The following is a 121896-nucleotide window of genomic DNA, read 5'->3' as shown; positions in this document are numbered from 1 at the left end:
GTACGATAGCCATCAGAGGCAGATGACTGAAGAAATTACACTGGTCAACACACTTTTTCTGGCATAACGTATTCCAACGATTAAGTTTAGGGTGCTGATTCCAAATATGGCATCATTTTTTGTCTATCACATCAGGTTTTTGAGATATCAAATATTACATTTTCAATAAAAACTGTAGAAGAAAAATATTAAATAAATGTGGATATCTACATAAAATGATATTATAAACACACTATCCTTAAAACACAGCACCATATTTTAACACTAAAGCAGTCACTGACTCGCAACAACTTGCAATCATAAGTGACAGAGTTAATTTCAGGTAAAATCAATGAAAATGGGGTATGCCGATAGCATAAAAATGAGATGTGATAGAGCAAATCTGAGATCAGATTTGGAATCAGCACCCTGAAATTCGTCTAAAACAGCTGAAAAAGTCCAGGCCAGAATTTTTTTTTGTTGACCAGTTTTATGAGACTAAAGGAGTGGAGGAGACACCGTAGAGCAGAGAGGGATGTCACGGGAAAAAAATACAACAAACCGATGACTGCCAACAGTGGACTTGTGAGAGAAGAGGTTCGTAAACCCAGCGACCTCGGTAAAGGGGCTGGGCGGTGGAAGAAGATGGCCTTATTTAGAAGCTGCAGATATTTACTTAAAAGGATACATATGTTTTCATAAAGATAGCAATTTTTATGGAATAAATATATTTTTGTACGTGTTTTGTTCTAGTTCATAACGAGTTATTCAAAGTGAATTGATCAATTTGCACCATTTCACGTGTAAATGGATTAAAACAAATTAAAATACTGTAATGAGACACACGTTAATGCATGCACATTTGCTGGTAGGTTTATTTTTTATATCGGTTTTGCTAAAACAAAAGCTTACGTTCAGTTTGGAAACCGCAGACAGTACCGCATTCCAAACTCATTCCCATGAAACATGTCAACGTTGGGCCAACGTTAGCATGTCGTCTGCTGAGGCTGGTTGCAATTCCTGGCGAAACGTCGAACTCGAATGATAAATGTTGCGGGTGAACTCTCCAACACAGCGGCCCCCAACCCTTTTGGCACCTGGGACCGGTTTCGTGGAAGGCCATTTCTTCACGGACCGGGGGGGTGGTGGGGGAGGGGGTCATCATTGGGTCTTTCCCCCTTTTCAAAGAAGCTCTCCAGAGACGTTTGTTTTTTAACTCATGTTGCCTCGGGGTTAGCAGCTTGTGGGCTTGCCAAAAATGTGACTGAAATAAGTTCGCAGTGCGGGAAAGAGGCGCGGACGGAAGAAGTAAATCATAAAACAATGGGGGGGGGGGGGGGGCCACGCACGGACTCACCGCCCTCACCTCTTGCTGCTGCCGTGCGACCCGGTTCCTAACAGGCCACGGGCTGCCTGTGGGCTGGGGACCCCCCTGCCCCAACACAGCGGTGTGCTAAATCGGCATGCTTCGCTCACGTGACAAACCTTCCTAATTGGCTGTGTCGGGTGGTGGCGGGTTTGACGACGCGTTTATTTTTACGCGATCTCACCCACAACCACAACCTCGTTAGAACCGTTGGACCGACAATTAACTACAGACACGGAATTACATTGCAGGGTGAAATTAATTCCAAGACAACATCTCTTGTTCATTTAAAATGTAAACATTGCCCGATATCAAGTTTTTTTTTTATAATCATATACTGTATGACAATTATATGTGATTCGTAAAAGAACGAAGTTTGAAAAATTCACATTTAGAAACAAGAATATTTCGACTGTTGTTGGCACAATTTATTTATCAAACACATTGTTTACACAATTCGGTGTTGCGATGTCACGAGATCTAAGCAAACGCGATTTGAACGTTTTCAATGGGAAACGGATTTGAGTACATTTATGTATAATAGCTTATTTTGCCTCAGATGTAGTATGTCACTTATAGTGCACTGGCAATACAGGAACGGTACATTTGAAGTCTGCAAACTATCTCAGAGACTGCCTTACGTGTGTTTACAATTAATTGATATTTAATTCCTTTGCAACTGTGGCACCTGACGGAAATATAGCATCAACACTCTTACCGTACGTAAATTACACCAGACATTTTTCGGACGTGGATGTGATGAGGCACTGTTTGCATGATACCTGTATAAGATGAATACTTTCGACCGGAGTGAGAAATTGCACAATCTGGACTTTGGAAATCAACTGGTCTGACTTGACACGCACTTCACTAAACACTTCGGGTCGGACTGTCTACAGTAAGTGTATCTCTGTTGTTAGCCATACACACACCAAGGGGTGGCCAAGCCTCGCCAGAATAAAAACATGCAACGTTGAGCTCACGCTCGTATGTGGTTTAAAACCATTGGACCCAACAGGTTCAACGCTCCGTTTTTTACTGGGTTCTGATCGCAATGCAGAATCTACACAAAGGGCTCAGAGCCGCAAGGCAACACGAGGCACTTTCGACTTAAAGCACAAGCGAATATTGACCCACTTTTGGGCTGATTGGTTTGCGGAGTTGTGTTTTTTTGAGCTTTGGACTTGGAATTCACGTCCGCTTTCAATGCCATGGACGAGTGCCCAGAGGCTTATCACGCCTCAGCAGATTTGTTTCAATTAAAGTTACAGGACATTGATTAGTTACAAATTAGCTTCGTCTCTAATGAGCTGAACTTGAAACCTGCCCGGGACGCTCACACGGGGAAGTGTTTTGCCCAACAACAACAACAACCGCCATTCGCCTCTAAGTGGCGGTGACGGCACCACGACGCTTGTGCCAGGCTATGTGCACGTTGCAGAGGTCGCAACCGGGTACCCGATACCCGTACCCTACCCGATACCCGGCTACCCGTACCCGGCCGGGTACGGGTAGCCGTTTGCGACCCTGGTGCGGCCGGGTACGGGTAGGCCGTGAGTCACTGGTGAGTCACCGTTTGTCACTCATTTCGGGTACGGTACGGGTACGGGTAGGGAACGGCTACCCGTACCCGGGCGGGTACGGGTACCCATTTGCGACCCTGGTGCGGCCGGGTACGGGTACGGGTAAAGAATCAAAACCCGTTTGCGACCTCTGGCACGTTGAGGCCACGTCAAGTGTCGAACGCCCATTGGCAGGAGGTCACGGGGCAGACCCAGCAGGGGCCACGGGTCGACCGACTGAGATGACTGGCCGATGCACCACCTGTGGCCCCTATTGTGCCAACTTGTGTTTGGCCCATGCACTCTGGCACATGTAACATGGCAGTACGTAACGAAAGAACACATGCCACTAGACAGAGACTCAGAGACACCAGAAAACATTGCCATCGAGTGTTGAAAACTGCCGCTGAACGAAGAGTGATAATAGGGGATGTTCAAACACGGATCTGAAGTGCCCAAGCATGTCTGTGCGCTGGGCTATCTGCAGTCATTCTGCAGTACTGTGTGCATGGACACAAACCAGAATAACCAGAGGGCCCTTGTTAACCTTTACGTTCAAGTCGAGACAGTTTTTCGAGCCGTAATGCACCACAATCCAGCTGACTCTGAATGTGTTCGCAGCAGCGCTGCCAAGTAATTGTATAACACAGAACAGTAGACTGCACAATATCTAGACTGTACCGTACTACATACAGATGTGTGTATGTGGCGAAAGCACGTGTGGAGTTTTGAGAGTGGGTTAGGGTGTCTTGTTTTTTTAACACTACGTGTCTGAAAATGATGAATGAAACTTAAAATGACGCTATTTTTTTAAATAAATTCTGTCATCACATTTAGTTCTATTTCGGCTTGGGGATTCTTTGGCAACGGTCTCCTACCGGGCTCGGCAAACCTTTGACTCTGAGGCCGCACGAGGCGTAGCTCTTTAAGGACTGCTGCTGCTTTGTGACAGCTGTTTATTAATGGCCCACCACCGTCTCGTATTCACAACGTGCACTGTGCGGATCTTGAAATATTGAGTTGTTTTTTTAGCGAATTCGAAAAAAATTTGCTTCTTGTTATTTTGCTTTGCCGACGCCATGCTCTTCTGCAAACCGCTTAATCCACAATCTGCTTAATCCACGATTAAACTTCGTGATACTTCAAGTGCACTCACAAATTAGTATAGTTTTATGGTAGATCGTCAATGTGGTTTTTTTTAACCATAACCCTCCACCACCCGACAAAGACAAGCAAATCAAGTGAGCAAATGAGCCACTTATTTTGGTTAATCAGCAAAAAAACGGAATGTTGAAAATCTAAATCTTTCACAATTTTGTCTGACGTTTCGCTGGTGGTTACAACCAGCATCCCGAGGTGTTTATAAATTTCTGCTCTCATGTTCAATAATCTGTAATGTTTTGTAAGTTGATGTTAAGAGACGCCCCCTATGAGCAATAACAAACCGTGGTACGCTCTGCTTGTTTGAATGTGCATGGCCATAACTCGACACAGAGCCGAATAAAACATGCCTCGGAGCACTTGGTACTTGGGTTGTGGTTTGTTTTGTATTAGGCTCTGTATCGACAACTTCATACTCTTATGATTATAGTGCTCTGGTAATACAGGGAAGGTACATTTGAACTCTGCAAACTATCTAAGAGACTGCCTTACGTGTGTTTACAATTAATGGATATTTAAATTCCTTTGCAACTTTGGCACCTGACAGAAATACAGCATCAACACTCGTTGGTGTCGGCAATGCTGTGGTTGAATAAAAACATGGAGCAGAAGGCAACGTCTTTAAATATTGGGCCAAAAAAACAGGAAGTTTGTGTTTCCAAACTCCAACATTTTTCTGCTTAGAATTGTATAAACGTAAGCACCGTTAATGATTTACGGTATACACAGTTGGTGATTTAGTTGGGTAAGTTTGGCTGGGTATACCGTGGTACGTTTGGCGAATTATTTTTTCCTCGTTATTATTTCACGTGGAAGGAAACTTGGGGTAGAGTGTGTGGACCACAAGAACGCCAAAGACATGGCCAGAGCAGTTACTCTCACCGCTCACCACCTGCTCGATGCTGCAGAGCTATCTACAGGCACCGCCTTGATTCGCAACTTAACTGTCTCGTCCAGAAGCCACCAACCCAGCCGAAAAGATCACACACATTTGTTTCCACCGCTGACAATGGAGGTTCCAGGAGTGTCATAAGGGTTGGAGTTGCACGGTTGAAAATATCCCAAAGAAACGCAGTAGCATGTGCACTGTAACGTCACAACGGCCGTAATGAATCTTCTCTCTTTGACTTTACAGACGGAGACAGAGACAATGACACGGACTCCTTGCGCCCAAACGCAGCTGAGAAGCAGCAGAGAAGGCTGCGGACCTTCTGTCGGAAGGGCTTAGAGATGGCATAATAAACGAAAGAGTCCAGGCAGGTGTTAAGACTCGCCAGCGCCAGGCAGATCTTGTAGACCCCATAGAGGGACGTGTCCCGATACAACCATATGCGCAATGCGTGCACCAGCAACGTGACGTTCGTGGGAACGAAGCACAGGACGAAGGCTCCGAGCACGGTGACGCACAGATGCACGGCCTTCTTCTTCTCCCGGTCCATCTGTTCCCCTCGTCGAGAGGAGCGCTTCAGTGAGCGCATGATGGCCACGTAGCAGAACGTCGTGGTGGCGAACGGAGCCAGGAAGGCGATGACGAAGAAGACCATGGAGTAGATGACCAGGAATTGGCCGCCCCTTCTGGTGAATACGTCGAAGCAGGTGGTGAGAGTGACGCCCGCCGTGTCCAGACCGGCGCCGGGGCCACTGACGCACGTCACCAGCTGCACGGTGTTAATCGGCACGATGGAGAGGACCATCAGCGCCCACATGACGGAGCTGAGCACGGCCGCGTACCTCGGGGTCCTCCACGCGCGCGACTTGACCGGATGCACCAGGGCGAGGTAGCGGTCCACGCTGATGCAGGTGAGCAGGAAGATGGAGCAGTGCGCGTTGAGGTAGGTGAGCGACACCACGACGTGGCACAGGACGGTGCCGAAGCGCCAGTCGTTGCCGTTGAAGTTGTAGGCGATGGCGAGCGGGAGGAAGAGCAGGTAGAGGAGGTCAACGGCGGCCAGGTTCTTGGTGAACACGGTGGAGGGCGTGCGCTTCACGTCACCGTGGGGTTCACGAGGAACCACAGGGCACCAGCGTTGGCAGGCAGGCTGACGATGATGACGACGATGTAGATTATCGGCTGCACTATTTGAGAGCTGTCCCCTTGAAGCCACTGCAGCGTGCTGTTTGTCAGATTTAGGCATTCCGTCTTACTCGTCGAGGGAATAATAGATGACGAAATGTTCGGCAAGAAATAATTCCACGGCGCCTCTGAATTGTTCATCTTGAGAGCACGCGTGTTGCACACACGCGGCTGCCTGGCCCTCTTCGAGTCTGCTACGGAGATGCGTTCATAGCAAAGTCCAGCAGAGCGAGCGCGTGTGGCTTATCTTTAAGTAAGTGCACGCCCGCCTCATGCCACTCCGCCCATTTGCACAAACTGTGAGCAATGCATACAAACAAAAATAGCACTTCCTCTTCCGCGTCACCTTACAGCCTCTCGTGCCATTGGTGGAATGTTATCTGCAAATTTGGAATAGCCCAAATTGCAGGTGAAATGCAATGAAGCAGTTTTTTAAATAAGATAATCTATAGGCACTCCATAGGAGGTGCATAGGGAAAGCCCACTGAGCTGTCTTTTATAGGCGACCTGGTCACACGTGATAGGTTGTGGTCGTGGTTTATATCATGACACGTGCTTGTTGGTCTTAACTCGCTTGTGAGTTGAAGATATGACAACTCTTAACTTATGGAATTTGTAGAATTCCGCGAGTTGTTCTGTGCTGCCGCTCCAAATGTTGAACTGATGCCTCACTCATGGTAAAGTACTTAAGGCAGCACTGGGCTATGTCATTACTCTGAATAAATATCAAAAACAATAAATTGGAACAAAAAAGGTGAAAACAAATCTAGGAAACAGACGTATTGGCTCCTTGTCATACTTATCTCTTCAGTTTAACACGTAGGAGGCGCCTTTCGCGACCAATAGCATCCATATTACAGTTTTTTTTTAGATTAGATCGCGTAAATATATAAATGTGTCATTAAACCCGCCACCACCCGACACAGCCAACTAGTAAGGTTTGTCACGTAAACAGAACGTGCCAATTCGTTACTAGTACAGCACACCGGTGTGTTAGAGAGGCAAAGCCACAACATTTACAATCGGAGTACGACTTTTGCCAGTAATTACAACGAGCTTATATCTCTCCATATAAAACATAACAAATATGTTTTAACTTTTCATCGGCTACACAAACCTTCTGGGAGTGCATATCGGTTTAGTACAAGCAAACCGTAGACGACTTTGCTTAATTTAAACATGCAAACATTGCTTAGATTAAACAAGATATATGGGGAAGATAAGTAACCATCTAAAAGAGCATACGACAAACACCCTTACCATAATTGTTTTACCCTGGAATAGTTTACTTGTATGATGAGTTTGTATTAAACCAACACTACTGAACATATTTCCCGCACTTCCAGAAAGACAATGATCAGAAAAATGGAGCAAAATTTGAAAGTGTACAAAGAGCCAGGGAGAGGTGCATACTTTGTATCAAACTGAGAGACGATATGAACGCAAACATTAAACAACGTTCGCAGGATCACGGAGTAGCAGGCAAAGAGGGTGTCCACCGTGAAGATCGGGCGATTAAATCATCTCGTATGCAGAAGCATGCCTCGCAAAAGATCGCAAGGTAGGCTGATGACGTGTGGAGGTCTTCATCCAGCAGTGGAGAGACCAGGGCTGCTGATGATGACGATGTGATTATAATGCGTCCCCAATCACGAACTCAAACACTCTGAATTCATCACAGTAATACATCACTTAATGTCTCACTGTACACAGAACCATTGTCGCAACCACAACTGATTGACTGAAATGACCCTACGGTGTCTGACCTGTAGGGCCAACTGGAATGCACACATGTCAATGCAGAACCATTGCGCCTGCTGTAAAATGCGTGTCTGTCACACAAGAACCTTCATTTGGGCCATAAGCATCAGTATGCGCCCCCCCCGCCAACAACATAGTACAGAGCAATTATGTTCAGATGCAAAGAAGAAAACTACATCCGTCAAGGTTAGCTTGTTGACGAGAGTGGTGGTGATGGGATTTCTTTCTTTCTATGTGAAGCGTGCGAGAGACAGACGGATACCATTCACGACGCCGCCCGCTGGCTATACGCTACAACTTTGCTTTACAAAAACCACCACGTTCATCTAAAACCAGAGTCCAATGTCCATGTTGGAAGGGAGACTGAAGTGAAACAACACAAGTGAGCGAAGCTTAAGCACAGAACGAGAGTGGCGTAGTACATTGATGGTTAGTGCTTTGTTAATAATGCTCCAGATGTCGTGTGACCCCCAATTAATTTACCCCTCACTATTTTTTGTTGTTGCCATTTGCATCTTCAGTTCCGTTTTGCTTAACAAGAATATGATTACGTCTTAGAGGTTATTAAATTGGGGTCACAGGACATGTGGCCCACCCTGTACTATACACCCAGCGAGCTGAGACACATCGTTGACAACGCCCGTTGTCAACGGCGAGTGGCGCCTGAATCAGCCCCCTATCACCCCCTCCACCCTGCCGATCACTAAGTGTTGCCTCCTCGGCAGGGGCGGTTTCTTCATTAGGGCGATTGGGCGACGCACCACCAATGTCATTCAACCACAGAGTCACGCTAGCCGTCACTGTGCCTCTGGATATAGTCCAATCAGCGTCATGTCACGTTCTGTGGAGTACCGCCTCTTTTTGGACGATTTCACTCCGGCTGAGAATCGCCCCGAGTGGCCCCATAGACTTACATTCAAAGATGATTTTTTTCGACCGGGGGGCGCTCCAATGCATTCTCTATGACTTCCGGGAGGGCTCGCCCTAACGTGCTTACGTCATCATACGTAAGCACGTTTCATCCAACAATATAATTTGTCGCCACCTAGTGGAATCTTTAATAAAAGAAACTTGAGTGGATTCTATTAATAGTGAGTATAGAAACAAACAAGGAGATGTATTGTAAGAGTCACTTTATTTTTCATTAATATTAAAGAAGTGAAGTTGCCTTTACATGCTTAAGCTGTTAATGTATCCATTGCATGGGTTGACCTTATCCTTATCAATCATCCAGACATTTGCCCCCCCTGAGAGATTTTGCAGGAGCCGCCACTGCTCCTCGCTCGGACTTGTAGCAAGTAGACAAAACATGGAGACGCGTGTTTGAAGTGAGACTCAATAAGAGACACGTGGGTAGGAGAACACATGGCGAGACATCTTAGTAACTCTTCACTTAAAGCTCTCGTGACTGCAGGAATTCATATTCTTGGGTCTTTCGGTAAAGTCACGTAGATACATCCTGATGACGAACGCTTGTGTTGCGATCGAAACGTCGTAGTTTTTTTGTAATTTTTTGTAAACAAATTTTAACCATCTACGTGACTTTACCGAATTGACCCAAGAATATCTTAGGGGCTGTCCATAAATGACGTCACGCGATTTTGGACGATTTTTGACCCTCCCCCCTCGTCACACGGCGTCACAAAAAGTCAGACCCCCCTCAAATATAACGTCACAAAGCTCTGCCCCCCCCCCCGCAAAATAAAACATGCTTCAAATCGCTTTAAACTATTGTCATTGCAGTGCGTATTTAATGTGGCGCTGCACTCTGATGTTGTAAGAGAAAACATTTATTAAAAAGTCTATTTAATTGAGTAGAACGTATTGTCTATATTTATTTAAAGTTGCGCATTTTGATGTGACGTGACTTTAAGAGTGTGCTCCTAATTACAGCTCGTTACCTGTATGAAAGACCCCTGGGAGCCAGAAATCTTTCTGATTGAGAGGGAGTCAAATACTTATTTCCCTCATTAAAATGCAAATCAATTTATAACATTTTTGACATGCGTTTTTCTGGATTTTGTTGTTGTTATTCTGTCTCTCACTGTTCAAATAAACCTACCATTAAAATTATAGACTGATAATTTATTTGTCAGTGGGCAAACGTACAAAATCAGCAGGGGATCAAATACTTTTTTCCCTCACTGTACATCGGGTTCTAAGATGTGTTAAGATGGCTAATAGGTCAACGATTCTTCAACGTAAGTAGTTTTGTCTTCCTTATTTGAAAGGAAGAATGGCCGAGGCAGTATTACATGCATGAGGTTTTTCATCCGCATGTAGTGTTGTAAATACGGACGAATACACTTCGTTATGAGGTACACTCTTCTTCTTGGTTCTTTCGGTAAAGTCACGTAGAAGGGAAATAATAAAATTAAAACATAATAAAATACAATTCTCACGACGTTTCGGCCACAACGCAAGCAGCCGTCCTCAGGTGCAGAACAGGTCTGTCGGAAAGACAGCGTCTGAATGACAGACCTGTTCTTCACCTGAGGACGGCTGCTTGCGTTATGGCCGAAATGTCGTGAGAATTATTTTATTATTTCAAATTTTTATTTTTTTATTATTTCCCTTCTACGTGACTTTACCGAAAGAACCAAGAAGATGAATCCCTGCAGTCACGAAAGCTTTAAATCGAAAGAAGCACACTCTGTTTATTGTCTTTCTTCCGACACGGTCCCTAACACACACGAGGGGTATAACGGTCCCCGTACCCGATACCTAGGGAGGATGGCCTCCCGACTCGGCGGGACCTACTCACGGGTTACCCGCTAACCTAACGTCCTCCGGCTGGGACCTAGGGGAGGCTAACTGACCCGACCACTGGGTCTGTGGGTCCCGACCACTGGGTCTGTGGGTCCCGACCACTGGTCACACTGAGCCCCAGCCCTGAGAAGGGCTGCAAGGCTTGGTTCCAGGGTCCTGTCTATCTTCAGCCGGGGCTGCGGTCTTGGTGTGGAGAGAACTTAGCCAGAGCTCTCAGCGCTCTGGCTTTCATACAGGCTCGTGGCTGGCTCCGTTCAAGCCACGCTCTTCTTGGAAAACTTCTGATTGGTCCTTCCCAATCCGTCGTTCTGATCCGCTCTCACCTCTGTTTGACCCCCGGCATTTTCCCCAGGGAGGTAACACTGCTGCACCCCGTTGACACTCAGTGGTACTGCAGGTTACTGAATGGTGAGTGGCGATCACCTCTACACGCATGTAAACATTGCATGGGTGGAAAAAACCCGATTTTTACAAAGGCAGGCATCGGGTTTTTTTCTTTAATACAATTAAACCCGATTGTAAAAAACCCGACTGTGCCACCCTTGAAACATTGAGTACAGTACATGTTCAATAACTTGTATCCAAAAGCTGGTACTGCTTGCCCAGTAAACCGGGAATCGTCGCGCGAATGTTGATCTAATGGTTCCAATCACGTTCCAGCGACGTTGGGTCAACGCCTACCGAGTATTTGATGACATCCACAGTCCACAGTGAATCCATTGGGTCTGCGGGCCTACTTTGTACTGCAAAGTGTGGTGAAAGACTGCTATGAGCAAAATAAACTAAAAAAAAAGTTTTCTGAACAAAATGAAATATTTCTTGGAGGAGTAACACAACTGGAAAATAAATCACGGTGTGGATTTTAGGGCAATTTTTGTATGTGCTCATGTTGGACTTCTTTCGCACCGTACGTGGCCAAGTGCGCAAATCGGAGGTGCGGGGGAAGGACAACAAACGAAACACAAAAGCAGTTCTAAAGAAGTGAGTTTTTAAATTTAGATTTGAAAGTACATAGCTCCAGTGGCTTCCTAATATCGAAAGGAAAATCGTTCCAGACGGCCGCAGGAGCGCGTCTTAGAGCGCATGATTGAAGGTGGACCAGGATAAATAGATAAATAAATAGCAGCAAGGGGTTGTTGCTTTGGAAAATAGATTTTGATAAAGAAAAGCAACATACCAGTCTGCATAAAGAGGACATCTTACAATCAATGAAGATTACCTGCTATGAAATATAGGATGTTTCATAAACATAGAGTCTGTGTGTATATTGGACTTTTTTTGCACCGTACGTAGTCAACAATGCTAATCGGAGGTGCAAAATTGGTGGGATGCATGGTAGGTCTACGTAGCCCATGTCATGTGGTATGGAGGTGCTATACGTCTGTTTCTATAGCTATCACTTAAACCATTTCAAAGAACGGGTTGATTTACAACAAAGTTTAAACCGCAGCGTATTTTTGTTGTTCGACAAACAAATAATAACTTTGCCTCGGCAGAGGGCACTGTCCCATTTCAGTTCACGGATACCGGGTGAATATTTGTCGAAAGCTCAATCTGTTTTCACAGTGAACGTGAAGTCGACACGGTGCAATGGTGAGCACGCGGACATCACAATCCGGGGTCGCTTGTTTGATTCGATCTCCCGGCATGGCAACTGACACAATACGCCAGCTTTCTTACCTTCCCTCGTCTCCCCTGTCCGCCCAGCCGGAGGAATTGATGCAGTCTCTTGGCAGGCCGCGTTTGGTGGATTGGAGTAGGGGGGGGAGGTCCACCCCACCTCTCACAAGACATCTGGCCAGCATGGAAGAGTAGGCCAAATGCCCTGGAGAGGGCTCTCCGTGCTTCATCGGGTGGAAGCCTTTTCAACAGCAGCGGCGCGAGCTTAGTAGTTGCGTGGTTGCGCCTTTACCTGGGTTTGTTTTCACAATGACATTTGTGTCAGCTGAGGGTGCTGTCAAATTTCAGTGTTCAGACAATGGGTTAATAATGTTTTTTTAACTCTATTTGTTTTCACAATTGCAAGACTGTTTAATTTTTATTTTGAACCTGCATTAAAACATAAAATAAAATAAAAAAATACTCGAAAATTAGTTGTTAAAGTGGGAATTTTAATGGTAATTTCACTGATGGATACTGCAGTCAATTTATGCATGTAATTAAGTATTATTTCAGAACTTTTTTTGCTGTTTTAAAATAATAAAATTACCGTGTGGTTATATATTGTACATAAAAGGGTGTGGATATTGAGGCAATAATACTGATAGGAACCTCCTGGTTCCACCAGCCCACAGGGGATTATTGTGTCCGTCCATCCGTCGTGAAACCAAAAATGGGAGGGGTGGGGCTGGGTGGAGAGGGGAGGGTGGGGAGGGGCTGGGTGGGGAGGGAGGGGCTGGGTGGGGAGGGGAGGGTGGGGAGGGTGGGGCTGGGTGGGGGGTGGGAGGGGTGGGGCTGGGTGGAGAGGGGAGGGGCTGGTCACCCCGTGGTGCCCTTATAAAACTCAACGTTTAACCTCCTCACGCCGGCTTGTACCCGCCCTCACAGTCGGGCATATTTGCGACATACACCACGCCGCCGTTGACCCTGGCCATTGACCGAGCAACCCAACGTTCCTACCAGCTCCCTCGGCAGGAATGTGTTGAGATAAAAAGAGATTGTGTTTTTCTGGGGTAAAAGAAAACTACTTTGAGACAGATAAGATGGGACGCCATACATTGGGTATCTGTAGTTACCTCATATAATTGCATGCTGTGGTATCTTTGCAGCCCAATGGTAAAACCCATCTACCCAACGAAATATAAACGAAACGATAGTAACGCTCAACAACTTCACTGAGCAAAAGGAAAGGATTATTGCAGGGACACGATTGCAAAACACAACAGGGTATGTATTTATACGGCTATTATTGAAAGTGGATTAGTATCAAAACAATGAAATAAAGAGGCAACAGTGACGAAAGGCAACGATGTGGTTCTTCAAAAAGAAAAGTTTGCAATCGGTGCATATCACCTGCCATGATACGTGGAGTGGAAACACGGCCACTGACAAAGAACATGAAACTAAAGCTGAAAATTACCCAGAGAGTTGTGGAGATAATCACACAGGGGGTTAAACTGAGAGAGAGAGAGAGAGGGGATCAAAGAACGAATGCCGATTGAAGGCACCTTGTTGGAAGGACTATAACATCGCTGGAAGAAAGGGTAACCGACGGACAGCGCTGGTGATGAAACAACAGTGAGAGGAGAGGATGCGCCCCAAAGACGAACATCTCTTGCACAGGCGACGGTGTCGGGAGGCCTTCACCCAGCAGTGGATGGAACATGGTTAATGATCATCACATTCATTTGAACAAATGTGGATATGCGCCGTACCGTTAATGTCACAAGCACGTGTGGCTAATGCAGACATGACTCCTTGCAAAAGGTGTCTGTTTGGTGTTTTAACATCTTAACACATGTTTTATGATTATAATAATAATAGGGGTTTTCCCCTTTTTCTGGCAATAAAACTAAAACCTTTTTTTTACAAGGATTCATGTGTGCATTGACCACAATACTTGCAGTCAAATGCAAACAAAAAACACATGATGATAATATATGCATTGTCCTTGAAATTGACTGGTCCACAGCAAGGGACGTCCCTTGGTGTGGACCAATCAGTTTCAAGTACTGACAAAGGAGGTCCAACGATGAAACGCGTTTTATTGCAATATAGGGTAAACCTATTATATTATTGAGGTTTTCCTTGTTGTTTTTTGTCTTATTGCCATGTTGGCATACTCATTGATTTAAAGCTCTTTGTCAATCCACTGCCGGATTAAGATCTTGCCATGCCATGTCGGCCATGGGGGTGGTTTGACCATACTTCACCACACTGGTCAGTGCAGGTTGGTAGAGAAGGGGGCGTGGAACCGATTCAGACATCACTCGCCACTGATGTCAGCCGTGGTCGGGAGTCAAACTCAAGATCAGCAGAGTTCGTAGCGCAGCGCGCTAACCACTGCCACCACCGCACAAAGGCTCTGTGCGATCATCAGCGTACTCTCGTAAACAAAGCGAAGGGTTACAATAATAAATAGTATTGTTAATATATATTTTCACACCGCCGTTGGTATATGATAGATACCCTGACTGCTTAGTTGTGTATCCAGTCATACGTTTCATACGCGAATTTCTTGCTACGTCATATGAGTTGAAGAATATCGCGCCACAGCGGGTAATTCCCCATGACGCTGATCGCCGACCTGTCGTGGCAAAGAATCTTCAACTTAAAAAAAAATCGTGACGCTGGCGGCGATGAATGCGTGCGCTCATGATAACGTTTTGGGGCGCAATTTATAACAAGTTGCTGTCATTTTGTCAACAATGGAAGTGACATGATATTTGAGCAAATACGTATTGAGCTGCAGTGGAGACAATATTCATGGATGTCTTGTTCAAGTTTGTTACCAGAGACAGATAAAAATGTAAAAAAAAGGTTATTTGTAATTGGCCGGAGTGTTTGTTAATGAGTGTGCCAGTTCACTCCACTCACCTCCACCTTCCTCACCCCCGAACAACAATAATTTGCCACGAATGTCAATAATTACATTTTTTATCTTTAAAAATATATACCATATAATCTGGCTTATGTATTTTTTTACGTCTGTTTTATAAAACAATGTTTAACCATTAGGCAAAAGCTAACTTTGCGTTTAAGTTATAACGTTTGCTGGAGTACAGACGCAATGACTCAAAACGCCAACGGGCCAGCAACACTCAGCACTATCTAAGGCGTAATAGACAAGAGTCGAACCACGTTCCTCGATCTGAGCACGGTCGCACGAATGTGGGTGATGGAGACGACGGGAGAGAATTTTGCAAAGTGGAGCAGTGTGAAGGAGAACGGAGCGGAGAGGTAAACGTTGTGACCTGCGGTGCATGCGGCGGTTGAGGCGCCGTGTGGCTGAGACTAAGCAGAGTCAGAGCCCCGTAGTTCTGAGTCCTCGACACGGCTGGAGGACTATCGATGAGTGAAGTTCACACACGCAGCACACGCACACACGCAGCACACACACACACACAGCACACACACACATCACATAGCACACACACACAGCACACACGCAACACACGCAGCACACACACGCAGCACACACACGCACACGCAGCGCACACACACACACGCAGCACACACGCAGCACACACACACAGCACACACATGCGCAGCACACACAGCACACGCACACACGCAGCACACGCACACACGCAGCACACGCACACACGCAGCACACGCACACACGCAGCACACGCACACACGCAGCACACGCACACACGCAGCACACGCACACACGCAGCACACGGACACACGCAGCACACGCACACACGCAGCACACGCACACACGCAGCACACACGCACACACGCAGCACACACACACACAGACGCAGCACACACACACAGCACACACGCACACACGCAGCACACGCACACACGCAGCACACGCACACACGCAGCACACACACGCAGCACACGCACACACGCAGCACACACGCACACATCGCCTGGCACCACGGGTTTTCATCCCAAGGGCCCCTAGGTGGTAAGCCCCGCGGTTTCCCGGTGCCCGGAGACCGTGTCTCTCCAAGAGGGCGCTAGGAGCTGAGCCATGCGGTGGAGGAGGGAGTGGAGGGGACGGACGTAGCCGCCCCACCTGCCCGGCGAGACCCCCACCCAGGCACGTTCTACTGTCGTGTTCGTTGTCGGGAAGTCGTTAAACAAAGCACACGAGTTAACACATGAACCTTCACCTGCAATGATTATAGTGGACATGCCTTGTGGCATTCGTATGTGAGAACGGGCAGTTAGAGTGTTAAAGAGTCGCAGTTCTTCGGGGCCGTCCATAAATTACGTTACGCACCTGGGGGGGGGGGGGGGGGGGTCAGACATTTGTGACGATGTGTGACGAGGGGGGGGGGGGTGAGAAATGTGACGTCACATCAAAATGCACAACTTTAGATAAATATAGAATTCATCTTCTTGGTTCTTTCGGTAAAGTCACGTAGAAGGGAAGTAATAAAATAATAAAAATAAAACATAATAATTATATTATTTTATATTATTTTATTATTTTATTTGATTATATTATTTTATTTTATTATGTTTTATTTTTATTATTTTATTACTTCCCTTCTACGTGACTTTACCGAAAGAACCAAGAAGATGAATCCCTGCAGTCACGAAAGCTTTAAAGCGAAAAATATAGAATTGTTATAACAACACTCACGCACTACAATGACAATAATTTAAAGCGATTTGAATCATGTTTTATTTTCAAAATGGAAATATGGTTTTGGGGGGGGGGGGGTTAGAGCTTTGTGACGTCATATTTGAGGGGGGTCAAAAATCGTCCAAACTCGCGTGACGTCATTTATGGACGGCCCCTTATCACCAGATTACAGTAGAGTAAATAAAAAAGAGAACACGACAAGGTCCAACACGTAAAATACGGGGGGATACTACAGTCGACGAACTCATTTTAAGTTACATGTGTTTTTTTTGTAAGTTTGGAGCATATTTAATGTAGGCTGGGCACACGAATAGGCTGCCTGCAATGGGTGGCACGCTCCACCTGGAATCCAATGGTCGAACCGGTCCATCCGGCCCCTGTTCGAGTTATTCACGCGGCAGTGAAGAACAACGGCAAGTTTATTACTCCTCAGCTCTGTCAACTGCGCAGTTTATAAGGACATACCACAGTCAGTCGATCGGCAGGGCGCGTGCGGTGTTTAGAGAGTGAGGAAGAGTAGGCCAAAGATTTCCTCTCGAGGGGCTCTCCAGAGCAGTTGGTGCGAGCGAGCACTTTACAAACAGCTCAGAGATGTAATTGGCTCAATTCGAGGTCACGATTTAGCTCGATAAAGTTTTATATATTTTTGCGGTTGTGATGAAAGTAGTGGCTGGTGGGGTCGTGTGACATGCAATGTATTCAAATAGCAATAAAACAATCTATTCCTAGAGTTTTCTCGCTGGCTGCTGGCTGGGCTTCTCTACACCTCCACAATAACTCTGTTGATGTTGTTGATGGTGGTGTTTGGCTGCTGTGGGACATTGCCACCATGACGTGATAATAATTATAATAATAATTCTTATTATAGATAGCGACACTGAAGAGGTGGGAGTAATGGATACAGCAGACTGACACGGTTCATTTAAAATGACTCCAACTTTTAAATTTGCGCCCATATAAAGGTCATATTATTTTTTTATCTGAGAGAATGTCATATATAAAAAATTCCTCACAATACATATTATCTTGGTATTTTATTGCATAAAAAATCGGATGACTTTTCGTGTTCCGAATAGAGGATTGCAAGAAGCGTATGAACAATGGGTTCCCCACGAGTTTGCGTCGAAATTAATTGTTTCTTCAAATCGCATGATTTAATGTACGAATCCTAAGCACGTGGGTCGAGAAAAATCTGATCGATGAGTGAATGTACCATGAAATGTCCAATGTGTATCCAGCACACGGTGTACAAATACCCACGGGGTTATGGCAAAAGGTTTCCCAAATCTCCACCAGAGTTCACCGTTTCACATTCTGCTGTATTCAAACGCAAATGAGCTCACCGCACACTGCACCCATCATTTGGCAAATACCATAGAGAAATATGCACTCTGAGTGCTCGGGTTTGCCACCTTTGAGGTACAAAACAACTGCGGTCATATCGTTGTACGAAGAATATCTCACAGGATTGGAAGTGGGGAGAACTGCTGATGTGGCGGTATTACTCCCCAACCGATAACAACCGAGCCTCTTACTGTCTCGGGAAAACTCAGATTTTCTCAGGACAGCAGTTGTCTCAACAAGAGGACCGTCCTGGAAAAAGAAACAGCACAGGTGGCAAACCGCGTGGTCGGGGCACACAACAGATTTGAGTTCAGTGAACTGTGGACAGGGGAAGTTTGCACTCTCCAGATTTGCGATGATGGATTATCGCACAGGAAAAACCATTCGCAATGGGACTACTTGCTTACAAAGAGGGTGTATATTATAGTAATAGAGAGTGTACATTGCCTGGCATATTGAACTAGGGCTTGGCTGCTTCTGTCTTCCTCGGCGGTTGGGGTTTTCCCCGCCACCCGCAGATGCGTTCTCGCTGAATGGGTGTGCATGGCTGGCGGTTGTGAGTTCTCACGCATGTGGAAAACACCTTCAATAAAAACATCGGTAGTGGGTATACATATTTATTTATTTCAGCTCTATCTCCTCTGCAAGCCAAAAACAACACGTTCCTGGCAATTTTGAATACAATGACAGCCAAAGGCGTAAACTACATAACCACGCGAAACCTTAGATTTAATGTTTGCATCAAAAGTGCATCGAAATAAATGTCGCTGACATGATAAAACGCGACGGCGAATGGAAGAAACCAAGTTTAGAGGTCGATCTCGCAAGACAGCTTGGGCTGGTTTTTAAATCCTTTATATTAAGTTCGCTTGCTTGCTTGCTTGCGTGCTTGCGTGCTTGCTTGCTTACGACCGTTTTTTAACCCACTTCCCGTGATCCAATCGAGCTGACATTTTGCACACAGACTCGTTGTGCGAGACAATTAATGTTCGTGAAAATTTTTTCCTAAAATGTTACACTGTTTAGGGAAAACAAATTAAATATTTAATTACCAATTGCTTAATACTGGCAGACAATCATCTGACCCATAGGTGGCAGCCATCTCAAGCCAGAGGACGAGAGGACTCTAGCCGCCACGGATATAAAGGATTTATAGTGAAAAACTTTGTTTTTACGGGTTATACTTGTTTATAGATACCCAAGGAAAAGGTTACTTAAGTTCGGATGTTGCCTTTGGGATTTACACGCAATCATACTAATATTAAACAGGCTGTGGTTGTATGACTCGGACCGTTGTTTATTTTGTTACATGCCGTTGGTTGTGAAGTTAGTGGGTTTCTGCACTTTTGTTCTGGGTTTTTTTAAACTACGTATATATACAGATGCCCGCCACAATAGGTGGCTGCAGGAGTAAAAGCAGACAAAGCATAGGTTGTGTTGACAAAGGGGATTTCCAGCACCTTCGATTCGCGCGGTTGGCTACGTTCAATGCAAACGATGTTCAACATACATGCGTAGTCGACGAATGGATCCGTGAGATTGGTATACACAACGGACAGCGATGAAGGGATTTCAATCTTACCCATCAATGTTGCCGAACAATTGAATGGGACTTCAAGTTCAAGTTCATTTATTAGGTATAGCCCTGGAGCCATTCGGCTCTTGAATCGGGTGCAACCGCAACAAACAAAACACAAAAACATGAACAAAAAACATCTTAAAGTGAATATGTGACTGAGTGCAAACAGAAAATCCAAGAAAAGACAGCAAAATATTGCAGAAAAAAACACCGTACGCCAACGCTGTGTGCAACAATCCCAGACTTGAATAAATAAATGAACGTGTAACTAAAGCAGTTAACTGCGACAGAAATAGTTACTATGTTTTTGGTGGTGGTGTTGGCGCACGGCTGTGACCCAGCACTGGGTTTGACGCATAAACTTGAAACTGTCTTCCCGAGGGCGTTGAGGTGCCATCTACTGTTACCCTGCTCCGATTAGCACAGTTGGTTACGTACGGTGCGAAAGAAGTTCAACACGCAGTGTTTATCTGTACGGGGATAGCGTGTTGCGCCCTCACACGTGTGGGGGGTTTCTCTTGGTGCTGCGGTGTTCCCCCCACTTGAAAAAGAGCTGTGCAAGCTCAGTGGGCCGTACCTGGTCAAATTAAATCAATGTTGAATTTCGTGTAAACACTCACGAATTGGCTGCGAACATATACAACAATAAGCAATGCAAGACACTCCTGAAAACTAATCATACGGCCCAATGTGGCTTTCTTGGATAAATAAGTAAAATAAGTCATTCCAAATCCGCTAAATTATAACAGATAACGTCTACATTAATTTCGTGCTTGCAGTTACCTACATAATACAGGCACAACCGCAACCGTTCTTGAACTTCTGCAGTCATGCTACACAGTGCCCTATTCACGTGGTGTTGTAGGAGGGAAAAAAACACACGATGCTTGGTTGACGGCACTGGTGACACGCCCGATTTCATCATCAACTCTGCGCTTGACAAAGCACTTTCATCACGGCTGGATGCCCAGATTTCAAGTCGTCTTCGCACAGTGCTCTAACATCTGAGCCACCAACCACCTCAAATATTTCGTAGGTAAATTTCAGTGAGAAAAACAATCTACATCGGTGTTTTTACTTCATAAATGGAACCGTGTTGTCTTATTTACGGTCCTTCTTATCTATTTTCTGATCCTTCCGTTTGCACTCAACTGTCTTTGTTCCGGTTTTTCCTGTTTCTCGCCAGATTTGCTTCGACGGCAATTTACATGCTCTTTGTGTTGCCCCCCCCCCCAGATTATAACTTCACGAGCCATCTCCTTATCTGAAACGAGTTTACAGGAAAACTGCTTCGTAACTTTGCGCACACAAAACAATAAAACAAGATAAAACCATCATCCGTTATCTATCCACCGCTCAGTGAAGACATCACCACGGCCGTCGCCACCTCTCCCCTGCGATGCTGCAATCCACATCACTCCTGGCCACGAGTCGATCTCATCGCTCCATCTTCACACTGGTTCGCTTTTCGAGAATGTTATTGCTTCCCTCCTTTGTCTGCTGTTCTGTCGCCATTCTCATCACCGTATAATATGTCGGAATAGGATGCATTGTATATACCGTATCGATCTACTTTAAGGACGATGTTTCTTCGCAATCCTTTGTCGATTTACTGGCGAAGGTCTCCCGATGCGATGTCGGTCACGGCACTTTTTGTTTGGCCATACTTCACCACGCCGGTCCGGGACCAATTCAGATATCGCCACTCCTGTTAGCTGTGTTGTGACATGCAGAAACTCAAATCACGTCCACAGAAATAAAAGTTTAGTTACTCTTTGGTTCTTTCGGTAAAGTCACGTAGGAATAAAATAAAATAAATTAAATCACGACGTTTCGGGCGCAACACAAGCGTCCGTCATCAGGTGGGACAACAACAGCAATAAACAATTGCTGGATTAAAAGTTTAGTTGCTGCAAGTTGCCAAAGTCACAACGAGCCATGCTCAGGATTCTTACGACAATTGAGTGTAAAATGTCAGGGACTTTCACAACCAAGGTAAAGGAACGAATCAGGCATCCTCGGAATAGCGATGGAAACGTCCCAAGCCGTTGCTGGGCAGTTGCCTTGTTCCTAAAATATGAGTTCATCCCGCGGCATTCTACCTCTTTTCAATTAAACGCTTCTTCCTGAACAATGATACAGCATTTGTCTGCAAAGCCAATGTAAAAAGGTACGTCATTCCACGAGACGACAAAAACACACTTTTTGGGCAAATCTCTCAGGGCGATGCAAATCCAAAGTGCGCGTGAATGGCTGCGCAATTATTGCCAGAAAGGGTAAAAATTATTCTTATATTTTCACACTTTGATACTGGCAAAAAGGTCCCATGTTGTGGCTGCGCAATGTTTTTCTCTGCAGAATTTGTAAAAATAAAAGATATCCATCAAGTGGCCAATGGCTCGCTACACAACAGCGGCACACTCTACTAGTGTTTATCGCATAAGAGTCGAAGTCGTATTGTTGACTCTTTAAAATGGGGGGAAATATGCGAAAAACAATTATTTGAATATTGTTAGGGGGTTTTGTGCAGTCATTGGTGATCTGGTCGCATTCATCTACTCACAATACTTCAGCTACCCGTATGCTAAGCCAACGTGGCAATGGTACCAGCTGTTTATCTGACAGCTCAGAGATAATTTAACCTGCCTTTGTTATTTGGCATTGCACCAGGATGTGGTTTGAGCCACTTCTTAGGGTGAAAACATTCATAACATGGGTTAAATTAAATATTTTGTTATTCGTTCCATTCTTTTCGTGCAAGGCACATATTTCACAGACGAGAATATTCTGCAGGTCGAGGTGGATGTTACTGTGTGGGTTTTCCCAATTGATAATTTTCGAATGATTTTTTAAATCTGGCAAATTTGGACCTTGACACCGGCAACGCTTGGTTAACACGTGTTTCTAATAACATCGCAGGCTCTTTGACATCCACTGCGAAGCAGACGGCGCATATTATCGGTTAATTAACCCGCCAGTATTAACTGGGGTGGCCACCTGCTTCAAGCCACAAACCTTTGCAACAAGCGGCAAACGCTCACCCACTCGGCCACGACAATGCGCCTATATCTCTATGGGTGTATGCAATGATGAACCTGTAATAATGCTTGGTTCACTACACCAGTTGGGCGAGATGCACAATGGGTCAAAGGGCGCCGAGATAGCGAGATGTTATCTCGGTCGACTGATATACAGGAGGTCGTGGGTTTGATCCTGAACCTGACGCCTGCTCTATATGTGGAGTTTACATGTTTTCCCCGTGGTCACGTGGATTTTTCTCCGGGCCCTCTGGTTTTTTCCTCTCCACATTTAGTAACGTGCGTTTAGAGTATTTGGCTGATATAAATGAGCACATGATACACCACTTCGTTGGGCTATCATTTGTGGCCAGGTCGCTTCCAAAAAAAGAGCTACATAGCTCAGTGGGCCTTGCCTGGTAGAATAAAAAAGAAGTTTAGTTTTAGTTTAAAAACTCAACTGTGTTTATTGTAGCCGACCCACCCATACACACAGTACTGACATTATATCTTCACGAGGTGCTGACGCACTCAGCTCTCCTTTCACTCCTGCGTGCTGCTCCTTAAATAATCCCTCTGTGTGTGCATCACAACCCCGCTCACTACACATTTTGAACGCGTGTGGGTTTTCCCACTGATGTGTCTGCTGCCCTTTAACGCGCGCACGTCGAAGGCATTACCTGCGCACCTCCAATTAGCACACTTGGCAGTGTGCGATGCCAAATACGTTCAAACATGCGTACATAAACGGCAGAGGAATCTGTGCCGGCCACAAACATATTTTTTTATTTCTCAGCTGGACCACATGAGCACGCGCGATTGAATCGGTGTTGTCGTTCAGCACCATAGAAACATGCTGGGGGAAAACCCAGCACTTCCTGGAATGTGCCTCGGGCACCTGTCGATTGCTGGAGTTAGGTGACGTGGGAGGAAAGGTTAAGGTTCTTAAGGGAGGAGACCGGAAGAGGAAGGGAGAACGAGTGGGACTGGACCAGAGTAAGGCCACGTGGGCAAAGCCAAGGGGTGGCAGCGGCGGCCAGCGGTGGCCAGCTAAGGGAGCAGCCAGCGGAGCTGCGAGAGAAGACAGCGGTGGGGCGGCTGGAGAGAAGGCGGACGAGGAGCTGCGGGGAACACAGCCGGCGAGGCTGTGTGTGAGGGAGAGGCTACGAGAGCGACGAGAGGAGAGAGAGGCTGAGAGAACGACGAGGGGAGAAACTGCAGGAGAGCAGTATCAGTGTCAGTATAGAGTCTTATAGAAGGACAGCCGTGCGGGTTAAGAGAGAAGAACCGAATAAAGGACACCAAGCCAGACATCGTGGTCGAGTCCTTTATTACATTGGTGTCGGACGTGCAACGGCATGTCGAAACAAGTGAGAAAGAAAAATGTTCCAGCGCCGGCATCGGCTTCTTCGTCGGAAGACGAAGACTTCCCTCCAAACATGGATCCTGCCAGGGTGGTGGAGGAGAGCCCTGCTGAAACGAGTGCGGGGACGGGAGTGGAAGATGTAGCCACAGTGTCAGGGCCGCCGACACCATCAGACGCTGATCGGCGATGGCTGCAGGTGGCTGAGCAACTGGAGACTCTCAAGGACGCCCTGGGCCAATTGTGTCATCTCGTCACCCCAAGCACGGCGACGGAGAGAGCGGAGAGTGCTCCACAGGCCGCCACGGGTTCTTCACTCCCGGCGCCATGGGCCACGCGGCAGGAGGCCGCCATCTTGCGCGTGCCGCGGCGGGAATCCGCCATCTTGACCACGCCGCGATTCGACGCCATTTTGAATTTGCCTCCGGAGGAACCATCGGCGGAGGGCGGAGTGAAGCGAAGTCGGAGTCGCCATCTCACCACGGTCAAGGAATTCGCCATTGGGGGCGACTGGAGCGCTTTCGCCTGCAGATTTTTAGCGGCGGTCCGTTCTGCGAGATGGACCGATGCTGAGGCCTTGGAAGTGTTGCCGACTCTTCTGGACGACGAATCTGTTCGTTTTTTTCGCTCCATTAAGGCCGAGAAGAAGAGGACATTATATGGAGTTTTTCAAGAAATGGCCGACGCCTACGAGCCACCTGACGACGCGCATCGGCGATTCGCTCAACGACAACGAGCGCCCGAGGAGTCGCCTGTGGCGTACAGGGGTGCAGTGCTTGATTTGGCTATGGCCGCGTATCCAGATACAACACCTGACCTGCTCGAGCCTCTCATCTTGGGCAAGATGCTCGAGCTGTCGCGGGATCTTGGGATTCCCATGCCGGTGTGCGGGCATGAGAAGCTCACCTCCCGGGCGGCGGCGAAATGTCTGGATGCACAATTCAACCTACGACGATGGAAACAGGTCACGGCGTGGACAGGGGGGCCCGTCGCGGAGGGTGGCGCTCTGGGTTGGGACCCTACGAAGTCGGTATACGTGCCGGATGAGCGGGGCCCTCAGGAGCTGACGGCCGCCTCGGTGCCATGGTCAGGCCGCGGTGGACCGGCCTCTCGTGCTGCACCGCCAATACGCGGGCGGCGCGATGCAAGGCCTGCGCTTCGGCGCAACGACGCCGATTGCTTCCGCTGCGGACGGAAGGGCCACTACGCGAAGGACTGCTGGGCCCGCATCCCGGGTCCGCCACAACAGGAGGCCTCATTACCGGCCAAGCCGCCCAAGGATCCACCGAAACAGGCAGGCCGGCCTTGACACCGGAGGGGACGAGGCGCTCTGCTCGGAGGGTGCCTGCCAGATCTGCGGGTCCTTCGAGCCCTGCAGCCCTTCCGACCCCGCTGCAGACGCATCCGCGGGACAAGCCCAAGACTGATCCTTCAAGGACACGGGACGTTGGTGGACTTCCAACAGCGACAGGGGGATTTCACCCTGTCGCTCCTCAAACTCAATCACGTTCCCGTTCCGCGGATGGGCCGCCGACCGTCCGGGACGGGCCGGCGACCCGCACACGCTCAAAATCCCTTGTGTTTCGTTGATTGTTATGTTGTATTGTTCTTACTGTGTATTTATTGCCTGCTTCTGCTACGTTATTGATTGTTGAGTTGTGTTGATTGTTCTTACTGTTATATTGCATGCTTGGTGTCCTTTGGTGTGTTACGCTCGGGTTCGCCCGCATTACTGTTGGTGTTGTTCAGCCGAGGTCGGCTGGGTTTTTCTCCACGGGGGAGGGTGGTGTAATGCGGGCGCGGGCGACCTCCCGGATGTGACGTCACGGAGAGGTGGAGTTAGGTGACGTGGGAGGAAAGGTTAAGGTTCTTAAGGGAGGAGACCGGAAGAGGAAGGGAGAACGAGTGGGACTGGACCAGAGTAAGGCCACGTGGGCAAAGCCAAGGGGTGGCAGCGGCGGCCAGCGGTGGCCAGCTAAGGGAGCAGCCAGCGGAGCTGCGAGAGAAGACAGCGGTGGGGCGGCTGGAGAGAAGGCGGACGAGGAGCTGCGGGGAACACAGCCGGCGAGGCTGTGTGTGAGGGAGAGGCTACGAGAGCGACGAGAGGAGAGAGAGGCTGAGAGAACGACGAGGGGAGAAACTGCAGGAGAGCAGTATCAGTGTCAGTATAGAGTCTTATAGAAGGACAGCCGTGCGGGTTAAGAGAGAAGAACCGAATAAAGGACACCAAGCCAGACATCGTGGTCGAGTCCTTTATTACAATAGCACCGAGGCAGCCAATCGGGCAACCATCGCAACTGTTCACCCAAGCAAGGACAACACCATGCCGTGCCCTTGAAGTGTCTGCTATAGCCGATCATCTGTACCGTGGCTTCGAGTGAGCGACTTGCAAAAAGCTGGTAAGTGTTAAATGTGGTTGCTTTAGAGACCGTGACAATACTGCATAGGTATTTACCGCAAAGATAATTAAAAAAAAGTGACGTTATTATATTCAGCTTGTTTTACTTAAAGGGGTATATTTACCCATTTGCAGCCTGTGGCATTTTTACAGCACCATAATTATATTTTGTAGTACGTCACCTGCACATTTACGTGCTCAGAATGCAGAGACGAAACACATTAACTTGGAATGTAATAACGACACTGGGTTTAGTTTGTTGTCCTTCCCCCGCACCTCCACTGGGCATGGTCGGCTACGTACAAGTGCAGCGTACACACACAGTGTTGTAAAGACAAAGTAAAGGTGAAAACATCCCCACACATTTGAGATGGTGGTTGTAATAAGTAATTAATTCATTATTACCATGTGCATATGAGACGGATTATTTATTGTCAGTTAAGAATGCATTGAGGCCACACGTCTCTTATTCAGTTGAGACATTTTGCAAAATGATGCAATATTTCAGAATGCTAGACTTGAACTTTTTACCGATTCTCTGCTTACAAACCGTTAAAGAAAGTAATGGAGTAGTTTGAATGTAACAACACGCGTCGCTAAATGGGCATGAATATAGATGCCGAGGAATGGAACGTATCCGAGAAGACATCCACTGGGCCGGTGGAGCGTTGGGTGCAGATTCTGGATAGATTCATTATATCGCAGAATTGTTAGACACGGAGACAGCCTTTATCCAGCAGTGGATTGAGCTTGGCTGACAATGAGGAGGAAGATGATGATGATGATTCATAATCGAGTGTTTGATCAGATCGCGTAAGTATAATGTGTGTCGCGATCTGACCCAAAATAAATTAAGAACCACAATGTTTATAGCGAAAGCCGAAGACATGTTCAAGGGTGATGATTACCGTATTGCATCCTACGCAGCAACTGCGAAACATTACAATCTGAAACAAATAAAAGCCAACCAATAAAATATTTGCAATTGGCACATAGTGTACAATTACAATTGCATTTAGAAATGGAACTTTTAGAGGCTGTGTAGATTTATTTTTATTTACAATTTTGTGGGTGACGGAAGTTGTGGCCAGTGGCTAGCGGCTCCGTGTGGGTAAAGGGAAGTCGGATTCTTATTGTCAGGGACCACGCGTTGTAAGTGGGAAGTGTTCGCTGCTATTTGTGGTCCACTTTCATGGCAAGTGATGTAAGTTGAAACCTCTTTGGTACAAACGGAACAAAAACATCCTCACGACGGTATATTACTGCCACTTAATTCGGGGGAAATATCTTTGGAAAGTATGATGATCAAAAATTACTGTAAACGAGCACATATCGCAGTTGGCTCGCTGCTAAACAACAACAGGATTTCTCCACAAGTCTGGCTGCCGCCTGATGAAGCTCCTCGTGATTACTGGTGAAACGTCGGGCTCAGATTGTAAATGTTGTGGATTTGCTCTCCAACACACCGGGTGTGCTGCACTAGTAACGATTTGGCACGTTCTGTTTACGTGACAAACCTTACTAATTGGCTGTGTCGGGTGGTGGCGGGTTTAACGACACATTAATATGTTTACGCGATCTAACTTTAAAAAAATGATGGATGCTATGGGTCACGAAAGCCTCCTTCGTGTTAAACTGAACTGTATGTACCTTCGTCAATGAATGCTAATATCATGCATGAATGGCGACGCCCTTCATCAAGCTGTATATAAGCAGTGGATGAGGTGACGCTTCGCCGACGATGTTTTTCAAGGCACTCGCTGCTCCCCTCGCGTCATCGCGCTAACAACTCACCTGCCGCAGGTGAGGGCGTGGCCTGAAGACACGAGCACAGAAAACCACTCACCTGGGCCACCCAAGGGGTCACTCAAGCGAGGCATCTGCTGCTGCTGTTGCTGCTGCAGCTACAGCTGCTGCCGCTATTGCTGTTGTTGCTGCTGCTGCTGTTGCTGCTGCTGCTGTTGCTGCTGCTGCTGCTGCTGTTGTTGCTGCTGCTGGGAGCGCAAAGATGACGCAGCGTTCGCGGACTCCGGCTGAAATCCTCTCCAAGCCTTCCCTCGTGGTGAGCCCCGCACCTCATCCACAGCCTCCGCGGCGATGCCGCGCCAGCTTCGCCGCGTGCTGCGAGCATGATGTCCGACGTCCCGCGCCGCGTGCTGCGAGCTCTGTCGGGAACTGAAAGGGAGTAAGCTCTCGTTGTCTCACTCGATTATTTTCGTGAAGTTTTCGGCTGCTGCTTCTACCGGACATCTGTGAAAAAGAGCTCTATAGCTCATCGGATTCCCTTCGTATAAATACACATTCTGTTCATGTTTGATGGCATCAGCAAGCTGATACGATTTCTCAAAAAATAACAAGTATAGTATTTACAACCCCGTGCTGATCTTCCACTGGATTAAGGTGTCCTCGTGTCGTACTCATCATTAGTCTTGTGGATCGTTTGACCACAACCCTGCTCAGGTAAGGGTTTGTGAACTGGGGGGCAGAGGGGGGCAGGGGGGGGGGCAAAGACCGGTTCAGATTTCACCGCCTCGCCGCTGCTGTTGGCCATGGCTGGACATGACCCTCAGGTGCAGTGTGACACCTTTCCCCCGCCATCTTTGGTACTCGTAAGAGGTGTCGTGCCTGGGACATTGCGCTCGCTGCGGAGTGCGTTCCACACGGAGGAAATATTTAACTCGACTGTGCCGCGTGACACAAACTCGATGGATTTTGCTGCGTTGTCCGGAGTTATTAGCATACCTGTCAACCCCTTATCAGTGGCTACCTTATTACAGACAAATTCAGATTTTATTGGTCACCCCGTGCCCTTATAAATATCAACGTTCATCCTACAAAGTCCCATCACAATGGAGAAACAGACATTTTATTTTGCCCGCATTGAAACGGCTGTACGTCGTCTTGACCTGAAAGCTCAATTTCCCTGCACAAGAATACGGGCTAAACCGGTGGGTTAACAGGTATGCATTAGTAGTCGTTATAAGAGCCGACAATCGATTCCAGTACGCGGTGTTACTTGTTACCTCAATAGGAATGCAAACAAATAGGGGTTCTATTTTAATAACAAGAAAATGATAACTTAGACAAATATTGCAACTCCCACACTGTACATGCTTTCCTTTATCATTCTCTCAAATCTAAAATTTGGTATCACTAGCTGACTTCAATACAGACTTAATAGTTGTCATCAGTCATTGTTAATCCACTGCTGGATGGAGGCCTCCCCAAGCGAGCCTGTGGTGTAACAATCCTCCTCTATGTATGTGTGTATGCTGAACATCTTGCACATCGTACGTAGCAGACCTGTCGAGAGGTGACGCAGTGATTAGCCAGCTGCAGTGCCATCACATTGACCATAGGCCGTTTTCTGTATGTACGTATGTTGAACTTCTTTCGCACCGTACGTAGCCAACCGTCATCATCGGAGGTGCACCTGCACACGGGATGGGTTCATCGCGACTCGAGCGCGTTCCCTTCTTCGGCTGCAACTCCAGCATTAGCCTCGACCACAATCCCACTCTATGTTAATTATCAATGCACCCTGTAAACCAGGCGTTCTTGGCATTCTTTCGTGCCCTGCCACATACCCAAGACAAAGCAGAAAAGCATTCTGACATTCACGTTTGACCACATTCCAATCAGCTTCACCTTGACTGGGGAAACACTCCTTTCCATAAATTATGCCCACCACCACCACCACTACCACCTCTACCCGAGTTTAAATCTTGACTTAAAGCTTTTGCCACTGCAGGAATTCATATTCTTTGGGTGTTTCGTTGAAGTCACGTAAATAGGTTATTTGAACCTATCTACGTGACTTTACTCGAGTTCAGTTGCGTCACTTTATGTGTGGAAGAGCGATTGTGCCGTTTGTAATTCAGGTTGCGACAAGTGCACTCAGAACATCGGTTTTTGTATTCCTATCTGTTTTTGTATCGTATCTTACTGACCCCTCCTCGGCTGGGCATGTGTGAAAAAGAGCTTCATAGCTCATCGGATTCCTCCAGTCTAAATCATGAGTCTGAACTGTCTTTCAAATATGTCTTTAATCACTGGGTAAATTCCGCCTGTGACGCACTCAATTCCTTTGAGCAAGTCGGCCAGAATGTGCCAGATTGCTTCACATCTCAGACGCTAACCAGGGTTGGGCTTGGATGGGCGACAACAATGCATGATGGGTGATATAGGCTACGATGTTACATTGTGGTTCATGTAACACAATCCATTGTTGTACTGTACTGTGCAATCTAATAGTCCTCCATCAATGCTCGCCGCCTTCACGAACCCTCACCGACCAGATCGGTTAAATATGGTCATGGCCTTCACGGTGTGGGCAGGCCATCATCCAGCAGTGGATTGACCAAGGGGCTGTACACATGTATGACACACCGTGCTCTCGTTCATTCCAAGCGTTCATATTTAAACAAGGCATGTACTCAGATTCAGAATCTTTATTTAGACCGGAGGAACTCGATGAGGCTCGCATTGAATGGCCGTGGGCACATCGTCTCTGAACAAAGAAGCGAGCATTTATTTGTTTTGGCATGAAAAGTAATTCTACTAGGTATCTGTAATACTGGTAGGAACCTCCTGGTTACACCAGCCCACAGGGAATTATTGTGTCCGTCCGTCGTGCATCCAAAAATGGGAGGGGTGGGGCTGGGTGGAGAGGGGAGGGTGGAGAGGGGCTGGGTGGGGGGTGGGAAGGGTGGGGCTGGGTAGGGAGGGGCTGGTCACCCCGTGGTGCCCTTATAAAACTCAACCAACGTTTAACCTACTCACGCCGGCTTGTGCCCGCCCTCAGTCGGCCATATTTGCCTAATACACCACGCCGCCGTTGACCCTGACCATTGACCGAGCAACTCAACGTTTCTACCAGCTCCCTCCCCAGGAATGTGTTTGTGGATAATGTGTGTATATATATGCAAAATGAACTGGTCTGAATGCGATGGCATCGTTAGCGTATTTCTCTCGCTTTTTTACAGTTGATGAGGACGTTTTCAAAGGAGCTGCGCTGCATGTGGCAAGAAATTGCTGAAGATGCTGCGGGGCAGCACGATTGTGAGACCGTCAAGTAAGTAGCGTGCCACCACCCACAGGGTCACGATGTTCGACAATAAATGATCATAGCCCTGCTAACCCAACAACGCCATCGCTGCGTTTTTTAAATCCTTTATATTAAGTTCGCTTGCTTGCGTGCTTGCTTGCTTACGACCGTGCAAATCTTTCGGTCGTTTTTTAACCCACTTCCCGTGATCCAATCGAGCTGACATTTTGCACACAGACTCGTTGTGCGAGACAATTAATGTTCGTGAAAACAAAAAATTCCTAAATTTTACACTGTTTAGGGAAAACAAATTAAATATTTAATTACCAATTGCTTAATACTGGCAGACAATCATCTGACCCATAGGTGGCAGCCATCTCAAGCCAGAGGACGAGAGGACTCTAGCCGCCACGCATATAAAGGATTTATAGTGAAAAACTTTGTTTTTACGGGTTATACTTGTTAGTTATTTTGGCAAAGCCCTACGAGTAAATCACTCCTTTGCACGGCCCACCGCACTCGACATTTGATACAGGACGCCTGTTAGCCGTCTACATTCAGCAACATCAAAACTGGGGGTGCCGTGATAAACAATCTTTCGCGACATGATACTATATTTATTTTTTAACACAACACGATTTTTTACGATGTCACTTTCCCAAAACTCTGCAGTGTACTCGTATTTCAAAATGTTTGTGTCGTTTGTGTGCTTTGGTGTAAGTCCAGCACAAGTAAAGAGTACCTCAATGTTCTTTGCGTTTCAGTCATCACAGGCCTGCAATAAGTTTGCTAATCATTGCAGCGTTATCGTCTGTAATACGTGTAGCGAGCATACTGTCGGTTGCACTAGATAGAATGACATCCTGAAATGAACTGCACAAATGATGAGTCTCGTCTACCTGCCATTGCATCAATTATTCCGTGAAACATTTTGGAAAGCACTCATTTGATGGGTAATAGCGACATTTCTCTAGAAATGTAATTTTTTGTGCTTTTGTTATTTCATAATACATATTTTGTCAGGCAGCGCGATGTGAATGAACAGAAAACGAGCAACGAAAACGCAGGATACATAGTATTTCACAAACAAAACGGTCAATGCGATTATCGCAAACCTCACATCGTTTGATGTATCGTAGTCTCACCAAATTGTGACAACCCAAATCCAAACAAACGCAGACATGCAAGCACACGTAAACTTAAATTAACAATTTCCAATACGAGTGGCTTTCTCCGGGAAATAATGTGTTCGCATAAATGCACTCCTTTTCTCTAGAGGAAACGAAAGAAAAATAACAAAGTTGAAAACCACACATATACGAAAAGATGATGATAATAATGATTACAAATTAATTGTAACGGTGAGGTATACGTGTTTGTCAATGTGCAGCAAGTGTAAGGTAAAGAGTAATAATGGAATAAAGAAAATGGAATGGAGTCAAGAAAATGGAATGGAGTCAAGAAAATGGAATGGAGCAAAGGGAATACACGTGCATGGGGGTACTGAAGCGGAGATGGAATGATGAAATTAGTGGCACATACGTGGCTGTAATTTAATACAGCTGCTTAGAACCGAATGGCACCAGCCTCATAACAGCCTTCATATAGCAAGCCGCCTCATAGCACGTGTCAAACAACGCCTGCTGTGCTGGTGGTGGGAATTTTAGATTTGAAGCTTTCATGACTGCAAGGATTCATACTCTTAGGTTTTTTCGGTAAAGTGACGTAGGAAAAATAATTATAAAATCAATAAAAGTAATAATAGAAATAAAATAAAGTAATACATTTTTATTTTAGTTTTTTACCTACGTGACTTTACCGAAAAAAACCCTAAGAGTATGGTGGGAGTTTGACCATACTTCACCACGCTGGTCAGTGCAGGTTTGGTGAAAGCGGCGAGCATAGACGTGGGGGGCATAGAAGTACAGTACAAAAATGACTTTTGCCACACTGCTCTCTGCTGACCACCACAAAGCTCCCCAGAGATTTTGGGCCACAGCCAGCGCACCGAAAGTCGCCAATTGTGACATTGTGACCACGGCGAGCCACGGCGAGGGCGCATCGAGCGGCAGTGTCATGATGCCGCTGTCTCCCCGTGCAGTGACGCGCAGAGCGACGCGGACGAAGCGGAAGGTGACGAGCGGGAGGCGGGCGGACCTCGCCGCAGCGTTGCGGCACGGCAGCACGTGCGCGCGCTGCCCAGCGTCAGCGTCCTCGATCGCCTGAGCCTCACCTGCTCCGTCTGGCTCCTGCTCGGGGTGGACGAGGCGGCGGTCCTGCACACGCTGCAGGGCGAAAAGCCAGGGGTGAGAGCGAGAGAGAGAGGGCCCATTGCATCGTCGCTCCCATTCAGCCGCGGCCGTCGGAATCGGAATGTTTTATTCCCGCTGGGGGAATGCGTTGAGCCGTGAAGGCCCTTTTTTTCGCGGACGTCCTTGTAGGGACACGGGGTCAGAACGTTGTAACAACAAACGGTAACACGAAACACGACAGGGGTGCAAAGTATAGGGAAGGTAAGCGAATCACAAAACAAATTAAACTAAATTATGTTTATTCTCCCAGGTAAAGGCCATTTAGCTTTTAGCGTCAATCAATACACTGCTGCATGAAGGCCTCCCCAAGGAATCGAAATTTCTAACGGGCCTTCATCGGATTTGGTTTCTTCACGTCTCCTCTGCTCTGTGCCTATTCTCGAATGCCATCCATCCACCCCCTGCCCTGTTTGTCCTGTTCCACCGTTGTCCATCGCTCTCAGCCTTGGTGTCCCTTTGCGGCTTCTTCCATAACCCCTCTCATTGCATCTTTTGTTTTTCTCTCTTCTCAACACGTGCTCAGACCACCGCAGTCTCGCCTTCTCTTAAGTAGATCTTCTTAGTCTTTAGTAGTCCGAGGTCCAGGCTCCATTCCTGGAGGTGCTCGGTCTTTTGCCGGAGCAGCTCCAAGACGATGGAATGCGTTGCCTCGAGATAATAAGACGATCGGAATCTTAAGTGATATTTAAATCTTCCCCATGAAAACTCACCTCTTTAAAATGGTATTGTCCCCATAGTTTGAGTCGTTTACACTGCTGCCTCCACCTTATTTCCCTGCTTTCCATACACGCCGTCAATTGGGATCCTTTGCTGAAATGGACCTTGCAAATGTAAATTATTATTATATTTTACATTCGTGAGAATATTGGCAACCTGCCCTGCTGAGGCTCAACATTTTCCATTCCTCCTTCCTTTTGAGATATTCCCAACATCTATATCTTCAACATGACAGTCCCACGGAGAGCTCCTGCACGCCAGCGATTTCGACGCTCTATCTCCACGGTGGGCGTCCTCTCGACCGCGTTCTCTCCCGTGGCTCGCCTCTCTATCGTTAGCTATGACCACGGGGCAATCTTCTCTGCTGATGGGGGCCAACAAACTCTCCTAACGTTTTCCCGTCAAAGAGGCCAGACACCACCTTCTGCCGACACGTTTGATAGTGGAGGTGAAACGTCACATCGATGAATGGATGTCGACCACGAGGCTCATGATACATGTCTCGAATTCTCGAGTGGAAAAATCAATGCATTTACATTGCACGTTATGGACTGATGCCATCTCTATGCTAGTGACCAATAAACGGAGTAGGGGTAAAGTGTGTAGGGGGGAGGGAGGAATACATTCTTACACGTCTGTGAAATAAGTCCTGCCAATAAATATATTTGCTAAAACATAGACAGTCAACACTGCAGTCGTCACATTTTCTAAGACATTATATAAAAATTGGCTTTACTCATGCATTTGGCACTAAAGAAAACACATTGTAGAGCCACCACTCGCACACGTTTTGCCACCCGGCTTAATTTAGCCGGGGGATTTCCTCCCCACAGTAAGCCGACACCCCCTGGCCCTGCTGTCGTCAACCTCCAGGCACGAATGGCCCTCATAGTGGGCTTGAAGGAGGGCTGCTGCGGGAGGGATGAATGCAATGCAACCCGACGACTCCTTACATTTATTCAATTCCTCCCTCTGTGCAGACGTTCATCGTGCGACGCTCAAAGAAGACCCAGCAGAAAGTGATCAGCGTGCGCTGGACAAAGGGGGAAGGCTGCCTCTTTGTGCGCGATTACCCCATTCTCGAGACACAGTCAGGTATGATGCGACGACTCCAGCGAACACCGGAACGGTTAAGTCAGAACGGTATGTTCTCGTAAAGGGGCTAAGGGAAAAAATGCGGCCCTGCAATTGCTTACCACTAAAGGGAGCTCGAGAGAGGGTGGTTTGGCCTATTGTGGTGTACCCATTTGTCCTGCCGGGTTAATGGAGGCAGGCATTCAAGAAACGCGGTGTATTGATTTCAACTGCCGTGCCGGGAGACTGAACGGGTGACCTCTGCATTGCAAAAGGTCAACCGTTAAGTTATTGTTATGGTACCGCGGTGGTGAGATGTTAACCAACTCACCTGGTATACAGGAGGTCGTGGGTCCGATCCCGACCCCGAAGCCTGTATATTTGGAGTTTGCATGTTCTCCTCGTGGTCGCGTGGTGCTAAGGGCGCGGTGACACAGACTGATTTCATGTAGAGGTTATAATCCCTTGTTCATCTTGACGTCCTTTTTACTTTGACGTCTCAATAGCTTTACGGAGATCGCGGGACGTGAGGGTTCTGCCTTTGTAGTGAGGGCTGTAAGTTGACGCCGAGGAGAGGGGAGGAGGCGCCTCGCCCCCCTACCCCCATGTCGAGTGACGTCACCCGCTCATGATTATTAATGAGGGGGGGGGGTTTGTGTGGAGGATGTAACCTGTTCATGATTATTAATGAGGGGGGCTGGTCGACGTGGAGTGACGTCATGCGCGTTACACACTGGCATTATTGAGAAAATATACAATATTCAGTTCATTGACATGTGTACAAAGGGCCACTTTTGTGAAATAAGTAACATGATCTTAAGAATAAAAAACAGCACATGACAGACTTTGACAATATGGTGATTTTTTTAAAATTCCACAAATGGGCAGGTGCATAAAGTCATGTCTCCACGTATCAAATACAGGCCATCAATTTGGCGGGATGCTGTCACTCCTTGCCCAACCTCTGTTGCGCAGTTCCACGAATGTTTTTGTCGGCATTCTTGATACAAGCTCGCCCATTGCCCTCAGTACAGCCTTCAATTAAACTTTTATCGGTCGCACGAAGAGGCCGTAAGCACAAACGGACCTTGGACCGGCCCACATGCTAGCTGTTGAACCACATTCTTGTGCGCAACAGCAATAAAAAGGAGCATTGTTGACTTAACGTCTTCATTTACCTTTGCAGGATTTTCCCTGGATGGTTCCAAGCTCACCTTTCCAGATTTGTGCAAACTCGTCGCCTTCTACACCACCAGCCGGTGAGTCCCACACAGGAGGGGGGGGGCAGTGGGGGGGGGGGGGCAGTGGGGGGGGGGCAGTGGGGGGGGGGGGGGGGGGGGGCAGTGGGGGGGGGTTAAGGGAGAGAAGGAGCAGCTGTGTTGCTCACAGCTTGGAAAAAATTTCTGAAATTGCCACAACATGAAAATGCCGTGTCCAGTAGCGTAGCGAGCGTGGGGGGCAGGCAGGGGGTGCCTTGCCCCCCTCCCCCCCATGTTGGCCAAAGCTACGAGTTGGGGCCCCCTTGACATCCATCATGAGATCTGTTTTCAACAACAATGTAAAAGAACAACAAAAGTTTGATTATACTTGACGACTGTTTCAATTTTAACTCGTGTTGGTTTCCCTGCTTCCTCCACAGAGACATCCTGGACTTCAATCTCATTCTGCCTCCAGTGATCCAGGCAGCCTCCACGCAACATCAGCTGGAGTCCATCGCCAAGATGGGGATTGGTACGACGACTCGCTGAGCAGCTTCACTTCGACACGGACGGATCGATCCGCCTGCTTCACACGCCCTCATTAGAGATTGTCCACCTATGTTCAGGCCTGCGTCGCCTTATATTATGATAGTAATGCTAACAACAACAACAAAGTAAGGTGTAGCCCTATACCAATCCATTAAACTAAACTATTTTTTTTATTTTACCAGGTAAGGCCAATTGAGCTACATAGCTCTTTGTCAGAAGCGACTCGGCCACAAATGATAGTTCAACGAAGTGGCTTATCATGTTGACATTTATAGCAGCCAAATACTCATGTTACTAAACATGGAGGGAAAAACCGGAGGACCCAGAGAAAAAACCCACGCGACCACAGTGAGAACATGCAAACTTCAATTATACAGGCGTTTGGGTCGGGATCGAGCCCACGGCCTCTTGTATAGAGCGGGTGATGTAGCTAACATCTCGCCACCGTGGCACACATTGCTGGAGGAAGGCTTCCGCACACCATGTCAGTGATGGCAGTTGTCAGAGCCACCTTCACCACGCTGCTCAGTGGGGGTTGGTGAAGAGGGCACCCCAGATCTGGTTAACAAATAATTAGCCTTAGCCAGGACTCTAACCGTGGTCAACAGTTTTATAGCATAGTGCGAGAACCACTTCACCACTGATGCCCCCACCCTTATAATTGCTTCCATGAATGGCTCTATTTGTGAAATAATCTTTCAATAATCTCTTGTGCAGAGTTCTGGTGCTCATCGCTGCACAAGGATCATCAGAGATATTCAAACAGCTCGGACGACAGCGTGTACGTGAAGCTGGATCCAGCAGGGCAGCTCATGAACGAGCGCGTGGGGGAAAATGAAGACAGCGGGCTGTGCTTCGTCGACCCGCTGTTTATTCAGGAACAACCCGCTTGCTTAGTGGATGGCAAGGCGCAGCTTGGGCAGATGCTCAGCCAACGAGGCAAAGCAATGATTTCGCTCTCGCTTCCTGGCAAGACTGCATCCGCGGGCCAGAAGGAGGTCACAGTCGATGGGCCGCATCCCGAGGCGAGTGACTGGCTTCCAGCCGGCCCTATCCCACGGCTGCGTTCAAAGCCCGTGATCGACAAATGGCGCGGCACGTTGAGGCGAACGTCTTCAGGCGTCAGCAGCAGCAGCAGCAGTGGCTCCAACGCGATGAGCGCCAGCAGCAGCTCGCCGGGCGATAACCGCCTGTCCACCTCGTCGTCCGAGCTGGAGTCGGACTTGGATGTGGAGTCTGCCCACTCGACGTCCCATTGGAACAGCCAGTCTGGCTTCAACAGCACACGAGGTAGAACAATTTACCGCGCGGGTTTGCGCGCTTGCGCTGCTGCAAGGCTCTGACGATGAGTTTTTTCGGGTCGTAACCACGCCAAGGTCGTTCAGCATGATGTCCGACGTTTTTGTTCCACGTGCCAGAGGTTGGGGGGGGGGGGGCTTCTTCAGTTGAGTTCTTAAGGAAGCCACTTAGGTCGTGGAACAAAACCGTCGAGCATCGTGCCGTACAATGCGCGGTCCAAGCCGTAAACACACGTTGGAGAAGGAGAACACTTTCACCTTGTTTGTTATGCATTGGTGCTTGGTGTCAAGTCTACTGACGTCAAGTGATGTTGAGATTAATTATGTAATTCCCTTGTGTGTTGTAAAATCAACGATTCGTGGCTTGACATCGATTGTGACTTGTGAGCTATAAAAGTTCGCTTCATGGTCCAGTGGGAAACCACCTCACTTGCAGCTGGAGGGAAATACGTTCAAATCCTGGCCTAGGGCTGTCAACTAAGCACGTCATATTTACAGGGTTGATAAATTCGTACCATCTTGTCGAAATTCAATGGGTCATTGTTGTATGGTAGACTGGTCCTGGCCACAGGAATGTGCAATTTCCACTACCGACTCGGTAGCAGCAGTGGAGATTATCACCACCCAACAACGCCTGTGTGTCTGGGACACTGAGATTTGTCGACCACGTGCATAAGCCGAGTGTCAGCCAAAGGAAGGAACGTGCCCAAGAGTGTTGCTTATCGCAGAGATGGTTTCGATGAAATTGACTCATGGATTCTTGCATGGTGGGACCACGAGGAATGGTGATGGCTCGATTCAGCAGTGAATTGACCACGGCTAATGACGATGACGATAAGCGCAGCTCCAGCACGTGGAGCGAAACGTCGGACACCGTGCCGAGCAATACGCGGTGTAGCCCGAAAACACAGGAGAGCCTCACGGCAGCGAAACCGTGTAAGAGGCAACGCAACGAAGTTGCGCTTCAATGTGAACGATGTGTTTGCCTGCGTTGGACAGCGACGACGATGCTGATGACGACGTCTCAACTGTGCTGTCATTTCACAGGAATGCGGCTCAGGGGGTTGTTGCCAGGCTTTCGCAATGCCCTCGGCATCATCAGCAACACCCTGCAGATGCCCGAGCGGCGTGTGACACGCCGCATAAAGGAGCTGGCATCCTCCCGCAATGCCTACTTCGGGTGCCTGGTCCAGGACTACGTGACCCTGGTGAAGAACGGCTTCGCGGACCCCACGCAGGCCTGCGGCGACGGCAAGGAGCTGCTGAGATCCGTGCGGCAGACCATGACGCAGTTCAAGATGTACCTGATCCAGTGCAACGAGATAGAGCCACCACTCGAGGCCATGATCTCCGAGCACCGGATAGGTAACGACCACCTCCTTCCCCGTACCAGAATAGCGCAAATGTCAAACGTGCTGGCGATCTGATTTGATGATCGCATTCGTTTTGTTCTCACGCGTGAAACCTCGCAATACCGATCACGTGGGACGTCCTACGTGTGAATCCTTTGCCCCGAGTCGCGAATTTTAACGCAACTGACAACAAGAGAAATCCGGGAACGGTAATGTCCCGGGAAGACTTACAGATTTCTCACGACGGCAGAGGCCTCAACAAGAGAGAGACAGCAACCCGAGTTCACGTTAACGGCTATCGGCATTATGCTTTTGTGGCATCACACCTCGGCATAGTTTGATAGGATAGGACGAGTAGCCATATCGTAAGATCTCACGTAATATTCAAAGTGCAGCCGTGAAACGTCTTGCTCATGCCACTGCTGGCCGAAGGGCTTCCACGAGAGGGAACTTCTTGAGAAACCCTGCTAGAGGGTATTTGGCCTACTCTTAATGTTGTACACTTGGGGAGGCCTTCACCCAGCAGTGGATAGATCATGGCTGATGACGTCGAGTGACATACACAGCCATGGTGTCGCTCGGTTAGTAAAGCAGCAGAGCCCATGTCATCGATGTGCACAATTGAGTCCATCATCATCATTTCGAGGAAGGAATAATGAATACTACGCCGTGAGAATTCATCAAAGCTGTTGACAATGATGTGGGTATTCCCCACCACAGGAACATGGAATTTCAAAATAGCCAATGGAGATTATGGATAGAAAAAAATTAACCACGGTTCATGAGCACAGGCTGAAAGATCCAAAACACCATGCGGCCAGCAACAAACAGTGCTCTTGAAGGTGCAATAGATACGAGTCGATACGTTTCTTGAAGTGAGAAACGTTACATGAACGAGAATATCGTTCCGTTGTGGAGGTCTCAGAGAAGAGTGTTCCAGAACATTTAATGTCAGCTCACACAACAGTTGGCCATTCTATTCACAGTGGCACAAAGCCACCACAGTGCGAACACGGTGACTCAACGTTTCAGCTGCAAGGGAAACCAAAAATGCCGAGTCATCGTAGTTACACTTTACCTGTTCTACTTTGAAATCGTTGTTAGTGAAATACTATAATAAACTATGTTCAGGTGGCGCATTTTACACGAACAGTTCATTTGCACGTGCACACTAACATGAAGGAGTTAATAAATCTAGACGGAAATGTGTGAACTAAAATTTTAGAATCCTTGATAATTGTTTTTTTACCCTTTTATCTGGCAACAAAACTGACACCTTTTTTTACAAGGAGTCATGTTTGCATTGACCACAATACCTGCAGTCGGAATGCAAACAAAAAGACAACTCTGATTATGTATGCACTGTCCTTGAAATTGATTGGTCCACACCCGGAGACAGCTTTCTTTAGAGCCTAGTCTCACATGGTGTTGGACCAGATGACGCCAAAAGGCGCACGAATCCTTGTGAACAGGAAGCTTTACGCAAGACCCCCATAAGGCTCGGGTCTTACATGGTAGTTGTGTCCAATCCGCCTGTGACAAAGTGCACTGATAGAAATTCACGGTAAACACCTCACAGCACAATAAAGTAAACTTACAGCCAATGGAAAAGTGTACATTTTCACTCAGTTTCTTAGACGTGAACAAATATCGACTCCATTGCTGCTGCTAATAGGGGAATAGTAAAGTTTATTTTGATTTACTTAAGCTGGTGGGAGCTCAAGAAACCGGGATAGTCTCATTCCCAAGAGTGAATGAAGACGACAAGTACACGTGAACGATTCTTACATATCGAGGGGGTCATGCGTCTGCTTCTCGTGTCTTCACCAGACGACGTAGTGGAGAAGGCTCTGTACAAGTGCATCCTGAAGCCGCTGAAGGCCACGCTGGAGAAGACGCTGATGGCTACGCACAACAAGGAGGGCCTTGTAAAGCGCCTCCAGAGCAACTGCTTCTGGGGACGCTCTCAGCTGCCCACAGAGCTGGGTGTCTCACCGAGCGTGAACATTCCTGACCCGGCGACACAGGAGAGGATCAGGGCGAAGCTGAGCGATTTGGCAGCCTCCTACTCGCCCAAGGTCAAGGTGGACTCCCTGCTCAAGGTCTGCAAGATGGTCTACGATGCGATGGGGTCTTCCGGTGAAGGTACGATGAGATGGCAGCCTCCGGATACCGATGGAGTGGCAGGCTCCCTAGAGTTTTAGAATGCAGTCGTTCGTTCGCTCGTTTCTCAATCCGCTTGTCCTGGCGATGGCCGTGGCGGTAGCAGCATGTTGAGTAGAGGCACGGCCCAGACCTTCCTTTCCCTGGCGAGAGACTCTAGCTCTTCTTGGGGAATTCTCAGGCGTTCCCAAGCCAGCCGAGTGACATGGTCCCGCTAGCAGCGTGGTCCTGGGCCGGCCCCGGGGTCTTCGCCCAGTGGGACGTGCTGCCCGGTAGATTTCCAGGGGGAGTCTACCGGGGGGCATCCTTACCAGGTGCCCGAACCACCTCAACTGGCAGTCCACGTTTCTCAAAATGAACATGGGGGCACGAGTCTAGTTGTGCCGCGTGTTGATGTTCGACGATCCAGAAACTGTGAACATGGAAGCAGCAGTAACATAGAGGGCATAATCAGAACATTCATATAGCGCAGTTCATGGATTATATGTACATTGCATAAAAAAACTACCGATGTACACGTGTAAGTTATTTTCAATATAAATATCTTAAAATGCCAACACTGTCTTAGTCAGGAAGAAAAACAAAGCATACTTTTTACGTGGCTGTAAAAGTTTGTAAATAGTGAAAACTTTGTATTTATTTGTTTGTCTCAAGCATAGCAGTTTACTATCACGTTTCAACATTTTTTTATCGGCACTTCGTAAAATACCTACAGTTGAGAAATTCGAGAAATACATGACCCTAATAGCATTTTAAGAAGTAACTTTATAAAGTAAAATGTTTGCTAAACAACTGTACATCTTTTGGCCACGTGTCTGTTTCAGTGGAAGCCGCAACATATTTTGAAAATGACATTTGAGAAAAATGGAGTTTGAAAGTTGACATTGCTGCTCGCGATGTCTTCTTGCAGGGGGTGCCGACGACTTCTTCCCAGTCCTCACGTACAGCCTGCTGAACTGCGATTGCCCCCAGCTGGCCATACAAGTGGACTACATTATGGAGTTGCTCAACCCGGACCTCATGAGCGGAGAAAGTGCGTACCTACACCACTGGAGCCGCAGTTGCGCACCACGAAAACCACACTGTTTAGCCAGTAATGGATGTAGATAGTTGATGGATGCAGACGATTGTGTTTTTGATCGGTTAGTTTATTGACTAAAACGCTGCTTGGCAAATGCACCCGATCTTCGTTGGATCTCGAAAGCTAAGTAGGTTTGATTCTATAGAAATAATAATAGAAATAAAATAATAATATTATTAATATTATTTATGTCTATTATTATTATAAAGTATTAATATTATTAATAATATTATTTTATTTATATTATTTCAATTATGTTTATTATTTATTTTTACCTACGTGACTTTACCGAAACAACCTAAGAGTATGAATCCTTGCAGTCACGAAAGCTTCAAATCTAGGTTTGATCCTGTGCAATGCTCGGATGGGCGATCCACCACAATGCATGCACAGGCGTTGTTAGGCTGCTACGTTGCCAGCAGGGAGCAGTGCAGTAAAATCCGCCGCACCGTACTGCGCTCCCAACTTCCACGTTACCCGGCTTCAACTCGCGTTGACCAATGCGGTGATGTATGGTCAAATAATACTCTCGACTAGTAATGGCATGGGGAGGCCCTCCTCCAGCAGTTGTTCAATCTAAATGGCTCTTACATATAACCGACTCTATAAATGCTATTACAAAGCTTGGGCATTTTGTCCAAAACAGCTCTGTTAAATTACTGAAAATTAAATATCATCACTCCATCTTCTATACGGTTTGCCCCCTCCACCCACACGTCTATTCCCTGCACTCCTGACCTCTTGTTACCGAGCCAGATGCACGTTGCCCGTGGCCAAATGTGCGGATCTCACGGCTACATCCAAATGCCCGTGCACTTCTTTGTCCACCGTGCGATCTCCCGGTCAGTCGAGTGCCCTCTTAATCGCTCGCCCAACTCCCTGCTGCAGGCGGATACTACCTGACGAGCGTCTACGCAGCCCTGCTGATGGTCGGCAGCCTGCAAGAAGAGCAGGCGACGCCAGAGCTCGCAGCCAACACACAGCAGTCGCTGCGAGAGTGGCGCAGAAGCCGGATGACCAGCGCAGCACCACAGCACAGCAGGCGCAGCCAGGTGGGCACTGCCACTTGGGGTCACTCCGACTGACGGGAGTTGGTAGACACGACAGGTTTCACGATGTGCTCCCGTGAGCACCAGTACGCCGAGAATGAAATCTCTGCATTGGCTTCCGATGAAATTTCGGGTGCAATTTAACGTGTTGCTGATAATATAAAAGGGCCTTGCACGGCCTTGCACTATTTAACGTTCAACAACCGATACACGTGCACGCACCGTCACGACCTCTGCAATCCGCTGATTTACATCTGCTCAATGTGCCGATAACTAGACTCTGCACCTCGGCTGATTGAGCCTTTGATCATTAAATGTTGATCAACAATGAGCATACACACCCGTGTAGCTGTGGTTTCAATTGTGTGCTAAATAGAGATCAAAATTGGATAACATCCATTGAATGGGTATAACGTCTTAACATACATGCCATTAAATTTACGCAGAAAATTATGCGTTTCCAGTTGTGAAATCGCACACTGCATACATCTGTTAAATCAGTCGGTATAAAATAACTTCCATTTTTAAATACCGTGTTAGCCGTTGACAATGTGAGACATAGGACACAGTAGGGGGCACAAGGGGCACATCTGCCAGTCATCTCAGTCAACCCATTGCACCTGGGTCTGTCCCGTAACCCTCTGTCAGCGACCCTTCGACACTTGACGTGGCCTCAAAGTGCACCTGGCCTGGCACAGGTGCTGTGATGACGTCACGGCCACTCAGTGGCGAATGGCGGCTGTTGTGGTTGTTGTTGCCCTGAGAAATGTCAGTTTACGCTCCAGTTAAAGATATTTTTCAAAGTGTCGACTCATTTGTTAATTGACGACTTTGGCTTGTTTTTGTAGAACTTTCCGTTAATGGTGTCCTTTCGGAAATGCGGCAGCATGACAAAACCCTTCTCCACCCGGGAGACGGTCACGGCAAAAGAGGTGTGCCAGAATTGCGCGACCCACTTCGAGGTCACTGCCGACGAAGCGGAGTGCTTTGGCCTCTACGCGGTCACAATCTCCAGCTCGGGCCACAGTGAGTGGCACTTCCTCAAAGACAGCGATTGTCCGCACAGCGTGTGGGCCAAGCTCACCGGCAACAATTCCACCTCCAATCAATTGGTTTGCTACTTTGTCTACAAACCGCTGGACAACATCGACAGGCAATGCCGAGATTCCGAAAACCTCTTCATGCAAGAACCCGACACCAGCGCTGGCTTCACACCTCCAAACAGAGACAGTGCCGATGGAAACACCTTAAGCCAAGATGTCCCTGCAACTAATCTCATGACATTATCCGTGAATGAGAGCACTTTTCAACGCGCCAACACACAGGATCACCGCACCAAGCTTTAACGCGCATTGCACAACCGAAAGTGCAATTAAGAAATGCAATAAAAATGTACTTGCTGCATCATTCTTGATTTGAAGCTTTCGTGACTTCAGGAATCCATACTCTTTGGTTTTTTCGGTAAAGTTACGTAGGCAGAAAATAAATCACGTTTCGGGCGCAACACAAGCGTGCTGCATCATGGCAAAAAACCGAAAGCAGATATATTTTTAGCCGTTTTTTCTGGTCAAGTAATATTAAAGTTGCAAACGTCCGCAATAAATCATTTGCATCCTCTAGTTGTCCCTTCATTGAATGTTTAAAAGTATGTAGCTTGGAGTTACAGTACAAGTATAAAGCTGTTAGAAAGACAGCTTAAATAAAGTAGCTGCATTTGTGCAGATGTTAATACGTTTTTTTTATATATGTTATGTCATGCCAGTATTCAATGTACATATTTATTACAGATGTTATAAGTTTGCGTCGAGTATTAATGTGTTTGTATCGAGCAACATTTGAAGTTCTATTTTAGCTGTTAAAAAGTTGAAAAAATGTATTTAAGCAGTTGTACATATTAGCATTTTTGCCCCTCCAGCTATGAATAATCCTGAAAATAATATAAGTACATACTTTCATTATTTATTGTTACGAGTGTATAATCATGCTAATATCATTAAGTTGTATTAAGACAGTAGGAACTCACAAAACAATCAGACATCTAAACTTTTCAGGTTTTATTTTTAATAAAATCTATTGCAAATTCAGCAGTTCGCTTACATAAATGATGTAATTTCTACTCATGTAATCTTCTTTCGTATGGCTGCTGATGTAGATGCAGAGCAACAACCAGATCACAACCGCGTCAGGGGCAGTAGCAGAGTGTATCGCTGTGATGTTTTCTTCGTATTTGTGTATCGGGCATTGCGTTTTATGTTGTATGGTCTGTTCTGGATGACCAGTCGCACACTGGAGAGAGTTTTTTTATATTGCATTTGTGTATCAGGTATCCGCATCTGCTATGGTTTGTACGGATGCGGTTTCGGAATGTCATAATTACATAAGAGCCAGACATGGGACAGTCACAGTTTTTTTATTAACCAAAATAAAACGATGTAACCCATCAGCAGTAAGACCTAATTACAAATGTTTGAATTTATTGGTGTTTGTCCGTGCGAAGTACACAATACATCACACAATTCTAATAATTATTTTCAAAGGGCTGATCTAACTCCAAGCTTTGCCAATTGGCCAGGAAATCAAAACTTCACCACCTTTGCCATTAATAGTATCAAAAATTCTACATTACCAAAAAATGTCTGCTATATCTTTTCAGTTATATGTAGGTGTTAATGACAAATATGGTACGTTTTTAAAATACATTTCCTTGTACATCCCCCCCACTGCTAATGGCCTTTTTTTTACTACAAATTGAAGATATCCATCCATATAGTGGCTGCCTAGAACCCACTTAAGACTGTGGGTAAAACAGATGAATGGCAGCAAAGAGAATGCGGCAGCCTTATCACGAGTCCTCCGTCTCATCCCGGTCTTTGTCTGGGTCTCTGTCACCAATGTTCTCCTGCTCCTTCTTTATTGCTTTTGTGGAGACCAATTCATCATCACCGCCACCACCACCCACTTCCATCTCTATTGGCGTTTTCTTGCTCGTCTCTCCTGAAGACTCGCCTTCCCCTTCGTTGACGCTACCAGAGTCTCCATCACCAGTGGCAACACCCTCTCCCCTTTCTTCACGACCATCACCACCATCATCGTCGTCACTTTTATCCCGAGCTGTCACGGTACCTTTCTCATTTCCTGGCTGTCGTTGGGCACTTGTCTGCGCATCGCTCTCTCGTTGCTCATCCTCTTCCATTGGTTCATCTACCCACTGTGGTGCCCCCTGGGCAGTAGATGCTATGCCATGAGCCTCCATGTACTGCTGTTGCTTCCACATCTTGGCCATGGACAACAGCTTAAGATTGGGCTGGTTGGCCGAGTCTTCAGGGAAGATGTAGTCGTAATACTCCTCCCAGCCAGCATCCGACTGCAAAGAGACAAGACAACATTATGCCTGGGCATAAACTTTCACTTTGCATCCAGTAACTTAGAGCTCATTAAAGCAAGAAATATGAAGCATGCATTTGCATGGCTTCCGTAACACGCCAATTGTCCTCAGTCATTTCTAAACAATAATGTTACGTCCCAAATCACACAAGTAATACAGCGCATTACGTGTGCCATTACCACACTGTCCGGCATGGACAACCCTATTTACACTGTCGTCAAGTTGGTGGAAACCCTTTCATCAATTTGGTAGGGAGGTCCTTTTTAGCAACACAACTCTATACTAATACTAGCTTTACTACCCGGCTTCGCCTGGGACTTGGATTCACTATGCCCGGCCGCCTTTGTCCCCCCAGTGGCGATGTTCACACACCACACCAGTTAATTGTTTGAGGCTGAGTCGACCTAGGGGAGGCCCAGGACCGGTTAAAATAATCGTCACCGGTGGTGGCCGTGAGCGGGAATCGAACTCGGCTCGCCGGGTTCGTAGCGCAGTGCGCTAACCGCTACACAACAATGCGTCACACTTCCACATGCGCGGGTCACGTGACAGATGTGACGTCACAGCTCACTTGCCGTGCAAAAAATATCTGCATTATTGAGCTCCCCCCACCAAAGAAAACAACCAAAAGTGTATTTTTTATAGTTTTTGCATGGTGTACAGTCTGGAAAAAGTACCCATATGGCAAATTTCCAGTTTGTTGCATGTCGGGAAGTACGCTAAACATTTTGAACAGACACATATTCACAACTTTGCCGTTGAAATATATGGAGATTTATTTCACATATAGAAATAGCTGATGTATTTTTATTAACGCTTTCAACTGTAGTTGAAAAGCAATAACTTGAAACTTTTAAGCCCAAAAAAAAAAAGTTTTCGTATTGAATGCAAATTCATGAAACTAAAGTTCAAAGTCGGCGACAATGGAGCAGTCCAAGGGAAAGCCATCGGCGGGAGCCTCGGGAAGCCAAGAGTACGTACCCCGTCATCCGTCTGAACCTTTCTGCGTTTCTTGACACGGCTGGGCATCAGCTTCTGCACCCGCTCGCGGCTGTCTTCATTGCCGAACGGATCTTCGAAGTCGCGCCATGCCTCCAGCAGCATCACTCGCTCTTCCTTCTCCTCGCAGCTGCGCAGCGAGCGGTTGCCTTCCTCGTACACACGCCGGCAACGCGAGACGCGTTCTTTGCCCTCCACCGACAGCTCAAACTTGGCGAAGCTTATCCATACCTGGAAAGATGGACAAGCCAAGGTAATCAATATAAAACATCGTAAATGTAATTCAAAAAGCCCGTGTCTCCACACTCAAAACGAGCACTGGAGCAGCATCCATCTGTGAGGTGGCACTGAGCCAGTGGTGGAAATTCCAGCGATAAACAAGAAACCAGTCCCGACACAGAGTGACCAACGTTGAATTTGCAGTGGTACGTTTGCATCATGGACTTCTTTCACACCGTACGTGGCCAACTGTGCTAATCAGAGGTGCGGGGGAAGGCTGACGATGATCATGAAATAGCGCCCATCAGCTCATTGGGCCCTTGGTGCTGATATAAATGAATCTAAAAAAGAAACAAAATAAACATCTCCAGGAATGTTCTCAATTAATGTCAGATCTTGGAAGCGATCAGAGTTGAGGCTGGATAAGTGAATGCACGACAAGCGTGCAGGCTGCTATGGGGCCATGTTTCAGCAGAGGGCAGTGCTGCAAAATCCATTGTGCTCCAATGTAATTCCCAACCTTAATCAGCACACGCCCCCGACCTGTATGGGGAAGTGAAATAGCCCCCACTTCTCTGTGTGGGAAGGCACTCATCAGTGGACTTACAAAAAGGACTGTACATGTATGTGTACTTGTTTTATCGACCCCGAAGGAATGATGGGCTGAGCTGACTTAAGACGAGAATTTTTACTTGCAACCAGATTTTTTTTATCACCCAGCCACATTATCAGAATATATATTTTATCAAGTGATGATCCTTCATAAAACAATACCTCTGACAATATTAACATCTTTTATAAACGTTTTCATGCTGTATGTCGTATTTTTGTTTACATCAATAACCATGTGATGCAAGATTATGCAATACGAACGCCATACGATGGAAAAAACCACGTGTAGGTTAAAGAGAAAATGCAGCCAACTACAGAACACTGAGTTATAGACTGCAAATAAACATACAATGCCAGATTAATAGTCGAGAGATTAAACTAGTTAGACTGGAAATTTAAGCCCAACATTAGCATCATTAACTGCCAAGTGGGTAAGTTAGCTATCTTGTTGTTACTATCTGCGAACGCCTTCAAGAAAATATCTCAACAATAAAAACATTTGCATTGTCTAACCCTACATCAGAGCACTATGCATGGACTAGTGCAGTGTTCTTCACTAATTTTCAGAGGCGGGCCTCTTTTACCGATACGACATCAGTGTGGAGTGCCGCCACACCGCCTGCCAGGGGATTATTCACATTTGTGTATTGTCGGGGGACGCACGTCAGAGGCCGCACTAAAGGCTACGAGGGGCCACCAGTAGCCTGGGGCTCTGCGCAAAATCCGGCACACAGCCAAAGGTTGACGTCAAGATAAACGAGGCATGTCTTGTGATTTCTGAAGCAATGTGCCCTACATCAATCACTTGCCTGCCTACGCCGAGGGACTCGACACAACCCCGCCTATTGCCTGCAGCGGCACAGCTGAAGATTGCAGTTGATGAGCTAAGTAACCTTATTTATAAGATCACCACAAGGAAATTGGAGTCACCTTGGAACCAGGCATGATTCCTGTTCACAACTGTGCCGTGTCAATTTCCCGTGACTCTTCAACTGAACAATCCACCTCCAGCAACCGAGTTTCTTCAGCACGCATTGAAATACATGCAACAACAGCCTGCCTCTTGGAGGCAAAAGCCTAGCGGTATTGGACTTTTTAAAATCATAAAATCTACGTCTTGTCACAGGCTGAAATCAAATTATGAGCTACAAGGTGACCAAGTGTGTGACAATAGAGCAAGCAGGTTGCTTTACATCTTATCTTTGTGGATGTTTTAGTGTTATCCCCCCTCAAGTGCATGGGGTTTCCTGTGGGTATTTGGGTTTATTCCAAAAATTTATATTCACTAAGGAATTGGCCCAAATTCCCAATATGGATCCTCACAAGCAGAGTTATATTGAGGCGCTATTGAGCTTTCATAAACTAATAGAGAAAATAAAGGATCAATTACCACAGCCCACATCAATATCAGTAAATATTCACTGGGTATTCTTTGGAACTCAAGAATAACAATGTTTGCTATTATAAATCTGCAAGCAGTTGAACGGCTCACAGGGCTAAATATAGAATTTTGAAAAGTTCGGTTGCGAAAGAGAGACAACTTTTAAAAATAGAGACTGGAAAAACCGCGGTTGAATGTATGAATAAACCCCCCCCCCCCAGTAATTCTGCACTTGAAGGCATGTTAAAATGTCTTCAAAGATTGTAGAAATATCTGCTAAGGGTGACTACCACAGGCAGGTTACTGGACATGGAGATTGGTAATATTGTGAAAAGAGTTACATTATTCGAGCTGATATGAACTTGCTATTATAAAATCTAAACTATATTCATCAAATTGGGTAACAAAGAATGCATGGAAGTAATTGCTATTTTAAAGCAGACCTGGGGGTCAATAATAATTAAGATTTCAGCAATCATTGTTCACGGACATTAACATCACGACTGGAATTCATTACACAATTACACGATTACAACTCGTCGAATCCAGGTCTGGTTCGAGGACATTTGACGATTCAAGCAAAGGGACTGGCGAGAGGTGTGGGGGACGAGGCTCGCCTTGACGTGCTGCGTGCGCTGCAAGAGGCGGCGGTACAGATTCCGTGTCCTGGAACACTCCTCTTGTTCGATCTCAAAGTCGATGTAGGACTTCCACAGCACCTGGGAACGGGAGAGAAAAAAAACACGCGTGCGCAGACGCGCTCACAGCTTCTGTCGTTCAAAGCTGGCGACCCGTGGCTCTGGCGTGGTGCTTATGTAAGAATCACGGGTATATCCAGGGGCTATTCGTCAGAAAATTGAAGGTGCATTAATTAAATGTGACTCGCCAACTCTCCCCCCGAGAAAGTTGCCAATTCATGAAGATATATTAAAGGGTTATGATACTTAACAGAAAGATAAAGTAACATTTTTAAAGTGAACTATTCATGGAAATGCAGGATAAGAGTTTAAATTTAGCATTGCATGGCAAAAGGTTATATTAATATATTGTAACATTACATTTATAGCACACTCGCAGAAGTACCCGGCGTCGCCCTGGGGAAAAATATATTTAAAAACTTCTCTAAAAAATTTCGATTTAAAGCTTTCGTGACTGCAGGGATTCATCTTCTTGGTTCTTTCGGTAAAGTCACGTAGAAGGGAAGTAATAAAATAATATTATTTTATTACTTCTCTAAAAAACACAAGCTATTGTTTAAGCCCCGCATGCCTTTTGTCCATTCGTCCATCAACAAAATGATAAGAGGCTTGCAGAAGTCCAAATAGCTAGAGAAAGTGGGGGGTAAATAGTTGATCTAAAAGGTTTCAAAAAAATTGTCGACTACAACCCCCCCCCCTCCAAAAATGTTTTTACCTCCACGTAGGCATATATACCTACACACCCTACATACAATAGAGTGAGTAGTATTTAGTGGCTCTACAGTAGTATCTGGCTCTACAGTAGTATCTACTGACTCTGTAGTTTTATCTGACTGTACAGTAGCGTATACTGAGCTCAGTAGATGCTACTGACTGTATAGTAGTAACTACTAGCTCTATAGTAGTTTCTGCTGACTCTATAGTAGTATCTGTTGACTATAGCAGTATCTGCTGATTATAGCTGTATCTGCTGACTCTGCACCAGTATATACTGACTATAGTAGTATCTACTGACTTCAGTATTATATACAGACTCTATAGTAGTATCTAGTGACTGTAGTAGTAACTACTAACTCTATAGCATCTGCTTACTCTATTGCAGTATCTGCTTACTCTATTGCAGTATCTACTGACTCTACAGTAGCATCTACCGACTCTGCAGTAGTATCTCCCGACTCTAAAGTAGTATCTACCTACTCTATAGTCGTATACCGACTCTATAAGTATCTATCTACTCTATAGCAGATAACTACTAACTTAACAGTGCCGTGGTGAGGCCTAGTCCCGTGCGGAGCCCCCGCCTCGCCAAGATTTCCCAGCCGACCGAGGTGGCACCTTGGCAGGCTGGGGCTAGGCTGCTACCCCCCCCCACCATCCCCCCGTCCGCTCTACAGTAGTATCTACGGACTATAGTAGTAGCATCTACCGACTCTATAGTAGTAACTGCACACATTAGGGTGGGGGGGGGGGGGAGAAGAGGACATCACACTGAAGAATTTACCTCAGGGTTGTGTATTTTCTTTGAAGCGCGAATGATAATTTTTCCCCGCCCCCCACCGATCGCGTGTGTGCGTTGCTAGGGCAACCACGGGTCAGCGTTCTCGCGCATGCGCAGATGCGTGCTTTGGCGCGAGCTCAGCTTAGTAATATAATAGTAATCAATTGTTAATTTAACTACTTTAAAGTTGACAGATGTGAAATATGAATAGTGCTGGCTCACCCGGGGGCTTATCATGTGGTATCTGGGTACTTTTTAAAAACGTGAACCCCACAGTTTGCGAGTTAAAAGCGTCACAAGGTGTGTCCACACACACGCAGACAGACAAAAAATTACGTTTATAGGTAAGATAATGCTTTGTGAAAAACACTGTTATGCTTGACTACACACAATAGGCACAAAAAAGCACAAACCTAGTTTCTGAAGTTGTAAGTAATGGGAGCAGTGCAATGGAGATTTCAGCCACGATTATGCAAAATTATAACCGTAGTAAAAAAAAGATGTTTGATGTTAAAGACTTGCCGTGAGCAGCTGGGTTGTCATGATGAATTGACCAATTTTGTGTGGACTGATCAAGCCAATGACCTCTGGGCATTGCACATGTGGGCGCAGTCATGGAACTTTAAAGTTCAGCTTAACTTCAAGCGCAGTTTTCTGGGTAGGGTTGCGCATTGAACATTTTTTTCTTTCAAGCTTTGACACGCGCTGCTGCAGCCACCTGCAGGAGTCGAGTTCAACTGCGGGCATTTCAACTCTGCAGTGCATGGCCAAGGTTTGAGAAAAAAAATGCTCACCAACTATAGCAGCCGCCCATGGAGAACTGCTGTCAAATTACATGTAACTGCGGGGGGGAACTTAAGTGTTGCATTCATTACAACATTTTGGAACACAAAGTATCAGATACATTATTTGAATAATATTAATTTGAATTTATGAAGTAAATACCTGAATGAGCGATAAATAAAACCAATAGTTAATCGTAAAGAGTTATCAATAATTTTTTTGGTAATAACTGATTTATTTATTCCCATGCCAGATGGTGTAGACATACGACCCAGCAGTCCCACATTTTCAGCTTTTTGCACAGATTCTTTCGGACAAGGCCCGTCACATTACGCCTCACGGGGACAGGAGACGCGCTGCATTGAGGTGCAGTATGAATACTGAGTGACGACGATGATGATGATGATCTGCACAACGCTCACCTCGGGCATGTCGAGGCGTGGCTGCCCGACTGCCAGCTCATAGATTGCTCGTGAGCGCTCCACGTCTCCCAGGATGGTCTCCAGCTCCGCGAACTTCATCCACGTCGTGCAGTTCTCCGGCGCAAACTCCAAGAACTTCTCGTAGAGCTTCCGGCAGCGGTCAAACTCCCGCAGTTGCAGTTCCAGCTCAATGTAGCCCTTGAACAGCTTGTTCTTGGGGCACTTGCCAATCGACATGCCCTGCCGGAGGAACGACAACAGGGGGACAACCGCAAGACTCGAGATTTGTGGATTACATTGTGTTGGTTTATAAATTAACGATGGAAAAGACATTTTTGAGTTTCGAACAAAAAGTAAATTAACAGTTTTAAAACTCAGTAATCCTTTGATTTTATAAATGGAACCATTATTTTCAATATTGATGGGTTTTTTTTCGATAAAATGTTTTTTTAAACACTAATTTTAAACGTAGATATGTGATTGTATATGCAATTTTTTTTAATGTTTACGGCCATCCTGGATTGTTCCATGGCAGTACAATAATGCATGGTGGTGGCTTGAGGAGGGGGCTTTATCCAGCCAAGTAGATTCATCATGGCTGAAGATAATTATCATGTATGTGGCTATGAGCAAATAATGGATTTTTGGTGTGCCCTTAAAAGCTCTCTCAAATTTAGCTGAATAGCAAGCGTGGATATGAATTGCGCGGCATGAGTGTAGTTCCACATTAATGGTATACAACAGACACTTACGAGGACTTTTCGAGCAGCTGTCAGGTTCTTTTGCCGAATCTCGAACTGTGCAAACAGCAGCCAGATCTTGCTGAAGGTGAACTAAAGAATGAAGAATATTTGACATGTGAGTGGGTTGCAATGATAAACACATGCAAGTATAATTATGATAGTTATGCCAATCTCAATTTATTTACCTTTTTGTGTGGAATAAGCTCTAGACAGCCTTGGTAAACTTGTCTTGTTCTATCTGGATCCTTAAGACAAAAAGACAATGCACACGTGGACAACTGTCAGCCCATTCAGATCACTCACCAAATGGGCACTCTATAACATAAAAGATTAATCATCATGAACTATGACCCTCTCAACTGTTTTCATATTGTGCTGCGATCGAAACGTCGTGGGTTTTTGCTTTTATAATTAGAATTTTATTATTTTTCAATTTACGTGACTTTACCAAAAGAACAAAGAACACGACCTGTTCTTTTATAAATGTATAAATTTTGGCCTCCACTATCACTACACTGCGCATCTCAAATGCAAGTTCTCATTATATAAACTGGTTACATGCATTCATTATTTTGCTTCACAAGGGAGTTAAATCTGTTGCTTACAACAAGTTTAAATTCCCCTACCAGCTGAGCTAGATTTTTTTTATGTATACCATCTTGTTCGTGCCTACAATTTGCTTCAAATTCTCCATGGCGATGTTGAAGCTTTGGTGGTATCGCACACTAGCCATAAAAAGTTCGTAACGCTCAAATAGCTCACGTTCAATAATTGGGAGTAAAACCTACAAAAACACCCACTCACATTAAACATCCAAAACAATCTACTGCGCACATGCGAGGCGTGTAAAGTGCTGCCATTCGTGAGTGCGTTTCCATGAGGGCAGCTGGCTTGCCTTCATCTCCAGCTCCTCGAACAGCGCGAAGTTGATCCACAGGTAAATGTAGCGGCGCCAGTGGCGCTTCTCTGGCAGCAGAGGGACGTTGGCGATGGCTCGCTCGTACACCTCGCGCACGGACTCCGCCTCGCAGTCGCTCTCCACCAGGCGCAGGTAGTCAAACCAGGCGTCGTAGTTGTGCGGGTTTGCCTGATGATGCCAGAAGCGACGACAACATTCATGGCGTTCAAATGGATATTTGGTGATATTTTATGGAGTTGGTTCAAGTTGTTTTGATATTAATACATTTTTGTGCATGTTTTTTGTTATATTATATGTGGATTCTTCACGTGGAAAGGCAAAATAATGATGACGATCCACTAACAATTAAGGGCTTGCTAGATTTATGTGAAATGTTGGAAAGCTTGTGGCCAAACACTAGAGAGCAATGTGAAGGGATATCAGAACCTAACATAACCTAGAAGGGAAATTAGTTGAATACAATCTTATCGATAACTAGACAATTAGAGCTCAATATAATGCATATACTAACCTTTATTCCAACGAGACATTGGCAATTTGGTTCACTTAAACCAAATTACCTTAAGCAATGAGGTTGTGTTAGATTCAAACTCAACTGAAAAGAATATACAGCATTGATCCCCTTAATATCACCAGGCATATGAAAACACATCTCCTATAATTTAACCAGACGTGCAGTTTGTAAAATGCATAAAAGTCAATATAAATCTTATGTTGCATGCAACTCTGGAACTGTTTAGCACAATCAAAGCAGACAAGGAGGCTCTCAAAACCAATCAAATGCACTGACGCGCATGACCTGACCTCACCTTGACCTCCTCTTCGTACTGGAAGCGGCGCTTGCTGACGATGACGTCCTCAATACCGCGGCGGTCGCCGTACTTCTTCTCAAACATGGTGTAGTTCTTGAAGAGCTCCTGAGATGACTGCTTCGGTATACGATCCAAGGCATACTTGTATATCACGCGCACGCGATCAAACTGCAAGAGAAAAATAAATGTAGTATTGTCAAAATTATGTAAAAAAGGTCCGTGTGAAAATAACAGAAGATATAACAAAACTACGTACTATATGTGGTAGCCATCATCTCCAGTAATTCCTTATGGCAGTAACCAAAATATTAGCAGGCAAGAGTAGGCGGATTCAAGCGATGCTAAACAACACTGCCGTGTACTGAACGTGGTTAAAGCTTCATTGGCATATACAGAAAAAACATTTCTAAGCTTAACCAAATTTGTTTAGGGATAGATATCAATTAAATATTATCAGATGGATTTGCTGGCCAAATACTTGCACTAATGTGCATAAGACTGAACACAACTGCAACACTATATAAAGCAACAAAAGTTTTACCAGAATAAAATAAATGCAGCATCTACAGCATGTGAAACGGCGGGTAGAAAGAAGACGATTGCTCGACTCGTATTTCTTTGCGGCGCTACCTCTTTCTGGGCTTCTTCGAAGCGGGCGAAGGCAACAAAAAGCGGCTCCTTCATGTGCTCCTCGCCGTAGAACTCGACGGCCCGCTCGTACACGCGGCGTGCGTGTGCCGTGTAGCCGTGCCGGTCCTCGAAGCGGGCATACTTGATCCAGTTCTTTATCTCGGGATGCACCATGACAAGTGCATCGAGAGAGCGAGCTGTCAAGGAAAGGGAGTGGCTGCGGGTGTACAGCACCAACTTTATTTTTGTATTTGCAATCACGCCTATACTGCGCTAAAAGTCTACGTCATCACATTCGATCTAGATGACAGAGGTCACGTCTAAAGTAAAAATGTAAAACTCCTCATCTGCTGAGAAAATGGATCGGCAACTTAGACATCGACCCAAAAAATGTAACAAAAGCTGAAATGTGCACAAAGAAGCAATGAGTGGAACATGCTTGGAATTACAATGGGACGTAAAGAGGATGACAAGGATTAGAGAACATATGGAAGTTAAAGACATCATAAACTCAATAAAAATTGGCTTGTGCAGGACACATTGCTTAGAAGGGATGGTGACCGGTCGTCTAAAATTACAATGAAGTGGCAGTCAAAGGAGAAATCTATTTTAACGATCTGTTAAAATATATTATGTTGTCAAGACACATGTATTAATGAATGTAGTCATAATTATAAAATGTACTCTATGGGAACCTCATTTGCCAGTCAAAATATAATTGGTTTTTTACCCTTCTATCTGGCAACAAAACTGACACCTTTCTACAAGGAGTCATGTTTGCGTAGACCGCAATACCTGCAGTCATAATACAAACAAAAGACATAACTCTGATAATGTGCACTGTCCTTGAAGTTGATTGGTCCACACCCGAGACAGCTTTCCTTAGAGCCTAGTCTCACATGGGTTGGACCAGATGACACCAAAAGGTGCACAACTCAAAGACAATGCACCATCAGAGTATGAGAGCTCGGGGCAAGCATCTACACTATGGGAACCTCATTTGCCAGTAAAAATAGGATAATTGTTTTTTTACCCTTCTATCTGGCAACAAAACTGACACCTTTTTACAAGGAGTTTCTTGTATCTACAAGATCTACAAGAAACTTATGAATGTAGCTCGCATGTTGCAATTGTTACACAAAACACTAAAGTAGTTTAGTGAACAAGTCCATGCAACAAAATTAATTGTCATTTATTTAACCAGGAAAGGCTGAATGAGTTTCAAGACTCTTTTATCAGAGGGTCTTGCATGAGGGTGTGGAGTACTCACCTCCGATTATCACGGTTGGCTATGTATAGTGCGAAAGAGGTTCAACATAGATACATACATACTCAACGTTGTTTTTCCTATACAAGTCACTTAAGTTGAATGCCCAAGTTATCTAGACTATGATTTGAAAATGTATTCATCGCTTTTCTGGAAGTTACGCTGGCGCCAAGGATATATTTCTCGTAGACTGCACGGGCTGCGTCCACCTCCTTGTAGCGGAGCTCAAAGTTGATGTAAGAATGCCAGGCCTGTTCCTCCGGCTCCCACTCCATCCAGCGTTCAAACACTTGCCGGCAGCCTGCCACGTTACTCAGCATCTCCTCCATGTATGTGTACTTGTACCTAACAGGGGCAAGACAGCGCATGCACATTGATTTATAATCGTTATAACTGTCATTTTATTAAGCGCATATATATTATTTGATTCTGTTGCGGCCTCAGAGTGGATATAGGTCCTTGAAATATAGGCTACATTGCAGTGTTGCTTTCAATTAAATACTGTAATATTCGTATTTTTATTTAAACATGGAGAATACAAATAATCACCATAAATGTTAGCAAAAGGTCCAAGAGATGCAGTCATTTAATTGATATTACAAAGAAATAAGAAGTTACAGAACAAACACTTATCTTCAGCATATAGTTTGATTATTAAAATTTTGTTCTTAACAGAGTGGATACAAATCTGACATGGGTACCCAGGTTCAATGGTGTTCTCAAGGAACATTATCAGAAAGTATTTGCAGGACATGAGATGTAACGAGGACATATACTGTTGATTCCTGGTGCTTGGAGGCAGATTGCTGGATCTTGTGGAAAAAAAAAAACCTACGTAACCAGTGATAAACCACAGTAGCCACCTACCAGAATGCGTTGATTCGTGGCAGGATGGTGACCGCACGATCCCAGATGTTGCGCGCATGGTTCACTTGCCGGTTCTTCATCTCCATCTCGGCATACTTCAGCCAGAGTGTCACGTTGCGGTGATCCACATCCAGGGCACGCTCGTATAAAGAGCGTGCTCTTTAACACAAACACACAACCCCACAAACCCATGTTCATACGGATGGATACTTTCAAAAGCTTATTTGACAGGTTTGAAGCATTGGAAAAATAAATTAAAATCACAGTCTGAATTGTTATGTGGAGTGCATCATTTTGGTACATTGTGGTATTTTATGCACTTTTACCTTTGGATTTCTTTCAAGCTCTCCTCCCATTGTGCGTACTTTATCCAATTTGTGACCACTGTCCGATTCTTCCTGATATTATCCTCAAATGTCTGCACACACATTCATACAAACAGCTTATATAATTGCCAAAAATCATATCAAAATCTATTTACAAAAAGGTACGGTCATTAACACACAAGTTAGAAATGTTTCACAACTTGCATTTTAAAATGATGATGCTCTTTAATGGGGTATATTAAGACAAACTGTATATTATGGAAGGCTAACGTAAAATGTGGGATGCTACAAAAAATATACCTACATTAAACGGTGTATTTTAAGAATGGCTGTGTCAATAGCAAAAAACTACTTCTAAACAGTTTACAATCTTTGACAGTACACACATGCATAAACTGGAGACAATTGGATACGCGTGAGACTGTCGGCGTAAACCAGTGTTCTCACTGCAAGGCTCGCGGGCCACGGGAGGCCCCTGGTGGCCTTTAGTGCGGCCCCTGATTGCGGCCCCCGACAATACACAATGTGAAAAACCCCCAATCGTGATGTCAAACCACAATGGTTTCAAGTGTGTGGCGGCCCTCAGACTGACGTCTTATCGGCGAAAGCTGGCCTCCCCCTGAAAAATTGCGAAGAACGCTGCCACCAATGATTACGCGTTGACAAGCGCTTCTTCCGCAGGATCCTGCAAACCCTGAGGCCTCAAAGCAGTGCCAACCTTGCGCTTGCGTAGCTTGTAATCCGCAAGCTCCTCTTCGTCGGATATCTTCTGGCGCGGCGGTGGCGGCAGGAGCTCAAGCTCTCTCTCCTTGGCTTCGCGAAGCAGCTGCTCCGCTGTGATCTGCAGGTCGGCCGGTGCTTTGTTCTTCACCTGCAAACGTCACATGCGTCAAAAGCTGGTCAGCGGCAGGTACTGTGGATGTGTGTATAGGAGCACCAGGTGGTGCATTGGTCAGTCATCTCAGTCAGTCGACCCATGGACACCTGGGTCTGCCCCGTGACCGTCCTGCCAGGTGGGAGTTCGACACTTCACGTGGCCTCAACGTGCACATAGCCTGGCACAAGCACCGTGACGATTGTCAATCAACTGCTGGATGAGTGCCTCCCCATGCCGTGGCCTACATCTGAAGAGTTGCCTCCTACAGCCCACACACTCGCCCAATAACAGACCAGCCGTACAACAACAGAACTTGGTTATGTTTTACACTCACCCTTTAGACTATCATTCACATTCGACTATCGTCACTATTATTGTACAAATACTATCATCACCCATGATCACTCAAGGCCTTCTCAAGCCGTTACCACCCCTAACACGGTCCTGCGACGCAACGTATCTAGCATCTGCGCACGACCTCATCTCGTCACGTACTATACTACATTTTAACGTTGTTGTTGTTGTTCTTGTTATTATAATGATGACCGAGTTACACGTCTCAACACGATGATCTCCTTCAAGCCGAAGGCTCCGTCTAGCCGAGGAGGCCCCGTATGACGCTTACCTTAGCCACTTTCGGGATTCGCTGCTTCCCCGCGGCCGTCGAAGCCATGTTTGCGTTGTCGTTGGACTACTGCACGCGGAAATATGATGCGCGCGCCTCCTGTACGTCCGAGTTGCCGTGTGTTTGAGATAATTTAAAGAAAAAAATCCTCTCGATCTCAAAGAGCGCGGACAGGTCCCAAATAACGAAGCGAAAGCACCAGGCCTCACCACCACGTGACCACGCCCCCCTCCTCCCTTCCCGGCGTGCACAGCGCCGGCGGGTTGGGTTGGCAGTGGACCGCGACCTACATCTCTCTTCAAGTGAATGAGACCTGGGGAAGAGACTTCAAGTGAGACATAAGTCACTGTTTTCAGAGTGGACCGCGACCTCTGTTTCTCTGCGAGTCGATGAGAACAAGAGAAGATACTTCAAGAGAGACACAAGCCGCTGTTTTCAGAGTGGACCGCGACCTCTGTTTCTTTGCGAGTGAATGAGACCTGGGAAGAGACCTCAAGTGAGACATAAGTCATTGTTTTCAGAGTGGACCGCGACCTCTATTTCTCTGCGAGTGAATGAGACATGGGGTAGATACTTCAAGAGCGACATAAGTCGCTGTTTTCAGAGTGTATCACAACCTTCATGTATCCTGCAGAAATCTGATGAGCTATGAAGCTCTTTTCACAGCTTTCCAGGAGAGGTGGGTCAGAAAGTTACAGCAACAAACAATACAAAAAAAAAACCGATAGGGTGCAAATCATAGGAAAGGTAAGCAAATCGCTAAAATAAAAAAAATGATTACACACGTACACCAATACTTGTCAACCCCTTATCAGTCCCTCCTACCTCATTACAGACCGATTCAGGACTCATTGGTTACCCCGTGCCCTTATGAATCTGAATGTGCATCACACAAAGTCCCATCACAAGGGAGAAACACAAACAAATAAACATGTATTGCCCGTATTGAAACGGCTGTACGCCGTATGGACCTGACAACTCAATTTCCCTGTACAAGAAAACGGGTAAACCTTCATGGGTTGACCGCTAAGGTCATCTCAGTCAACTCATGGCACATGAGGTCTGTTCCGTGACTTGTCAGCGAACCTTCGACACTTCACGTGGCCTGAAAGTGCACCGAGCTTGGCACAAGCGCCGTGGTGACGTCGCCGCCAGGATTGTGAGAACGGCGGTTGTTATTTCACGGCAGGATTGTGAGAGGTTGAGACATCACAGACAGGCATTCATCCAGCATGGCTGGTCATTTTTAAGATTATGCTTTTAGTATTTGCTGTACCACCAGCTGTACGAATATAAGACCCCATTCGAAGTCTCATCAGCATATTGGCTGTCCGGACCAATATGATTCAGCAGACATTATTGGCAGGTGCGTTCCATATTCTGTCATAGGCTTCACCAATTGATTATGTCAGTAGATAGGGGCATTAGTTCTAGCTTGTTGCGAGCAAAGGGCAGTGCCGCATAACTCATTAGTAGTCTGAACTACGCTCAATCCTCTGTGTTCAACAAGCTGCAATGACCACAGTGGTGAAGTATGGTCAAATAACACCCGTGACCCGCAGTGCATGAGAAGTCCTCATTCAACAGTAATTGACAAACGGCTGTGCATGTACATTACAACGTCACATATCTGATTGGGAAAAAAATACTGCACTGAGTGTGGGCGATTGGTAAGGGCCGATATGTGTTGTGCGGATATGCGACGTTGAAGTATAGTAAAACTGATTTCACTGCACAAAGTGGATGTCCAAATACCGAATGATCGATCATTGACGATTGAAATAATGTTGTAAATTAACATAAATTTGTATGCATGCCTTAAAGGTTTACTGTTTTATGTCATGAAACCCGACCTAATGCATGCTGTACATTGCTGAATTACATTTCACTCAGGTACATGATGGTGCTCAGATTCTTGGCTAACTGAATCATAAAAAAAACTAGTGGACAGCATGTCAATAAAAAAATATAATCATTAGGAAACTTTTATTTTATTTGTACCAGGCCCCTTGGTGGAAAGCGCAGCGTCCAATTCTCATCCACTCTGTTTGTCTCGTCTCACCCTGCTACGAAGGAGCGGCAATTGCCCAAAACGTCACCTATTATATAATCTGATGAATGTGTTGAGTTTTTTTTCTTATTATTCGTAATATATTTTTTCTTGGCATGGAAATCAAGCTATACGATACGAATACATCTCTGAAGGAAAAATGCATCTCACAGTTGATCCAGCTTGAACTTGATTCACCCAGAGCCCGGCCCATAGGTGGGCATTGTTCATCAACCCCGAGGCATCACTTTCTTTGCCACTTCCATTACAGGCCCATCACATTTCAACACGAGAAAGTCATACTTAGTTACAAAATAATAGTAATTTTCATAAGTACTGTCATTATACAGTGCATAATGCATTAGCAGTGATCGGGTGGGGTTTTCTTTGGTCATAATCATGGCTGGAAATTGAGGTTGAAATGTGCACTGAAGGGTCCGGTGATCGTGAGTAGAATTTTGAAGGAGTGACATTGCACTCGCCGGGAGTTGAGTCATGCGCAGTGTTAGGATTACATTTTACGCTGCTCGTTGAAAGCTGGATGGCGATTTGTGTGCGACAGGATGTCCGTTAGACGACGGTGTTTATTCAGGACATAGTGTTGAGTGCAATTGATGCGAGCATCGGTGGTGATATGACGTGCAGAAGCGCGCACTTGACATGTTTTGATTCGAGGTTTTTGTTTAGATTTTTTTAGTTATATGTTGCGGTGAATGTAGCGGCCTCTAGTGTCTGGAGGGGTTATGTTAACCCATACAAAAGCATTGTTCTTACACTCATCCAAGAACTCTTAATACAACATACGAATTAATACATTGTTTGCTTACAAACGTGATTCGATGCATATATTTTAAACTTAAAAATCGATCGAGTAATCAACGTGTCATCAAACTTTAATTTCGATACACTGAGTGAGTATCTGCTATTCAGCAGCAATCAAGGGCACGATCAGTGCCACTGTGTCTCGCTCTTCATAAATCATTGGTGCTCAATGCATACTTAGACTCCTGCAGAATTGAGCACGTTGTCAAGGAAAAATGTTCACTGCCACAAGGGATGGCCATAGCCAGTGACATTTCCTGCCCCGGGTAACCTCTTGTAACTTGACAATGCATTCTCACATTTCCACAAATACAGATTATGCTTATCCGAGGATGGTCAGAGCATTGGAATTCATTCGCAGATTCATTTTCTAGTTTCCCTTTGTCTTAGGGCTGGAGCTGGAGAGCAGATGTGGTGGTCTTACGTGGGGGAGGAGGATGCAGAAATAAAAGAAGCTTTTTTGTTAGTTTAGAGCAGCGGCATGGATGCTGGGAAGCGGGCCACCTCAGTGGCTGAAAGAGGACACCCTTTCCAAATTCAATGGAACCTCACATGTGCACACACACACACAGCAGGGTATGTGACAAACACGTTCTTCCTTCTGCAGGTGGGACCCGTGCCGTCCAGTCCAAGATCATCTGATTTTCTACATCTAATCTCTGTCTTGTTGCCAGATTGTGAGGATAGTGCCAAAATAATCAAGTGCTGTCCATCTTGAGTGATATGATGAACACTCTAATATTTGTAGAATAAAAAACCCAAGTGAGATTTGTGAAACTGCTCCACTGTGAAAGGCATGGTTAAAACATCCAAATACAACACAGTGCTGTGTTAAATACCAAACTAAAAATCAGTACACTGGATAGCAAGTATGTTATCTTTGAGTAAGCAATGTACAATTTGATGAAACATAAGTTATGACATTGCATTAACAAGGCAGCATAGCACACTCTGAACCTGATAATTTGCATGAATTACAGTATACAAATGTATTTATTCTAATGTAATGATTGTCACCTGTCTAAAATTTGTAATACAGGGCAGCACTGCAATTGTAAAATGAAGCCAAGCCGAATAAATATCTTAAATACAGTATTTACCATCTTACTAAAACTCTTTTAAAATGTTTGTGCAATGTTACAAGAAGTACACATGAGCTGAATAAAAATGGCCCAACGTTACGACTGAAAAGGCAAGCTGATTTTAATTTACGCGGCTTATTTTTAGGCATGTGAAGTTGGTCACAGCTGAAACAAAGGACTAATCCAGACATACACACCCGAAAGTCCCATAATTCCTGGAAACACACACCTGACTTAATTAAAAGTGGGGACTTGGAAGGATTAGGTGGGATTTCGCCCTCCAGATTGTAACTACACCGCTGCGACTCTTTGCCAATATGTGAAAAAGTGCACGGGGTTGCATTAGCAGTGTCCACACTAAACACAGACTTGTTGGGTAAATACCAGCTCAGAAATCAGAAAAAAAATCCCACCCCATGGATGCATTTTTCTCTTCAGAATAATGATGTCTGAATCACCGACTGTGCTTCCAAGGTCATACGCTCGAACACGATTAAAAACCTAAATGACAAAGCACTCTTTACAAGTACTGAATCTTTATTGTTAAATATTTTATTGGAATAAAACTGCAGATTATGTGAAGAGGAACAGTAATTACGATTGAAAGTTGTCTTGAATTGTTTTATTCTGCTTTGTGTTCATCATTGAGAGGATAACTAATGTTGCACTGAGAGCTTCGGTGCTTTAATTGACTCATTTGCAATTCATGTTCATACTTAAACTAAATACATTTTTAGCTATGAAAATAACTGAACATGTTGGTTTATACACCCAATACTGTATTATGAATTATAATTATATTTTTGGGTAGGCCACGTAAGATCTGACCAAGTTTGTGTCATCAACATCCTCCAACACTGAAAACAGCTAAATTTAATTGTTACGTGTACAAACGTAAATTAAAAGAACAATTATCACAACCAAGTTCAGCACTTAGACATGACGTTTCATTGAAAACTACAGCAAACATCATCAGGACAGGATCAGACTAACCATACGTACTGACTTTGTGAATTGTTATTCTAACTTCTTGGATATTGTCCTGATGATATTTGACATAATTTCAAAGAAAAAATAATATCAAACTGCTAATTTGGTTCTGATAATTAATCTTCCAACTTTTTATCCTGTGAGGTGAAGTTATTGTACACCAAACGCTTGTACACGTAATGTTTTAGCGGTGGAGGTTTAAAAAATGACACATATTTGGTCTGAGGTTACTTGGCATACCACACCTATCAAGTACGAGTCGATGCAAAGTACACGAATGATCACTGTTAGAAGTGAAAACAATATTATTTGACGGTATGATAACTGTGCTGCATCATGCATGTGTCGTGTGCTTGTACTTAATTAGGCAAACGCTTCAGTCCGAAGTCGAACAGCAATTGTGCCATGGATTGTCTCCACTAGGTGGCAGCTCCACATAATAATCTGCTGGGTTCGCCGAACAATGTGAAAGTAAAAAAAAACTACGATCACATTTGGCAGTGGTGCACAAGAGCTAAATAACGATCCTCAACACATTTGTCAATAGCACTGTCCGTAAGCGGAAGAGTTATATAATAAGAGACATTTCGATTAGCGGCCCTTCTTCTTAGCAACGAATTACTATGAAGAAGTGCCATTGCCCGAAACGTTGCCTATTACTAAAGAGGGAATAATATATTATAATCGGCGACGTTATGGGTAATGGGCCCTTCTTTTCATACTTCTCAATATCTTGTATTGTTGGAAACTTTTTGCTATGACTAATGGCCAATGACAGAAATGCCACCTATGATATACATTTTCCTCTTTCGGGCAGTGTTATAGACAAATGTATGAAATGTAGAAGTCATGTGACTACCCCAGAGCTCTCAGACTTGAAGATTCGATGCATGAAGTTTGCCAACGGGCCAGCAACCTCTGCGTGACATCCATTTGATCGAACAGTGCCAGTGGTGGAAGAGAGTGATTTCACCATCAGTGGGCTGAAATTGAATGAGTTTAAAACTCGGGCATATAGAAATGCAGGTGTTTGCCATTTATTACGATTTACATCGTCTGTATGGAGCAGTGGTGCAGTGAATAGCGCACTGCACTATTTAATCCAAGGACGTGAAGTTGATTCATAGAAACGGCTACCATTAGTGATGATCAATATCTGAACAGGTCCTGGGTTTCAGCCCCTCCACCCCCAACCCAAAGGACTAACATGGTGAAGTATGGTCAAAACAACTCCTACACATGCTCCAGAAATGCACGAGCTTTCGCACTATCGCTGCAAGAGCACGATATGCTGCGTATGCCAAATGCATGAGTCATGATAGCTCTATAAAGGTATGATGCAGCCACTAATCACCGTCATGTCAGAGTATCCAACCACAGATTCTGGCTTGGTTGTCCGTCCAACGCAATCGTGTAACACAACATAACAATTAGTGGGGTTGCAGAGAATATAGGTAACAAAATAAGCAAGCAGATACATTATCTCCTTCGCATATCTGTCCCTCCACATAGAAAATAAAAGGAAGTGCTAATTTTCAGCAGCATTGGTTCAACATTAGCAAACCCTAGACCGATTTCAACATGCGGTGTCTGATCAGCAGGCGTTTGGCATGCTTGAACAATTGCTGGTGAACCTCGAATCGTATAATATCCTTATTCAGTGTGTCGTTTGCTTTGGAGAGAGAAAAAAACATTGCTGAATAGGGTTCGCCAACTTGGCCATTGAAACAGATTTTTTTTTAATCCCTCTTGCTAAGAGCGAACGTGGAATCTTTGAACGTCCATCTGCAAACATAATGCCTGTTTGGTAATACGCCCACCTCGATATCACGGGAACCACGATGGCAGTCTCAACTGCCAAATCTTGAACACAGATGCGAATATAGTAAATCTATTCATGTTTAATGTTAACTTTTGATTATTTTGAATTGCCTCAAAATAACTGCATGCAATGCTCACATTGCTAATTAATTTAAAACAGCAAAAATTCACATTCAATTACATGCATTACCTTGACAATACACCGCAAACCTTGAAAGAAAATCATGATTAAACTACAGTATATCACTTCAGCTGCGAGTCAAACTAATTTACTTTGCTTTGTTCACCATATTGCAGAAACCCACCCCTTCCCAAAATACCGCAGTGTCAATGTTTACATTAACATATGCTGCAACAATTGAGAGAAAAATGATGAAATGACTACCTATAGTCTTATAATGAGGCACTTTGATATTAATTCCCACGTGGAATTCCGCTTGATATAATCAATTGGCGGCATGCTAGTAATGACATATTTTGCCCAAGGAATCAGCACAAAAGCAGTTGTGATTATCCCTCTCAAAAAAAGACTGTACTCTGCTGTCACCTGCAAGGCTTTTTCCATCCTACTCACGGTGGAACATTATAGAGCACAATGGCAATTTGTTGCATTCTTTATCAGATTGAACTGAGCTCAATTGGATAGACGATCTGAACATAGCCAAGGCAGAAATAAATAATAAAAATAAACTTTGTGGGGTAAGTAGACAGATCGGGTTTAATGTGGTGAAAAATAACATAGGAGAGCAGCGCTTCTTAACAGCCTGCAATTTGGTTTTGCATTTTGAATGATAGGCTGTGGCTGTGGCATCACCTGATATTTTTCATGCCCTCTATTTCAAATATTTGGCCTCTAAAAATGCCTTGCATTGCTCTTAAATAATGCAGGAAAAAAATGACACCTTACTTTCCATCCAGCAAAGGTTATAAAAACAAATAGCAATTTAAAAACATTTCTTATTGCTGCAGTCTATAAACAATTTGGCACTTGTCATCATTTAGCATGGTTGTTTGAAGGTCTCACTACCATCGTCGCGAATTTGAATATTTTCCTTAGGTTTTTACCTCACAATGTGGTCTTTTGTATAATCTGTACGTGAAATATGCTGCTGGGCTATTATAATTTAGTTTTTGTGTGTGCATCACACAATATATCCTCTGTGAGCGTCCATGTGCAATGATGTCTTTCACTACTTTGCTAACCTGAGTAGGTTTTCGCGTTGTGCTGTATTGTTGTTGGGCATGATGTCTGATGTTTGCTCCGGGCACGTTTAAGAAGATCCCAGGACATGGAGTGAAACGTCGGACACTGTGCCGAACAACATGCGGTATAACCTGACAAGACACGGCACAGCTGTAGGTTTGAATGTTTGTCATCCTATGAGTTCGAATGGATATCCTCCTGCATGCAAAATATTTGGTGAAACTGCATTGGCAGTGGTGGACAATCATAAAAGAGCACAAAACTCACCACGTTTATCTACAAACCTACTGTAAAATGACACATACATATATATAACAGATAATGTTTCAGGAAACAGTCCTCCTTCATAGCACATGTGTGACGTCTTTGCGAATGTGTTTTGTTTATTATTATAGATGCTAATGCGTGTCCAGTAATCATGCCTGTTCATCTCTCCATGATTGCTGTCTGTATGAATATATTTGAATTCATTCGACATAGAACATTAAAATAACTGAAAATGTTACGAAAAATTATACAGCGATTACACATTTTAACTGGATGCAAAGTGTAACTGCAAAGGTGCTTCAAGGTTAACCTACCATTATCGTTCTCGAGAATTGTAACAGAATGACAGATGGCAGAAAGTGCGAAATGATATCATGGCCGCAAGGAGGAGTCTGGGATATATCCAAGATGGTGGCGCATTGTGTAAAGACGTTTGCGGTGAAGAGAAGCGTCACTCCAGATACACTTTCCATGAGCTAATTGTGTGATGTCTTGACATGGCTGTGGAAGTCCTTAACACTTCTATGCTTCTGCCATTGATGCATGCAACGCTGATTGGACAAATGTGTGCCTACAGCAGGGGGGATATCTTGAAAAGTAGGGTAAGAACTAATTGTGCAGTTTAATTTTGAATGATCGCCAAAGGAAGCATAATCATGTTTTCATCAACAATTAAACGCCAATATATTATCACCAATTCCGAGTTTGCCTGCAATATGTGAATAACATTCAAGCATCGTGCCTTATATGTCTGTATATATGTTCAAAAACAGCAAAATACGCATGCTACTGAATGACATTCAAATGGAAAAATGAATTGACGTGGAAAATTTTGCTATTGCTTTTCCCATTCCTGCAATTCTTGCTCACGCCACTGCTGGCAGAAGGACCGCCACGAGAGTGAGCTCCAGAGAGCCCCTCTAGCTCTTCCATGCTGGCAAGATGTCTTGGATTAAGTTGGAGGAATACCCACACTTCATCCCACCACGCATGACCTTTTAATGTTTGGTGGACAGAGGTGTGGGAATTTAATATTAAAAAAAAACCCTTCGCCCATTAATTTAACTTCTGCACCAGGAAACCAAATTGGCAACTCCGGGATAGGATAACTGGTACGCGAACCATTACACGATGGCAGCTTCCCGAGTACACCGCTGGAAGCACCCCGTGAACATGAGTGGACCCACTGTGAGCTGATTTACGTGGTTGTTTTTAAGACGTACGCTGGGCAATTGGTGGATTTCCTAAGCCGCTTTGTGCTGCGGACACATTGCAGGTGGTTAGAGCATTTATAAAGGATGCTTTTTTTCCATATTGAAGAAAAAAATGGTTCCCTATTGGCCATAACAAAACAGTGCTGCTCACTCCATGGCTGGCAGCCATCTTCGTAAAAGGCAAAAGAGTTTCCACTGTGCGACTGCCGGAGATGATAGTGCTCTGGAAACACGACATCGTGGCATGCAAGCGCTCATGCATTTCGAGTTTGTTCGGTTGATTGCTTCCATCGACAGTGGAGCATTGTCTGGTGGCATCGTAAAAATGGCTGTAATAAAAATGCAATAACAAAAAGTGATCACAGGTCAGGATAATTCGAACTTACATATTCTTTGAAACAAGACATGTCGGAATAGCCTCCATTGTGCCATGGGGAAGTTCATTGTGTGTCAATGGCTGTTCGATACATAATTCAGCATTTTATTCGTCACAATTTAAATGTTTTTTCAAGATGTTTTTGTTATGGTCCATTCTACCAATATAAGATGTGACAAGCGTCTTGTACAGTTCTGAGCCCATTCACCACAAAGCAGAACACATTAAAGGGTGGATTTTTGTTCCCACCAAAACCCACATCTATATATTTATTTGCTCTATTATAAACATGCCAGCTGCTCGTTTTTCGATCTTGGTTCTGTACAGAACTGTTCTTATCTCTTGCCATATTACTCACGCGACTATTTCTCTCGGGAGTTGTAGGGTCGGTTAAAACTCCTATGATCAGCGGCTCACTGAGCTATATGGCTCTTTTCAGAAGCGACCGGACCGCAAATGATAGCTCAAATACGTGGCGAATCGTGTGGAAATGTGTATCAGTCAAATACTTTAAAAGCATTTTTCTAAATGTGGGGAGAAAACCCGAAGGACCCGGAGAAAATATCCACACCACCACGGGGAGAACATGCAAATTTCAAAAATACAGCCGTCGGGGTCGGGATCGAACCCACGACCTCCTGCATACCAGGCGAGGGGGTAAACAGCTCGCCACCGCGGCTGCCAGCAGTGGCGTCAGCAGGCAATTCCAGGGCTGCACCTTTACATCTTCTTACCAATAATTGTGACAATGGCCAAACGGGTCCGTGTAGTTTGCTGAGTCAAGAAAGCGTGGCCAGCTGTAAGCTCCCAGAAAAGTCAATGTTTATACACTGGCAAGTTAGCACCTTCTCAACATTAGTGTTGTATTACCACGAGGGACATCTCATACGAGTTGTTGACCGTCACTTTCCCGTCCATTGTGAACGAGTTCAAAGAAACCAAACGGTCTTTAATGTACTGTACACAACGCGTTTTGGAAACTATTTGTGTAAAAAGCCTTCCACAGTAAACAATACATTTTTGTAAGCGTAATAATTATTTTTCGCTCACTGAAAACGTCTTTTTACTTTCCTGCTGCTGTCCCTCTGGGCAAACTCGTACTATTCTAAATGCATGTAGTTTTTTTAAAAATGTAAATCAAAACCCATATGGCATGCACTGCTCTGATAAAAATCACGTTTTTTCGGTACAAATAACTGGCATAAAAACGCACAAAAGGACACGAGTGTTTGTGGGAATGTTGTAATGTGAAACGGCCTAAGAATTAATTTGATGGATGGATTGATTTTTTCTTTCCCTGAGCCACATGTTTTGTCTGGAAGTGAAAGAGTTAATCTCACACATATGAGCCAGCACGTGTGAGGTCATGGGACAGCGTCCACATAAAATGCGCAGGCATTACAAAGTGAAGCAAGGCACGTTCATTCTTTGTTTTATTTCTGTGCGGGGATGGCTGTCCTTTGGCATTCTGTCTCGTGTTACTGTCTCATAAAATGGCACCGCATGCCCCAGAATTAGTTGTTTTCGCACCTAATTTTAATGCTGCACCCTGCAGTACGCATACATTTAATTGGACGGTTTTATGGTGGATAGTGATACATTTTCTGGCTCCATATGGGTGGACTCATACCAGGGACGGAAACTTGTTTCAGCATCGCATGGCTTCCCAAAGGAAAAGAACAGTAACACATCCACCTCACCAGTCTAGTGTCAGAGTCAGCAATTTCCAGGCCCGTAAAGAAGGGCCAACGTTTATTTGAAATTATAACTCACATTCCCTGCAGCAGATGCAAACCGTATGGCATCAATCGATGGCCTCAATTTTAGGTGAAGGCGGCATTGTGCGTATGTCATGTGAATACACACGTATAGCTCTCTGTCAATCCACTGCTGGATGAAGGCCTGCACACATGGTGTTGGTCGTGTGGGTTGTTTCACCGTGCTTCACCACCGTGATCAGTGCAGGTTCAGTGAATTGAACGGAATTGAAGGATTGTTTCAGATCTCACTTGCCACTGATCTCAGACGTGGCCAGGAACCGATCTTGGATTCCTCGGCTGATAGCGCAGTGCATTGCACCACTTCTTCCTACCCTAACTTAATATGGCCACGGTACCATTCTAACAAAAAAAAACATAATCTAGAAAAGTGTAAAAAGTATAAAAATAACGGAGGCCAGAAGCAGTGTCAACGTGACACAAACTGCGCATGACAACCAAAAATGTGTTTTGACATTTCAGAACAATCATTATTCCACGCAACGCTCACCCTACCTGACATTTCTGAGACTTACCACACCCTGTCACACCTGTCTCTCCTCCTTTTTAATATTTCCCTTAAGCTCTCATCTACTTCCGACATGTTTTTAAACAGAACAACTCACCACAAATCCTTAGCTCTAGGCAACCTCCGGTATGCCGAATACAAAAGCCACATCACTGCTGGCTGCTTTATAGTTTCTGTGTGTGGAGTTTGTACGTGGCTTGGCACGTGCCTCTGCAATTTTTATTTTTTATATTCCTATACAAGCGCATATAAAGTGCCTGTATATATAGTAACTATATGAGCACATATACATAGATTATATCTTCTATGCCGTATGCGAGCAATAGACCTGTAGGCAGTGGCACAATATTTGTTCGGATGCATTTGAACTTTGTGATCTGTTTTATTGCATCATGGAGTGTTGTCATTTTGTCTTATTAGGGTGCCTTGGTTTGTCCCTCTAAGCCTCAGGCGGTTCCTCTGAATTCCCTTATTCCTGACAGCATTACAAGGTATACTGAATTCATTGTCAACAACAACTGGATCTTTGTACCGTGAATTGTATTGCGGCAGTTCCGCATCGTATTAAGAATATTCGTGTAGCAAGTGTATTTTATATAGTATGGGCTTAGAATATAAAAAATAAAATGTATTTGCCCATTTATTAATCAGACTCAGATAAATAAGGGGGCAATACATGAAGTAATTACACTTCTGCACGCGTTTCAAGCACTGATTTCTCAGTACATTCATTAAACTTTGTGTGAAGGAAAGTGTATTACCCCACAACTATGCAATCATTTGACCAGCAGTTAATTTTAAAGTGCTCAATGTATCTAAAAGTAGACCTACATACGCTGAACTACCGTATTTTCTAAAATATCGAAACAAATGATCAAGAATGCATAATAAAGGAGACGAGGCAAGCTGTAACGTTGGTTGGTATGTACTACTTTGCAAAACATATCCAGGAAACGGCACACCTTGGTTTGGTTATTCTTGAACATTGGGCTCCGTGATTTTCTGAACGGCATTGTTCAGTCCCTGAGACTCTCAGCATGTGAAGCGAAACGTCGAACTTCATGCCGCACAACAGGAAACAGAGAGCTGTACAGCACAGCTGCGAAGAGGCTATCGGTGAGCTGGATGAGTGACCTAATTTGGTTTACATACGCATTGTAGATCGGCTGAATATAGAATTGGAAGGGGTAAGGGAAAGTGGGCGGTAGCTCGGTTGGCAGTGGTTTTTGGGGAGAAGTTGGAGCCATTCGACACCAGGCTGTTTATTTCCCCTGTCTGACCAAGTGTATAATATGAACCGCTTTGCTCCTGAGACCAAAACATGAAAAATAAAAGTGGCACCTGAAAAGGATCAATAGAAGATACTGCAGAGCACGGTGTTGGTGCGGTACGCACAAAGTCTGTTACATTTGCCGAAAAGTGGATACGCAAGCATCTCTGTGTGTTTTTTTACATGATACAAAACATGGCCTCGTTAGGCTCACAATCCCTGGGGTGAGAGCCACAGAGAGATGGGATTTCAAATGCCCACGCTGAAATGTTGGTGGTGCTGCCCTGTCTTACGTTATATTACACACTGGATTGCCCAAAAAAACGCTGTTGCAAGTTTACGCTCTTAACCTTTGGGTTAACCCCGTTGCAATGTGCAAACGGCAAAACGTTGCGAGAAGAAGCTGGCCACCGACAGCTTGAAAGAACAGCAGGAGGCCTCCCGAGTCGCGCCTCCCCAAACACGCGGGGAGCAGCGGTAGCACCACCCCCCGTGCCCCCTGCACTTTCAATTAGGAACTTTGGCGTCGTCCGTTGTGCGCCACGTGAACACACAAAGACAACGATACTCCGTTTAACGAGACTTGCTGGGGACAAGTACTCTTCTCAAGCACCCATCACGGCTGTCACGTCGTCACATCCCCCCCCCCCAGCCGCCTTTGCCTCCCCCACTGATGAATTTCACTGACCGCATCCGGTACTCATTTAAGGCTGAGTCGACCTAGGGGAACTCACAGGCCCGGTTCGGATATTCGTCACTGATGTTGGTCGATGGCCGGGTATCGGACTGGGTTCGTAGGGCACTCACCGCTGCGCTGCCACTCCCAACCACTCTGCACACACGTTTACACACACACACACACGGAGACGCACGCACACATGCACATGTATGCGTGCAAGCCCCTTTGTCAATCAGTTGCTAGATGGCAGCGTCCCCGCGCCGTGCGGGTCACGGGGGTTATTGGAGCGTACGCCACCGTGCCGGTCCGTGCAGGGTGTTGAAGGTGGGGAGCAGAGACGTGGGAGCCGGGAAGCTGCATGTACACACATACACACGGACATAATCACAGAAGCTACACCACGATCGTTCAATACATTGGTCAATAACACGGTCGTATAAGGAAAAAGTGTGTAATGTGTGACGTTTTGGGCACAGAACGTATAAGTGTTGCCTATTATGCATTTTTGAAAATTATATTTCTTTCTTATTAAGGCAGTGTCATTGATGAATGTGCTGAGTTTGTTTTGTTATTTGTGCTTGTGGACCACTGCCAAAGCAGTATCATCAAATAATTAGTTTAATAGGAGACTTTTGGTTGGAATATCATTCTTCATTTTTATGAATTTCGTTCTACGATGGGCTACATGCACAGTGAACTATGACTGCAATGCGACATTATTTATAGTGCACAAGAGCTTGAAACATTACAATATATTTTTTATAAATAAGTATGTCAGAGCTGGAATGTTTAATCATATTTAATTGCAGTCCTAGCGCAGTATGATATGTTTTGTATGGAGTGTGTTTATTTTTTATCCACTTAATATAAATGCAGTTAAAATACTCATAAAATGCTCTACAATCACTCGAGGTTACAACATATTAAACGTAGTTATTTATTTATATTCTTCCCAATGCTCGAGCCGCAGCGCATTGGATTTGCTGTCGTCTAAAGAATGCGCCCTCACCATTCACCATACGGACCAAGATTACACTAAACGTGGCTGAGCATGACTGAATGGAGGGAATGATACGCGACATCGAGAAAGCTGCTGAAGAAAAATGTGATTGAAGCTGTACACTTTCTTCAATCAAATTATCAGCATTCGGAAATTCAGCAGCAATGACGACTGCTAAACATTCACCTGTAGTGTATTTTCCCCCACCTCCATTTAGCACGGCTGGCAACGTGCAGTGTGAAAGAAGTTCTACATACATTACACACATTCACGTTTTCTAGATTTTGAGGTTGAATCCGTTGACAAGTTTATTTTCTTCCACATTTTCACCTGTCCACCCAAAGTGGTGATTGAATTACTCGCGCGGCTGATAACCACACCCCTGATCCACGTGTCTGGACAATGTGGAAGGGCAGGCTAAACACCTCCACCAAAGTATGGGAGACCGCCTTCTTGCAAGTCGCTGCCATGGTGCAGTGGTTAGCACGTTGGAGTTGCAATCCAGACGACGTTTTCCACCTCATTAAGGTTGAAACAATGGTTGCTTAGATACCCGGACATCTGTCCACCCAGCATTATAATTAGGTACACCGTAGTCAATTGTTGCATGCAGTGGGCGACCTATGTGTACTTCAACCTCTTCCTGAATGTCTTGCCAGCATGGCAGAGTGGGCCAGTATACCCCACTGTATGGAGCTCTCTAAAGCCCCCACCCCAACGGAGGCCCATCTTCCAGCAGTGGCATTAACACAACAATTTCAGGGCTGCACCTTTGTGATTTTTTTGTACCGACAATGTAATGAGCCTCACACCTTTTATGCCTACTTGTCAGCCAATGCCTTTATGGTCAGTGAAATAGCAGAGGGCCAAGCAGCAGCCGCTGCTTTAATTTGGAGTTATGTTTGATAGGGGGAGGAATAGAGAGAGAGAGAGAGTGTGAGAGTGTTGGCTGTTGGCCGCGCCAGTAATTCTACCTCGAGTACCGGCCCCAGTTGGGTAGGAATCTCCGCGGGTTACCCCGCGGGTAAAATGCCACTTGGTCACCTCCCGTTGGCTCTCTAATGCCACGCTGACGAACTCGTGTTAACAACCCGTCGCGGTAATTCGCGTGCAGATGAATGCATTTGGGGCCACCGTGTGTTGAGTCGCCGCTAATAATGGACTGTATTTTTTTTAACTGTGCATCTAATGAATCGGCGGTGGAGTGGTCGTGCAGGGGGTTATCACCCGTGCTGTCAACCCAGTGAAACTGAGTTTCATTCCTGGCCACGGCTATGGGTCCGTCCATAAATGACGTCACGCATCTAGGGGGGGAGGGGGGTCAGACATTTGTGACGATGTGTGACGAGGGGGGGGGGGGGGGTGAGAAATGTGACGTCACATCAAAATGCGCAGCTTTAAATAAATATAGACAACACGTTCTACTTCATTAAATAGACTTTTAAATAAATGTTTTATCCTACAACATCAGAGTGCAGCGCCACATTAAATACGCACTACAGTGACAATAGTTTAAAGCGATTTGAAGCATGTTTTATTTTTTTGGGGGGGTCTGACTTTTTGTGACGCCGTGTGACGAGGGTGACGTCATTTATGGACGCCCCTAATGCCAATAGCTCGTGATATCTGAACTTAGCCTGTATTCTTGCCGTCTTCAAACTGCACAGACCAGCGTCATGGTGTATGGTACAATAACCCGCATTACTGATTTGCTGTATGTTATATATGAAGAATATTTACATGTTTTCAAAGGTTAAGGTGCAGGCTTGCAATTGCTTGCTTATGCCACTGCTGGCGGAAGGACCTCCACTAGGGGGAGACCCAGAACCCCTGTAGATGATGTCCTGTAAGAGGTGGTGGCATCCACACTTTACCCCACCACATGCTGATCGACTTACTGTGGTGCAATGATTTATACTGCTGGGTGGACAGAGACGGGGGGATTTGAATGTTGTCCATCGTCTCAACTGCCGCGCAGGCAGATCGAATGAGCGACTTCTGGATTGCAAGTCTAGTTTGCTAACCATTGCTCTACGGCCGCATTGTGTACTGTACACATGGTGAAGACATAATGGTTGCTTATATACAAACATAAACAGTTCTATTCTGGCTCAATTGGGAGAGAGGAACCTGGCATTTTTACCTTTTTGTTGTTGTGAAGATCAATGCATCCAGGAATTGAGCAGCGGTCTTGTTTAAAGCGTTTGAAAATATTACAATTTACAATACAGCCACTTGAATGGGGTTGAGGAATGGGTTTGGTGGGAATCAAAAGTTGGGGGGAGGGGGAGAGGGCAGGGAGGGGCAGGGGGGGGACAAAGGGGGTGGCTTTTTATCTCATGAAAAATCATCGTTTATTACATCCAGTGCCTAAAAGCCATTTTTCATTCAGCCGAAATAAATTAGCAAAGAGCTGACATTTTTTTTAGTAAATGATTGCTTTTGGCCGACTAAAAAAATATATAGTACATCAGCGTGAACACACGAGCATGTATATCCCATGAGCACTGCACAGTTAAAGAGGTGAAATGCAATTTGTATACAAATTCATTTAAGTGTGTTTACAAGCTTAAACGGGACACATATTTTGCCGATGTCAGCTTACAAGGTTTGGGAATTGCGGGTGAAATATCAAGTTATTTGTTGTACAATTTTACAAAGCTCCGTTTGCCAGAGGGTGTTTAGCAACGGTTGGAATGGGAAGGTTGGCTTAACCCTTTGAATAGTTAGCGTGCAATTATTGTTAACAATAATGATATTACAGCCAGTTTTAGAAAGTAAACTCTGCCATGAGCATATTTTTTCACGTCTTGATTTCCTAAATCCATGACCATCTCTCATGGTCTCATGAAGCAACAATCCATGTAGCTCCTAAACACTGGGGCGTCACGGTGGTGAGATGTTAACTCCCTCGCCTGGTATACAGGAGGTTCTCAGTTCGATTCCGACCCTGATGCCTGTTTATTTGGAGTTTGCGTGTCTCTCTTCGTGGTCGCGTGGATTTTTCTCCGGGTCCTTCGGTTTTTCCTCTCAAAATTGATAAACCTGCGTTCAGAGTATTTGACTACCATACATTTCCATGTGATAAGCCACTTCGTTGAGCTATCATTTGTGATAACCAGGTCGCTTCTTTAAAATAGCTAGACAGCTCAGTGAGCCTTACCTAGTAAAATAAAAAATAGTAAGTAAAAAAATGTATATTTTATAGTTTTTACGTACCAATTTCATTGCTCCATTTGGGCAATGGACATCCTTTCCGGAATGTACCCTTCTTTGGCCGTCACTCCGTCACGAGTCTCCAGCACCGGCCAACGTTCCTTCTCGTGACATGTTCTAACCAGGCCCACTTACATTTCTTAACAGTCAATGCGTTGTCTTTAACTTTCCTACGTTCTCATGATTCAGGTGTGCCTCCTCCACTCAGTGCAATTTCAAGAATGCACCCTGCCACGCCTCTCGGCACACTTTTGAGATTTTGTTACATTTTTTCTTGTCAATGTCCATTTGTCTCTTCCATCGATTACAAGCATATTATCAAATCAGATTCTGCAAATGACAAATACAATTCAATGGTCATTACATCTAGACTTTGTAGGCTATTAAAAAGACAATTGATTCAGTGAGTGGAAATGTAATATTATTTTTGGTGACGTTACTAAAATACCACTTGGTTGTAGAAGCAACCTGATTAGAGCGCATTTTCATGAATAAAAACAAGCACAAAGGCATCATTCAAGTGGGTTTCAGTTTGGATATTAAGCTCAGGTGATTAGTCGGTTAAGTTGATTAATTGACACATTTGTTTAACTGACTACAGTACTTGTTTTGTGGTCAAGGCCATGTAATAAATGGCAGCCGACCTGACATCCTACCGCCTGAAGGTGGGAAACCCCCTACAAGCCACACCCAGCATGATGCGGCTGATGATGCCGATTATGCCGCCAAGCCATGCCCATAACTTCCCGTCCACGGGCACACGTGGTAAGAGAGGTGAGACTTTTAGTTTTTTCAAACTTATTTGTGTTATCCAAAATGTTTGCTTAAAATCGAATCTATATTTGGTAGAGTACTCAATACATGTAAATAATCAGATATATCCCAACTCGACTTTAACGTTCACAATAGCAGCGTGCCAAGCGCTTTATCGCAACTCCACCTTTGAGCACTGTGAGCCGAGAGTGCTGCGTGCCCACCCTCGCTGTGCCTGCGAATGTTGGTCATACTATTGTAGTGGGTTAACTTGAGAGACACACAAATTCAGGAGACAACACGTTTATTCTACGACCACAACGGGGTAACTACATAACCAGTAACCACAAAGTGATAACTACATAACTGGTAACCACCACGGGGTAACTATATAAACGGGTCAGGTCAGTCGGCACACCTCCTGCCAAGCACGAAGACCGGAGACCGAGGAGAAGACGCAGCATGGCGGGATTCATTCCAGCAGACAGCCCCGATGCGGCCCGGGACTGCCCTTTTATGCCCCTCAGCCAGCGTGACCCTGCTCCGCCCTCGGACACGCCCCCTTCTGGAACCTACTAGAAGGTTCTGGGCCATACACCACGTGTCCCCTCTGTCACCTTTGGCTTACATCCTCACCTTGCCCTATCACGTGCCCTTGCCAGCCAATCGGGCGACTACGTCCTTAAATTCCCCTACTCTGCCAGCCCCCAGAACCATGCTCACCTAGAGACGTCTCCCACGACATCGTGTACTCTGCTGGCAGAGAGGGCTACTACACACGCAACTCCTCTCTCTGTCAGTAGATGGCGCTAGGCGCCGTAGTGACCCATTATATGTCACTACACTATTATTATTATTACACGGTGGCGATAAGGGAGACCAGGATATAGAAAACGTGCATATGTAAGAGAACATAATATTGCGTGTCGCACGCATCAGTATATTTAATTGGTTAGCTTTTAACGGATTTAATGACTATATCAACAACAATGTCTTCATAATTGTGTTCCAAACAGATCAGTCTTATCTGTTTGTAAATGTAATATTTCCATGTGTCATATATGTAATACAACACAACGTTAAACTAAATTAACAATATCAATTTTACCAATAAGATGTGATGAATGTAGGCAAACATGATAATGACGCATGACATCACCCAGATCAAACTTCATTCAGAATGTGAGATTCATATAAACATACTTGTGAACAAAATAGGTAAATTACATTTTTTTCAATAGTTTTTGAAGAACGAGTGTAGTTACCTATCTGTATGCTAGTTTTATTTTATTGATTTTAGTTTGATGGTAGACCTCCACATTTGATTTCTCAGACTCTTCTGCCTCAGTTCATTTTACTTTTATTGAGACGGTGATTGGGCCCCGGAATGCTCTGCTCGATGGATTGCGCCTTGTTCTCACGAGAACAAACCTTTCCATAATGCATTGTGCAAGAAACATTTTAGAAAGAAACTTTTCATACAAGTGACTTTACTTCGAAATATGTTCTTGATTATTGAGGGGTTTTGTCTGGTGCCCAATAGCTGCTGTAATGTGGCTGGTCATATGACTTTCAAAAAATGTTTATCGGAAAATACTTTTTGCATCAGGTCCCATGGTGTAAAGTGCAGTCCCCAACCCTTATTAACTCAATCTCTCTGGGCTCTATATGTATGTGCTACGGAGAAGGGTCATTACTTGCAAAGTTGCCGATTATATCGTTTTTCTCTTTTGAGCCACATCGTTATTGATGAATGTGTTGGGTTTATTTTTTTTCATTTTGCTTGTGCACTGCTGCCAATTCAGCATCACCAGATGTTCTGTATGGAGGTACAACTATTACTTTATAAGTGCATGGGTTGTATCTGTTTATTTTTCCAGTAATCTAGGCTATGCTATGACATGTCTTTGTAAAATAGACATTTATAAAGTTATTTCACAAAGTGAAAACTCACCGAGACAGCAAAATTCATACCGAAGTTAAAATGAATTGCAAACATTAAATATTCATACAATTGAACAAGGGACACGCAATTGCACTCAAACCCCCTAAACAAGGCATTCAATTGACCAGGGAATGATGATTTAGACAATTGCATTGTTTTGAGAATGGGTTAAATCACATACAATTAGAGATATATAATACTGTACAACAACACACACACACACTTATTTTATGTACAGTCCATTTTAACGGTTACACGATCGGTCAAATATTTTATAATTCTCCTACACTATTCATATGAAGCAATGCTGAACCTTTCATGTGATGGGGCAATCATGTGTGATTATCATATTTTGAGGCGCATTGTTCGAGCCAACACACGCACGAGTCTTGTTCGCCGCATTGGCGAAGGCCCTCTGTGCACACAAGTGGCCACTTTGTTGGAAAGCCAGGAGAGTGCTGTCACACCCGCGGGCTCAGAAGCATCCAGCTCGTCTTTTTTTTTGTTTATCCCCCGCAAAGCGGCTGGCTCTCGGCTCTTTAGGAAACGGCAGCCGTCCAAGTCAGCGTGTCGGCAATGAGTGCCGTGGGCCCTCGTCCCTTCCCTCAATCCCACTGCAGCATGGTGCAATAGCGGCCACTGACCCAACTGCCCCCTTCACCATCACGTGACGGTGTTTCTCCATAGCGGCCACTGACCCAACTGCCCCTTCACCACCACGTGACGGCGTTTCTCAATAGCGGCAACTGACTCAACTGCCCCCTTCGCCACCACGTGACGATGTTTCTCCATAGCGGCAACTGACTCAACTGCCCCCTTCGCCACCACGTGACGATGTTTCTCCATAGCGGCCACTGACCCAACTGCCCCCTTCGCCACCACGTGACGATGTTTCTCCATAGCAGCAACTGACCCAACTGCCCCCTTCACCACCACGTGACGGTGTTTCTCCATAGCAGCAACTGACCCAACTGCCCCTTCACCACCACGTGACGATGTTTCTCCATAGCAGCAACTGACCCAACTGCCCCCTTCACCACCACGTGACGGTGTTTCTCCATAGCAGCAACTGACCCAACTGCCCCCTTCATCATCACGTGACGGTGTTTGTCCATAGCAGCCACTGACCCAACTGCCCCCTTCACCACCACGTGACGGTGTTTCTCCATAGCAGCAACTGACCCAACTGCCCCCTTCATCATCACGTGACGGTGTTTGTCCATAGCAGCCACTGACCCAACTGCCCCCTTCACCACCACGTGACGGTGTTTCTCCATAGCGGCAACTGACCCAACTGCCCCTTCACCACCACGTGACGGTGTTTCTTCATAGCAGCAACTGACCCAACTGCCCCTTCACCACCACGTGACGATGTTTCTCCATAGCGGCAACTGACCCAACTGCCCCTTCACCACCACGTGACGGTGTTTCTCCATAGCGGCCACTGACCCAACTGCCCCTTCACCATCACGTGACGGTGTTTCTCCATAGCGGCCACTGACCCAACTGCCCCTTCACCATCACGTGACGGTGTTTCTCCATAGCAACCACTGACCCAACTGCCCCTTCACCATCACGTGACGGTGTTTCTCCATAGCGGCCACTGACCCAACTGCGCCCTTCACCATCACGTGACGGTGTTTCTTCATAGTGGCCACTGACCCAACTGCCCCTTCACCATCACGTGACGGTGTTTCTCCATAGCGGCCACTGACCCAACTGCCCCTTCACCATCACGTGACGGTGTTTCTCCATAGCGGCCACTGACCCAACTGCCCCTTCACCATCACGTGACGGTGTTTCTCCATAGCGGCCACTGACCCAACTGCCCCTTCACCATCACGTGACGGTGTTTCTCCATAGCGGCAACTGACCCAACTGCCCCTTCACCATCACGTGACGGTGTTTCTCCATAGCAACCACTGACCCAACTGCCCCTTCACCATCACGTGACGGTGTTTCTCCATAGCGGCCACTGACCCAACTGCCCCTTCACCATCACGTGACGGTGTTTCTCCATAGCAACCACTGACCCAACTGCCCCTTCACCATCACGTGACGGTGTTTCTCCATAGCGGCCACTGACCCAACTGCGCCCTTCACCATCACGTGACGGTGTTTCTTCATAGTGGCCACTGACCCAACTGCGCCCTTCATCACTACGTGACGGTGTTTCTTCATAGCGGCCACTGACCCAACTGCCCCCTTCACCACCACGTGACGGTGTTTCTCCATAGCGGCCACTGACCCAACTGCCCCTTCACCATCACGTGACGGTGTTTCTCCATAGCAGCAACTGACCCAACTGTGCCCTTCACCACCACGTGACGGTGTTTCTCCGGTATTCTTCTGCAAGCCTAGACTCTCCCTCCCCCTCAACTTGCGCAATGCCCCTAACCCAGGAAACATGCGGCCCAGAGCATTGCATTGCGGCTCTTGAAATATTGAGTTTTTTTTACCGAATTCGAAAAATATAGCTCTTCTTTCTATTTTAGTTGCCGACCCCTGACCATGGAAGTCCAGTTTACCATGGAAGTCCAATTTACTACGGACAGGGGTCGGTAATGCGGCTCTTTAAGGAATGCCGTCATTAATTTAGGACTATCTCGTATTGAAATGCATTTGCGGCTCTTGAAATATTTTTACTGAATTCTCAATTTTTATTTTTTATTTTCGTTGCTGCCCCTTATCCTAACCCAATGGTTTTCAAACTCCCACTCACTGTTATACTCGTACAAAGTATACTTTTGCCACTCCCACTGCATCAGCCACAGACCATATTGCAAGACTGGAAGACCTGTCTCATTTATGTTCCATATAATTGTTAAAAGAATGAAAGATGACTCAAAGTTTGTAGAATAGTAGTGGTGACATCTGTTCACTCCCGTTGGAAGTGGTGTCTCTGCTGCGCAACGCACTTCTGGGTATATATCCAAGATGGCAAATAACTGGGACGGCAGCGAGTAAGGGTCTTTCATCATCATCAGATATGATTCGTCCGTTGCCGGATGAAGGCCTCCCCAAGCCGTCGGCATCTCTCATTGTCCCATAGTGCAACAATCCATCTATTTCCTGCACCCGAGCTCAAGCCATTGCTCCGTCTCCTCGGTGGACGTGCTCTCAGGCGTACATTGTCACTGGGGGGGGGGGGGGGGGGGTAAATACGTGACCGTACTTCATCATGCCGGTCCCGTGCGGGTTGGTGAACACACCCACGTGGTAAGGAGAGCATATGTCAGCACACAGTGCACGGATGGGAACGCTGTTGAGGCTGCGAGAATATGAATCGGAGTTTAAGACACCACCGTCGTAATACGATGAACTCCAGCAGCAGTCAACAGGCCTCTCTCTCTCTATGTTTGTGCCATTGCCCAAACATCGCCGGTTATTTTGTTCTCTTTTTCAGGCCACATGCAGCAGCGATCTCGAAGTGACGTGTATCGTCAGTTTTTACCGTGGTATCTAATTTTCATTTTTCATATTAATATGCATTGTATTTTTTATTTCAGATTTTAATTAATATTAATAATAAAGGCATATTAAGTCCATTGTATATACATTATACATGTAAAATAACATTGACTGGTTGATTTATTTTTACAATGCTTTGATAATATTTAATGCATAATGTATTAGCTATGTTCGTATAATACAAAATAACAAATTCCCTTATACAATGCTCGCTGCCTATAAAATATTGTATTTTTACATTAACATGCCTCGTCAAGCAATGCCTTGGCACACAAGAGTGCTTTTAATAATACGTGATAAAGGTTTATTCAACACTGACTAAAGAGGCAACACACAGAACACAGCAATGAATTCCATCAATGGGGGCAAACAAAGCATGACTAACGGAGACGTTAATGCTGAAAATAATAATAGCACAGCTGCATATAAGCAACGTAAAAAATACTTTTAAAAAAATCAACTACGGAATGAAAAAATAACGATACGCCTTTAAAGTGACATTTGCAAAATGCACATTTGTGAATCTAACTGCCGGATGGAGGCGTCTCCACGTCGTGGTGGTCGCCGGAATTGTTTGACCATACTTCACCACGCCGGTCATCACTGTGAGTCGATGAAGAGCCCTGGAGCGATCCAAATGTCTCTCGCCAGTGACATCGCCCATGGCCAAGAGTCAAACTTCACGCTCATAGAAACGCTCTACGCAACAATTAATACAGAAATTGTAAAATTTGATCAATTTAAGTGACTATGTAAGCAACGCAGACTTATTAATTTTAAATAGCACAACTGGATTACCATTTCTCCAGTATAAATCAGTGAACCACAGTAACAATTACGTCTAAACTTTATCAGCAACAAACAACATCCAATGAATTGAGGTGTTCTAATTTTGTATTCACAGCCACTGCTCATCATGAACAAATGCCTAATTATTTTTATAAAAAATAATGCCACTTCACAACAGCCCCACACACCAGAATCGATTAGACAATTGATCGACAACTTTGCAACACAATTACAAATATATTGATTGGTTTGCAGTCAAAGTTCTGCTGACCAAATGTTATTTATATTTTTTGTTGTACATCGTGGCACTTTGAGACATGGCAATGGTTCGAGAGGCAGGGTAAACCAAAAACTCAACACATTGGTCAATAACGCTGTGGCCTTAAAAGGAAAACTTTATACGAGGCAACGTTCTGGGCAATGGTCCTTCTTTACAGCACGTAAACAGAGAGGCCACAGAGTGGATACTAAGAGTTGGAGAATACACTCTACAAAATGAAGCCTGATTAAGTATTTTTTTGGTACTTTTTAGAAGGGCCATTTCCCGAAATCTCTCCCATTATAGAAATATTTCTCCTTTTAAGACCACAGCGGTATTGACAAAGGCGTGTTTTTTTAATTGTTTGTGCACTACTGCCACCGCAGCATCACGAAATAATTAGTTTTATCCAGCAGTGGACCGAACCTGACGGACGATGCGATTTTTTTTGGTAAAACAGCACAAACAGTAATGCTGTGGGGCATTCCGTTCACTCGTTCGGGTGTCAAGGACAGTCTGGAAACAGAAATGCTTCATCAGTCCTTAAAATATTTACCAGATGTGCTCTATTTTCCTCTCTGTGTATCCAAAATTTCATATGTTTTACAGCAACGCTGATGTGGAGACAAAGAACGCTGTCTACGGAAATGTATTCAACCGCCTACTGTGAACCAAATGGAGAGATGTTGAAACTGGAAACATCACAGGGCAGTGGTAATGGCAATATTTTGCTTTGTCAATCAAGGAAAATTCCCCCTCGCGCCTATCTTAATGTCACAAGCATGGCCAATGTGTCAGTGCTGTGCGTAATTGCCTTGCTGCCTTTGTCTGCACCTTCGCAAAAATTACCAATGAAGGCGTGCGCGTGTGGGCATTCTGGCCAGCGCAGTAATTTACCGAGCGAGCCTTCGAGACTTGGGGGACGTTGAGCCGTAAAGTTGTGCAGCCTTAGCACTTGGGAACATGTCGTAGGAATGCCATACGGATGGACAGCTGCAAGGGCAAGTCTAATTTTAGAGGGGGACGAAAAACAGGAGGGCACAACCACACCTCGACTCGAGAACGGTGACCAATGCACCTGAAATCTCCATCGCGGGGCTCCTCGTTGCGCCAGTGACTGGGGAGGAAAATCGCTTTCAGAGGAGCGTCTGACCTGGCCCCTCGCCCCTTCTCCCCCCCCCCCCCCCCCGGCACGTGCCCCTGGTGCTCGAGGATGTTAAAAAGTTGCGCGATCATTCGGGTCAAGTCATTTCCTGCTGTGATCCAATTCACCGCGCATCTGGATGAGAAAAAAAACCCAGCGGCAAATGAAAGCGCTGTGCTGTCCCTTCGTGGGTGGTGGGTGTCCGCCGTGGTGCTGCACGGCTCTACGGTGCGTCTGTCGCGTTTGCGAGCTGTGTGGCGTGTTGATCTTTCGGCCAAGGCGTCCGACGTAACTCGTTGCAGCAGCAGCGGCAGCAGCGGCAGCAGCGGCAGCAGCGGAGGCGTTTGGCTCACCATCGAACTGCGTCGCACAATCTCGGATGCGCTTCTGCGGCCGTCTGGAACGCTCTTCCTTACGATATTAGGAAGCCGCTGGAGCTATGCACTTTTAAATCTAGGTTGAAAAGTTATTGCTTTTTGTTTTTAGTTTGTTACAGAATTCGAAAAATATGGCTCTTCTTAGGATTGAAGCTTTCGTGACTGCAGAAATGACTGTACTCAAGTCACGTATGTAGAAATATATATATTTTTAAAAAAATGTAACTAATAAAACGTATTGATAGCGACGGCTGACTGTGGGTGTCCAGTTTACCATGGGATTAGCACGGTTGGCTATGTACGGTGCGAAAGAAGTTCAACATACATACATGCGTATCGCTTTGCTTGCTGGCAGCTTTTTCAGGGCCTCATTTAAAACAATTGAATTAGAAGCTATGTTCGATGTGTTTCTCTGGTTGCACCGGGAGTTGTTTGGCATAATTTCCCACCTTTTGCCCAACGTACGAAAGCTCTGGTTCTCTCTGCCACACTGGTGACTGTTCTCAATAGGTTATCCGCACATCTTCCGATCAGCAAGGTTGGCTCCGCATTGTGCGAAAGAACTTCAACATCCATACACATATATATCTTGAAATGGAAAGCACCACTCTGCTCAAAGTGGGGATAAAAATAGCTGAGCGGCAGCGCAAAACCTTGGGTTTTCTGGCACTCGCAAAAAACGCTAACAACATCGCACGCCTCCAAGGTCCCCTGCGTGAAAAATGTACAAGAGTTGAACAATTGGGAAGAAAAAAAAATGCCATATTGCAGTGCCATGGCACATAGCACGCCCCACTGAGGGTTACCAGCAGATGATGAATGAAGACATGCTTAACTTATTGTACCTGCTACTGCTACCTCTTATATTTATCAGAGGCTTACACACGAGGGAGGGCCGGGTTGTCTTGGGTGTGCCGTGGCAGGTGTGCAGGCTAGTGATTAGTGGATTGCAAATGTTGGGTGATTTGAAACCTTTCTCCGCCACTGCAGGGCATTATCAGAGCTTGCCGTCTGCTGCAAAGTGCACGTTTAAAACCGCTATGGCATCATTCACAAGAGCAAGCCATTGTTTTTTTTTGCTCACACAATGGGATCACGTGGATATAATTGATCGTTCCATGCAAATGATAATTTAGCCTTCGCCGGACTAGAACTATCCACCAATGCGTTTGTTTTAAATTAATTACACTGTTACAAGGGATGTGCCTGCCACATATTTGGCTGTGTTGATCCAGTAAGTTGAATCCAGCAGAACACCCGATCCATCTTCACACGTACGGTACACCATCGCCAGTTAGGCCCCATTCTAAATGTACTTTTGGTGTCTACTAGGGGCTGCGTGGTGTGCGCCTGATGAAACTCAGTCATAGTAATACTCATTGCGCGTGGCGTGAATCCAATTCAGAGCCGATCAAAAGAACCAAGCTGTGTTTTCTCAGGTCTGGTCACTTGGCAGAAAGAAATGTGAAGCTGGTTGTGTTCAAAGTACAATGTTAGACGTAGCTCTCAGTAGCCACTGCCAAAGTGATGTAGAATTGTGCGGCCGCAGTGGAAGTGCGAAGCGCTTGCTTCAATTGCGAGGAATATATATTGTCAATTATTTTCGTCGAAAAAAATGAACAGCACGTCTTACATTTTGTAATCGATGCGTATTCATGTGTAAGGTTAGGTCACATTGCAATCCACGTATGGGTAGTCTGATCGAATCCACCGATCATGCAACTTGACTGTTCACACTGAGACTGTGGAAATTTTTTGTTTGAAAAGTTTGTCTTAAAAACTAATTATATGCGTCTATTTATGAAACTTTTTGTTCATTTAGGAAATTGATTTTTCAAATGTATTTATAATATCATTATTTTTATGGTGAGTGTCTGCTGCTGCTGCTTCTGTGTCCTGTGCAGCACTTTTAAATGTTTGGTGAAGAAGGCTATATAAATAGAATTAATATTAAAACAAAACCCTGTGAAATTATGTTTCCTGCTAAAACCACCATCTCCATTTCTCGGTGCACTATGCCCACAGCAAAGCTGCAGGCAAACATCATCGTAGAATAGGGAGAAGAAGAAGAATAATAATGGGTAAGAGAAAAAAAGAGAGAGAGAAAATATCACGGAAACCCTTTCCACTTGCAACATCTCTATTCAGCACTCGCACGGTCTCATTAAACACACGATGCTTATTTTGATTCAGGCCGATGTGACAGAAGGCCAAACACAGCAATCACTCGTGCATGCTAACAGCCATTAAACCGTGCTTCCGTGACAGCTTCGAACTCCAGGGGCTTCGTGTTGGTTTGTGTTTTCCGTCCCTGAGCCCGTCCTCCAAACGCCGTCTTCCCCTGCCCCTTCTGGCCCCTATCTCCCCGCGGGGGTCGAGGATGGGAGTCAGCCCCAGTCAGATGTCTGGCATGTAATCGAATCGATGAGGCAAAGCAAACCCTGTTGAGGACACAGAGACTCCCTCGCGTCCCAACGCTCCATCAAAGCAAGACAATGGGCTGTTGGCCCAGACGTTTTATAATGAACATCAGTGCTCGGCCCACAGTGTGTGTGTTGTTTTTTCTTCTTTTTTTATTTCTCGGAGAATTTAATTTCTCTACAAGAATTTCCACAGCGAGACAAGAAGCAGGAGTGGTTTACTATTTGCCAACAGCTGCCTGATGAGAATTGAGGGCACAGTAATAATATGAAAACCACGATTTCGTTGACAAACCAACATATAGAAAGAACACCTCTTCAGGACGTATTATAAAAACAATATGTATAAGCTCAACAGAGGGCCTTTTAAAACATTATGTACATGATATAATTAAATTATATTTAAAACTGTAGGAATTGTTTTAAGCATTCATATAGACGTTTAAAAATAAACTTCCGTATGGAAAATTTAATTCCTTTAATTTTTTTTTAAATATTATTTCGTTCACATATATTTGTGTGATGCCGGTATTTCCGTCGGTTACCTGCTGTGTCTCCTAAAGTTATTCTTCAAAAATTCCAGACAATAAATCAGAACCTGAGTGTAATCATTTTTTTTCAAGGTCCAAAGCAGACAGGTCATCTATTACAACCACAATTCTGTAAGACATTCCATTAAAAATAAGCCTATGGGATCTTGTAAGATATTGAAACACACACTGCAGGAAACACCATGGGGATATGTAGGATCCTATTGGAATTCTAAACCCCTATTGGATTTACAGCGGATTGTTTTAAAAAACCGTAGTGGCAAGTTGAATGAGCACCAGTGGGTTCAAGTGCAAGTGGAGAATGTATTTGCAGGCCCACCTGCTTATTTGAATTTTATCAATGTAAATCTGGCCACGCTGTGCATTCAGGGCACACATTTCTTCATGGCCGTGGCAATGATGCCTCATTTTCTCAGCCAGGGGCAACTGTGCTGGCAGGGTGCTCACACTGGGCTGGGACACTAAGCCTGGCTTCCCACAGCAGCCTCACTCAACTCAATTGATCCCATTGAGTTTCAGACGCAGGCCTACGGACTCCCATCTCAAGGAACTCTTTTCCACTGGTACATCCGAGCCGTGCTGGGGGACATGCCGAGCCTTGCCCAGCGTGACCCTGGCGGAGCCAGGTTGTTTTCCACTGCAGGAGCTGAGCCATGTCGCAAACATCACGGGCAAAATGTGCGACATAGAGACAACCGTAGATGATAGTTTGATGCTGTGCCCTCATTGCGGACCAGGTGATGTCACCTTCAATGAATGCTTCATTAGGTCTCTAATGGATCGGAGGTAGAATTCAGATACCTCGTAAGGCCAGTGTATCACGCTTCAGTCACAGCTTGGGATGGAAAATTGTCACTGGAAAACTTTCCGTACAGTGAGATCACCGCACTAGCTCGGTTCAGATGTGCCAGTGGAAAAGAGGTTAAACCAAGTGGCATACTGATGATGTGTTTTAAGACCGTAATTATAATATATATTGGGGGGGGGGACACATCCCCCCCCCCAATATTCAAATATGCTCAAAATGTCCCCCCCAATACATTGCTATAAAATAGATTTCTGTTTATATGATTGTGGTTATGGTTGTACTTTATTAATCCCTAATCTCTGCCATTACATATAATGAAACAAGAAAAAAAAGAAAAAACAGAGCAATGTAATACAATACACTATTAGACATTATTGTAAAAAAAAAGTCCATCCTAAGTGTTAGTGCATTTTTTTATATTCTAGGCAGGAAATTCGTTTTCAAACTTAAGTTGTTTTCTCGGGGGGGGGGGGGGGCAGACCCTCTGGAAGATTTGGTCTCCCCCAATGTTGACTCCATGGCTATGGCCTTGATATGTTCACATGATCACTGGCAACCCGGGGGTGACCCTGATATAGTCCCAGCGCTCCACGTGCCACATGGCTCTGTGGCCACAGCCTCTTCCATTCTGTCCTTGGCTGTGTGGCAATCCTTGAACTCACTGGTGGTCATTCAACTTGCCACAACTTAAATGATTTGCATTGTCTGTGGCTATATGACGGTCGTGCCCTTAGAAATACCTACACTGTGCTTGCAAGTTAGCCTTGAGTGTCACTTATGAATCAAGTGGGGAGCTATCATGCCATCAGTCAAATGTCGTGTGAATAAAAAGTCAACTATGAGAAATAATCTATATGTAAATATCAAAAAAGGCAAGTTAACTTTTTTTCACCATTCCTCTGATAATACTCTTGAGTGTAGCAATTCGATAAATTCATACACGTGTCATCGATACTGCAGCACTTTGTTTGAAAGTAAACGTCATATTTTCTCTAACAAGGTCAAACTGAATCATTCGAGTATTCCAATAAGGAAAATTGTTTCTAATGTCATGGCAAACGAGTCAAATTACTGTTTTATTTGCTGTAACATATACGCATTTGTTCATTGGTAGTAAGACGCAAAGGTCAAGGTGCAGCCCTGCAATTCCTTGCTCAAGCCACTGTTGGCAGAAGGGCCTATAGGAGATGGAGCTCCACAGAGCACATCTTAAGGGTATTTGGCCTCCTCTTCCACGCTGGTCAGACATCTTGGACGAGATGGGGCTACCCACACTTGACCCCACCGCACGCAGCATGCCGCTCGACGGACTGTGGCGCACCCACCTACACACCGCTGGCTGGACAGAGGCCAGCGGGTGGGATTTAAGAAACTCTCTCCGATGTTTCAGCTGTCGCGCTGGGAGATGGAGTCTGGGTTGCAAGTCCAGGACGATGACCATTGCACCACAGCAGTACCCTCAGTGGTAGTACATTACTAGATATACGATTAAATGTATCTGTTGCATGTCTCAATTTTTTCTGTATCTCTCCATCGTGACAAAGATTTCTTCCAGATGAGTGTTTTCTTTTCCACTTCTTATTCTCTAGCTTGACATTGGTAAGACTTTAACACATTACGCAGGAATGCACGGCGTTATCAACAGCCTGCCTGTCTCCTTAACGGCAGACTCTGGGCTATATCACATTGAGTATGGGTGAGATTGTGGGCCACGGCTAAATATACACACTTCGTTCTGTAAAAATATTTGCGATTGCAAAGACTGCAAGTACAAGTATCAAGTTTTTACAAGCTTGGTGAAAGGAAACAACGTCTGTCCTATCTCAAAAACCTTTTTCCCCCCATACTACAAAGTAAACCCTCCACGACCAATTCGGCGTGGTGAGGTCTTGATTCGGCACTGGATTGAAAAAGGGTTGTGCGTCTTTTCACATTTTATTGTGTGCTGCATTGTGAACTTACTTTGCAACGTACGTAGCCAACCGCGCTAATCGTAGGTGCGGGGGAAGGACAACATTGGAGTGTTTGAATGTTAACATCCACTGAATAAACACACTTCTTAAATATAAACCAACTATTATTGAAAGAAGGTTTGAACGTGAATTAATTGAACTTTTATACTTGGAACGTGTAATTGTCTTTATACGGCGCATTATTTAAAGGGAAAATAAATAGCGTGAATATATTGACGTCCGAGTTGACATTGCGACACCGATCATATTTTGCCAGTTAATAAAAAAAAACTACTGCAACATGGGCCTACACGGCACGGGTTTACAGATGAGTGGTTTCAGCTTGCAAACTATTTGGCCTTTCGTGAAAGAAGGTAAGTGGTAGTTTTACGTGAGTGGTCAGAGCCTTTTTGACAGGTCACAAAAATGTGCACGAGGTGAGTCGAGCGTTCCCCCGTCCTGCTCCCACCCTCCACCCGTTTCACAACGCGCCCTGTCTGCCTTCGCAGAATGCACACCCGCAATACGAAATCCTCTTGGCGTCACCCGTGCAGACGCGGAGGGAGAAAGAGAATCCCTCCACGCGCTCGCTGGATGATAGCCTGGGCACTCGAGACACTTTAAAGATCCGTGACGGGGCACGCTGGGAGCACCGTCTGCCGCGGCCTTTCATCCGGCGGCGACGACGAAGAGCCAGTGAAGGAGAGGCGCAGGCAGGGATACAACAGCTGCATCGACATCAGCCCGATCGGGTTGCGGGAGCGGCAACTGACCGGCCCACCGGGCACGCCGAGGCAGTTTTTTGCCGTCGCCGCTACTCGCCACGTTCCGCCCGAGATTTTCGCTCGCTTCTATTTTATAAACGTTTTCTCGGGGAAGGCGTTCAGCTATTTGTTTTTATTGTAAAACGTTTCTCGGGGAAGGCGTTTGGCGGTCGCCGGCGATAACGCGCGCGACCGCGTTATCGTCGCCCGGTGTGCTTTTAATTTATTCACGAATGCGCCGCGTGCAGAGACACGCGATGACTTATTAATCGATTCAGTGTCCAATTACGCAAATGTCAAAAAAAAAGTGGCCGCGGCAGGGCGAGACGCGAGGAGAGACGTCGGTGGGGAGAGAGGAGCGCGGAGGCGCGCAGCCCGGTGGCCTGTTTTTTTTTCTTTCCCCTTTCGGGTTTTGGTTTCCCAACAATCACCACTCGACTCTCTAACAACATCAATTGGCCTTTTTGTAGCGCTCAGTTCTGTGGGGGCGACCCCCACCCCCACCCCGTGGGGTCAACTTGGTCCCAAACGTTGGCCAGGTGCTGGTGCTTGTAAGCGGCTTGTGGAACGCGCGGTCACTGACTCGGGGTGGTGACAGTCGCAGCTCATTTGTGCCAGCTCAAGGAGCGCGCCTGCCCTGAAGCGGTTCAGTTTTTCGCACAGAGAGAGAGAGAGAGAGACGCTTGAGCCTCTGGCAAAAAACAAACAAACAGGGGGAGTTCTTTGTCCCTTTTTTATTCGTTGTAAAAGTACTGCCCGGAAATATAAAGATTGCAATTTAGATTAAGTAGCAAACGGTCGAAAACTTAATGGATTGTTAAAATGGCAAACTCTCCGCACCCGCAACATACAAATGGAAGTCTGTAATGAAACGAAATAAAGATTAGGTGCGTAGCCGTTGTTAAATAGAATAAAAGAGTGGAGCAAGCCACGAGGTTTTAGTCTACTGGTCATGAAAGAATAAAATGAACATTGTCACCCTTTCAGGGTTTAGGTGTAATCTTACGACTATTATAATCAGCATACACACGTGTGTTTAAAAATATAAGCTCGAGAAATATATGGAATTATGCTTGGAAGAAAGATCTTTCGTTTCAATTATTTGTTATCAGTGTCATCAACTCATTTTTGCATTTCCCATCATAATTTTTCCAAATGTTAATATTGTAATGGGCAAAACAGCCAGCAAGCATGCTAGCCCTGGCTATGTCATAACTCATTTGTGTTACAGATTAATTGCACCAAAGAAGCAGGGAAAGCATCACCCGTGACCCATAGTTAACTTAACGTTCGCGGTCACCGTTAAAATTGGATAAGATCTGAAATAATACGCAAAAATGCAGATGTCATCCTCACCATTATGTGCAATAATGTTCTAGAAAGGTGATTCACTTATTAAAATAATAATATGTTTACCTAAACATTGTCACTGTCCTTCCTATAGATGTTTATACTGTACACTCAAAACCATCGATAGCCAAAAATCCTGTGATGTACAGCAGAATTGTGAAAACAATAATAGGCCACGTTTTGCCGGTAATAGGAAGTTAATAAGAACCGGGGAGCATAGAAGTACAGTTCAACAATGGACTTTGCACTGAGCTCTGCTGCCAACAGCACAGGCCACCTGCACTATCCACCCATCCAGTGATTATCCAGGCTCAAGTCTGCTTAGCTTATGAGGTCTGATAGAAATATTCGCGTTGCGAGTGATTTGGTGAAAGTCATTCTGCTATTTGAACTCATAATGCTACACAATACTAGTGCAATGTTAATCAGTGGCCGTATAAGAGAATAGTTGTAAGCTATGCACCCTCTAAGTCGTAGACACTTTCCCTCATTGTACACACTCATTGTCACTGTGTGTAATATTGAAATGATAAAAGGGTGATCCATTTATAGATAACCAACTGATTTCTAATCACCCTGTTACTATCCTTCTCAACCTTTGATTGAATACGCACTGTGCAAAGCGATAGCTCCATATCTTGCGGAAGATAGTGTTGAAATGGTTTAAATACGCGCATTCAAATTTGGTGGAGACATGTTCGTGACTTTGGAAATAAAACGCAATTTTCTCAAAATCGTCTCCCGATTATTTCAATGGGCATCTATAAATGGATCACCTCGTGTGCAGTCCTATTTTAGTTTCATGTCTAATTGTACAATGTTATTCGTGCACGGTTTAAAAACAAAATTGCACCTGCCTATTTGTGTTCGGTATTTCTGCTTTTGTATTTAACTGCACATCCTTCCCGAGACGACACTTGCCTCTGTTGGCTCTTATCTGGCTACGAGGAAAGTCGAACAGAGGATTGTGCCCCGTGTTGTTCAGCACCATGTCCGACGTTTAGCTCCGTGCACCACTGGCGTCTTCAGGAACCGAATTTGTCACTTCAGTTCCCGCTCAATTAATACCAGTTCCTGAAAAGTTAACTTCCCGAAAAAGCCCCCCCCCCCCCAGCACGTGGAGCGAAACGTCGGACATCGTGCCGAGCAACGCGTGGCACGAACCCGAGAGCCGTAGGGCCCACGACGGCAAGAGACCACGTGGTCGTGTGGCGATATTCCATCCATCTGTCAGTCAGTCCGTTCAGTTCGGGTCAGGCACAGTGAGCCAATGCTCTGTTTGAACGGTGACTCGGCCAAGGTGGCAAGCGTGCTACATGGGGAGGGGTTTACAGGGGTTGCATAGACCAAAAGCAGGGAACCTTTATAGACATGACTAACACACAACAACAATAACAACATAATAAACTACCGGAACTATGTACAATGGAAACTTAGTAAGCATTCCACCCCCCCCCCTTCTCCCCCATAATACATGCCACTCCTGAGAGGGACTTACATATGGAATTCCAAATGGCATTCGCAACATTCTTTGCAAGACGGCCCTAAGGCTCTCCCATTGGACTGGCTCCCTGGCTTGTTGATTTTTCACTTGAGTCGTGGTCTCACCCATGAAATCAGTTGTGGGGGGAGGGGGGTCTAACTTTTACCAGTGAAAAGGGCTATTAATGGCACGCTCAAGACATTTTGCGCGTGCTGCGTATGTGTCTGTGCGCGCGTGTATATGCATACAAAAAGGCCTGAAGCAAGGTTAGGTCGTCATTAAGAAGGGGTGGATGGAACATTTCAGTAATAACTGCACAATTAAAATATAATTAGACTGTAACCAGCAAAAAAAAAATGTTTGTTTCTTTTTTCTTGCTTTAACCATACTCAATTTTAGAATTGCGGTGTTTGTTGGCAGATTTTTTTAAACATCTGGCTATTTACCATCGCAAACAGCATATGATTGCTGATTTTTTTTGCGTGCACATCTATTACTATAAACACAGCAATATTTCAGCTCTCAAATACGTTCAAACACCTCTGCAGTTGTGGCTGTTAATACTCGGAACAGATTCGATTTCAGTTACTTTGACAGCACATGATAAATCATAATGAGTTATGCGTTTTTAAAGCTGCTTGTATTTTTTCTTTGTTATGGCTTATATTTACGAAAAGAAAAAAAACCCACAAATGCCATCATTTTTCAATGTACTGCTGCGTGCACTGCGATGGCTGTGCACAAATTCTGTGAAAGACATTAAGACAATCACATCGCTGATATCTCCAAAATCTGTGCTGCGTTCCAAACTATTATCGTTTTGAAAAAAAAAATGCTTTGTTTTCTGAATACATGCGTTATTAATGTATAAATACGATACACATTGAAGCAGTGTTCTGATTAAAACAAAGCTAATTTCTCGCGAATTGTTCATTATCAACAAAATTACTAATATGACATATCAGTAAGAGAAAATCATTTTTCAGTTGCATTAGGGCTGTACAGACATTAAACTATGATCTTTTGCATATTTTCCAATGAATAAATTTGCATACGCAATTACAATTCGGAAAATGCTAATGCAGCAGTACACTCGTGCGAATGTACACCACGAATCTGCGCACCGCCACTCCGCAGCCTGCAAAAGCCATTTTCAGCAAATTCGTTCCACGGAATTAACTCTGGTGACCCAAAGGTGATCAAATGTCAGCAATAATTACGTCAGAATTTTTTTTTTTTTATGATTCGGAGCACGGGGGCTACCTGAAATCGACTCCTTTGTGTGAAATTTAGCATGACGGCGACAGCACGAGCTCCGGCTACGAGCTTTGTATTTTTGGTGTGGCCTTTGAACTGTGACCTCATGCGTGGTAAGAAAAGAAGAGAGACAGAGTGCGTGCACGCGTATGTGTGTCCGCGTGTCCGCAATGTATTCGCGTGCATATGTGACGTGTGTGTGTGTGTGCGGAAGAGTTTGCTGAGTGATTCGCACGCTGTACTCGGAACCCGGTTACCTGCGTTCGGTTCCCAATCGAAGCCAACATCAGTGGCCAATATCTGAGTCGGTGCTGGACCTCCCTTACGTCGACTGAGCCTTAAATGAGTGTGCATAAATATCGGAACTGGGTAGACAAAAGGTGGCCCCGTAATTGTACTGGCCACAACACCCAACCCATTTTGTTTTGTGGTGGCCTTCATATATACTTTCTGACGGCTATTACTCCGATAGCCTGTATAGCTATAAGGGGATATCCGCCTTTGTGATGTGTGTACATCATTTTTTATTAGTCAGGTTTGAGTATGTGTGCGTGGATTATTCTGTGTGCGCAAATTAATAACAACGCAATGCATTTCTGTATTCTATATTACTTTAGGCATTGGTAAGACGATGGGCTTTAATGTGCTGCCAATATGAAAAACTTCTATTAGTAAAATAAACGTTGTGTACACCTGGATGCATATTTGTGCCAATTTAAAGGTTACTTTCTCACGAACAGCTCTTTCTCCCAACAGTCATATGCTAAAAATGGTCAATAATATACTTCTGTACCGATATACTTGTTGGCGTTATGTGTCATTCCGGTCTTCATAAGTGCTCGCTAACAAAGACACAGACAAAGACTCCCCCGCAAAGGCTTCATCGACCGTTGGGGCAAGTGCTGTTAGCGAGTAGCACCTATGAAGGCCGGCACGGCACACGAGGGGGTGGGTGGCCAGCACCACGCCCGGCCGCCTTTGTCTCCTGCACATATTGCACCAGATACTCATTTGAGGTTGAATTGACCAAAGGGATGCCCAGTCCACATAATCGTTACTGGTGTTGACCGTGAGCAGCAATTGAACTCGCAGTCGCCGGGTTTGTGGTGCACCACTTACCCTGACAGTCTGTGCAGCTATAGGGGGATCTTTATAGATATGCATTGAATTTCGATTTAAAGCTTTCGTGACTGCAAGGGATTCATCTTCTTGGTTCTTTCGGTAAAGTCACGTAGAAAGAATCAGATTCTGTCTCCTTGACAGACCTGTTCTTCACCTGAAGACGGTTACTTGCGTTGTGGCCGAAACGTCGTGAGAATTATTTTATTATGTTTTATTTTTATTATTTTATTACTTCCCTTCTCCGTGACTTTACCGAAAGAACCAAGAAGATATGCATTGGTTTAAAGTTGCCGGTTTAAGGCGGTATAGCATATAGGCTGTTGTCACAACATGACAAGTGTGTTCCAGCAATTCCCAGGATGATTCCTATCCTCACACGACGATATTTCCGCAGAGGGAGAACGGAAGTGAGAATGAGCTGCAGTACGAATAGGTTTCATACCGCCTCTTCTCCTTTTCAATTGCGACCATTGCATATATGGGTGCATCTGTGTGTGTGTGTGTTCAGGCTATATGGGGGATCTTTGTCTTTGTATTTGTTTTGCTCGTGTGTGTGTGTGCCAGGCGTGGTGTTGGTCACCCCCCCCACCCACCCCCGCATGCCGTGCCGGCCTTCATAGGTGCTCGCAAACAGCACTTGCCCCAAAAGTCTGTGAAGGCTATATGGGGGATCTCTTTCTTTGTCCATGTGCGGAGGAAGGGGGATCTGAGGGATGAATGCTGGGGGAGAGATGAGGGAGGGGGGGGGGGGTGTAGGGGGGAAGTCAAGCCAATAGGGGTCTGAGTGGGAATTTAACCCCAATAGCATGAGGCAACCACTTAAGATAATTTTTCAAAATCCCTTTGACAGCTGAAAATGATGAACATCGGCCAAATACAACAATATATATATTAAAATAACAGAGCAGAATATGCAATTACAGAAAAAAATATTGTTTATTTAGAACATCCCTGTTGCAAAGAGATTATAGCTGAAAGTTGGCGTCATGAAACCAAAATGCATGCCTTTTTTGTGCTCAATCGCATGAAAGCATGGCACACGCACACACACACGGCAGAGCCTAAACATTCCTGGCAGGTTCTAACACGTCTGCCTTTGAGCTTCACAGAGGGGTAGAAAAAAAACACAACCGCCTGTAAATTATGGGGCAGCTCGTTAAGCTGATTAATTACGCTGTGAGCAAAATGTCAGTGCCCCCAATGAACTCTGTGCCGTTTAATTCATTCACATGTTGATTTGTTTCAATTTTTTTTTTAAAGTGCCCTAATTATGAATGCAAAGGTGATATCCTCGCAAGGCATATTGAGCAACTTATTTGTGGATCGTGATGAGTGTTCTTGAGGACCGAAGGGTCGACTACGTTGTGGGTGCTTTCTCGAACGTTGATATCAGTGAGCTCAAGTAAAAAAATGTGTGTTTGTGCACTTTAGATCTGAGTCATATCGCGTAGAAGCAAAACTCCTTTGGCTGCCTCTACAAATAAATACGAATACAGTAAAACCTTGGATTGCGAGTAACTTGGTCTGCGAGTGTTTTGTAAGACGAGCAAACATTTTAAATATATATTGATTTGATAAACGAGCGAGGTCTTGCAATACCAGTAGTACAGTATATGCTTTGTCTGCCGAGCGTCACGTGATCACAACTGATATACGAGTGCTTTGATATACGAGTGCTTTGGATTGCAAACACATTCCGGAACGAATTATGCTCGCAATCCAAGGTTTTACTGTATACGTTTTAGTTCATCAGCCTATTGGCTTGCCAGACCAATATTAAAGCAACATTTGTTGAATCCAAGCAAACTCTGTTCTAATTTCAGACTTTCAGGTCCCATCAGCAGAGCCTGCCTAAACAAATGGTCGGGGGTTATTGGCAAGAGCACTCCATCTAAACTAATGGACTCCATTTAACACGTGACTTTGTGTTCGTCATATCCTTACAGGTCAATGAGCTTTCGTGAATAACACTCGGAATTACTTCCGCAATGTCTAAAATCAACTGAAAAACTATGCTTGTGTGATCGGTCTAATATCTGGGTCAAGGAGTGAATATTTGTCACATCAGCACATGCAATTCCTGTGCACGTATATTAATGTGTACGCTACATTATGAGGCACTGAACGATTGCATGGCATTTGCAAACGTCAGGTTCAAGACAAATTATTGAGAATTACCTGGCATTACCTAATTACCAGAGTGTTCCCTTTTAGAATACCTAATGGAGTCAAATGCCCATGTGTTGAAATGACAAAGAGACTCTGGGACAAACTGCTGCACGCAAGGGTACTTGACACGTGGATGATTGAACGGATGTTCAATGATAGCAGAGCAAAGGCCACTTTCAGAGAGACCCCAATCACTACATTAAAAGTCACATTTCATTCTTTAATGTAGCGTGGGGGTGGAGTGGTGGCACAGTGGTCGGCTCATTGTAACGCCTGCGTTTTATTCCCGGTCACAACTAACACAGACTAATTAAGCCCTGCGGATATACAAATTATGACATGCCTGTATGTATGTACAAGTATCGATAAACCCGCCACCACCCGACACAGCCAATTTAGGTTTTTCACGTAAAGAAAATATGATTAGTCCAGCACTCCGGTGTGTTGCAGAGTAAACCCACTACAACGTTTACAATTCGAGAACCGTGACGTTTCGCCAGTAATCACAACCAGCCTCATCAGGCGACAGCCAGAGTTGTGGAGTTGGAGAGATCCACCTGTTTCAGTCTTAAATAGAGGGATAAAGGTGATGTCATCACTTGTGGCCCAATCAATCACATTTCCGCGATCTAACCCACACACCTCTATTATGGACATTGGTCGCAAAACTCTACGTGTTAAACTGTACGTGCGTATGTATGTTGAACTTTTTTCGCACCGTACGTAGCCAACCGTGACAATCGGAGATGCGTGGGTAACGTGTTGCACAGGGTGTTCCGGTCCGAGGCCCAGTGGCTCGCCCTCGTTAATACCGAGCGAGGGTGCGTCAAGCACAGACTGTGCGCCGCCTGCTTCGCAGTGCACGTTGACGATCCCTGTGACGTTATTTTGAAAAATAAGCGGCCGTGGGTGTCACGGTCCGAAATTCGCCAAATTTGAAAACTACAAATTACCTCTTCTTGGTTCTTTCGGTAAAGTCACGTGACGGCTGCTTGCGTTGTGGCCGAAACGTCGTGAGAATTAATTTATTATCTTTTATTTTTATTATTTGATTACTTCCCTTCTACGTGACTTTACCGAAAGAACCAAGAAGATGAATCCCTGCAGTCGCGAAAGCTTTAAATCGAAAAATACAAATGACCTAATTGGGTAAAACTACAGAGCAACATCGCCCCCTACTGGCAGACTACACCTGTCTTTAAACATCGCACCTTTGTAAGAGCCTTGCGCTAGAAAACCGGCGTGATTAAGAGTGGTAAGTGAAACCTGAAACGGTTTTGCAATTGCTTCTACCCTCGTTCAACAATCCGCATTGAACGGTATGGCGAAGCATGGACAAGCAAACCCAACGACTGACACGGTGTGCGGAGGCCTTCATCCAGCAGTGGATTGACAAAGGGTTGTACGTATAGACTGTATATATATAATGCAGTTTTGTGGGTGCAGTGTGCCAGCACATTGCCACACTTTGCCGTTTGACTTGTTGGCTCTAAGCAATGAGAGGTCCCATGGCAATGCCATAACCATGGTCGGTTACATGTCAAACAGACGTTTTTTGCGGCACAAATGAATCTTTACACACACAAAACCCACGAAAAAATGAAACAAAATAATGAACAAATGCCCTGATTTTCATATACAGGTAAGTACATAAATAACATGTAAGGGGAACTATTCGAATCCACCAAGGCTGTCACTCAGCCCCTTTTATGCTGCCAATTACACGTAGTTTAGTAATATTTCAGTCGTATTCATTAACGCGAGATAGGAAATAATTGCGCTGGGATTTTCCATCATCCGCGCTGTATTTGCAGCTGAACGGAAAGCTTCACTGCGGCGATATCCCAGGGAATTGCGGCAGCCTGCCCATGTTTGCATGAAATAACAGAAATTTGCGATGCCATTTGGGACAGAATTTTCTGGCAGGACGTGCGACACTATAGTCAAACCCAATTGGCGGAACAATTTTTTGCCTTTGAACTTGCAACGGGAAAGCTCCTGGTGCCGCCTGCAAAAGTGTTGCGCTGCAGATTTGCGTCGAAAAGTTTGACATTGTTTCGTGGGAATTGGGGGCAGGCTGGGTGACCGATTGAATGCAAATTCTGAATTGTAATTCGAGCGCCGATTGAATCTTGGGCGACCTCGTGAGACCAATAAACTCTCAGTACGTAGCTGAAAATGCGTGATTTTACATTACAATGGGCACTGCACCGTGTGTTGTTTTTCAAATTGTGGTAGCCTTTCAAAACTGCATTTACAGTATTGAAAAGCATACAATAGTCGTTAAGCTAAGATAAAATATAACAAGAACTGCGTGTCAACATTTTACATATCTTGTACATTTCTGATGAATAGTAATACATATTTAGAAAAACACACAGGCAGACCACCGGTCCATATCTGGGCAGAGCACGTTGATAAGCTCTCATGAGAGGGTTAAAGGTGCTCACACGTCCACGTAAATGACCCTGCCTTTTGTTTTTAAAGCAGTTTCTGGGCACAGGTTCAAGGGCCCAGAACACCAAGCGGCCAGATAACAACAGCGCACTTATAGGTATAATAGATAAGAGTTAATACGATTTAAAGCTTTCGATTTAAAGCTTTCGATTTAAAGCTTTCGATGTAAAGCTTTCGTGACTGCAGGGATTCATCTTCTTGGTTCTTTCGGTAAAGTCACGTAGAAGGGAAATAATAAAATAATAAGAAGACGGCTGCTTGCGTTGTGGCCGAAACGTCGTGAGAATTATTTTATTATGTTTTATTTTTATTATTTTATTAGTTTCCTTCTACGTGGCTTTACCGAAAGAACCAATAAGATGAGTTAATACGTTTCTTGAATCAGGCAGTGTTAACCTCGGTGAGTGTACTAGCAGTCTATAATGTTGACTGCAATCTGGTTTTATAAGCTGGTGAGCGTATTGGCAGTCTATAATGTAGACTGTAGCAATGGTTATTGAACTGAGTGTTCTTAACCTGAGCGAGCGCAATGGCAGTCTATAATGTAAACTTATTCTGGTTCTTTCAGTAATAAAATACAAATAAAAACAAAAATCAAGACGTTTTGATCGCAACACAAGCGGTCGCCATAATGCATGGGCATAATATGACTTTGAAACCCCCCCGCCCACCTCCTACGCATTTCTCCCATGAATATGCTAAATTCCTCTTGATATGCACATTCTTTTGTTAAGGCGCTCTTCTTCTTCCACCTCCAACTCAGCTTATATATAAGCTCCTAGCTTGGCAGTGTATCATTCTTCACCTGAAGACGGCTGCTTGCGTTGTAGCCGAAACGTCGTGAGAATTATTTGATTTATTATGTTTTATTTTTATTATTTTATTACTTCCCTTCTACGTGACTTTACCGAAAGAACAAAGAAGATGAATCCCTGCAGTCACGAAAGCTTTAAATCGAAATAAAAGGAAAAGGGGGGTTAGCCTCTAAAGGTAAACTGTTTACAAAGGTTTAGAGATGGGCGTAGCGTCCGTGTGGACTGCTTACTGCACATTATAAGTTCTGGACTGTATTTGTTAAACTCGCCTTTAAAAAATTGTACGCATTTTGCACGGTAATAAAACTTCGCTGAGGTAACATTACATTACCTTGAGTCATACATACGAATGCTTATTATTTTCTGCATTGGCAGTATTGAAACGTGTACGAGAGCAGTGACGGTAAAAGAAAACATCATCCTCGAAAAACTCCGTGTCATGGAATGTGCCAAATATCCCTCCAGCTGATGGAATTCAGCACAGACAGACTGATTGCTGGGATTCGCAGATAAATTACATTTGGCATGCATTGTATAGAACTTTGCAGCAGGTTCCCATTTACGAATGTCTACGCGTAAAACATTTGTACAAGAGTGGTGATAAGCAACACTTGGGGTTTGGTAATTGATGGTAAAATTCTGCAACGTTCCTAAATAACAAAAAAGCTCGTTAGGCAATTTTTTTAAAATTACATTAGCATCACTCCATATAATGGTAAATGTTTGCAGATATGTAAAATATTGGCACGCAGCGCCTATTATTTGTTTCCCTGTTAGCTTGCCGTTCGACGCTTGAAACGAAAGAGCTAGAAAAAAAAACACCTCCCCAATTCTTTTTTTAAACTCTCTATATATGTTTTAAAGCGTTTAAGCTCCGAACACAATGTGTGCCAATATCAGAGACAGACTGCGACGCTGACGTCAGCTTGAGCATTTGCCGGGGCTTTTGGGTTGGCAGGGTAGAATACGAAGGGATTGCTGGGGGTAATTATCCGATCTCCAAAAAGGGTGCGCAGTCGCCACAGTCATAGTCTGGTCCCCTCGACGTGAGCCTACTTCATGTCGCCTTTTGTTCACAATGCCTCAATCCCGGGGAGACTCATTTTTGATCCGCTTGATTTTCCACCGAGGGAATGACCGCGGTAGACAACATCTGCCTGCTCTGACACCCCCCACCCACCACCTCGCCGGAAAGGCTGCGTAAGAAGCTTGAGCCCTGGCAGACAATGTCTGATCGCCACCCCTTTGTTTTTGTGTCCGATCGTCTCTCGATTTGCAGTATCGACAGCTGCACAAATTTCGAATCGCGAGCAGCCACGCACGCACGCGCGCACGCGCGCACGCACGCACACGCGCACGCACGCACGCGCGCACGCACGCACACACGCACACGCGCACGCGCGCACGCACGCATGCACACACGCACACGCGCACGCACGCACGCACGCACACGCGCACGCACGCGCGCACGCACGCACACACGCACACGCGCACGCATGCACGCACGCGCGGCATTGCGCGCTTCCGAATGAGTGAAGCACCCAGACACCAGAGAGCCCAATACAATCTAAAACACGCCATTCCGCGCCTATACACGGGCAAATTGGGGATAAAGTCATTTTTGTGGAGACGACGCGGTGGTTAGCCAGCTGTACTGCCAGTGAGCATCGTCCATTTTCATTGTTGAACTTCTTTTGCACCGTACGTAGCAGACCTGTCGTGGCTGGGAGGCTGGAGGGGGCTGAGCCCCCCCCCCCCATTTCGAAAGTCAATTCAAAGCATTCGGGTATCCAGGCACAAGCAGATCGTATCGTTACTCATTCTGTTAATCGTTTCACGTTTGCTTAAAGTTCCCTATGCATCGAGTCATGGTTACAGGGTCGTTTCCCTTGCCCTGCATCAATAGATGTGTGGAGGTCAGCATTGGGGAGACAAAGGTGGTCAGGCTTGGCGCTGGTCACATGATCCTCTCGAATACTGTGCACACTCTTAAAGGCCTTTGCCAACGCTCGTTTTCCCCTCCAAGTCTGTAAGGTTGAATGTGAGATATTTGTCTTTTTTTATGACGCGTGTGAGAGATACATTTTTTTTATTCTAATTTATATTTAAATTGAGGTTTAAATTGTATCCGTTCAGTATAAACACGCAATTTTTCAGCTTTCACTTTCAATTAAAAGTGAGAGCTGAATGTGATTTAAAAATTGTTTTTTTTAAAGCCGTATAGGTTTTAATTTAACCGTAGAGTTTTATAATAGAATTCTAGTTAAATTTATATATGAACAAAAATAACCATTGCATGAACATTTTACTTAAATAACTTAGTTGAGGCCATTAAAGTTCTCCGTGATACTCGACACACATATTTAAATGCCACTCCGTGGCTTCCTGCACATTTGTTCCATTATTTCTAGTTCCACTTCAATAATGAAGTATTTTAAATAGATTGCACCTGTAGTTGAAGGCTTATTTAATTTCCTGATAAAAGCTGTCTTTGCCAATTTAACTTGTTTCAATTCTGCTTCCTGTATTTTATGTCTTTGATGTATTTTTTTTAAATCTCTGACTAATCTACTCCAGTTCATTCTCAATATACAGAGACAAAGGTCCTCCGTATAGCTTTAACAGACGGTTGGGGCAAGGGTTGTTAGCGATTAGCACCTGTGAAGGCCAGCACGACAAATGATGGAGTGCTTGGTTGGCACCGCACCCGGCCGCCTTTGTCTCCCCATAGCTGATGTTTGCACACCGCACCAGATACTTATTTATGGTTGAGTTAACCTAGGGGGTCACAGGGTTTGTAGTGCTGCACACTAACCACTGCAATACCACTCCCTGCAACACACACACACACACACTCAGTAACAAGCATACCTTAACAGTGGCAATGCGCACTGCAAAACCGTGTTATCGGACGACATTGCCAAAGTTACCATAGGCCACGAGAAACGGGAGCTGAGATAATGTCATGTTTATGGCAACATGCAAATTGTCTGTTGTAGGGACAGCACTATGCACAAGTAAACAAGCACATGCTTAATGCGCCAAACAGCTCCAATTAGCACGCTTGGCTACATACGGTGTGAAAAAAGTTCAACATGCATACGAGGGTGCCCAGATGTTGCGAACAAATTGGTGCGCATCACATACCAGCTCAAAATCATTCCTTACAAACATAGCACGCAAATTTTTACGTCAAAAATCTAGAAACAAATTTACGTTAAAAAAATCTCCCTTATCTACTTGTCTGTAACTCTCTTACCTCAGTACTTATTTGCCTCTTGTGTATTCTATACAATAACTTCACGAGGGTTGTGTAGATTAAATGGGGGGAAGCCAAAAATGATATCTCGTGCGGGTCTCCAATGGGCCAGCAATCCCACAGATCGACTTTATAAAGGACCGTTTGTTATAAACCCTGCAACTGCACACACACAAAAAAACCATCACGTTAAATGTTGTTCTCAACCATAATTTCAGCTCTGAGAATGAAATTTGTCGGTGTGAGTGAAATGCGACGAAACGTAGAAGGGAAATAATAAAAATAAAACATAATAAAATTCTCACGACGTTTCGGCCACAATGCAAGCAGCCGTCCTCAGGTGAAGGCGAAGAACCTGAGGATGGCTGCTTGTGTTGTGGCCGAAACGTCGCGAGAATTGTATTATGTAAAATTTGTATTATTTTATTATTTCCCTTCTACGTGACTTTACCGAAAGAACCAATAATATGAATCCCTGCAGTCACGAAAGCTTTACATCGAAATTCATTACTTTCATATGCAGAGTGGGTCGGCAAGTGCTGCCCTCTTCTGTGCGGACCAGTGTGTCGCTTGAAAGGATTTCATGGGTAGCTCTGCAGTATCCGCTTCTGTGGGCCATTCTCAAAAACGATGGGCTTGCACTGGCTCTGCGAGAGGTCCGAACAAATTCATTGTCTCACGACACGAAGCCGAGAGTATGATCGAGATAGCATTGGGGGGTTGGTGGTGGAAATTACAAAAACAACACAAATCCTTGTGACATTGTTTGTAAGTGCAAGCCATTGTGTGCCTGTACCGTTGAACCAGGCCCTTGCCCGTGCTTGTGCGCAAGCCTCAGCCCTTACTTGCGCTGGCAAGGGTGTCCCATATCACACCTCCCACATCTTTTTCGATTGGCCTCTGGGGAGTGCAAGCCGCTAGGAGAGAGAAAGGTTACACACAAGCAAGGGCTTGCTTATCACACCACGCCCACTGCAAAAGGTGACGCGTGACTTTGAGGGCAATGCCACAGTGGTTAGCGAACTATATCCCTCGATGCTGCACGCCCTTGTGTGGGTTTGCCAAGCAACCGGACAACAACTACGTTACAAATGGGCAGAACCAGACCCTTCAACGTTGGTACTGTGATATCACGTGTGCGCTGCATCATCATCATCATTATAAGCCATGGCAAATACACTGCTTGATTAAAGCCTTGCCAAGCCACCACCCAATCGCTCGCAGCCCTGTGATATTGCTAATAGATTTCGCACCTTTACGCACGAGCTGATTTCATCGCTCCATCTCCGCGATGGGCGTTCATCTCGGACGCGTTCTGTCACGTGACTGTCTGTCGGTGACTATTCGTGCAAGTCAGCGACCTGCTCTTTGAGCAACGTCTCCTCCTGCCCAATTCCGATGACTTTATTTTTACATCTTGACTTAAAGCTTTCGTGACTGTAGGAATTCATGTTCTTTGGGTCTTTTAAATTAAAACAAATAAAATAAACCAAAAACTACGACGTTTCGATCACAACACAAGCGATCGTTATCAGTTACTGTAACCGACACCATTGCAATCATTGAAGATTAAATCCAACAAGGATTGAATGCTGATGTACCGGCCCTGGTTAGACACTGCCTCACCAATACATACTTCACCTGGAAAGAAACATTTTACAAACAAGTTGAAGGCACCCCACTGGGTTCCCTCTATCTCTGGCTGTAGACAATGTTTTCAGGGAAAATTTTGAGACAGATGCCATCCAGGCATCCACTTTACGTCCATCCCTGTGGAAGAGGTACGTAGATGACACGTTCGTCATCTGGCCACATGGCCGACCAGCTCTAAACCAATTCCTCAACCACAGGAATTCAATGCACCCAGCAATCAAATTCACCATGGAGATTGAAAAGGATGGCAAGCTAACATTTTTGGACGTTCTAATCGAAAAGAGACCAGATGGCTCAATGGGACACTTTGTCTACAGGAAAGCAACTCATATGGATGCCTACTTAAAACCTGACTCCCACCACCATCCATCCCAGAAGAATTCCCTCATTAAAACTCTACACCATAGAGCTCGATGCATCTCCGACCATCATCACCTAGCCAGTGAACTGAAACACGCGCACAAAGCTCTCAAGATGAATGAATATTCGGACCACACAATCAAAACCATCACCTTGTCATACATAGCAGGGGTCACCAAAATATTTCCAAAATTTTGAGCAAACAAGATCCAGGCTCGTTTTAACACGGTATGTAAAATTCGTGATCTGATCCCATCTGTTAAGGATAGGGATGCCTGACATGCAATACCCTGGCGTCGACAAACTAAGCTGTGTCTGCGGCAGTAGTTACATTGGGGAAACTAAGCGACATGTCTCGGACCGTGTTCGTGAACATAAGGCAGATTTTAAACACGCTAAAACCAATACCTCTGCCGTGGCTGATCATTATTTTAATGCGGCTGGCTCACACGAAATTAAATTCTCTAAGACGATGGTACTTTGTAAGCCCACTGGCTATCAACAAAGATTCGTTCATGAAGCCATCCATATATACAGACACAATTTCAACCGAGAGGATGGGTACAAACTCAGCAATCATTGGAAGGACGTCATCAACCAGTTTAAGTCATAACTGGCTGTGACATGTTCAGTCACATATTCACTTTAAGATGTTTTTTGTTCATGTTTTTTTTTGTTTTGTTGCACCCGATTCAAGAGCCGAATGGCTCACAGGGCTTGTACCTAATAAATGAACTTGAACTTGATGTTTCCATCCTGCCACCTTCCGAAGTTAGTTTTTTTTTATTTCCCCCGTGGCTTCGGCTCTCTGATTCTACATCAACAGGTTACACTTCTCACACCAACACAGCCACCTCCATGCGCCGACCTCCACGTGGCGGCGGTGGCTCTGCGATCTTACACTAACATGCTAATGTCTCACATTAACATGCTAATGTCTCACATTAACATGCTAACGTCTCACATTAACATAACTAGCCCCGTCCACTTCGTTTATGACCCTTGGGCTACACCCATTTTAAACCTTTAAACAGTTTGTTTCAGCAGCTGTCCCCCTCTTTTATCCTCCTGATGACGATCGCTTGTGTTGTGATCGACACTTCGTAGTTTTTGTTTATTTAATTCGTATTAATTTGAACCTATCTACGTGACTTTACCGAAAGAACCAGAGAATATTTATTGTTACAATTTGAATGTTGTCTTGAATCTGTGTATATTCTCTCATTCATGCTTTTTTTGCTGTATCTCAATATAATTGCACGCATGTGTTTTTATGTAAGTTTATGCACACGTTTCAGCTTGTGTTAAAATGTTTGTGTTAATGACCATGTTTCCAAACCATATGTCAAAAGCAGGTCATATGCATTGGCATGTTACATTTCTATTGATTTAAAGCTTTCGTGACTGCAGGGATTCATATTCTTGGTTCTTTCGGTAAAGTCACGTAGAAGGGAAATAATAAAATAATAAAAATATAAAACAATAAAATTCTCACGACGTTTCGACTGCAACACAAGTTATCATCATCAGGTGTGAAATCCACAACAATAATTTTATTGTTTTATATTTTTATTATTTTATTGTTTCCCTTCTACATGACTTTCCCGAAAGAACCAAGAATATGTTACATTTCATTATCAAGTTCCGATTTTCAAAGCACTCCAACCTGCTCTTACACGGCTGTATATATTTCATCATTCTAATTCCGGTCCACCATAATATCTGAACGAGGAATATATTGCATTTGTCTTGGTTCCCAGTTGTGTACTTCTGACAGATATGTCCCATTGTTTTAGTGAATTACATCATACCTTGCCAATATATGGATGAATAAATAAATAGAAATGTCCCCCTTCGTGAAATAAACATACAACGACTGTAGCAAGGAGTATTGTCTAAATATATTTTATTCCTTTTCGACCCAAGATTTGTTTTATTTCATTCACTTCTGTTTTCACTGCACACAATGTACTTGTCAGTGTGGTGTGTGTGTGTGTACATGCTATACTCTAAGAAGTGCATAGTCTATGTATATGCATATGGGTACACGGAGGCAATGTCAGCATATGCAACGAATAAATTAAGAAAAGTGTTCGGGTATTATAATTGTGTATTTGTATCAGGCAGCCTGGAGGCTGCAATGAGCTAATGATCTATATGCGTGCATGATTGTGCTATCCCATTAATACATTAATTTTCAGATATTTAATCAGTATCAGTAAAACACAGTGACAGGTCGCACCAGTTTTATTCTCTGTCACTCAATAATGTTTTTTCTCCATAAAATAATTTCCCCTATTTTTCCACCCACTCGAGCAATTACTCACCCACGCTCCTGCACCATATGGACAAAGGTAAAGATCCCCACAATGCCTACATAGACGTGTGGGACAAACACTGTTTGCGAGCACCTATTAAGGCCAGAAGGCTAATGTTTACACGCCGCACTGGGTACTCAATTAGAGCTGGGTCCATATAGGAAAGGCCCAGGACCAGTTCCAATATCACTCATCACTAATTACCGTGGCCTGGAACAACCCTGTCATGTGGCCTTGTTAAAGAGGGGGCACGGCACCGTCAACGTTAAACAAGCTACAGGGCTCACCGGGATCAGGTGGCTTGGATACTGCAGCGCAGCATGCTAACAATTGCACTGCGCAGACACACGTACACTCAAGGGGCGCATCCATACAGACCATCAGCAATTAGGTTTTGTTTGGTTCCTCCGCGTCTCCTGCATGCACTCTCTGGCAGCGAGGGTGTAATGAGTTTATAAGTCATCTGCCCACCTCCCGCAGGATTAATTGCCCACTTATTAGCTCGCTGTGCTGCATGGGGCATCCAGAGTTTTCGCACAGAGGTTGCAATAAGATAACTTGTAAGCGGTCATTAGTGACACGCTGTCACAGCTAACCCAGCCCCCCACAACTCATATATCATCTCTCCGAAGGCACACAGATAGGAAGCCCGCATGTGGCAATGTGAGTCAATTTGTAATTTTATGGTTCCCTCCATGGCACCGCATTTATTAATAAAAGCCCCGGCTCGCTAGAAGTTAGCCAACGCTTCGACGGAATTTTCCAGCATCAACCATTATGCCTGGATAACAAAAATGAATGGAATTTAAGTTTTTCAAGGTCCATCGGATATTGCTTCGTGACTTCAGCAAATGAATTCGGTTATTAGTCTGGTTTCTCGCTCACGATTGACTGGCTGGATTTGCAAATATATTGGTTGTAACGAATGTTTCAGGCCATAGCTTAATATAAAACACATTCACGTAGGGCTGAGAGCTCGGTACATTTAGTCCTAATTCTTCACATGATTAGTTTACAGTATGCAAACGGTTACATAAGGTCTTTATTTCTTTTTGATTACTTTTGACGTTTTTTGGTACAATTGCCGTGTTTTTTTTTAAATGTCATAACGGTCACATGTATCTGAGTTGTACAATTCTTCATTGCTGTTGTTTTATTGCAAAAAAAGTCTAATACGTCCAGGTAAAGGTGCAGCCCTGCAATTTCTCGCTCACGCCACTGCTGGCGAAAGGGCCTCCACTAGAGGGAGCTCAAGAGAACCCCTCTAGAAGGTGTTTGGCCTACATCTCCATGCTGGCCAAACGCCTCGCAAGAGGTGGGAATACCCGCACTTTACCCCAGCGCACACAGCCTGGCTGTGGTCTATACATTTATACTGCTCGGTGGACAGAGGCAGGGAAATCGAAGGAACTTGCAACATTGTCTCAACTGCCTCACCAGAGAATTGAACCTGGATTACAAGTCCAGGCTGCTAGCCATTGCCCAACAGCAGCGCGCCGTATACTCGAAGTCCCCTGCTAAAAATAGAAAAGCAATTGTTTATTTTGGGTCCTAATGTTCAATTAGGACGCCGAGACACAATATCCCAATTATGCTGAAACCCTTGCTGGCTTTTTAATGTTCATTAGCAAACAGGTGGAACACATTTACCTCGTGGAGGAGATGCAAGCACCAGCCGGTGAACTTTGAGCTCTTAGGCAAATTCACAAATGCTTTATTAATTAGGCCACCCACCCAAGACAATAATTGAGTCACTCAATCAACAAGTCAATAATGTATTTTGCAATCGTGCCAAGTTTCATTGCACTTGCCTAACATTTTTTTGGCTGACATCACCATTACAAAAAAACACTTGGCTCAAAGTATACACACACACACATTTACGGACGTGAAAAAAGTTAATATTTCTGAAGGCAATATGAACTGGCTTAATAGATGTCAATATGTTGCGCCGTGGAAATTGTGCTTTTTTACATTAAGATGGATAACGCTGCAAAAGAAAATAAACCTTTTCCATTGCTGTGGAAACATTTCACATGTTGTGTACATGTGCAAGAGAAAGTGCTTATTTTATTTAAGCAGAAAAGACTCACATCATCAATTGACTGCATAATTAAAACAAAACACTGAGTTCGTGAAGGTACACTTACGAGTGATAGGTTTAACCACAATTTTTATCGATGTAAATTCACGTTTAATGTCTTTGTTATGGTCCTACATTTTCTTTCCTTCCAAAAATGTTTTAGCTTTTAATCACAAATTAGATATTTCAGTTACGTTTATTTAAGCTATAACAACACACAAATAGAATAAATAATAATTTACAATCCACAATTGGATGAAAGCATTCCATGCAATGTCAAATATGGGGGTTGTTTGACCATACTTCACCACTCTTATCAGTTTGGATTGGTGAAGGGGTGGCACCTGGGACCAGTTCATACATCACTCGCCACTGATGTTAGCTGCAGTTGGGAATCAAACTTAGGTTTCCAAGTTCATCGTGCAGGACGCCAACCATTGTGCCACCACCTCAGCCAAAGTATTTCTTGTCAGATTTAAATTCAGAGAGGGTGCTGATTCATTACACGCTTTAAATTATTGTTGCTTTAAAAACTTTTTGACACCCAAATTGTAAGAGACACTACGTTAAAATGACATGATGCTGAAGACTGTACATTTCCATTGAAACAATGAATTTGTGCATGCCATTGTGATGAAGTTTACAGCAGTAAATAAGTGCCATTATGCATGGGACTTTGGATGCGTATAGTACAGCACCAGTCGATGTCAATTATAACAGCATGGGAGTCCCACTTGACAGGATTGACACCGTGATGAATGTGTAATGGTAGAGTTTGGATCGTGCAATGTCTGCGGGCAGGACAGACTCTTCTTTCGCACTAACACAGTGGCAGAACATTTTACCCCAACAAAGGAGGCTGTCACATTTGCAAGCATCTTCACATCGTAATATACAGTGCCGCGTCAAACCCATAGTCCCACTGCTATTGGCTCCATAGGTTAAAAATAATTTGTTTCGCATGGTGTGAATATAATACCGGCCATCTGTGAAACATTACTAAACTTTTGAAACTTGCCCTCTGACCTCGTGTATTATTCCTTCGTCTGTTCACCCCGGATGCCATTTTAAAACATTCTTTCAGGAAGGGAAATTGTTCGTGACATCGATTGGCTGTTAACCACCAGAGCGGACTTTTCGCTGGGTGTTTTGCGCGCACACGGCTGCGCTGGCTGGCACGGTCAGAAGTGGTGCCGCGCGCTACGCCGCGAACCCGGCGACCCGAGTTCCATTCACGCTCACGACCAACATCGGTGGCAAATATTTGAACCGGTCCGAGGCCCTCCCCTCGGTCGTCTCAGCCTCAAGTGAGTACCTGGTGCAGTTTGTACACATCAGTACTGGGGAGACGAAGGCGGCCGGGCATAGTGCTGGCCACCCGACCCAGCCGTGGGCTATGTTGGCCTCAATAAGTCTTCGCGTCAGTATTTGCCCAACAAGCTGCACGACGATACCGAGAAGGGGGATCTTTGGCTTAGTCCCTGAAAGCATTTTCACTGTACGTTTTCTCTCCACGAAAACCAGATGCCGCTGCACAGCAGAGCGCTAATTCCTAGCGGGGAAAAGAACGTTTCATGGAATTGCATGTAAATCAAATTTTTGCGCTGTAAAACCAGTTGACGAGCGCAGCTGCGTAGCGTTAAAATTCGCGGTTTTAACATTTGCCCCTTCATTTTTACACAATTTCCTAAGGCACCGAAGCACAAGTCATATTAGCAGAATGCAGGTGGTCTGGCTGATAGTGCGGGTGCCTATGATGCTCGTGAATATCGGGATATGTCAAGATATACAATAGATAGCACAAATTTTGAAGTGAAAATAATAACAATATTAAATGAATGGCTTAAAGCCATATGACCTAACCCTCGTACTAAAAGACATGTGGCTAAGTCTTTACCACTGATAGACATGTGGCACCATAAAGTAACAGTATCCAATTATGGTGCAGCAATTGCATTGTCCATGCCCTAACCACGAGCTCCGTGGTTTTAATGTGCTACAGGCTCCCGCCTGTTTTATCTCTGGTGCAATGATATGGCCAGAGGTTTCTCTCTCGTTTTCTTCTCTCTCCAGCAGCTCCAGTCAGTTCTTTGGTCATTTTGCGGCGAGACAGTGTTAAGGATGCATATGAAGGCTGGCTAATGAATGCAAGTGAGCGGCCACAAATGCCGAGCAGAATTAGTCGCACAACGAAGGATTTGTGTTGGCTAAAATGAATATTAAAATTGACAACTTTCAAATTGCCATCTTTCACAGCTTAAAATCCTGAGCTATCATGTACATGTTCTGCGTTTCCCGAGAGGATGAGAATTAACATAAGCATCTGAAATTTGATCTCTATTGGTGGTGCTTGCTTAGAGGTTTGGCATCAACATGACTTCTCAGAAAGCCCTCCTACCAAGACAATTCTGAGAAAAACACTCACCAGCCTGAGTGCAAAAAATGAAAAGACTGTTTTGTTAAATGTCCAGGCCCCCACACACCATTAATTTTCTCAAACACCCGCTGTATGGCGATCACAGTATTTCAACTAATCTCTAAACACATTAGTATATTTACAACTCAACTCTGATGCATTACAGGACCAAAATTTGGCTCTGAATATAACTTCAAATGCATCCTCACATTACGCGCGACATGAAAGAACTAAAGGAAATACAAGCACAATGCTTCTGTTTTCATAACTCTATATCTGTCCGTGAGCTCGTGAAAATGCTGGTGAAAAGGTTAACATGATTTTAGTTTGATTTAACTTTTTTTCCCTTCCCCATACAAAATAACAATAAATGGGATAGGGATTCCTTTTCATTTTTTGTGTGCAGTCTAGTGGGATCTGACCCAGCAACAGCAGTGCGTGTAAGCGTGATTTATGCAGGGTCCTACAATTGTGTCTCAGTTTCAGTGAAAACCGATGGTGACGCTGTGAAAAATGCATGCTGGGAACTTCAGGAAGTACTTATGAAAGATTAATGAAAACCCTCTTGTTATTTTCCACAACTTTTGTTCTTCAACAAAGTAAAAGGAGCTGGGCGAACATTCATCAGCGATGGTAGGCCACTTTCTTTTTGGCATCCATTTCACATTTGCTATTGCAAGAAGACCACACTTGCATAATCATTAGCCTTAACTTCAAATTTGTAACCATCGCAGCGAACACATTTCTCTAGCTTGTGAAGATGCAGATGATATAAATATTCAGATATTAAAAAAACACAAGCTTTGTGTATTTATAAGGGTTTTATTTATTGAGTTATATTGCTGACAGCCACATAAAATGCTTACAAGCTCTTCATAGTATATTATGAATGTGTTGATCGTTTTGTTCACAAGCATATCTTATCATAATGCACAGCAGAACCTGTACAATGTTATGTTTTTCTATCCTTGTAAATTGTACCATCCATTCATTACCTTCAAAAGCTCTTGATATAAAAATGTAATTTTGATGAAAGAAGTAAAAAATGAACAGCGGCGTTACGATATTTCATCGTATATAAGTAAATAAACGAGACCTCTATCATTTTCACGTATGATGATTGGATTGATATAAATGCATGTGGTCCTGGGTTCCGGTTATTGCAGTTATTAAATTTGGAGAGTGCCTGGGAGAGTACTTTGCTGTGCTGTTGTCCCGACGAGGCTGCTCTGTTTGTCCTGCTAAATGCCAACGGTTGCGACGAGATGGATTCATATCTCTCTGCCAGAAGAAAAAAAAAAACACGTTCAGTCAAAACGGAGAATTTGAAGAACTTTTTTGGCAAACACTTTTCCAATTTTATTTTCTATCAGGCTTTTTGACTGTTAGAACACGGCCATGAAGAGGATAGTGTTGGTTTAAAAAAAAAAAACGTGTCTTTAAAATGAGTTCCATCAACGTGCGCTGTAACCCGAAGACGCGTCGAGAGCTATGATTTCGTCACCGTTTTCACACTTTTGTAGTGAGTTCAACTGAGTCGCAGACGTACACGTGGAGGCAACACATGTATTTAACACCAACACACGGGGTAACTGCCCCTTAACAGAATAACAACCTGTGGTGGTGACCACCAGGCTAACCACACTAATTACAGTGTAACTAGCTACTACGGACCGGGACCACAGCTCGGGTCCAGGTCCACGTGTTGGAGACTCGGTAGGACGTAGACGAAGGCTTCTTCAGGATGAACAACAACGCCAGTCCCTTTATGGGACCCGGCTTAGATCCTCTACGGCGTGGCTGGCTCCGCCCTTGAACACGCCCTCCTTCCAGAACCATCGAGCAGGATCTGGACCCTGACCACGTGACCACCCCTAGCCCCCACTTGGGGCCCCTTTATAGATTTAACCGGTCACGTGCCATGGCCTTTAGTGACCCCATTCCTTCGGCCGTCACTCTCACACCCTGTCCTGTAGGGCTGGCACTGCACGCCGAGCGTGGTGCCACCCAGCGCGATTAATCAGCGCTCACGGGGCCCCTCTAGGGCCGGTACCACACCCACACCACGTGGTGTCCGCGATGTCGCTACACCGCACGCCGTGACCCTCTAGGGCCGGCACTACACAGTGACATCCCGCGATGCCACTGCACTTTATTACAATAATAATAATCATAAAGTGAGAACGCGAATATAGAAAAGGGTGGTATGTGAGATTGAGAAGATGAGGGGGGAAGGGGTGACTGGCGTCAGACGGTATGTTTATGCGTGTAGCCTTCCCAATTGAGTTTGTTCATTTGTCCGTGTTTTTCTTGCAGCCGCTGGTGACCCTGCACATGCAAGAAGGGTGTTGCCGTGATGGAGCTCTCGTGCTGAGACTCGGCCTTCCTGCTCCCACGTCGGGGGTAGGGCGGACAGACAGACACTTTAAAGGCACAAAACCGGGCAAGTATTGCACTCTAGGCAGTCCTTTCAATTTCCACTCTGAGGGAATCCTCAAGAGTGGAACGTTGTCTATCTGTACCCATTAGCAAATGCTTGCAGTACACCTATATAGCAGTACACCTATATAGTCGAAATAAGGAAGGAACAACGAAGGGAAAAAGAGAGGCTAAGCTGGACCCTGGGAGATGGCATCTGAGGCCTACTAATTTAATTCATTAACTGACCCCACGATACACACATATGTAGCCGAACATCGTTTTCCATTGATATAAAGGTAAGATTTTTTTTTTATTCTGTGGAGTCGTGGTGCCGTGGTTCACACACTGGCACTATGAACCAGGCGACCCGTGTTGGATTGCTGGCCACGGCTGACATCAGTGCTGAGTGATATCTGGAGTGATGTTGGCCCCCACATTCATCCTGGCAGCCTTAACAATCGTGTATAGCTGGGTAGCTGGGTGGGTCCCAGGTGAGAGCACCCCGAGATCCTGTGGGTCGAATGTGGGTTTTAGCCACCCGTGATTGAACCAGGTTCTGCAGTGTAGCGAATTGATGATCTCGGCCTGGTCACCAATGACTGCACTCACACACACAGTCCCTTTACGTAAAATGTGGTTAATTTAATTTGGATGACATTCTATCTAGCCCTGTATATATGTATATATGAAAAAAATGTGATTGAAAACAGAAAACTATATATTTCCGACGTATTCATACGCATGCTACTCGTGTGGATGAAGAGGTCTTCTGAAAATACTTTTGGAGTAGTTCCGTGGCATATTTCAGCGCTTCTCACGGACACACAGTCCTGCACTACTAGCGATGGGAGTTCCACGAGGAAATGCTTTTATATCATGACAAGACGCCCAAAGCGCAATTGGAATATAATTTGGGTAAAAAAAAAAAATCTAAAAGTAAAATAACACACTTAAATCTCACAGTATGATAGCATCCAGTTCCATATGCATGGTATATCACTGCATTATAATGTAATATTGCCAACACATGTGTATGCATACACACGCACCCACGTGCGCGGCCATATGAGTGAGCGCACCGCACAAGAGTCGGGAACAATCATTCAGGCGCTTTATCGCACGTGCAAAAAAAAACGCTTGTGAGCACACACACCCACCCAGCCGCTCGCTCGCTCGCACTCAGACGCACGCGCGCGCACACGCGAACACAAGTGTGAGTCAAAGGGACAGAGGACAGAGGGAGGCTGCGTAAGGCAATATCGAGCTCTTCATCGCTTTTACAGCCTCGCACACCAGGGAGCTGGGCCAGAGCTCCCAAGGCGCTCATTCCACATGAACACACCAACAGCTTCCTAATTACATTACGTCTCGTGACCTCTGTCCTCTGGCCCAGGGTCATGTGGGCTACAGGGCATCGTGGGATCAGCCATGGGGTGAAAGGTCAATGTGCACCGTGCAAATGAGATTAGGGCCTAAACAAGATGATTAATAAAAGTTTAAACAAAATGTCCATGTTTCTGTTCAGTGTCTGCCTGTGCGGCTCCGCTTCCATGCCTGTTTGCGTACCCGATCCACCAGAGCAGGCTATAAGTGGCATAAGTGCGGTGGCCGACGAGTTCACAGGGCCCATAATGGTCGTGTCAGTGCTCCGAGGCAGGACTGTTGAAAAACCCGGGTT

General features: G+C 45.0%; 2 protein-coding genes and 1 pseudogene across 2 annotated transcripts; 1 reads left to right on the top strand and 2 right to left on the bottom strand.

The window, feature by feature from the left end:
• Window positions 1–1646: 1646 nt before the first annotated feature.
• Window positions 1647–6408, bottom strand: LOC133361223 (P2Y purinoceptor 8-like; annotated as a pseudogene).
• A 20100-nt stretch (window positions 6409–26508) lies between these two features.
• Window positions 26509–46879, top strand: LOC133361228 (ras and Rab interactor 2-like). The gene is made up of 13 exons (XM_061580118.1): window positions 26509–26642; window positions 28445–28703; window positions 31627–31715; window positions 33790–33994; window positions 35698–35812; window positions 36978–37050; window positions 37431–37522; window positions 38257–38829; window positions 39885–40202; window positions 42020–42334; window positions 43263–43385; window positions 44322–44485; window positions 45331–46879. The coding sequence occupies exons 2-13, from the start codon at window positions 28650–28652 to the stop codon at window positions 45826–45828; spliced, it is 2619 nt and encodes an 872-aa protein (XP_061436102.1). The 5' UTR covers window positions 26509–26642; window positions 28445–28649; the 3' UTR covers window positions 45829–46879.
• CRNKL1 (crooked neck pre-mRNA splicing factor 1) lies at window positions 46877–61780 on the bottom strand. The gene is made up of 14 exons (XM_061580132.1): window positions 61546–61780; window positions 60762–60914; window positions 60044–60135; window positions 59718–59876; window positions 59029–59195; window positions 57584–57762; window positions 56951–57121; window positions 56118–56309; window positions 55408–55467; window positions 55232–55312; window positions 54480–54719; window positions 51696–51797; window positions 48849–49097; window positions 46877–47846 (listed from the first exon to the last, which is right to left on the bottom strand). Exons 1-14 carry the CDS (start codon window positions 61591–61593, stop codon window positions 47325–47327), a joined length of 2415 nt encoding a protein of 804 aa, XP_061436116.1. The 5' UTR covers window positions 61594–61780; the 3' UTR covers window positions 46877–47324.
• Window positions 61781–121896: the final 60116 nt, after the last annotated feature.

Source organism: Lethenteron reissneri, chromosome 8, assembly GCF_015708825.2.
Source record: "Lethenteron reissneri isolate LAM-NWPU_2019-01 chromosome 8, ASM1570882v1, whole genome shotgun sequence".
Lineage (NCBI taxonomy): Eukaryota > Metazoa > Chordata > Hyperoartia > Petromyzontiformes > Petromyzontidae > Lethenteron > Lethenteron reissneri.
This window is presented reverse-complemented; position numbering and strand designations above follow the sequence as displayed.

Bases quoted from the DNA above. Each gene is read 5' to 3' on its own strand.
- LOC133361228 (XM_061580118.1), top strand. From the start codon at position 28,650: ATGACGCAGCGTTCGCGGACTCCGGCTGAAATCCTCTCCAAGCCTTCC. The intron at 31,716-33,789 runs GTAAGTAGCGTG...CTCCCCGTGCAG, and splicing joins CACGATTGTGAGACCGTCAA to TGACGCGCAGAGCGACGCGG. The intron at 40,203-42,019 runs GTAACGACCACC...TGTCTTCACCAG, and splicing joins GATCTCCGAGCACCGGATAG to ACGACGTAGTGGAGAAGGCT.
- CRNKL1 (XM_061580132.1), bottom strand. From the start codon at position 61,593: ATGGCTTCGACGGCCGCGGGGAAGCAGCGAATCCCGAAAGTGGCTAAG. The intron at 49,098-51,695 runs GCGAGCCTCGTC...CCATCTTTCCAG, and splicing joins AGCGCACGCAGCACGTCAAG to GTATGGATAAGCTTCGCCAA. The intron at 47,847-48,848 runs GTACGTACTCTT...GTCTCTTTGCAG, and splicing joins AGGTTCAGACGGATGACGGG to TCGGATGCTGGCTGGGAGGA.